At 45.9% G+C, this 144,179-nt stretch overlaps 4 protein-coding genes and 1 long non-coding RNA gene across 6 annotated transcripts in view; 3 read left to right on the top strand and 2 right to left on the bottom strand.

The window, feature by feature from the left end:
* The window catches only part of LOC119407325 (mediator of DNA damage checkpoint protein 1), a 32,391-nt gene extending 20,139 nt beyond the window's left edge, over positions 1-12,252 (top strand). For both annotated transcript variants that reach the window (XM_037674241.2, XM_037674240.2), the window contains 5 exons: positions 3,317-3,388; positions 4,183-4,282; positions 6,912-7,067; positions 8,421-8,446; positions 11,683-12,252. In XM_037674241.2, coding sequence (XP_037530169.1) covers positions 3,317-3,388; positions 4,183-4,282; positions 6,912-7,067; positions 8,421-8,446; positions 11,683-11,862 — 534 coding nt within the window. In that variant the 3' untranslated portion in view covers positions 11,863-12,252. The remainder of the gene's footprint in view (positions 1-3,316; positions 3,389-4,182; positions 4,283-6,911; positions 7,068-8,420; positions 8,447-11,682) is intronic.
* Positions 12,253-20,669: 8,417 nt separating this feature from the next.
* On the top strand, positions 20,670-28,050 carry LOC119407324 (uncharacterized). The gene is made up of 3 exons (XR_005186676.2): positions 20,670-20,688; positions 21,886-22,054; positions 27,982-28,050. It is a non-coding gene; the product is annotated as an uncharacterized LOC119407324 (long non-coding RNA).
* Positions 28,051-33,458: 5,408 nt separating this feature from the next.
* LOC119407322 (mucin-19) lies at positions 33,459-79,661 on the bottom strand. Its single transcript, XM_037674238.2, has 10 exons — positions 79,551-79,661; positions 70,342-70,470; positions 62,026-62,189; positions 59,293-61,054; positions 52,438-53,757; positions 49,803-50,173; positions 45,377-46,643; positions 43,667-44,065; positions 43,340-43,474; positions 33,459-39,847 (listed from the first exon to the last, which is right to left on the bottom strand). Exons 1-10 carry the CDS (start codon positions 79,573-79,575, stop codon positions 39,783-39,785), a joined length of 5,637 nt encoding a protein of 1,878 aa, XP_037530166.1. The 5' UTR covers positions 79,576-79,661; the 3' UTR covers positions 33,459-39,782.
* Positions 79,662-82,283: 2,622 nt separating this feature from the next.
* Positions 82,284-136,974, bottom strand: LOC119407323 (transcription initiation factor TFIID subunit 2). The gene is made up of 33 exons (XM_037674239.2): positions 136,770-136,974; positions 136,578-136,632; positions 136,175-136,247; positions 135,381-135,471; positions 134,603-134,721; positions 134,422-134,519; positions 132,888-132,931; positions 132,241-132,435; positions 129,958-130,060; positions 128,402-128,520; positions 126,456-126,569; positions 124,154-124,253; positions 123,000-123,197; positions 121,429-121,521; positions 120,767-120,828; positions 119,774-119,891; positions 117,832-117,941; positions 116,837-116,902; positions 114,327-114,459; positions 112,984-113,103; positions 111,963-112,103; positions 108,322-108,432; positions 107,168-107,253; positions 106,962-107,078; positions 105,920-106,059; positions 105,044-105,113; positions 103,589-103,693; positions 102,779-102,893; positions 101,496-101,573; positions 94,826-94,951; positions 91,258-91,476; positions 90,140-90,314; positions 82,284-83,513 (listed from the first exon to the last, which is right to left on the bottom strand). Exons 1-33 carry the CDS (start codon positions 136,829-136,831, stop codon positions 83,071-83,073), a joined length of 3,999 nt encoding a protein of 1,332 aa, XP_037530167.1. The 5' UTR covers positions 136,832-136,974; the 3' UTR covers positions 82,284-83,070.
* Positions 136,975-137,746: 772 nt separating this feature from the next.
* On the top strand, positions 137,747-143,105 carry LOC119406304 (zinc finger protein 83). Its single transcript, XM_037673040.2, has 4 exons — positions 137,747-137,894; positions 139,777-139,958; positions 142,381-142,634; positions 142,922-143,105. The coding sequence occupies exons 1-4, from the start codon at positions 137,747-137,749 to the stop codon at positions 143,103-143,105; spliced, it is 768 nt and encodes a 255-aa protein (XP_037528968.1).
* The last annotated feature ends 1,074 nt before the right edge of the window (positions 143,106-144,179 follow it).

Raw genomic sequence — 144,179 nt, 5'->3', positions numbered from 1 at the left:
CTCGCGAACTTCAAAATTCATATACAATACCTTCCAAGCTTTATTCGCTGTCGATATTTTGCAGATGGTACACGCACGTACACGGAAAGCGATCCCGCAGGCTATCTCGGCCGCGAAATTTTGTGTCAGTACCCCTTTAAGCTTTCTCAGCATGAGCATGCGTGCTGTCTGCTGAAGTTCATTTAAAGGGACACTAAAGGCAAATACAGTAGAACCCCGCTGATACGTTTTTGAAGGGACCGTAGGAAATAAACGTAAGAGACGGGAAACGTAAGAGCCGAAAAACAGGAAAAGCGGCAAAATATTTAGTGGTACAGAATTTTATTTCAATTCTTACGAGCAGCACGAAAATTGGCGCGCTCAGCCGCGATCTAGTCGATGGATAGAAACGCGGAGCTTAGGACGGCCTCATCCACAGAAATGTAATCAACGTATGTGAGTTTTTTAACATCAACAGCTGTAGGCATGAAAGAACTAAGCACACGCAATCACGACCGGCGCCCGCGAACCGCACGCACGACCGTGCGAGCTCCAACCAGCTCGAACTCCTCCCGCTCTCCGACAAATAACGATGATGATGAGTCTACGCCAACGCGATGGCAGAAGTGAATGCCAATCTCGAAGGCCTTGCTTTCGCAAGCAATTACGTCATACACGCCATGTTTGTGCAATACAAATCTCAAAGGCTATGCTTTTGTCAATAGTAAATGCCAATCTCGAAGGCCTTGCTTTCGCGTGCACTTACGTCATAGACGCCATCTTTGCAATTTGAATCTCTAAGGCCATGCGTTTGTTTGCATCAATTGAAAGATTCTGTTGCTTGCGCCTCTCATGCGGCTAATATTACGGTCAAACGAGGCCAAGCCGCGTGAAAATGCACCATGGCGGCTCTCTTTGGTAACCACTCGGTCGGCTCCGAGCGCACTTCGCGACGTATCATACGGGAACGGTCCGACAGTTACGACGTAACAGCGGGGTTCCCAATACATTGTATCCTATGGGAGCTATGCCGGGACCGGCGGAAAACGACGTAACAGCCGGGAAAACGCAGCAGTGAGGAACGTAACAGCGGGGTTTTACTGTATTAAGTCGACGTTGATTGCTGAATTAGTGGTCCAGAAACCTCGTAGTGCCACTTTTATGCCAAGAAAGTGCTTGTTTTGAAATAAAATAACGTTTTAGTGGTCCGCATCGCGTTAGTGCACTTCAAATCACCCGCCTGAAAGCGGTCTTTCTGACGTCACTGTTGCCGTGCCCAACGTTGCCCGCCTTTACTGTGTGGTGGCATGTACTGGCGGCGTGCACTATTTGGGCATCCGGCAACATCACATGCATGCGGCATTATGTCGAACTTTCTGTCAGAGTGACTTTTACGACCATGCAAAACACATGCGGCAGTACGCGATACCGAAGCTACGACAGATGCGACCGTGTCAGCGAAGCCGGGTGCCGGGCGAAGCGCAGTTCGGCAATAACGGAACCTTTGAACCACGCGCGCTGTTCCTCGTGGCAACGCCAAAGAGGTTCTTTTTTCCATGAATCAAGCAGAAACGAACAAGCAGCATTTTATTATGTCTCTTTATGCATGGAAGGTTCTTTCTTTTTTTTTTATTGCAGCTGGTTTGATTATGAGTGAATAATTGTAGTCGAACTCTCTCACACCATCTGGATCATTTCCAAATGTGCCACTTGTGGCACTCATCGTGTGATACATTTAGCTTAATTTCTCAGTAAGTAGGGCACTGCTGTTGATAATATTGCCGTTTTAGACGTTGTCACACATTGAGCTTTCACTCTGACATAAATTGTTAGTTGCCTTTTGTGTCCCTTTAACTAGTTTTAATCTACAGCGCATCCACAGCCACTATAGTCCTTCATAAAGAAAGCGACAGAATCCCAATAAAGAAGGGCGTACGACAGGGAGACACAATCTCTCCAATGCTATTCACCGCGTGTTTACAGGAGGTTTTCAGGGCCCTAGATTGGGAAGAATTAGGGATAAGAGTTAATGGAGAGTATCTCAGTAACCTGCGCTTCGCTGATGACATTGCATTGATGAGTAACGCGGGAGACGAATTACAGCTCATGATTACTGAACTGGATACGGAAAGTAGAAGAGTAGGTCTGAAAATTAATATGCATAAAACTAAAGTAATGTGGAACAATCTTGGCAGAGAACAGCGCTTCGCGATAGGTGGCGAGACGCTGGAAGTTGTAAAGGAGTACGTCTACTTAGGACAGGTAGTAACCGCGGAGCCGAACCATGAGAGTGAAATAACTAGAAGAATAAGGATGGGATGGGGCTCATTCGGCAAGCATTATCAAATCATGAATAGTAGTCTACCACTATCTCTCAAGAGGAAGGTATATAACAGCTGCATCTTACCGGTACTTACCTACGGAGCAGAAACCTGGAGACTTACAAAGAGGGTTCAACTTAAATTGAGGACGACGCAGCGAGCGATGGAAAGGAAAATGATAGGTGTAACCTTAAGAGACAGGAAGAGAGCAGAGTGGGTCAGGGAACAAACGGGGGTTAAGGATATCATAGTTGAAATTAAGAAGAAGAAATGGATATGGGCAGGCCACGTAGCACGTCGGCAGGATAACCGGTGGTCATTAAGGGTAACTGACTGGATTCCAAGAGAGGGCAAACGCGTGAGGGGAAGACAGAAAATTAGGTGGGTAGATGAGATTAAGAAGTTTGCAGGTATAACGTGGCAACAGAAAGCACAGGACCGGGTTGATTGGCGGAACATGGGAGAGGCCTTTGCCCTGCAGTGGGCGTAGACAGGCTGATGATGATGATGAACTAGTTTTGTTTAAAAGAAAGGCATTTTGAGCCACACCATCTAAAAGCAAATTTACATCCAGGACATCCAAGAAAGAACGCTTTTTTTTAATCAATGTTCTTTGGGGAACATTTTAGATTTGTCTTGTATCCAATGATCTGTTATATCTGTGTTCATTTATCAATATATACTTGAAGTGCATATTAAACTGCAGCAGTAGTTTGAAGCTGCCGGTTGTTTTTTAAAAAATTTACAAAGCTTGAACACACCTGTCAATTGACGTTTTACCCATTTTCTAAGATTCCTCGGTGCACCTCAACAGTATAGTGCCACTTCAGTCAGGCTCATTCCTTAGTTCCATCACTGCTAACGGTCGCAACACCGCTGCCTGCAGAACAGGCGTTGGCTGCCTAGCGGTGCAGTGGCAGTTGCTGGGCATTGGCTTCTAGTTTTGACTGTCCTTGTGTAACAGCTGTCGCTCGTGCCAGCACAGTGACGGTTATCTTTGCTTCCCAATTCTATAGCAGGTGGTGCGGGACCTCGGTGGGATCATCGCCACAAATGCTTCTGCGTGCACGCATTTGGTCACTGATAAGGTGAGGAACCATTTGGCACGAAAAATTGTTTTGCAGCGAAGCTGTCTTCATTCTAGCCTGTGCCGTCGCCGTAGTAGTAATAGTAGTAATCAAGCAAGTCGCGTAACCAGATGGGGAGCGAATAAATAAATAAAACATGACTATGATTCGCGAAACGATGATGATGGCTTTTGGTGCAAAATACTGGTAAAGCAATTTGCACTTTCATTAATTACATTAATTAGATACACATTAATTGTAATTTACCAAGGCAAGTTACCTGGGCACACATGAGGGTGATCAGATAACAGGGAGTGTACAGCTGGCAGGATTCCGGCTGCGCCGAAGGACAAGTCACGTGACGCGAGGCATTCACTGAAAAGCCATTTCCTGAGCCCACACAGGTTGCGTGATCTCACTTTGCCCAATCAAGTGCAAGTGTGCGTAATCTAGAGGCGGATTTAAGACACCATGTGATCTCGCTAGCCAATTGCGTACACTCGCACACTTACAGCTTTGCTGTCAGACGGTTTTCACATCATGGGACTGGCTGAATTTTTTTCTCTCCCATTTCGCAATTGCTCATTCCCCTCTTTGGCACGGGATGTACAAATCAACCAAAGAAACATGATGAATCTGCATAACAGCTTTTTTTTTTTCTCTGGCTGAGTTTAGATCATTCTGTGGACACTCATTCACCAGTGATTTACAGGAATAATGTGTCTATGCATAACTAATTCGCTTATTCTTCATGGAAGCCTGTGCTTTGTCGTAAACTGGGCCTTGTTTTCATTCCCTCTTGCTGCGATTCGCAGTTTCGAAGAACAGTCAAGGCGCTTTGCTGCATCGGCAAGGGCACGCCAATCGTCGACGTCGCGTGGATCAAGAAGTGCCAGGAGGCTGGTGCCTTTGTCGGTCAGTAGCAGCGTTCCCTCTTTCACTAGACTTTCTCCACAAATGAAGTCATACTTTGTGCTACTCTTGTGCCTTAAGGTTGAAATAAACTTTTCATTATGGTTGACTTTTAAAAGTATAGTCCGTTTCATACATTGGGTGCAAAGCTATGGAAGCTAGTGAGACTTCTTGTAGTAGATGCATTTCGCACCAAAAAATACTAGTACAATGATTTCGCCACCTGTGAGGCGATTTTTTTTCATTCTCAGGCTGAGTAATAACTGAATATGCTTTGTGCCTTTGAAATAAACAAACCCCGTTATTTGTACGGCTGTCAATAGGTTGTCCTGCATCACTTAATGTGTTTTTTTTTTTTTTTTTTCGTATCATTGGCCTTCGATCCGGCAGCACGCTGCTGCAGCCAGTCGCGAAAGCCACATTCATATTTTGGCGTTTCACTTGCAGCTCGTTGCGACGCCTCACACGCAGGCTCGTGCTTGGCTCGCACGAGCATTTACTATGACGAAATCCAAGCGCGAGATGCGCGTACTGATACATTTTGCTGACTGAACTTCTTGCACAGCTTAAACAGCGTTGCACCTGATGTATGAAATGGAGTATAGTATCAAGACGTGTCAAAGTTGCAGAAGCTAAGTCATGTGCTACAAATCTTGGCTCACCTGCCATGCCGGTCTAGTGGTTATGGCGCTCGATTGTCGACCCGCAGGTGGCGGGATCAAATCTCTGCCGCGGCAGCCGCATTTTTGATGGAGGCGAAAATCGATCACATCGAGTTTAAAAGCTTGTTATACCGGCTATTATGCTCTAAGTATAGTAAATATTAAGATGTAACATATTTTACAGCTTATCACTTGCATTCTATCAAAAGTCAAATCCTGCTATTATTCAAAGTTGCTTCCACTTCCCTTTGAATCAAAAAGAATGACATTTGCACATGCGTTGTTTCGATTTAAAAAAATATTTTGCAGGTTAGTTGGGTCATGACATATATGCTCATTTTTCTTTATATGTGATATGTACTACAGTCGCCGACCGTTTATTCGGACTCGGCGGGAACCGCCGAAAAGTCCAAATAATCGGGAGTCCGAAAAAAAGGATTCACCAGAAAAAAGCACTTTTATTGGCCCGGCGCCCGGAAAAAACTTGTCAGTGCGCGTCTGTAGACATGTACGCTTACGCGCGACCAAGTCGGCCTGTATTTCAGCCAATGTTTGACCAACCCTGCGGGTCGGCAATAGCACTGCAACAGCCTACGCTAAATCCGCATTTGATGGCTGTGGTGTGGGAGGTGCGTCATCACGGCAGTCACAGTCCACATGCGCTGGTTCGAGTACCTGACGGATGATCTCATCGCCCAACTCGGCGAAAACTCCCAAGCAACTTTCACCTGGTGAATAGCCACCGCTTTTTTCGCCATCGTCAGGGCCTCGTAGTTGCCGCGTTTCTTTAGTTCCGACGGCGCACATGGAACGGGCGGCATCGGAGCAACACCTCTCACGCCAAGCAGCAAGGGAGTGAGACAAAGCTCGGGACGCAGATCAGGCCTAGTCACAGAACGACGTTGGGCTAGTTGAAGTTGCAGCGCTTCTGTTGTCGTACTCTCTTTGTCCGAATTAGGATCCGCGTCGTACTCGTACGCGCTGTCATTCGCCTCAAACGCCGCACCGAGCTGATTCCAATCTTGGCTTGGCTTGGCCTGCTGTTTGGCCGTGGTAGCCGGTCAATGGATACTTGACTGGCTAAAGCCAAAAGGCAGCCGTTACATGTAGCCAAACAAACATAGCCTTCGAGATCGGTAATTTCCGCGTGGATTTTTGAGACTGGCACGATCTCCAGTTATAGCCAGTGCAACATTTTAGTGCTGGCAACGTAGCAAAAATATTGTAAACATTGCTGACAGCTTGTCAAGGCGTTCAACGTCACACTCGACCAGCCAGCCGGAGTCCGAAAAATCGAACGGCGGGCTGTGGGGCGTCCGAATTTTCGGTCGTGAGTTTACATTACTTCAATGGGACGAGTGGCGGTGCCGCGAAGGTGTCCGAATAAACGAGCATGTCCGAATTTTCAGCGTCCGAATAAACGGTCGGCGACTGTATTTGAATTCGATTAGAAATTATTTGACTGAATCACTATTCGCTTCGGACCTAAAATTTACTATTCGCCCATGCCTACTCATGCCGAGTGCTAGCACTTCATAACGGTTTGCTTGCTAAACATTTTTGAGCTGGTAAAACAAAATTTTCTTGACACTTTTCGGTTGGTGTTGAAAAAAACATTTTTCGAGCTGAAATTTGGAAAACATCTCAATACTTAGGATATTAAAACTATCATACAAAAGTGTGATCAAGACGACGTATACACTAGCATCTAGATTGATGGGGTGAGAGTTTGTCTAAAGTCTGCTGCATGAAGCCTACTTTATTTTCACTCACAATTCTAGCACCGGATAACTGTTGGCTATAGTTTGGTTATTTCCTTTGTAACAGAGTAACGAAACTTCATCGTAAAATACTTCACAAAACGTGGTAGTTTCAAATTTGCTGCAAACTTTTTCTTTAGCCAGCAAAAGCACAGTGACAGGGATGGCGTAAGCATTGCGCACGCGTCAATGACTCCTTTTCGTTGGCAGACCACGTGCCTCACATGCTGCTCGACAAGAAGGCAGAGAAGGCCCTGAACTTCAACCTCAGGGATACGTTGACCAAGGCATCGACGGGCGGCGTGCTGCGGGGGTGGAGCGTCCATGCCACCGCGCATGTCCTACCGTCCCCCAGCGACATGAAAGGTGATTGATTGATTGATTGATTGATTGATTGATTGATTGATTGATTGATTGATTGATTGATCAAAACATATGCGACAATGGGTGAAGGGAAAAACCATTCAAGGATGGCTTGAGGGAGCCCCTCTCCCCCAGTATTGGCACGTACAGCAGCAAAGGCACAGGCATTATGTTTACGTTGTTGTACACTTTGACGAAACCACCAAATGAATAAAGCACATTAGTTGTTCCCTTCACAGAATGTCATGCATTAACCTACATCACATCTGCATGATACACCAGCACAACACTTCCATTTTAGCTTTCACATTGTAATAATGGCATTTTAAGAATTAAATGCAAATCGGTTTCTTTGTAGCATCCCCTTGACGTCCATGGTCTGGATTTCGTCTTTTATTGGAGAGTTTTAATTTGTTACAAACGTCCAGAAGTTTGCTAGAAACTGCTCGAACTTGGTAATCCACAAACGCTCATGTTTCCTGTTCACTCGCATTTATTCAATTGCCAAAGGTGCGTGCCTCTGGCAACTTGGTAAGCGTAAACATACGTTTCTACGAGCGTGAGCATTCATTAGTGTGAGCCTTTGGGAAACATCAGTGTAAATGTACGCATTCATTTCCATGAGTGAGCATTTGTTAGTATGAGCGTTCAGGTTGCATCTGGCAGCGCAGATGTACACTGTACACCAGGCATAAGCGTAACTATTGCTGCAGTAACCACGCGTACACTACGTACTGCGGGCGTAAACTTTTTACTGCAGCATAATTGCAAATGCATTGCCCTTTCTAACGTTTTAGAGAAAACATTCGTAAAGCGCAATACCGCTCCTGCAGGACATTGTCAGCTAACATTGCCATTTGAAAGAAGACCTTTGTCATATATCATATATGGGTCGTTTCTGAAAGGGATTCAACATCGGGATTTGCGAAGCATATCGATAGTGATAGAATGACTGAAGCTGAGACGCCGATTCTAAAAGATGGTTTTTGTTCCACAGTTATGTTTCAGTACATGGTGACCACATGGTGTGCCCCATTGAAAAAATGTTGGTCGCATTATAAACATTATAATGAAAATAAAATATGGGCCAAAGACCGTGTGCAGGCCTGGCCACTAGGGAAAGGTTTCGGGCTGCGTGTTTTACAACCTGTGGCACTCGTTCAAGGTTAATGCGGCTACAGCCGAATGTCGTGCTGCGTGAATGCTTTTGACAACATTGAACACTGCAAGTATGACAGCTGCGAGAAGTAAAGCAACCTGGTTTTCTACTCTCAATCTCATTTCTCGATATGGAAGTTGCTCTTACGATGACGTGGTTGACCCGATTTTAACATATCACTTTTGTTTTTGTTCCAGAAATCGTGGCTTGCGCCGGAGGCAAGGTAAGCCGCTTTCTCCTTTTCTCTTTCCCGCTTCCTTCCAGCCTACTTACTACTATAGAGTTTGTTACATAGAGAACACCTTTGCGTTTGCTCATGCCACCCATGGCTGCCGAGTGTGAGGACCGGGGTAGCAGCGTTTGCGCTTTGATGCTCCAGGGGGGCAGGGGTCCTCAAGCGAGGTTCCGCAGAACCCAGGGTTTCTGCGAAGGGCATTTTGGGGACCCACGAGAGGTCCGAACGAGTGTGATCCGCTCCTGTTTTTTCCCCATTAACACCTAGTTCATTGATTTAGACAACAGAATTTGCGTTTAATTTTGGATTTACCGAAACCATTGCACATCGCATTTGCATATTTGAGAGTCTGTTAGCATTGAGAGACCCAAGCGGTGACAGCACTTAACCCCTTCAGGCACGACCTACGAAGAACTGCCTGTAAACGCGTAAAATTTACATATTTCCACGTTCCCATTATTCTATGGCCACAAAAATAATCTCGTAGTATGTTGACATTTGTGTTATACAGTCGGACCCTGCTACAACGAACGCCGCTTCAACAAAATTTCCGGTATAACGAAAAATTCTCAGTTCCCCGTCAACAGTACATAGGAATCAATGCATAAATATGCTCGCCACAACAAACACTTTTTCTGCTGCCGTTCCGCTTCAACGAAATTTGACGATGCAATTCAAGGCTCAAAAGTTTAATTTACAGTGCAATAAACACAATCTGGAACATTTTGGTGCATTTTAGAACATAAAAATAAGACTTCAAAGTCTAAATCGCGTGTTGGCACCACCAGAAACCGCCGCTGTTGACTGAGCATGGGGGCCGCCATTGCTTGATAGCGACGCCGATCAGACTGCCCTGCTTTCGCAAATGACTTCAATTGCTTCTTAGCCGCAGACAATCCGAAGCCAAAGCTTAGTTGTCCACGATGGGGTGCATTCTGCGAAAAGATTCCTTTTCCAATGCCTTTCAAATGCTTTTCGCGCTTCGCTAGTGGTCAGAGGGACTGACTCCACAACAATTTTCTGCACGTCATTCTAAGTACTTAAGCATTCTTGCATTTCGCTCCCGTCAGAATACGGCCAATGTGGCCTGAAATCGAAGCCAACCCTTGCGCTTAGCAGCCGTTAAAGGGAAGCTGAAGCACTTTTTAAAAAAAATGACTTTAGAGTGTTTAATCATAGTTTGATCCCTGCTGAATTCGAAAACCAATGTAAGAATTCACAGAAGTGAACACAAATAGTATTTCTTGGCGAAAAGCAGCGGCTGCTGCCACAGGGCTTCTTGATATGCTGAGTGAATGCAGCGACTTCACCTTCGGCATGCCGCGTCATCGGCAACATCAGCATTGTTAAAGCATAGCCTTGCAGTCAGCTCCACTAACGCGCGCTGCCGGAACTAGTCACAAAGGCCACGGTTGAAGATACGACAGTGCAGCGCAACTCCGCCAAAGCTACCGACGATGACGTAGTTCCGGTTAGTTCGTTTCCACGCCCACGCTTTCAGCGCGTTCGCGTGGGCGGAGAAAGACTAACTTGTTTTTGCGTATTTTAAAGCTCCTGCTGCCACAACCGTGGAAAAAATTATGCCGTCGTCAACAAAAATGTTGGTCCTTGTTAACAACAAAGTTTTACCGAATTCTAAAACCACTTCAGCTTTCCTTTAAGCCACTACAGCTTAAAGGGATACTGAACAAAAATTTGAAAAATCTACGAAAACACTTACATTCGACTCGGAGGACACGACTGTTCCTATAAACAGCGTTTATTTCACGTAATTTCGAGCAGTTGGCCGTATTTTTAGTGGATTGTGAGAGCGCGGCGGCTCCACGCCAGTGCGCTTGTCGACGGCCGTGACGTCGAATGCCCGAGCAAGAGGGAGGCAACTGGCACGCTCTCTCCTGCCCTGCCACTTCCCTTTCTCCAGCTCTCAAGAACCGAGGGTGGCTCGGGAGTCGGAGAGGCTGGTGTGGCGCTGAGCCTTGTCCTTTCCCCACATGGGAGACAAAATAACGCTTCTTCCTCAAAATCCACTACAACTACCGAGCGTGTCATGAGCGCGCAAAGATGCAAGGTGCGAGTGACAGTAGTTCCACGAGCGGTGATTGCGACCCCGAGTTCGACAGGCCTCCAAAACGGATGCGCCAAATACAACCATATGTGTGTGACCCTTCTGCTTCGTCAAGCGACAGTGAGGACGACGAGCCAGATGAGCCTCCATAGCCCAACGTGGGTCGGCAGCCGGGACCAGCAATTTATACAGTCACTATCCTTGAAGTGTTCGGAGCACAAAAAGTCACGCTTTGAAGGCACCCATGTTGGCTGCGATGGGCGCGCAGCGCGAATCCATACCCTTCAAAGCTTCGGCTCTGTCGGAAAGGTATGACAGGGCTTGTCGCTCCCGGGGCTGCTTCTCGTACACCCTAGCGCGGAACAGCGTTGAGGCATTCTTCGTTGTGTCAGGTGCTTCACCGTTACCATTACTTAGCAGCATACAACACAAACGGCAAATTCGTAGACGCGGGCTCAAGCTCCGCTTGCGAAAAAAAATATACGGCCGATAGCGCGGCAATGGCGTCGTTGGCTGCCGGTTGAGCACACGCACGGAGAACACCTTCCCGACCGTGAAAACACGTTTTGAGAGAGACGCGCGGCAGCGGGCATGCAGCGGGTGGCGGCTTGCAATGCCGATTGGTAAGCGATTTTGCAGCGAGCACGGTTGGCGAGTCAGTATCCGCCGAGCTTCGCGTCACTTCCTCTCTAGTTCGTGGCGCGGCCGCTAGACGCGCCAATTAGCGAAAAATGCAATAAATTCATTATTTTCTGCTCGTCTCTGGCTGAAATGAAGGTTGTTTCAACAAATTTCAGCACCCAATCTTTCAATTGAGCCATTTATCTCGGCGGCGAAAATTTTGTTCAGTATCCCTTTAACAGCTGCTAACCATAACGAGTTCTCAACTCGTGGTTAGTTGTAGTAATCATCTGTTAGATTGCGTCTTACCGATTCAGGTGATGTGCAGGTGGGGCTGTACTTTCCTACTTATGCGTTTTTCCTTTTTAAAAAATTTCACTTGCGAGTATGTGCTTGTTAGTGTTGCGCCACCGAATCATCAAAATGGAACCATACCAATTGGCAATTGGGCTAAGTGTCTAACGCTTCTACTGTATATTTCTTCATGTAATAATGGTTCACAAAAACGTTTTAATTGTCCACCCCTTTTTTTATCCAGTACTTGGACAACTTGCCGGCACGCACGTCGACCGGCACTACAGTCGTCATTTCGTGCAAGCAGGACTTGAAAGCTTGTGCACGCGTGCGGAACCATGGCATTCCGGTGGTCGCCGCCGAGTTCATTCTGTCCGGATTGCTTCAGCACAATCTCAACGTGGATGCGCATCGACTTGAGTGAAAATCGGAAGCCTCCGGAGCAGGAAGTTCAGTCGGCTGTTTGAAAGTCTCCATTCAGCAGCTTTTTAGCTTTTTTTCTTGTTTTTCTTTTTTTTTTATCGACACCCAGCATTGCTGTACGTTTTAACGGACAGTTCGTCTGCATTTATTGTATATATTGTATAAAAAAAAGTACCTTCAACTGTAATATAAGCCTCTTTTTTTTTTTAAATGCGACAACTCTATCATGCTAGCCACATTACATGCTACAACATCGCATTGCATAACTGATCAAATATTTTTGTTTACTGTACCATTGCTTCTTCTTTAGCCGATGTTTTTATCCCTTGACACTGCAGGCACTGTCATGCATGGTAATATTGTACCAATAAATACTTTTGCAAAAAATAAACATTTGTCACGCAACTCTGCTGCATTAAAGTAGAGGGTAAAAGACTGGCAATTCAAAGGGACACTAGAGAGAAAGCTATCTCGTATCAGCTGCCTATACACTAATACTTTGATATAACGAACACAGATATAATGAATTATCGGTTATAACAGAGTAAATTAAGAATAGTCTTGTCATATAGTGTTTGAATAAAGGTTTATAACGAATTTTCGGATATAACGAAGTTATTTTTGTGGCATATGTGAATTTGTTACGAGGTTTGAGTGTAGTACAGCTACTTGAGGTTACACTGTTCCTTGTAAACCTCGTGACTACCTCATGTCACTTTTTTTAGAAAGGTTCATGCTACTTGGGGCTATGCTGCACTTTGGCTACCTTATGTCTCTCCCTATACTAGATACGTTCAGGCTACACTGTACTTTTGCTACCTCGTGACACCACGTCCATAAGGGCACCGTGCGTTTACTATGCTCTCAACAAGGCTAAAATGCATACTTGCCCACATGTTCTCCAGTTTGGCCTTCGAGTACTGTCGCAGAAGGCTGTTCTCAGTATGAAACAAGTGACCGACTAATAAAGCACTTAACGTGAAGTAGCGCAGAAGTGCCCAGTATTTACATTTCTGAAAATTGTATGTTAAATGCCCACCCTTCCAAAGCACTAGCATCGGCGGAAATAGTCACCCCACTGCGGCCATTACGAGATGCTAGGGGCTAGCTGCACGATACGCTCTACATCGTCGCCAGGAATATCAAAGTCAAGTGCCACTGCGCGTTAGGAAAGAATGTGAGCTGCACCTCTCAGCATTTCAAGATGGACTGTAAACGAATCCAGGAGTGGGGCTTTAAGTACGACACCCTAAACACCTCAACTACAGTAAGCAGAAGATTAAGCTCGAGCTCGTGGATGGCAGGCCCATTTTTACTGGAGAGATGGACAGACGCCCTTGGCTGGGTCTGTCGTTCGCAGAGTTGGACGAGTCGTTTGCATAGTTCGGTGACGATGAGTAGGCGATAGTGTACACAGTCATTTAAAATTTCAAGATGAACAGCGCTGCCTCGAAGCTTTTCATTGGCCGCCATCTTGGCTTTTTGCTGCTTTGACTGTACAAGCACCTATGTCTAGGTATTCTCGCATGGTGTGGTGGGGCGATTCCCCACCACCACACCATGTGAGAATTAATTCCACTGTGCATTTCAAACCTGCCACACGCTCTTGCTTCACTGGGCATCGTGGAGACCGAGTGGGGCATCACTTGCTCATTAGTTAGGTATACCTGGCCTTAAAACCTCCATGGAGCATTCAGAGTACCTGCTTGCACTGCTTGGCTCTGCTGTCCTCATGTCCTCAGCTACAATTAGGCTATGCTCCAATTCTAGACACCATCGAGCCCAAGTTGTACAAGCAGTGGAAAGCGTCTGGAAGACGTCTGCACGACGTGACGCCACCTCGCGCCAACGAGATATAGCTAAAAGCTTACAAAATCACAGGGTTTCTAACTTTCGTCATGTTCAAATGTGTAGAAAAAATTCAACGTAGCTTGCATGAAGTGCATAAGAAACCATGGTCGTGTCTTCCTGCAAGCTGGAGACCTCGGAGAGTTTTTAACTCTCCTGCTCGGCTGCCATTTTGTTTGGGCAGCTAAGTAGTGTGCGTCACTTTTGATATTGGTGCTGTCTTTTTGCTGGCTTTGTCAGAATTAGAATCCAACTTGAGATGGCCTCTTTCCGCCTGGCTGTCTATGTAGCCATCCATGGCAAGTACCGGAACACAGCCTCAAGCACCATATGTGCACCTGCCGTGCCTAAACCAGATCCGACAATGCTACCTGCGAACGGTAGGCCTTGATCCTGCCGGACCACTTGGCTCCATGGGACCAACCATCGAGCCTGGCTGATGTATTTTATTGCCAAAATTGGCCTTGGTTTGTATATTTCATTGCTTATGCCGATGGGCACTTTCAAAGTGAATGAAGGGAAGAGTTCCTCATTAGTGATAGATACGGTTTATATGTGAATAATTGTTTTAACTCGCCTGATTCTTAGTGTGCCAAACTGGGTGTCAGCCAATCGTGGGACAATTGTCATTTGAGACTGGAAGAGAAAATATTTAATTTCATTTATTATAACCTCAAGGTACAGATGTACATTGCAGAGGGGACGAACAAAGGTAGACAGAGAGGCAGTGTATAACACATACTTGATTATAGATAAATACAAATATGCAAGTGATTTTGAACAAGCTTAATTTCGAACAAAAATTATTTGCTGGGGTTTAATGTCCCAAAACCACAATATGATTATGAGAGACTCCGTAGTGGAGGGTTCCGGAAATTTTGACCGCCTGGGGTTCTTTAAAGGGACCGACAACTGGCCAGAACGGGTGATTAGATCCTGGTGGAAATGAAAAGGCCGTGAATTATAGTGACAGATTCCAGAATACTTTTCGCGATCTGAGTAGGATTTATATTTTTAAATCGCGTTTAAAAGTAACAAAAACCGGTATGTCGCGCAGCCTAGCGCGAGCGCCGTGAACCAGACGTATGCAGTCTTGAGCATTTTGTTGTACGTAGTCTAATGCTTTTACACGCACCAGAACGAGGGCTGAAAATTTGAATATGTATGTTATTGTCAATTCCCGTTTGTTTCTAAGGTAAAAGAAGTAAAGCATGAGATGCGGCGCTCCTTTCGTGGCTTCCAGTGAAACGGAGGCTACGGCGCATGCGCGCGGCGTCCGGCGGTGTTTCCCGCGTAGCTCGACTCTCGTCTGCTCTCGTCGTATCGGACTTTGGAAGAGTAGCACGCGAGTTCGCGCTGCTGCTCGCAAAATGCCATCGACTTCCTGTTCTGTGGAGGATTGCTACCACTTCATGAACAGCACTGCTGGTGTATCCTACCACTTGTTTCGTTTTCGAAGGCTTAGCTTGGCTTGGCTTGACTAAAATGTGATAAAGCGACCTGTGTACGGCCAAAGTACTTCTATAAGAAGCCCCAGAAAAACGCTATAACTATTGTAAAATAATTTAATAGGCTAGAAAGCAGTAGTCGCGGCACCGCAGGCTTTGCAAACGTAACATCGCCTTTTCATACTTAGGGCATAACTTGTCACCACTGCTGGCGTATAATCGCTATCGCGCTCACCTCTCACTGTTTGCAGCATGTGATATTAAGACTGCATAATCGCTCCAGATCGAAAAACTCTGATTACAAATGTTTTACGGCGTTCTCCGCGTTACCACTCCGTGATTAGAAGCTCTGACCGGTAAGCTTCCCATTGCACTCAAGAAAACGGGTACCGCAAAAGTTGGTTGTCGGTCCCTTTAACATGCACCTAAATCTAAGTACACGTGCCTCAACCATTTTCGCCTTCACCGAAAATGTGGCCACCGCGGCCGGGATTCGATCCCGCGACCTTCGGGTCAGTAGTTGAGCACTATAACCACAGACCACTGTGGCGGGTAATTTAGAAAAAAAGTCAAAAGCAAAGCGTGCAAGTTTATTATGAAACGAAATAGCGAATTGTCCCGGAATAGTTAGATGAGTAGCTCATTCATTACCAGGCAAAAAATACAAAAAAGTAAATAGGATGATCAAAATATAATGCTAAACAAATTAAAATATTAAATGATTTTTTGGTATTGACATCGGAGATGTACGTTTCTTCTTCAGTTGTCTAACTGAAAAGAATTGGCAGTAGTAGAATGTTCTTACGATCGAGTAGCCGGCAATACTCGGGGCCGCTTGCTGATTAGCTGGTGATGACATTTTTGGAGAAAAGGGCCGGCGATTTTTCGCTGCTTCTGACAAAAGATTAAGCTTCCTGCAGCTTGCAGTGCAATAATACACGGCTCGCATTTTCCTCGGACGTTCACTTTTTCTAAGGGCCCCTTTAAAGGGATACTGAACAAATATATGCAAAAAAGTGACGAAACCATAGAAATTGCACCCGGAAGACGCTACTGTTCCGATAAATAGAGTTTATTTCGCGTATTTTCGAACAGTCGGCTATAATTTTAGAAGATTGCGAGCGCGCGGCGGCTGCACGCCAGCGCGCGCGGAGCTGCGCGTCGACGGCCGTGACGTCATATGCGTACCTGCGTCGTAAACAGGGTACGCGCTTTCCTGTCCCGCTACTTCCCTTTCTACGCTTCTTTAATGATTTTACGTCAAACTCCCGCTTTCCACAAAAGTGCCGAGACGCGCCCCAGCCCGGGAGCATTGTTCGCGGCCGGTTCGTAGTGGTTCCAGGGAACGTAGTGCGAGCGGAGCGGGCTGAGAGACGCGGGTACAGTGTACGTGGGCATGGGTGACATAGTTGACACGCCCATTTCCGGGGGGTCAAACGTGACACCTCTTCTGGTCCACGGCGCGGCCGCTAGATGCGGCAGTTTGTGAAAAACTCAATAAATGCATACCCTTCAAGCGCTTTCTCTGTGCTTTCGTACCACCGGAGGGGGGGGGGGGAGGAGGGGCTGGGGAAGAAGATGTCTCGTTACTGTATTTAGCTGGACTAGTTGGTACTGACTGAATGACTGAAAGATGCGTACGTTCGTCAGCGCGCGACATGAACTTGAGCATTTTCTTTTCTTTTATTCTTCAAACGTGCGGCGTACTTTCAGTGTGATGGCGAGCGCGGGCACGTGGCGGCATCCCGCGGCGGCCGCGGTAACTATGCAGCTCACGATGCTCAAATCAGCCAGTGGCCGTGGACTTTGGGTTTATAGCGCGGCCATTTTGGTTTATGGCATCATTTACCGAGAGGAGAGGGAAGAATTTCTAGCTGACTTTGAGAATTAATAGTAAATTGCAGGGCGCGTGCTGCGCTTTAATATTTGGCTCGCGTGTTCTCAGGAGCCTCGACTACCGATCTGCAGCGTTTTCTGACCGTGCTGAAAAGGTGTTGCAGGACCCCTTTAAATATGAATTTGAATACTTTCTCGTTATGCCTTATCTGCGTTGGTGCAATCTTTCTTCTAATTAAAACGCCTCGTACGAATGCCAAATTTGTTCATTTCCGTATCACTTTACCATGCGGATCACATTAGCTGCGGAAATGCGACAGCCCTCGCGCAAGAACTTCCAGTCGGTTTTCGAACCACGCATCCGCGCCGGTGCAAAGACCCCTTGAAAGCTGGCTTTTCCGCAAGAAGCGGAAGTGTGCGGAGAAGCCACACTTGAACAGGAAAAATATATATGTATAATTATGGTGTTCTACGCATGCCAAAGACAATTAATATGATTACGAGGCACTATGTAGTGAGGGATTCTGCAATCGTATTATCCAATGTCAGGTGAAAACGCGATCGCATTGACCGTATAAAAAACATTGCTCCTACGGCAAGTTGGCTGGGAAAAGAAACAATATCGTATCATACAGAACAACGTACAGTGAAACATCGGTGATACGATCACGGCTCACACGAATTTCGGGGTGATACAAATATTTCTTTGGCCCCTGCCAAGGCCCATTGGCCTTCAATGTAATGGAGTACGGTTGTTTCGAACAGATTTGCACCCCGCGACGTTTGGTACGAACGTAAGCTACCGCGCAGGTAAGAAGAGGTGCTGTCCGCGCTGTCTCGGAAGACACGCCGATCAGTTGGGGGCGCAGAAACGGAAGCGCGGGCATGCGCGCCGCGCCGCCAATTGGTCAGAATGATGGTGTAAAAAAAAAAAACTTTTCTCACACAGTGATCAGAATAAACCTTCAGTGACGCGTCGTAGCCTCCAAGATTGTATGCGCGAATCTTGGAAGCCCTAATGCGCCTCCGTGTGCCTTGGCGTTTAGATTAGACGCCATGTCCTCCATGCAAACAATGTCCATCGTGCATCAGACACCCTATGAAATGTGGACAAGGACCGAAGAAAACAAGGACGGTCTTGGCGAAGGAGCTAGGCCTCACAACGTCAACGTGCGCGACTGTTGGGGATCGCACAGCTGTGGCGGAGAGAGAGAAACGGGAGAGGAGAAACAAAGCGGGGGCAACGCTCACGGCACCTCCTCCCACCTCCTCGCGTGAGCACGAGGAGAGAGTCGGCGCTTGCGCAGTATGGGTGCGGACGCCGCAGAACGGACACTGCCCCGAGCATAAGATGCTTTCGCATCTAATAAAAAAATTACACCATATCCACGGGTGAATGATGAAGAGCTTGGGCGAAGCTCCTGAAGCAATCATGGTCTCGGGATCGGCTTCTCGTTGAGCCCGTTTCGCAGCGGCGTCCTTGGCGCGCGCCGTCACGGGATCTGCCTGGCTGCCGCCAAGCGAGCGCCCGCCGCTTCATGCTCCACCAACGATCCGACACGTACGGCGACGATCCAGGAGAATGAGAGAGGCGCTCGCTCCCCGCGCAGCAGCCAATCGGAGAGCAGCGGCACTTCTAGCGCCATCTAGTGTCAATTCACACAAGCGCCATATTGCACACAATTATTGGACCAACGCCATCTAGGAAATGAGACGATAAATGGTGATGGCGACACAGATTGTGTACAGCGCCATCTAGAATATCGTCCCTGAACAGCAGTTTGTACGTACTTCTATGAGACAGCGCCATCTGCCGTTTACGCCGGACAGAGATACTGCCATTTACGCCGGACAACGGAGACGTGACAAGGTTAGACTAAGAGGAGCTACGCTCCTAAAACACGATGTCATGAGCACACAGGCTAACATATATACATGAACAATTCGGCAATGTGCGACCAGACAAAGTCAATTAACAACTGCTACCAGGGCAGATTTTCTTAAGAGCACAGGACTGGCCACCGGACTCTAACGAATAAACCACTATGTTACGTACGTCATCACTCCCCTTTCCCTTTTCACACGTGCAGAGTAGCAGGCTAGAGCGCACTAGCTCAGGCCGACCTCTCTGCCTTCCAATAAATTATCTCTCTCTCAAGTCCCACTCGATTAAAAGCGTCAAGTACGGGATAGGGACGGGTGGGAAAAGAAGGGGGCAAGGGTGCGCTCGCGCTGCCGCATACCTTTTAGTTGACGGCTTTATTAAGGAGAAAGCCTTTTATGCCTCACTAAACACGAAATTTGACCGTCGGCGTCCTGCGGCGTCGGGGATAAGTGGTGCAAAAAAAAAAAAATCATCACGTGATGACGCTACCATATGACGTCACAGATCGCAAAATTCTGGTGTGACATCATGTGACGTAACGCCACATAATGCTTTGTAGCGCCCTCCTTTGAGCGGCGAACAAAATCGGAGAGCGCGCGACCTCAAGAGAAGAAAGTAAAGATGGCGCTTCGCAGTGGCACGTGAAGCCACGGCTCGTGTTCCCTGCTGGCGTCGATTCTGGCCTCAGCCGTCTCGTTCCTTCGCTCCTGCGACATAAGCCTTCACCTTCATCACATGACATCGCAGCTTGGTCAAAGGTGGGCTGATCACGGAGGCAGTGCAAAACCAGGTGAGGTGCCTCCGATCCTGGAGGCTGTGCGAAACCACGCTAGGTACGTGCACAAAGCTTTCGGAGGGTGGCGGGGTAGGATAGATAAATACAGATAAATACAACTAAGGCGACTAAGGTCCCTGTAGAGGGACTTTAAATACAACTAGGGAGCCTACATGACCGGCCGTTCTCCCTAATACATCACCTGAGAAGAAAAAGAAAATATGGCTTTCGCATTGGAGTCGTCTTAGGTGAATGCACAAAAGACCCTATGATTTTTTAAGACATGCATGCTGTATAATGCTAGAATGAACCTTATGTAAACAAACTTACAAATTCTAATGCACTGTTACCGTCGTCTGTCGCGCAAACAGCGCTAAGTAACCTAGCATGCTTCTCTTTCCTCAGTCATTTTTGCATTGAAACACGACGCTGTGTCAATCGCATGACTTCCTGTACATCGAAGCGGCGTGAAAGGGTACATTTCGCACTTTGAAATGCGAAACCCTCGCCATGCTTACATACTAGCTGGCTGTAAACATACGTACCTTGTCAGCCCAAAACTAAGCTGCTTGCCGTCCGGATCAGAGACTGACGTGTTGTGAAGCGCATCCAACGAGATTGTGCCGAGCGTACAGGAATCACAGCGGGCATCTGTTCGAGTCAATACAACCTGATGGCTGATGTTACCGAACTGACTGTCAAATCCGACGTTGGCAGAGAGTAAAACGAAACTTCTGCCACAAAGTTTTCGTTTTCAAAATGGCGCTCTTGCTGGCCGACACAAGTGCCGCACCAAATAAAAATTTAATATAAAACTCCGCGCATTTGTACTAAAGTTAACCAAAACAATTTAAATAAATAATTATAACAAAATATAACACAAGTAAAGGCTTGTAAGCAATATAACGTCAAACATTATCGAATAAAAAGAGTGAACAAGTATGCGGTCCTGACGTCGGTGCTAGGAAGCCATTTGCCGGAGGTGTTTCGTCTTCTGCCCGGTTGCACGTCTTTCCTTGGAACTCGTTCCTTAAGGTGAATAATCTATTAACCGATCGCTTGATAACGCGTGGGGACATTGAAGTGTTGCATCGTAACCGAACACTGTCCGCTTACATACCATTTACTGCGCACGTTGGGCATTATCGGGGGTGACTCCCTGAAGGTCAGCAACGTGCCTGCATCCGTGCATTGAATGGTTTTCGTTTTGTGCGGTAGCCCAGTACGGTCCCTGACGTGCGTAGACTAGCGTGAATGATGTTATCCACGAACAGTGGTTATACTTGCCTACTTTCGGGTAGCAGAAGCAGTTGTGTGTGCATTAAAGAACCCCGGGTGGTCGAAATTTCCGGAGCCCTCCACTACGGCGTCCCTCCTAATCGTATCGTGGTTTTGGGACGTAAAACCCTAACAGTTATATAAATATAGTTATGTGTGCAGAGCCGCGTTGCCGAAGGGTTTAACTAGAACGGAAGTTGATCGACGGGGCCCGGCTTTCGTTGGGCGCAACCACATGGAGGCAACATACAGTGAAGTCCTAACTTGTAGTTTCTAATTTAAGCGTAGTAATTGCGTGGATAAGGGTTGATTGGTCTGTGGTGTTTAACGTCCCTAAGCGACTCGGGCTACGGAGACGCCTTAGTGGAGGGGTCCGCGTAATTTCGACCTCCTGGGGTTCTTCAACGTGCACTGAAGTCGTACAGTAGCGGGACAACGGAAGGCAAACGTGAATAAAGTGTTAGTACCTCAACTTAAGCGCTAAGAACGGGGACACAAGAAAAGAAGACCACACAGGACGAGCGCCGTGCCCTAGCTTTCTGCGTTTTAAGTTGAACAAACGTACAAACTTGCCCAAATATTTCAATTTCTTTTCAGAAGAGGTTTTTATTTTGCATTAAATGAATTACAAAATTTGTGTGTACAGAAGAAGCACATCCCATGATACTAAATAGGGACCTCCTACAGTAGCGAATGTAGTAAAATTAATTGAAGTAGCAAACGGCAGTATTTATTGGCCTTAGAAATAGCAATGAACATGATACCCTGCATGCACAGGCGACCGTATACATGGACAGGTCTCACTCGATTAAATGTGCCAAGTACGTGTATCATGAGGAAAAATTAACTTGAAGTTTATCACGCGTTGATTTCGCTTTGCTTAAAGTTTGATGTCGTGCCCTGTTTTCTTCAACGAAAGATGTAACTTCTCGTTCATTTTTATTCTCTTCTCAGCTTGTGGCATCATGTCGTCTCAGCTGGCGCGACCGCAGTTCCACGGCCTTCTGAAGAGCTACCTCCGGAAACACATCACGATCGCCCTGACCCTGTCGGCCGCCGGTGGAATCGCGTGGCGATTCCTCGTGGCCAACCCGCGAAAGCAGCGCTATGCAGACTTCTACAAGTATGCCCATTCTTTTTATTGCTACTCTTCTATAGATGGCTTGCACGTGACGTCGTGGACACAGCTTCTGAAAGGAACTGGGACTCCACGATAGCAGCTTTGACTACAAACAGGTTGCACATATCTGAAAATGACGCGGCGGGAACGTCTCTGCGCGTGAATAATGAAAGAACTTGCATGTGATGTTTTGAAAACATGAATGTGACACCGGAAACGTCGCATCCCCACATGCTGGTGCTCCAACGCGGCGCTTTCAGTGACGTCAGTGCAAGCCATCTATAGCATCCCGTTGTGTGGCTTTACTCGTCTCCACTGCGTTACTCGCGGAAAAGTTCATCAAATCGGTCGCTTGGCTGAGAGACTTTCAATGGGTACTGACACGAATTCTAAATATTTTCGGATTGTTGCTCTAAATGAAAACATTGGTGTCGAGAAGCCTCAAAAAGGGTATTGTGGTGCCTGGGAATGCATCGAATATATTTATAATACTGATACCTTCAAAAAACACTTTTGGTTTTGGTATCGAGGCGGTAGCTTCTCAGTGACGTGTCATCGCAGTGTGATGTCGCGGGGAGACAGCAACTCAAGATGTACTAGCGGCAGATATGTCATCTGCTCGTGGTGCATGTAAACAACGATGAGTGAATTGTCGTCTAGCGACCCTGACAGTGACTTTTGCGATTTAGGCTGCATGCAGGACACAGAGTTGGTAAACTCTGTGGAACTGTGTTGACACGTTAGGATAATGTCCATTGCGGTGGGACTGCCTTGCAGATGCTCAGTGACGAAAACTTTAAAATCACTATAAAATATTTTATACGTGTTGTCCGACTCCGGTGTGTGGAGAGCGTTAACACTGCATACCAAAGAAATAAAAAATGTCCCTTTTGTGATGGCTCAAATTCGTGTTAGTACTACTCCTTTCAGTGATCACTGCTAGAGGGAACCTTGTGCTTCTAAGTTTCTGCGTTTGGATAGTAGCGTTAGCGCAAAGAAGGTTTTCAAAAATCCAGGAGCCCTTGACCTATTGGGGAGGGGGTCAAGTGAAGCTTAGTGTGTGCATTACCACTGTTCGTTCTTTCTTCCTTTTTATTGCATTGCACAATGCTCTCTCCTAACTGTTTTCTTCCTCTGTGCCAAGAATTGGACCTTCACCCATGTGCTTAGCAGTGCAACACTTCAGCTGTTACAGGCAACAACGACGATCATTTGTTAATATCCAGGCGACAGTGAAACGTGGCAATGTGAAATGAAATCACTTCGATAAAAGATCATATTGCCATATCTGAAATGGCTGATCACCGATGCACACTTATATGAATATGACCAGCGCGCCTTCGAGGGCCACAGTTCTGTGCACACATGGGGTCTTTTGCATATTACCGTATTTTCCGGTGTATACCGTAAAAACCCGCATATAGCTCGGACCCGCATATAGTCCGGGGTGTAATTCGGGGATAGCAAACGTGAGAAAAAAAGTTTTCACCCGAATATAGTCCGAGGAAAATGGAAAAAATGCATTTATTGACATTTCATTCATCGTCGTCGTCGGACGCACTCTCTTCCGAAGCTCCCTTGTCGGAAATGTTCTCCCACAGCACATCATCCTCAGTGCCATCAAGCGCGTTGGAGATGGAGCACTTTTTGAAGGCGCGGCAAACGAGCGCCTCTGGAATGCAGGCCCAAGCCTCGACTATCCACGAGCAGAGCATCGCTGGCGAGGCCCGTTTCAGCCGTCCGGCAGGGGTCACTTCTGGTTCTCCGGACCTCATCCACTCCACGTACAGGCGCTTGACATGGTCCTTAAATGGCTTATTAAGGCACACATCAAGCGGCTGCAGCTGTGGGGAGGGATGACGACGAGCTCGGTGCGGGAGTCGCGCAGCAGTCGCTTTACGGAGTCGGCCAGGTGACACCGAAACGCGTCGAGCACAAGCATCGAAGGGCAGCCCCAGCAGTGCTCCGGGCCGTCGACACCACACGGACTTTATCCAGTCAAGGACTAACGATTCGTCCATCCACCCCTTGTCCTGGCAGCGGACGACGACATTTTTCGGGAACTTCTCCCCCTTCGGCAGCGTCTTTCGTTTGAACACCACGTAGGGTGGCAGCTTGCGACCGTCAGCCGTGCAGGATAACATTACAGTCACCCGCGTTTTTTTCGTTTCCAGTCGACCGCACGATAACTTGCCTGGAGCCTTTTTGATGCACCGTCAGCGCCGAGGGCATATCCAGGTAGACCGGCGTCTGATCCGCGTTGCCGATCTGGCCCAGCTGAAAGGGGACTGCCTTTCGCAACGCAATTATGTACCTTTGAAAAGCCACGAGGTGCTCTTCGTAGCTCTCTGGTAGCTTCTGGGAGATCGACGTACGCCGACGTAGGGAGAACCCAGCGCGGCGCATGAAGCGAGACACCCAATGCTTGCTCGCTTTGAAATCCTCCGGCTGAATGCCTTTGTCTCGAGCGATCTCCCTTGCCTTCGCTTGTAGCAGCTCGATGTTGACAGCGAGATGTGCAGCTCGCTGCTCCCGCACAAAGTCTGTGAGTTCTCGTTCCACGTCAGGAAATGCTCCATTTTTTGGTCCGCGGAAACTTTTTCGCTGGCCGCTGCATGCAAAGAGGGCTTCCTTCTGCTTCCGCCAACCGCGAATGCTCCGCTCGTTGACTCCGAACTGCCGCTCCGCGGCACAGTTGCCGATGGTTTCGGCAGCAGCGATAACTTTTCTTTTAAAAGCAGCAGAGTACTGCCTGCGCGGTCCTGACATGGCGTAAAATCACAGGAGCAAAATCGAGGCCGTCGTTATGGGCACCAAGTTGAAGCAAAGGCCACTGACCAACTGACCAGTTAAGACTAACGCCGCTAACACTACCTAGCGCAGAAGCGCGCAGACAGCTGATGATGATGATAGCACCGCGCTATGCCGAAACCGAAACTGAATTTGGGCCGAAAATTCTTGGGACCCGCATATAGTACGGGGCCGAAATTTCGCACCCTAAAATCTAGAAAAAAACCCCGGGCTATACGCGGGTTTTTACGGTAAGTCGCACCTTCGTATAAGACGCACCCCCTACTTTTTACGACTTTCGAAAGAAAAAATGATGTATAAGACGCATCTATTTTTAACTCAGTTGACATGATAAAACACAATGACCCACGCAGAGTACATTGATTGCGAAATGCGTAGTCACGCACGGCACTGAATATCTGTAAGCAGCAGTTTTATTAAGGCGCAGAAAACCACTATTTATTCTACTGGATTTGAAGCCACATCCTCCGGCGCACTGTCAAAAGTTCTTCCGCCTCGGTTGGCAGCATCGCTGGGTTGCCGTCGTCAGCCTCTGAGTAACTTTTACGCGGCATTGTAAGCACCTTGAAGCACATCGTTGGCACTGCCTGTACTATGGTGGCTACCATACCTTTTGGGCATTACCAGACTTGGCGAGAAAACATAAACAAAGAACGCGCCGCACGGTTATCACACGATCGTCGGATACCATCTACACACGCATACAAAACGTAAATGGCGACCGGAAGCCGGAAGCTGCGACTACTGCTGGACTGCAGCGACGTCTCACACGGAAACTGATGATGATGATAATGAAGTGGTATTTTCGCTTTTGTAACTGATATTGTGGGCGCTACAACGTTACAATGGACCGTTGTGGTGCTCTTTTTTATTTATTGCCTCAGTTCTCTGGGTTTAATTCTTCGTTTAAGAACAAACAATTCAAACAGTACAATGGGGCACGCGACAGTGGTGGCTTTAATGCGGCCGTAATCTCCGTGGTCGCCGCGCTGCTTGAACAGCAAGTAGCTGACATCTAAGATCGCAGCCGTTTCATTGTTACAACAAAATTAGATATATTTTTACGAATGCTCTCGAGCTCTGTTTATCGTACTCATAAATTAAATATAAACAAATTGGTCTCGCAGAATCACGTGACTTTTTGCGTATATAAGACGCACCGTTGTATAAGACGCACCAGCGAAAATCTAGGAAAAAAGGTGCGTCTTATACACCGGAAAATACGGTATGCGCCGCTGCCACTGCCAAAATCTGTAACTCGTAACAAGCGTTGCTTGAAAAATGCTGGAGTGGAAATTCTCTTTCGCAAGTGCAACCAGAGCTCCACCATCTTACCATGGACACGATAAAAAGTTAGCTTACAGTGAAGAAGTCGCGATTCCCTCACACTCCCTACAAGTTTAAGATGAGCAGTTGTTCCGTATCAGTGCTGTTCAGTGTGCCTTCCTGTGTTACTAGTTTCCTTGAAAGAAGCCTGTGAGTTTAAGCCTTGGCACATTTTTTGATGTCTTGTGACCAGTACTCATCCAGATACCCTACTTTTGTCAGAAACAGCAGTCTTTTATCCTGGTATTTGCGTTAGCAAAGCAAAAGCACTTGTTCTCTAATAGGGCATCGCGCGAAATGATCAAGTTTTTGAGGTAAAGCGTGAGTGAATGCTGGCTTTGCATTTGCTGCCTAGTAGTTCTGAGAACTTCCACTCCAGCAAGTTTTTTTAAAACCACCTCGATCAGAAGACTTGAAGCTACAGCGAGTGGCAGAGGCCAGTTTAGGAAACAATTCAGGTTTACGATAATCCTTCGAAATAACTCTTGCAGAGCAGGAGTCGCGCCCATATGTGACAACAGGGGAACTAATGAATTATGAACTAAGGCAAATCTTGCGGACCAGCATCTGTCTTGGTGTTTAAAAAAGTTTTTTTTTTGATGCCATTTTGGCTGGCATTTACGAGCACTGGCAGGTTGCATCGTAGTCGAAACATCATCTGGCTGGTGCAGGTAGTCGGCACTTACTGATAGCCTAGGAATGCGGTGCGAGCTTTGCCTACAAAACCACAAGGTACTGAAAGGTTCTTCTCCCACTGCCTCTCTCTGTGCTCCAAGACACAGTTTGCGAGAGACGCTGGTAATGAAAGAACTTGCTTAGGATAACTGCCATTTGGGCGTGTTGGTATAAGCTCACGATTACAACTGTGCCACTAGAACGGAGACTGAGAAAGAATGGGCAGAGCGCTTGTCTTCTATGTTCACTCCGTCCTGTGTTCTTTCTTAGTCTCCGTTCTAGTTGCACTTTTGTAATTAAGGACTTGCTTCTGCCGTGTCTCATGGTAATGAGCGTACAGAACAGGCTAGGGGAGCTGTTCTCGATGTGCCCACCTTGTGAACTGTCCACTTAGGCCGCCGCTGATTGGCTGGAGCTCGGCCAGCGGCGCGCCCCCCAGTTTCCAGTTGTTTTTCCGTCACGTCATTTTGATGTCACAAAGCTTTCACAACTCTCGACACAAATGAGAGGGACGGATTGCGCTTTAACGTAACGAATGCAGCCCCCAAAGCTCTGCTTTTGGGCGCACATCTCAGAGGCCGTGCGTGAACTCTGATCACATTAGCCCTCGAATTGGATTTAATGCGGCTGCTCGCCTAACACACCTGGAAGGTCGGTATGCATTCCCTGCATTGTTAACTCTAAACATCTAGACAGATTCATATGCAAGTTCAGACTTGTAAAGTTTGTTTAAGTGTCCTTTTACTGTACATTTCATCCACTTTTCTTTTTACACTGGGAATGTGCTGGCAGGTTCAGTAAGTTGACGTGGCGAAGAGCGCCATGACATCACAGCTCACCACTTTTTTTTTTTGCATAACTGAATGTGCTCCGCCAAAGTGGCCATGTCCACAAGGTGGGCACATTGAGAATATCTCCCTAGTGTGTTCTCGGAATCGGAGTATGGCGTGTTTGCATAGTCGGCGATTGCTGCACGAGGCTACGGACGTGGTGAACTCTCCTGCAGAGGAGTCCACACTGTTCCATGCACGTCGCATTCATGGGCTTTGTCCGCACTTTAGTCCCCGTGCGATGTTCCTAGACTGTTCGTTTTATTTTGCATTGTTATATTTTTTTAGGAACTACGATGGAGAAGCCGAGGCTGAGAAGATGATGGAAATTGGTGTGCTGAACCGTTACTAATCATGGTGAGTAAACACTTTCTTTCTTTCTTTCTTTCTTTCTTATTCTTTGGTGGATAAGGGCAAGGAGTTGCAGGCCAACTACAACAGAATTGTGTCGGAAAGGTGAGATTTAAAGTTTTGTCGGGGTTTCCCACTCATCAAAGAACACGAGGTTCACTCAACAAGGTTTCTGTCTACACTAAACCTAGAAGCTACAGCTGCTTATTTTGCTCTAACACAATAGTTGTCCTCACAAGCTAGGTTAAAGTGATAACTTTTTATAAATTTCTCATTTTATCAAATTAGCTTCAATAAACTGGGGTTTCATTACAGTGTGCTAGATTTCTGATGATCGTTATTGTCGGGCTTCACTGTAGAATGTACTATTGAGGTTTGCTTTTGAAGAATATGTGTATTGTGACAAATACTAAATTTTGGACGTGACAGTCATTTCATGTTCAGTGCAATTTGGCTATAGTAGTTTGTCAGGTTGGAGTGGCTTTGATTCAGTTGCAAGATTTGTCGCTTGTGAAATAACTTCAAAGTCTTTCAACGGACTTTCTCTCTACGATAAACCTGGAAGCTACAGCTGCTTATTTTGCTTTCGACAAAGCAGTTATTCATGTAAGCAAGGCTAACCTGCCTGACAGCGAAATTTTTGTTTGCAGCTTTTTTTACTGTAATTTGTAACTTTTTGTCCGGTAATTCCAAAATTGAATCGTAAATACTAAGCTTATTATCGATAGCGCTATTGACAGTTTTTTTTTTTTTTTACCATTGATAGTAGGGTGCGTTCCAAGGGACCAAAATAAAGTTTATCCATCCATCCATCGATAGTTCTGCATGACTAGTCAGGGGTCCTTAAATCAAAGTAGTTTTGTTGAATTAGGGTTTAACTATAGTGTACTAGATTTCTGACAATCGTTATTGTCGGGCTTCACTTTAGAATGTACTACCAATGTTTGCTTTTGATGAATTCTATGTATTCTGACTAGAAGTAAATTTTGGATGTGACAGTCACTTTCATGTTAAACGAAATTTGATTATAGTAGTTTGACAAGTTTTAGAGATTGCCTTCTCTTTACAGTGACTTTGATTATTCATTTTGCAGGCGCTGCCGTCGACTCCAGCCAGTGGGGCAGTGTGGTGTAGATAATAATAAACTCGTTATGCCAGCCCTTGTGTCAGAACTTCTTATGCCAGGCTTCCTTCCAAAATTTTTCAATCTTGCTTGTGTATATTATGCACATACAAACTCATATGAACGTACATAAAAACTGATTGAAATCCAGCCCCCCACCCCCTCTTCTCTCAGTCTCTCACTGAGCACAATAGAAGTGGCAACTACGTCGCCAAAATAGGTTGTTATTGTGATCTCGTTCCTGTTCTGCGTTCTTCACTTCAAATCTCACTTTCTATCTCCCAGATTTACTCTGGCGTTTCCATTTTTCTGCGCACTATCTCCTCAGTCTTCCTCAATGTTATAAAGAACATTCAAATTTTTAAGTGTCGTGAATTTGTGCAATCGCGAACAATAATAGCGCCATGCGCCAGCCATAACGGCATGAGCGGTGAAACAGATGACTATGTTACAGCTTAGGCTTGCGCAGCGTAGAGTTTCCTAAAATTAACTAGAGGGGACTCTGGTGCTGCGATCATTCAGCCACTATGGGAATGATGGGTAGTACACGGATTTGCCTAATCTTCATGCTTTTGGCTTTGAACGCACTTGTGGGTTTATTTATTGCTGCGTTTTGGCATTCATTTCAGATAAAAGAATAGACCGTTGTGAACTTCATGACCAGATTTGAATTCATCATCATCATCATCAGCCTGTCTACGCCCACTGCAGGGCAAAGACCTCTCCCATGTTCCGCCAATGAACCCGGTCCTGTGCTTTCTGCTGCCACATTATACCTACAAACTTCTTAATCTCATCTACCCACCTAATTTTCTGTCTCCCCCTCACGCGTTTGCCATCTCTTGGAATCCAGTTAGTTACCCTTAATGACCACCGGTTATCCTGCCGACGTGCTACGTGCCCGGCCCATATCCATTTTTTCTTCTTGACTTCAACTATGATGTCCTTAACCCCGGTTTGTTCCCTGACCCACTCTGCTCTCTTCCTGTGTCTTAAGATTACACCTATCATTTTCCTTTCCATCGCTCGCAGCGTCGTCCTCAATTTAAGTTGAACCCTCCTTGCAAGTCTCCAGGTTTCTGCTCCGTAGGTAAGTACCGGTAAGATGCAGCTGTTATATACCTTCCTCTTGAGGGATAGTGGTAGATTACCATTCATGATTTGATAATGCTTGCCGAATGAGCCCCAACCCATCCTTATTCTTCTAGTTATTTCACTCTCATGGTTCGGCTCCGCGGTTACTACCTGTCCTAAGTAATTTGAATCGGTGAGCCTAAAAAGTTCCAGTGGTGAAGCGGAAGGGCTGACTTTTGCTGAACTTCGTTTTGTGACCAAGCCGATGCAGGCGACACTGAGCCAAACGGAGCCGAAAGAATGAAGTTTGGACAAATCCGTGCACTACCCATCATTTCCACGCTGGCTGAAGCGCCATGCATTGCAGCTCCCATATACACTAGCGCCAGAGTTCCCTCTAGTAAGTATTGTAGGAAACTATGGTGCGCAAGGTTCGCCTTCAGGGGGGGCGAAGGATCTTCGCGGCGCTCCCCTCCCTGTTAAGTCAGTGTATGGGGCAGACTTTGCGCCCCTCTCTTCTTAGGTGACTGGGGGGGGGGGGGGGGGCGCCCCCAACCCCCCTCTGCGCACGCCTATGGTTACAGCCATAGAAAACTTGACTAAGGTGTCATTCGACTCGCAGAATGAACATTTTTTAGTTATTTATTATTTTGTTTTTCGAATGAAGTTTCAGAGAGCCATCCTCATTTCGGTATGCCATCTTGCCGAACTCTTCGCGTTTCGAGACGTTGCCAGCTTTTCGCAACACACATTTGGACAGGCCTGTTAACCGGTGGGTCGTGTAGGTTTCGCAATGACTGTGAAAGCAGTGCTAGTGTCGAACCAAGATGGTAGTACGATGGAGGACGTAGAATCGAGCATGCCCACAGTTCGTTGTGTATCGCAGCAAGGTTGCAACACACTTTGCATAATGTGCGACCCGAATTCACTTCTTTTCGCAAGGCTACTTTCATAAAGATGTTACGAGTCATGTTGAAATGGCAGCACCCGAATGAGTTGGCCGACTGCAGAGGAAGAAATTTACCCTCTTCTAATAGTTTAAAGTTTGGGTAAGCCTTCTCCGAGTGGGAAATGCCAACAGCACTGAATTAAATCACTGCGTTGACAAAAGTTGAGAATACTTTGGCTGTAGGAGCTGTGGTGGCTCTGTGGCCAACCTGAAACTTCGTTGGGCTGGCACAGACTGCAAGGGACCCAAGAAACACTTAAAAGACTGCACCGAGCAGGTCTACGAATGCTTCTGTCATATAAAGGAGGCTTTCTCATCGACAAAACAGAGGAAAGCGACAGTTGGTCCACTACACATAGGGCACTGTAATAAGTGCATTTACAAAGTTTACAAAGTCGGAACAAATCTTAATATTTTCTTAGCACGAAAATCTGGTCATCGGAATGTGTGGGGTATTGTTTACATGCTACAGGCAGGCATCTTATAATTGGGCAAATAGAGCACCTTCACACAGGGATTAGAATGGGATTTGAACTCAACGAACCCCACAGTACACTAATCACTGGAATTCGCTGCTCTGTGCCTGGAAGTATAGTTGCGCTCTGTGCAACTTGCAACGTGGGAACGTGTGCTCTCACGAGCTGAAAGATTGCGAATGGCTTCAAGTAGCCCTTATTTCCAAAACTAAATATTTTCTTGTTGGGGGATCATCCCCAAGTGACAGAACATTGTTTAGATGTGCAAATAGTTGTGAAAACCATGCACAATTCTTGAGTTCATGGAGGCCATGCGCTCCCGTGTTGCAAGTTACATTAACCCCCGTATTCAGAAACGCTCCTTAACTTGAACTTGACTTGCCACCGCCTCAAGGGAGCGCGTTTGAAACGCGTTTGTCGTGCTTTGGCACCGCGTAAAGGCAGCGCGTTCGAAACACATTGAAGGCGGAGGCAAGTCCAAGTTCAAGTCAAGGAGCGTTCCTGAATACGGGAGTAAGTGCGACTATACATGGTCTAGGTTAAAATGGCCATGACATGGTTGCCCAACAGTTTGCTGTTCTCAGCGAAAAATAGAAGTAGGTCTATTGTACCTGTACATATATGAAAAAATGCACTGTACAGGAATATTTCGGTACAAAGTATGCCCTAGAAGTCGCTGGCTATAAACTTCACCCACCACCGGCGACCACCATTTTGCCATGGCGTATGTGACGTCATGTGCTGCATGGAGTGGAGCCGTCGTCTTCTATCAGAGCCTAAGCCACTGCAAATCGTTCAATTCCAAAGCCAAGCTGAAGAAAGCTCAAATGGCTTGGTTGCACCTGCTGCATCTGACCAGGGAAAAAAAAACGTTCGCCAGAATGCAGACGCTTGCACAACAAGCAGTTTGTTCGCGAGTGCATGGCTCGCGAGTGCACCAGTGTTGCAGACTCTCGGGCCACTCGTGTCTTTATAAAAATATTCAATTATAAGTTAAGTGCTAGACAAAATGCGCCAAAATTTCACCAGCTTGTTTGTGAACGCTCGAGTATTAGCCCACAAAACTCGGATTATGGTTGAAAATTTGGTGTCATTTCCCCTTTAAAGAGCTAGCAGGGGAACCTGCCAGGTCCCAAAGTTCCCACCTGAGCAACAGTGGACTACCACTCACTGACTTCCAACTCCACTCGAACATCATGATAAAAAGATTACACCGTCTCCCGCTAAAGGGGACCATGAGGCGATGCGAAGCCGGAGCACTTGCACAATCGCGTTCCGTTGGCGTTCGCTGGGCATGCTACCGACCACCTCGGGCATGTCACTGACCTCGTGTCGTGGAACGCGAAGAGGAACGCTACGCGCGTCGCGTCTTCCCTCTAGCCTGGCCGTTAATTCTCACAGGGCATGCGGGGAACGCGGTCGACAGGCGCGCGAGAGGGCAACAGCGTAGAAGAGGGGACGCGCTGGCGCTCATTAGGGCGTTGCGCAGGAGAGAATTTCGGCATGTCGAGCCCATGTTTCAGAGAAGGAGTGGAGAGGGGCAAAGGGGAAGCTGAGAGGGGAGTGGATAGGAGGTTTGTGGAGAGGGTTTGTGCATGCACAGTAAGGGTGGTCACGCCGCACACCACCACCACCGGTTTGAACTCCGCTATAAGATGCTTCGCATCTAATAAGAGTTACTCATCTTCAAGCAAGCTCTTTGCAGTGTCGTCACATTTCGTGTCAACTTACCTGCCCGACTTGAAGCTTCCACTCTGTAACACACAAAAACAAAACTCCAAACACAGGCATGTTCAAGTGACAGTTTTTAATACCGGTATGAAAACTCACAACAAACCATAAAAAGTTTTTTTCTTCATTACAATCTGCAGGCATAGTGTCTGTGGTTCTTTTTTTTTTCTTCTATACAGAGATGTTGCAGCAAATGTACAAATATATTCACAAGGCAGTTACAAGATTCTGACGAAAAAAAAAAGTGAGAAAAACCATGATGCAACAACAACAAATATATAGCTGAGGAGAAGGTAAGAACAAACAAACGGGTGTTTCATAAAAATATATGGGCAGGAATGGGGGAGGCAGCAGAAAGGGAGGCTAAGGAAGAATAGCTTTTCACGCTTGAGCCCTGCTCGACAAACGCTGTCTTACACTGGTGACGCCCCAGTGTTGCACTGCACTGTGGTGGGTTGCACTCGTGATGCCTCGTGATGCTTGTAAGCTGGAGCAACTTGCACTCGCATGTGGACTGACTTGCGATCAAATAGAAAAAAAAAAGAGGCTACCGAAAGTTAGAAGTCCTTCGCTTTGAAGCTTTCGCAAAGGCATGTTTGTCAGCCTGCCAATCAGAAATGGCTGCATGCACTTAAATATATAATCAATTACCATCCGTAATGACCAAGTGAATAAAACTAGCAGCAGAAGCTTGCTATACATAGTATGATCACCGCATTATCACTGCAGGGAGCACTGGAAGCACCCAAGTAACAATGTTCGCAAGATTTCTTTCTTCGTGAATCTTTAATTATCACGGAGGTTCCCTACTGTAGCTAGCCAGTGCATGCTATCGGTGGGCCAATTGGAACATGCCTTTACGTCTAGCAGTAAAGTGTAACCGGAAACGAGACTGACAATGTGATTAATGAAGTGTTTCTTCGCTTGCTAGAAAATGTGAGCTGTTCCACCTGTTAACAAACTAGCCGGTTAATAGAAGGAACAAGCTTAGCCGATAGGTGGGTCCGTCGACCGTCAAGGATCAAACGCAGAATTTTCCGGAGGATGAGAGGAAGAAAGCAGGCAAATAACATAACCGGAAAATTGGCCTACGGGGGAGATACTTTAAACCACCAATCAATGATAACCATCTATTTCTCACAGTAACAGCTCATCAAACAGAAGGGGAGGAGGAAAAAGGCGGGCAATGCAGAGGACAGTGCTGAAAAACCTTGAGGCGTTGCCGCCCCCTGCTACTGCTAACGGGAGGTGATGCTTTTTTTGTTATATCTCTTTTGCATCGTCATAAGGCCTTTTCATCTTGCTCGAAGGTACCCGCTCGCGCAAACGTCGCAACGAAAAATCACTCGCCCGGAAATGGTTTTGTACAGTGGGCAGCCGGAAAGAGAAAGAGAGAGAGCGGTGTGACGGAAATAGACGTAAAACTATGTACACGGCACGTTGCGTCCCAGGAAACCAAACGTGCGGTTAAAACGATAACGAAGAGATTAATGGGGGAGAGGGTTTGTGAGGGAGACGATTGGGAGGGACCATAACGAGCGGGAACAGGAAGAAAAAAAAGCGTAAACATCAAAAAGGGCATCCACGGTTCTACCTACCCCTCCGACTTCGCACCATTTTTTTTTTTCTTTATGCTCACAGTTCACGGCCCTCTCCCACTGAGGCTTTGGCTAATGGCTACACCGGGTAGCTTTTTTCTAATCTCGATTTTTTTGTTCTCAGAGTTGCGCATTTTACACGGCGAGCGCACTTCTTTCTGCACGCTCCCGCAAGACGAGAAGGGCATGCATCTTGGCCCACTCACTTTTACTGTCACGATGCCAAACAAACTACTCGCGAACACCGCGGTCTATAACCTCGTCGCGCCTGTCCGTACAACTGCGCCTGAGCACTACGTACGCCATCGCACACTACGACTGCCACAGTCCTGCTTTTACACCTGGGAAGCCTAACAGACACTAGGGGAAGTGAAACGAATGCTTGGGTAACCAAACTGCTGTCCCTTGAGTGACTGAAATGCAAGTTCCAGGGAAAGAATCCAAAATTTCTATTGAAGTCGCGCCGAAACTGAACAGTGAGGAACCTCATTAATACAAGAAACAAACGCAAAGTTACAATCGGGGAAAAGTTCCATTTCTAGCTTCTTTCAAGGTTGTGTCACCCTCTAAAAGTTTTCGTCACTTGACGGTGTCTCCTGCGGATGAGTGATTCGAGAACCATGACTTGCCGTTTTTCCATATGACAGGTGGTTCATTTGAACATCAGATTTGAAACATCGCACCTTCGGAACATCACAACCGCAACTCGGTGTCAAAGCAGGAAGAGGAGAGGGGCGACAGTTACGCCATGAGCGTACGTGAATTTGTTCATTGTGCAACACGATTACAGTTAAATAGCGTCGACCTTCAACGACGGAAAAAAAAAAAAGGCAATGGCAACAGATGAGTGACTTGAAAATCGATGAAGGAAAAAAATTCACATAGGGAGAAAATTCCAAGAGCTTCCAAACAGCTTTACGGAAGGACGCAAGCTGACAGACCTTTCCTCCCGACCGATACCGTGGCAGATCCGTCAAGTCTGAATGCATCACGGATGTGACAGACCTGTCCGACCGTCACACTTGACTGTGTCACGGATGTGACGGATCTGTCCATCCGTCGCGTCCAAATGTGTCATGAATGTGAAAGGTCTGTTTTTCTGTCGCATCCGACTGCGCCACAGATGTGACAGATCTGTCCGATCGTCACAAGGGTCCATTCGTGCTGGGCCCTCATGACACCCAGAGTTCTGCACAACACTGAACTCAATTAAAATACTTTGATCCCCCCTTTTTCTGTGCACTCTTTTCTTTCAGCACAAAAAAAACAACTGTTTTTGATACCCTAACTCTGCTCTTTCTGCGCGTTTAGCAAGAGAAAGAATAAAAGACTAATGATGAGTCTCCTAAGAAAGTGAAATATGACTTTTTCTTGTGAAAACGAGAGCGAGTGTGAACAATGGATGGATATGACGCAATGAGACTGTGACGACGAAGAGTACAAAATGTTGAGAAGAAAGGTGTGAAAAGAAATGCAGAAACATGCAGACTCCCACAAAACCTGCCAAAGGAAGGGGGGGGGGGGAATTGCATAAAGTAGTAGCAAATCTTTGACTCTGCAACAGCGGGGGAAAAAAAAATAGAAGAGTGGGGGGATGGTGGAAGGGTTGGAAATACACAGGCGCTAAATAACATAAGCACTGAATCTTTCTCTCTCTATTTACAATAACGCAGCAAAACTCGATGCCAGGCGCGTGCGTGCATGGTTTTGATGAAAAAATCTATCTCAAAGCTCTCTCTCAGGGAAACAAAACTGGATGTATGACTTAACGACGATGTACAAGGATGGGGGCAGGGAAAATATCATGTAAGCAGTTTGCTGAAAAAAAAAAAAAGCAAACATCGTGTCACAGAAGTGAGAAAGAAAACAAAAAGTTTCCTCTGCGACGGGCATATGTAATGAACCCGAACACGGGCCGATCGGCGGCACGAGCAAACCACGTCAAAACACTTTGCTTTCCCCTGTGGTTCCGTGGCGCCCGACGATTAAAAAAACAAAAAAAAACGCAAGTTTCTGCACTCTGTACAATGCACCACATGTGTCTATATGGCATGACGTATTTACAATGCAATGGCAGCAAAAAGCACGCAGAAGACAAAAAAAAAAAGGAGAAAACACCTCTAGGTCCTTTTTTCGTTTATCCACACACGCACCTATGCAAACAAACACAACAGTGAAAAGACTAACAAGGAAATAAATGCGAATGACGAGAGAGAGAGAAAAAAAAGTACAAGGTAGACAAAAAAACTATTAATATATGCAAGAAGATAACACATGCCTACCGTTCTTTAGTGTCATTCACATTTCTGTACACAGATATACAGTACATCATCCAGTTTTCTTCTATGTATAATTTTTTTTCCCTAGCTCTCTCTTTTTTTGTGGGTTGTGTGTGTGTGTTTGTGGATTCACAGATATCTCACTAGGACGGGAGAAAAGAAGGGGTAAGGGAGGTGAGGGGGGGTCACAGTGAATTAAAATGAAGCATTGCATCGCGACCGGCCTAAGCACTGTCACAGTCATTTAGAGCGTCCGCCCCTTGGTCACTAGCGTCTTGCCAACCGTCACATGCCGAGGACAGAGTCCGAGAAAGACCGCGAGTTCACTGCACTAACTGTCGTCGGTAAGGTAACGCCCGCCTACTTATGCCGCCTTCAAACGAAGCCAAAAGCACCGAGAAACCCTGCCTCACGGCACAGCCAGGCATCAGTCGTGCCAGATAGCGTCACAAGCTGAGGTGACTGTCATTTGCGCAGCCAGATGATGAAGTAACATTTCAGGAGGACAAACTGTTCTCCAGCATGGCCATGTGTCGGCAGGTAACTGCGGCCCACCGAACGTCACACGTGGGGGCCCAGATAGCATTCGAACACCCGAAGGAAGCTCCAGGGCAGTTAAGGGCTAGAAAATGTAACCTTACTTTAGAAGATGTAACCTTAAGAAGGAAGAACTGTTCTCCGGCATGACCAACTCTGGAACGTGATCCAACTGTGACCCTGTGACCGTCACATGCAAAGTCCAGATCGTGTCACAAGCAGCCAAAGGTGACTCCATGGCAGTCATGTGCACAGGTGAATAGTGTAACTCTTACAAGGCTGGTACGTTGTACGTGCTTTGCAAACAGACAAAAACATTTTTGCCACATGCGATTGGTTGAGGCTCGCGCATACATCCCCAGTTTGAGACGTCCGAGGAAGCCTCGACCAATCACATAAAGCAGGAATGTTCGAGTGTTTGAGCGGGTACAACTCCCCAGCCCCGTTCTCCAGCATGGGCCAGGTTTTAGAACACAACCCTAATGCTATTTAGTGATCGTCACATGTGGGGTCTAGATAGCGTCACCAACTTCTGAAGGTGCCTCCATGGCAGTCATGTGCAGAGCCAGATTGCATAGACTCTCGTTAAAAGGAACCTGAAGGGACCAGGAATATGTATGCCATTTAACAGGCTTTCCATTTACTGAGAGATGAACAGTGGTGCAGAATTCAAGTACTAAACCAATCACATTAGAAGCATTTGTTCCATTTAAGCAGCAATGGTGGTGCAAATGGTGTCACCACCGCTGTGACACCATTTGGTATGTCCGAGTGAGCCACATTATATTATAGTCACATTAATGAAAACCGTCACATGCATGGCTTGTAATGTATCACAAACAGCTAAGTGGCTGTGTTGCACATTGGTTGCACATTGGTTGCCAGCTGGTGGCCATAAAGGTTACTATCCGATCACTGTGGATACATCACAGAGACTGATCAGCCTGCTTCGCAGGTCACCAAGTGAATCCTTAATTTGAATTTGCCCCTTCTGTCTTTCTATGTTTCATTTCCTAGTTATGACTGCTGATGTCGAAATTCGTCTTCCTGAACACCACCCCCCGCTCCCCTTCTTGTTGCAAAGCCAAGAAAAGCCAAAAAGCTGACCGGCTACCCGAAAAACAATTTTGTCTTTTAAAAATCAGGGGCCGAATTCACAAGGTTTTTTTATTAGTAAGCACTGTATTGCCATTGGCTAGCTCTCAAAAAAATGTCCTGTGTGACAGGCCTAAGTTTACAAAAAAGCTCTAAACTAAGTAGTTCTTGTGAATGTGGTCCATATTATTTTTTTATATTCATGGCCCCTAACGCTGCTCTGGCTGTGCAGGGAGACGGAGCGCTATCTGCTTTGTTTGTTGCCCCAGCATACACACGTCGCGTCACTACAAAAATATGGCAAGCTAAAAACTTCCGCCATCGAAGCATTGGCTGCTGAATCTCCACGTGGCTAGTAGACGATGGCCATCCCAGTGGCGCTGCCTGGCAGTGACGGCATTGGCAGCAAAAGTGGCACGCTCGACCCTAAAACAGTCTACGAAGAGAACAGCCTTTCTGGACTGGACATTTGTTTGTTTGCTGAACGGTCACCGTAGGAGCGGGAGACCGTGATCAGTGAGGAAGAGAAAAATAGGACGAAGGTAGGGGTAAAAGAAATACCAACAAAAAACAAAGAACAAACGATAACGGAAAGACTAAGAGCGAATATCATTTGAGTGAGGCGCGACCTCTTTTGCACGGCTCCCCGGTGGAAAATATGCGAGGATGCCGCCACGGACGCAGAGAAGCGGCAGCAGCGGTAGTAGTAGTAGTAGTAATAGTGGTACAGAGCAGGTAGCACAATAGCAGCAGTAGTAGCACACAGCAGTGTCCTCTCCTTCTGGGTTCAATGTGTGTGTGTTTAACGCGCGATCACGTGTGTACATCATGGTGGTGGTGTGTTCTTTTGCATTCCTAAGGCCCCGTGGGTGGTTGCTACCTATGGCTGTCTTTGGAGTAGCGCCGCCGCTTGTTTGGGGCTGCCGCCTCCTGCTGGGGGTCTGCACAGAACAGGAGCGTACGGAGAGTTGAGACGGTGCATAACAGCTTGAACTAACAAAAGAAGGAGAATTTAAAGGCTTGTTTTCTTCGTTAGACACAACATTAATGACAACCAACAGACAATCAAGCCAAGGAATGAATAGGGGGACGTTATTTGTAGTAAATGACAATATACATGTGAAGAAACTAAAGTGGACGAAAAGGCAACTTGCTGCCGGCAGGGACCGAACCTGCAAGCTTCGAATAACGCGTCCTATGCTCTACCAATTGAGCTACGGCGGCGGTCGTCCTCCCGTATACTTTATTGGGTATATCTGTGCACTTTGACCTGCAAAGGAGTGTGAGACACTCCTTTGCCTGCTGGCGTCACATAGCAAGTGATCTTGTTACGAGCTGGCAGCTGACCTGTTCCAATTTCTTCACATTTATATCATATTTTACTACAAATAATGTCCCTTATATGTTCCTCGGCTTGATTGTCTGTTAGTTGTCGTTAAGTATGTGATTAAAGCATTTACTAAAGGAACATTACACACAGAGCAAAAAGATAAAAGATTTCGCACGTATTAGTGAATTACCGTTCACATTTACCAGAAGCACCATTCTGGCCACTGCCTTTAAGGTTCTTGAACCGGTATAGCGCGTCACGGAAATGAAAAACCGGGCAAGCCGGCCAGGCGAGAGGACGAAGCGCTAACTTTCAACTGGATTTTATTGGCACACTGCGTCACATACATAGACCTGCACAAGCAAGCAATAACACCCGAGCGTCATGCCAAGAAGAGACTGGCGTGACGCTCGGGTGTTACTGCTTGCTTGTGCAGGACTATGTATGTAAAGCAGTGTGCCAATAAAATCCAGTTGGAAGTTAGTGCTCCGTCCTCTCGTCTGGCTGGCTCGGCCGATTCTTCATTTCCATGACGCACTATACCAGTTCAAGTACGACAAACCGACTCGCCCAATCATCAACACTTGTTGATTTTGAGGCTCCCCCCTGTCCACACCAACTTGCTGTGATGTATATTTCGATGGAATCTGCTAGGGGAACCCACGTGTTTCATCACTGAAAACGAATTACACTGTTTCCTAAGGAAGTCGGAGACTTCACATGGCACATTTCAGGCAGTTTTACTGAGCCAATGCAGCCAAAGTATAAAAAATAAGTACACCTGAAATTTGTGATGCTGCATGTGACGTTCAAGTGCTGCCCTTTATTCTGTCCACAATAATAACACTGGTCAAACAAACACCGATGAGAAGTTGTCCGATCAAACAGATTCCAAATTTTTAGTTGACTTGCTGTGCTTTCAATGCATCTAAAAGCTGCTCATTCAAACTGTACCATATGGTTAATTCTTTCAACTCTTACTTACTGCCCATCCATACCGTAAATATCAGCTGCCTTTGTTCCTTCTGGCTAAACATTTGCGCTCATATATTCTTAACTCTTTCGGAAAAGGGGCCGTTTTTACTAGGTGTGAAAAATAATTTTTTCCGGCTAGATAGTAATGCCTTATTTACATTGTTTGGTAGCAAAATGTAGCTAAAAGAACGCTCTGCCCAATAACATAATTGTTGTACACATATTTATTACACATATTAATGAAAAAAATGTTTATAAAGAAAAGTTTATACAGTAATTATTCATTTAAGACTTTAAAAAGAGGATAACTTAAAAAATAATGAGGTTAAAAAAAATTCAAGATATACAATTTGTAGCTTCTTATGTTGCAAAAAGGTTGTACAAGTTTAAAAAATTATTTCTAAAAACTGTTCTTCCCACGAAAAAGAAAGTTAGTGAGGGTGCGTCTCGTGCCATTCTCGAAAGCAGTCCCTCGTCGGGATGAAACAAAGATAGATGCCGCATGGCTGACACAAAACTGCTGTTTTCATCTGTGTCTTTCGTTTGTAATAGCAGAGCTTGCAATTCCAGCGTTTTTCTTGCACCTGGGGCTTGTGTTCGGACGTTTTTGGAGGTGGAGGAGGGGGAACATGTCTTTCGCCAGTGCCAAGAATCTTGACGACGCATCCTCGTCATCGGTGCTGAAATCTGATGAGTCAACATCTTCTCCAGACTCACTGATGCTGATTACATCCTCAAAATCGACTGTTGATGCGCTGGATTCGCGAGAAACGCATCGTCTTTTGGGAACGCCTACACGCGATGACGACGCCGACACGCGCGCACAGCAACCCGAAACTTTTTGCGGCGAGAGAAGACTTCCCCGTTGCAAAAAACAAGCAAAACATCGCAGATCCCTTCGTGTGTTTCCCACTTTCTTACCTAGATGGCGCTAGGCGCCCGTAAACTGCGCGACGGCGCGAGAATTCAAACTTGAAATGCATCGTTCAAATTGAACGATTTGAATAGGCACGGTAGCGAAAGAGTTAAACAGCCAATAATGAAGCCAATTGCCTGCCTGCACTTGTCAGTGCATTCAAAACAATGAACAGGTAAAAAAGATTCTGAGACGGTGAAAATCCACATCAAAACGAGTCATCGCTGCTTTTCCCGATACGATGCACCGAGTCATACTCGTGCTTGCACATGTAGCTGAAACTTCTGACAATTCAAACAAAAATTCAGGGGTCCCATCAAGTTCGAATATTCAAGAGTTCATTGCTTTTGTATAAAGCTTGCACATCATCATGAATGCACCACAGCATTTCCTTGCAATCGCTGCTACATTTTACCTTGCAATTTGCCTTTTTACAACAAGGGGCCCTGCAACACTTTGTGAACATGGTCAGAAAATGCTGCCACTGGTTGTTGAGGCTCCTGCAAACGTGTGAGCCAAACATTATAACGCAGCATGAAGCATGGAAATTACAATTAAACTTCCATGACAGCTACAAATAGCTCTCTCTTCTCTCGACTAATGATGCCATAAGCAAAAAATGCCTGCATCATAAGCACAAAGATCACGGCCACTGGCTGTGTTGAGCATTGTGAGCTGCACAGTTACCACAGCCATCGCAGGATGCTGTGCTACACTCTATAGCGCTAGAATTACACACACTATGGAACTACACCAGTGCACTCACAATCACACTTAAAGTAAGCCGTGCATTCAAAGAAGTGCTCAAGGTCATGATGCGCGCTGACAAATGGACGTAGCTTCTTGCTCCCTTGTCATACCCCCCCCCCCCCCTTAATAGCTTTCAGTGCGCTTCCTTGTACGAAAGGAAAGAGAAAGCACTTAAAGCATTCGACAAATCCCTGTAACTGCTCATACTTCACGGATTATAAAAATTTTTTGCGGCAGTCGATTCGTGAGGCACTAAACTCCTTCAATGAAGCCATTTGATGATTACTTCGGAAAGTGTTGCAAGGCCCCTTCCATGCTTTAAATGGCAATTAATTAGCTGTAGCTTGAACATCTACCACCGATATTGTGCCGCCCTGCAAGTAAGCTTCTTGCCTGCTTGACAGCTGGCGATTTTCCTGCATGGATAAAAATCTCTGACAATAGAAAGCATAATCTCCTTACCTGTGGAGGGTCCCGACGCCCTGGTTTTCCTCTTCATGACAACCACAGCATCGTCGTCCCTGACTTCAGAGTCCCGTCGAAAGTTACGCTGGTTCGGCAGTCGGGGAGGTGACCGGTGGTCTCGGCCCACTGGCACTGCAGGGAACAACCAACGCACCATAAGCCTGGCCACGTTTTTTACAGCGAAAACTGGTATGAGATCACAAGAAGAGCCAATTTTGGTGGCATAGTTGTCTGCTACTGCTGCTGGTGTTACATGAACACCATGTAACCTTTCAGAGCTCCTACAACGAATGAGCACGGGGACAAACAAAATGGAGATCTTACTCGTGGCTGGGGACCGTCTCGATCGGTCGGCGTTTCTCCTCAACGCCTCCTCCGCGGGTAGGGAGGCCACCGTGGCCACGGGCGAAGGGCTCGACAATGCTTGCGACTGCTGGCTCGCCATTGCTTGCTGCTGCCCCAGCCTGGACCGGGCAGCCTTGGACTCGCTGCTCCCCGCCGCCGTCAGCCGCCGTGGCCGACCGGGACCGCCGTCCTCCCGCCGCGTCGTCGGAGCCGGGGAGTCCGCCGCCGTCGCCACCGTCGTGAGCGCCTCGTTCTCCTTGCCCTGCCGCTGCGGCCGAGGCGGCCGCACCCTGGACTTGTGCGCGAGCTCGCTCAGCGACATTTCCTCCTCGCTCGAGTGATCGGACTCTCCCTCCTCGGCCGCAGCCGGAGATGGCACTGCAAGGCACATTGCCGCCGAGGCGGCGGTTCTCACATTGCGCGTCTGAAATAAGTCCGAGGCCACCGTGGGGTGTCTGTTTGGTGGACCGGTCTGGCCTTGGATAACGGGCAAATAAATGCATTTGAAGGAGACATTGCCTCCGCACGTGATGTCAGTACAAACATGCCAAAAGAATGGGAAACATTGCCCCACGATATGGCAAACGTCTGAGAATCGCCGTCCTGGGAACATTTTCTCTGGTCTGGGTGATGATCGCTTTTATAATCAACAACCTACGTTGTTTATTTCCCGTTTGTGTGTGTCTATGGAACATGAAGTAATGTGGGCGCAAGTGTAATGAGAGCATTAAAGAGTATTGGAGTGAAGTAATCAGAGCGGCAAAGTCTTATTGTGATCAGGGAATGAAATTCTGTTTGCTATTGGTACAACATAAACACACAGCCGTAGCGGGAGTCTGTCAATTAAGAACACGTCTTATGATTGGGAACTCTGATCTTTTGCTTTGCCGACCTGGGCCAACAGCAAACAAAACACTGGACACGAATTCAGTTGCTAACACACGCACGCACACACACACACACACACACAGCATACGCAGAGTCATTCACAAACGCTGAAGTCACTTTTCTGAACGACGCAGCCCTCGGTTTGGCCTTGCGGTCGTCTTGGATAAGCTGAGCATACTCGATGCATTCTGGTTCACCAATACCACTTTCTGTGACATCTTAACTGTACACATTTCTCCATCCAAGTGCTCCGTTCTGCGCCCCACAAAGTAACCACGAGAAGAAGAAGACAGAATTCAGTGCCCTGTTCACTCCATTCACACATCCTGGTCCTTTCAAAATGACTCATAGATTTCAATATCAGCAGCAACCAAGTGGCTGACATAGTGGCTAAGCTGTAGAGTTAGAAAAGCATTTTCTGATGAGCAATAATGCAAGAACAAAGAGTTATATTTATATGTGGTCTTTGCTGGCACACGTCGTGAAAAAGCTTTTATTGGCACGACATTTCTCCTAAAATGTGAGTAAGATATACAAAAAGGGGCATAAGCCAAAACCAATAGCTGGATAGAGCTGTCATGTGAACTTGTGCTTACATGCATTTGAACCCAGCTAAGTCCGTTTGCAATAGCGTTGTGTACGTTTTGCATGTATGTATATATTCTCTGTGTCTTGCAATAAATCGCCAGCTGAGAGTCAGCACCTGTGTTCTATTTATTCTGGAACATCTCGTCCGTTTGAGCACTGTAAATTTCAATAAGCTCTGCGATCCGAATTGGATGAACGAAACACATAACCTACCTTGTGCTGTCCGTCGTCTCTGATTCCTAAGTCGGCCATCGTCCCCCAGGTCGTCACCAGGTGCACAAACAACCGAAGCCTCGGGACATGTCCGTAGCAGTTCTAGATCGGCCTCGTGCTCTCGCATCTGTGGCTCCTCTTCAGAGTCCTTGTGGTTCGTGAGCAGCAGCGACACGGGCAACGGGGAATCCCGGTTGCTCGCCAGTTCACTCTCGTCGTCGTCATCATCGTCAGGCGGGTCTATCGCCATGTCCAAAAGCGTCGACAGCGAGTCTGGCAGCTGGGGCGACCCAATGTGATTGGCAATCACCGAGGGGCTCAGCACCGCCAGCTCGCCGTCCTCCGCCAAGTCCGCACAAACTCCCGACAACAATGTGGGCGACGCGAGCCGCTCCAAATGGCTTTTGTCCACATCACCACACTCTCCTCCGCCACTACTACCCGGCTCGGCGACCGCCGCTGGCACCACCCCGGCAGACGCCGCTGCGGTGGCTCCTCCGCGCGTGTCTGCCTCGGTCACAACCACAGAGGGCGTTGCCGCCATTGCACACGTTGCCTCCCGAGAGTCTACTTCGACGGGCGCTCCTTCCTCCCCCGACACTTCACAAACACCACTCACAACTGGCTGCCGTTCGTCTGGCGCCACCGGTAGAGAAACATTCGCTGACGACGGTGCCGTACTGGACAGCATTGAAGTGGGAGCTGCCTCAGCGCTGGTCATCGTTGCGGGCAGGTGTGCCGTCGTCGTCATTGCACTCGTTACCGCGGCGGCCATCACCGATTTCACGACCATGTTCACCAGGGATGGGCTCGAGGTCGACAACGGTGGACCAGTGGGTGACGGCACTGCTCTGGCCGTGTTGCTGAGGCCGGTGCCCTTGACTGTTGGCGCCATCTTGGATACGACGAGCCGAATCGGTGGCGACACGGACCTGCTGGACGCCGAACGTGGCGAGCCAACCTGGGTGGCCGGAGAAGAGATCAACTCGGCCAGGGACGACTTGAGAGTGAGCCCGGAGGTGCCTGACGGAAGGGCCAGGAGCTTGATCGGAACCGTCTTGGGCACGCCGCTTCCGGAACTAGCCGGGAGGGCCAGCACGGGGTGGCAACTGGTCGGGGACGAGGAGGAACTTGTCGTTGCTGCCGTCAGGTTGCCCTTGAAGATGAACGTGAGCCGCTGCTGTGGATCACTGCCGGCACCGCTGCTGCTGCTACTGCTGCCCGCGGTGCTCCACATGGAAGGCGAGATCATTTGGCCCCCAGGAACCTGGAAACGCAAGTGCGTAACAAAAACGGTTGCCAGGAGCTCATTTTCGCAACCGAGGGAATGCCCACAAATGCGCATCTCCCAATCTCCTTCGTTAACAAGTTGCTCTCATTATAGAGTTTTCATATGTATACTCAGTATACTAACAGAATACCGGTTTACCACAGAGACACATCAAAACTATTAGCAGAAGTGGCAGCGACACCTTGCAACACAGCCCAACCCCTACGTGTCACTAAGCTATGCTACTAGGGTGTACACATTTAAATGAAAATTGAAAATGAACTGCGTAGTGTCACATGGTTGTGACGGTGAAGAAGGCAGCAGTACAATACATGGGTATAACAAACTGGGCGTACTTGTATCTAGATAATCAAATAACCTTGCGTCGTTCTCCTCTTTTCCGTCTACGTTTCAAGCACTTCGCCCACAATGAATCAAGTAACCCGTATTGCAATGGCGACCACAGCTAGTCATCGGTAATGTGATCGTCCATGAAATGCATCGGCTTCTATACATGCCTGATAGAACCTTTCAGAGTTATCACTGGTGCTCGCGTTAGTCCCAGAATAAACTCGGCTACTTACATCCTGCAAGTTTCTCAACATTGCAGTGCAGCCTGCACTGAGCGATGCTAACAGTTTTTTGTGGGTGAAGCCCAATCACATAGGAATATACAAACGCACATGTAGTAATATTGATAATGCTGCTGCCAAGTATTTTACACCAGTTAAGGAGGAAAATGGTGCCACATACTGGTCCCTCATGCATGAATCTCCAGTAAACGAGTACACTATGGATGATAGGTACATGGACGGTTTAAAATTACTGTTATGCAAGTGTGACTAACCTGAGATACAGTCAGTGGGCAATCAAAACAGAAAACATTTGTAAGTACCAAACACACTGAATGAAAGTAAACTCTACTGGTATTATTATTCTTTTCAGTGCCAGGTGTGGATGCACGCCACATTTTTTTTTTTTCCAGACGTTAGATTTCAACTGCATTTAGGAGACCGGACTTCAGAAAGAAGGCCCAGTGGCAATACACCTCTGGGATATCATGCATTTAAAAGTTAATTTTCTCATATTTGATTTGTCATGGTGAGAACAGTTATCGAAACTAGTTCCATCTTACGTGGCCTGCTTAACTCCATTATTCCCTCTTCCCATCTCACGTGGAATATAAACTACCCCATCCGCTCTTCAGTCGATACTACCACCTTCCCGCCTTTCAATGTTATGCCTAACAGTTTCTTTATTCCATTCCTCACTGCATGGTGCTTTGCTTCTTCACCAGAGTCTTTGTTAACTTTAAGTTTTCACCTTATATGGTATATTACAAGATCAAGCCTTAAAAGACCCCTGACACCAAAATTGAAACATCGAGATCTTTGTGTTGTTTGACTTTCCTGTATACTGGGGCACATCTGACCGATTATTAGTGACGAACGTTGCCTGTAAGATATCTTAATTTGGTTTTAAAGTACGCGTGAGTGCTCACTTGAGTTGGCTGCACCTTGCGACATCCTGGTATGACGAAGATAGAGGCCCCGCGTGACGTTCCACGAGTAAAGCAAGTATTGTGGACGTCACAGAAGGTTTGCGGGGCGCACGTGCACAATACGAGGCCTATTGTTCCGCACCCCTCTCGCTCTGTTGTCGGGCTGCTCTGGAGGTAGTTTTCGTGAGGCGACACGCGCTTAACAGGTTTAACCCATACCGAGGCACCCACATACTTTCAATCTCTACCGCGCGCGGGGCCCCAATTTGAAAACCGCGCTTTCAACGTCACCACAGCTTGAGTGCACGTGGTCTTTGACGCTCCCCCGCATGGGGCGCCAGTTTCTTGTGGTTTTTAGGTGGGCGTTTTGAAGTAATGCTAAAATGGTCACAATCAACTACGCTAGAATTAGTTGTACGATACGCTAGAGCATTCACGATTTAATTTAGAGATTACAAGACCCAAAGCTACAAATTACAGCAAAAAAGTCACCAACAAAAATTTTGCTGTCAGGGGTCCTTTAAAAAACAAGGAACAAAAGACAAGAACGTGACAACAAAACTCAAATGCTCTCTTCTATAATGAATATATTTTGTCAAGCGCAAGCTCGGGTCGCGTGGCTACCACTAACGCTGTGGCTTGCTTTCTTGGCTGCTTCATCGTCGTCTGTATTGTTCACTACAATTTGTTTGCCTAACAATCGATCCTGTTAAAGGGGCCCTGCAACACTTTTTGAACAAGATCAGAAAATGCTGCTGGTCGATAGTCGAGGCTCCTGCGAACATGTGGGCCAAACATTAGAGCACAGCATGCGGCATGGAATTAAGATTTAAATTTTAAAGTCAGCTATAAATTGCTCACTTTTCTCTCGACAAATGATGCCATAAGACAAAATGACCATTCCATCAGCTCGAAGATCATGGCCATTGGCTGATTTGAGCATCGTGAGCTGCATAGTTCCCACGGCCACCGTGGGATGCTGCCCACTATTAGTGCTAGAATTACACACAATATAGAATTAGAGCGGTGCCCTTGTGATCACAATGAAAGTGAGCTGCGCATTAAAAAAAAACAGAAAAGAAAGTGCTCAAAATCATGACACGCGCTGACAAATGGACATAGCTTCTTGCCCCCTCGCCATCCCCCGTTGCGTAGCTTTCAGCGCAATTGCTGGTACGAAAGGAGAGAGAGAGAGTGCTTAGAGCGTGCGACAAATCCCTGTAACTTCGCTCGTACTAGACGAATAGTAAAAATTCTTGCGGCAGTCGATTCGTGAAGCAATAAACTCCTTTAATGAAGTCATTCAATGATTACTTGGAAAAGTGTTGCGGGGCTCCTTCAAGGCATATGTTAATGCCGGTAGAATGCAACGATTGTACAGTACTCATGGGTTGAAACGGGACAATTTAGGGCTATGTGAGTAACGCACATACTTTTGTTTCCACAGTGTTCAGTCCTGGTCATATCGACTCAAACTCGTAGATCAGAGCCAACATTGTCTTTATATACCAGATTCGTTGCGACATGACGTGGTTATCCAAAGCAACTGCGCATACCAGTCGTTATACTAAAAAAATCTGATGTCCTGTTTGAACCCGTAAGTACTGTACAAATTTGTTTTCAAATATAGCGAAACCCAGCCCCAACGCACTCACCTGCAACGTGCTCGAAGGCACGTCCACCAAACTGCCGGCAGGCTGGGGTTGCGTCCTCGGCATTGCCTCGGCCACGTCGGACGTCGTCATCAGCCGCGTGGAGTCCCAGGTCGTGGCGGACGAGCAAGAGGAAGAAGGTATGGAGGAGGAGGATATGGAGCTCGCCACCACACAGAGCGAAGAGGGCGCTGCCGCCTCGGACGGGGTGGCCATCGACTGACTAGAGGCCACCACCACCGCGGTGGTTTCCGGGGAGGATGATGGTGGGGGAGGGAGGGGCGAGGGTGCAGCGGGTGGCAACGATGCCGACGACGGCCGGTCTGGCGGAATGTTGCTGCAGGGGTCTTCGCTTGGCGGCGAGACGGAACTCCCTGGAGGAAGGAGAGAAGGCGAAACGGGCCGCTCTACACCGTGAACCGGCACTGCGATCCCGTATGGGTCCTTCCGAACCGTGGTTGAGGTGGCAGAGCGTAGGTGTCTCTACATTCACCCATCAACTAGTAGCGCACTTAATGGTGGCACATTCGAGTGGTTCTTACCGCGCTCCAACTCAATTTGCGGCAATGTCAAACCCTCTCATATGTGAGGCCTTTGTATGAAGATTACCAAGACCATCTTTTTTTTTTTTTTCGGCAAACAGTATTCAACTTCCATCCATGGGCTGCCTAAGCATCAGACCATTCACTCATTATTCCATGGAAGAAGTCTTGATTCAGTCCATATTGTCATAACTAAATGCAGAATTAGTTATAGTTGGCTATGTCAAAAATGTTCAGTCCAGAGTGTAAAGATAAGAAACCTGGAGGCATTGCAGTTAATTTCAAAGACTAGCCATTGTTTAAATTCGCGCTTTCTTATTCACCGGACACTCAGTGCATAGCCTTTTTTCGACCCAGCTGCTAGAGCATATAAACTGCACTGCCTAAACCTACAGTAAAAGCTTCTCAGCAACTTGGTGAATGAAAAGGGGTGTTCACGTTGTGGGGGTGCTATCAGCCCCTGTAAAGTTGTCTGCACCTCATGGCGCACGCGCGCCTCGCGGATAGGCCGTCGATGGCAGTGGTGCTGGGCTCGCGAGCGTTGGGGTTTGCGCGTGAGCGAAGGCCACGCCACCGGAGAGAAGCGAGCGAGGCCGCCACGGCCGCCGGGCGGGAAAAAGGAAGTCTCTTGGGATTTGGCGGCTTGCGTGGACGGACGGCTCCCGCGGTGGGTCCCGTGGGGGACGATACCGCGGCTTGTCTCCCTCGGCACCCCCCCCCCCCCTCCGTGTCGTGGAGAGTCGTGCGTCCTCGCGATGCTGCATTCGCGGTTATTGCTTGTCTTATGTTATGGTGTATTTTATGTCTTATGTTATCTTGAGCGTGTTATGTTATCCGGGTATTCATTGTCATTATATAAGTTTTGGCGTGTCACTAGATTGTAACAGGATTCGGCCGGCGAGCTCACCGTATGTAAAGAAATGTTTAATAAACGAGAAAGTGTTCGTTGAACCGACCGCGTCTGCTATCTTCCGTGTGTTCCAAGAGCGGCAATCACACCTCTCAGATCCCACAGCGTTGAAAGACAGACTCATTGCAAATAGTTTGAAAAGTGAGCTCGATGTTGCTAACGAAATAATGAAGATAAAAGAAGAAAATACATTTTAAAAACCAATTGATGTTAATAACAAGCTTCAGGTATCTGGAGTTAAACATTTCTCAATGTGATCCTAAACCATGTCCTAAAGGTGGCCACTTTGCATGATTATACAGCAAACCTCAAAATAACAAATTTGCACATAACAAATTATCTGGTATAATGAAGTTATTGAAGAATAGTCTTGGTATCAATACAGTGTTGTAAATATATGATTATAACAAATTTTTGGATATAACGGAGCCATTTTCATGTCGGATGCGACTTCATTATAACGAGGTTTGATTGTAGTACTTTTAAAAAATATATACAAACAACCTATAGATACATAGAAATATAGCATAACATTTACAACATTCACTTCACATATTTACCCGTTTGGCTCAGATTGGCATCTAAAGCAAGACTCCAAAATTCGGTTAGCTGTCGGAGGCTTTGTACCTTTCTCCATTAACACTCTGATGAATGCTAACTAGAGGTCTGGAAGGCCTGCTGAACAATTACCTGGACCACTTTGAAAACGATTCCTCCAAACCCAACCAGTTTTCGGTTCAATTACTGCTTGGAACCCAGCTTATGATGCAGTGAAAAAGAGAGCTGTACTGTAATGGCAGTTTTATCCCCAGTGCTGAACGTGTGAAAAGGAGATAGTAAAACCAACCAAGAGAGCTCCCGCATGAAGACCCAGCTTCATGCAATGGAGGCAGGCAATGGAAGGCCATTTACATCACAGTTCAAGTGCTTCTTGAGCATTCAAATTATTGAAACTCGAACCCAGTACTGTTGTAGGACCTGGTTGATGTGCAATACCTGGTCGAAGACGTCAAATCGCACGGTTACAGACAGCAGTACGAAACAAAAGTATTTACTTGCCCAATTTGGTTTCAGCCCTTAAACTTCTCCAAAGGTAACACGACTGTGGTATGCTTGACCTATCCAGCAGGAGCCTGTTGACCAGGCTAACTCTGGTGCTCCTTGACACGACGCAAGACGGGCTTACCTCTCTCCTCTGACAGGGCCGAGCTCGCCTCCTCCTCGTCACCGCTCTTGTCACCGTCAGTGTCGCTGGGGCCTAAGGGGTCACGTGGTAGTGGCTCATGGTTCGAGTCCGGTGACACAACCTCCCCATTCTCCTCGGCCCTCCCCGTTGTCGTCACACCGTTGTCACTGCCGACCACTGCAACAAAATCCACACTGCCGTTGGTCGCCGAGTCACACAGGCCACGAGACAGTGGCAGTTCCGAAAACCCGTCCGACCTGGACACAATTGCACTTGCCGCCGATAGTGTCTGTGACGTTGCACTTGCCGACAGTGACCCCGCCGCCACTAGGGACGTCGTCGTTGACGGCCCATTCGGGACGAGGTCGTCCGAGTCGAGGCTCGACTCCGCGTCTATCGTCGAGTCGCACTCGTTCTGCAGCGGCGATGACGACGCGATGCCGTTGGTTTTTACAGCCACGTTTGATGCCGTCGTCTCCACCCTTGGCTGTGTCGTTCCCGTGGCCGCGACCGTGGAGGCGGCGGTAGCCGTGGCAAAGCCCGCTCCGAACCTGAGCCGGTTCACGCGCACAATGCCAGGCTTGAGGACGGAATTGGCCGTGGTGCAGTGGAAGTGGTGGTGCGGGTGGTGGTGGGCGGCAGCGGCGTACTCCTGGCGAAGCACCACGTCGCCACGAAACGTTCCGCCGCCACCGGTCGGGATGAGCAGGGGCATCCGGTGGTTCCCGCCTACCAGGCCGCCCAACTTGAGTGCCGCGGGCACGTCCACGTCCGACACCTCGAAGACGGGACCCCCGAAGGTGGCCTTCTTGGTTGCGACGGCGTCCAGGGAGATGATCCGTGCCATGGGCGTCGGAGACAGCCTCCGCTCGGCCATCTCGCGGAGCTCGTCGACCTCGTCGCCCTTGGTCGAGCCGACGTGGTTGGTGATGGGCCCCTCGATGCAGTTGGCAAGGGGCTTCTTCTCTATTGCACTCGTCGTCGCCACCGTCATCGTCGTCTTGGCCAGAGAGGACGGGGAAGCACGGCAGGGGCTGGGTGACCGCTGCTCTTCCTCGTCGATGTGCAGCACCCCGTTGGTCTCGGGTGTCGGAACGCTCCCAGGCCTCAGCGCTGTCCGGTGCGGCGTTGTGTGGCACTCGAGGGCTCCCAAGGCACTGTTTGTGGCAGGCTCGTTGTTGCCGGCTTGACGCGGCGGCACTGCCACGGTTGTTGCTGCTGTCGTCGTCGTTGTTGCCAACGTGGCAGCGCCGGTGTCGTGGTCCGCGGACCGCAGGGCATGAGGTAGATCGGGACGGTCTCGCAGCGGGCTAGAACCATCTGCAAGATGGTGAGAGAGCGAGAGTTCTGAAACTGACACTGCAAGAAATGAAGTGATGAAAGGCGGGCTTAGTTGGTTCATGCTTGAAAGAAGGAATTAACAACGCAAACACGGGATGAAGAAAAGAAAACACGAGGAATGCAGGGAAACGGCATTCATTCCTGTAGTAATGCAACTCCCAGGCTTCGGGAGCAGAAAGAGCCCGAAAGGTAATCTGGCACGAATACCTTGACTACCATCCAGAAGCTTGAGTATACAGTGCTCCAGTGGCTCTCAAACTAGTGGTCCGTGAATTGCGCTCATGTCGAATTCTGGAGCACAACATCGTGGCCTTTTGAAATCGATAGCCTGCGGGTGATCTCGGTGGTTATCGCAACTCCTGCAGCACTAAGCAAGAGGCTGCTTGCTGCCACACTACCAAATCAAGCATGCCATTTACTCGGGCAATTTCCTCACATTCTATTCCTTATTTTAGGGCTTCAAGAACAAGGTGTCCAAATGACACAAGAATTTCACTCACACACACACACACACACACACACACACACACACACACACACACACACACACACACACACACACACACACACACACACACACACACACACACACACACACACACACACTCAGTAATGTCTACTGTGGACGTGCATGCTACGTAAAATATTGGGCGTACTGGATTCAAACTGTAAGATCGGCTGACCAAAAGTGGCAGCAGGTGACAATAAGTGCACATAAATTGGCCCCCATAGACCAGACTGAAGGTGTCAGATGAGAGGGGTGAGAAGGGTGCCCACCCTTGTCAACCCCCCCCCCCCCCTCCCCATTGCAATAGGAGGAGGAGAAACAACTCTATTAAGGTGGCAGGCCACACAAACAAAACAAAAAAAAATAATGAAGAGCCAGGATTGAAATAACCGTTTCCCCTGAGTAAACATTTAACTTACTGTTACTGTATAAAGTGCAAAAAATTCTTTGATTTACTGCCAGGTAGTGCCAGCCATAGCAGCAATGATACTAATAAATTGCTGAACTGAGTAAAGCTTTGGCATTTAAGTAGCTAACTGTGGGGGCTATGCAATCAACTAGGATAAATGTATAGAAATAAATACTGAGGAATTACTCTTTAAAAAACTGTGCAAAGTGAGAAAAATTGTCCATCTGGTCCAACCTTATTTGCAAAATCAAAAGTGAATTCAAAAACACTGTATCAATTTCTTTGATCCCAGTTAAATTGCACACATCTGTATATGAGAAGTGAGTGAGCAAAATTTCATCTCAAAATACACATTAAAAGAAGAAAGAAAAAGTGATCAAAGTTTGCATTAGATGAGCTGTAGCAAAATCTTGTTTTGAAAAACAAACATTCTTTGTGCAGTGGACATCCCCCTAGTGGCCATTCTTAACAGATTTTTAAAAATAGTTACAAATGTAAAACTAAGCATAAAAATATTCGTTAATATTACAGTAAACATAAAATAAAAAAGTACATTGAATAGAATTTATATACAAGTAAAACTACTTATTTTTAAAACCAATGCAATGTAGTTCTGGTTTTGCAATTCAAGTGAATGGGCTGGCAAACATGCTGTGGTAACTCCCAAACTACTTATGATAGATAACTTTTTACAACATGTTTTGAATGTTTGGGCACACATAAAATGTCAAAAATATAAAAACAACACTGCAAGGAAAGTGGCATTTGAATGTGGCCTCCCACCTTAAAGTCATAATGATGTTGAGAGTCAAAAACCTTAGTACTGTAAATTACTAAATAAACTTATTCTAGACATGTAGTATAGGGGTGTGTTCAAGTACTCAAAAATTTTGAACAAATCTAACAGCATTCTATTTGATTTGGCACTCAAATAAAACAGCAAGGGTTTTTCTTTTTTAATTGTTAAATCACCAAGATGCATGCACCCCAAGCATTTATGGGACTATCAATACTATACCAATCACTAAATGAAGGTGTTTTTGCTTAAAAATCCAGTGTTGCAAAACCAAAAGTGCAATCAGTCCACTATCATCATCATTATGAGACTGGCTACTGGCCAACGTTATGGATATCATGTAGATGGTACACTTCAGTTTACTTTGTATTCACTGAAAATAGGCCCCTGCCCATTGTTTTCCTGCAATTTTCTGTAGATGTTGCTATTACAGTGCTGGGCTTTATTGTGTGAACTTTTGACTGTGCTGTGGCTGCAATGCATCAGTCAGTTCCTGTCTTCATCTTGTAATAACTTAACACAAGCAATACGGCTGCATTCAGGTTCAGAAGTGCAATTTTTTCTGCACATGTAAATGAATGACAACAGATGAAAGTGCAGTATTTCTGTAAACTGTTCTTGCAGATACAGTATCCAACAGTGATGTTTACCCAACTTTAGTGCTAAGGCACGAGCAGTGATAACTACTAGTTTTGTCCGTTTTGTTACACAGCTGTGTGGTGCAGAGTTCAAAATCGTTAAATCTTTTTGTCTCAGTTTTATGTAAGGGGAGACATGGGTCCTAATGATGCCCTTGCTTATTTTCAAACCTAATTCAATAAAAGTTGGCATGCTTATTTAGTTTCTTCTCCCAATGCTAAAAATGCAGTTATTTTTTTTCTGCTATGCACTAATGCTGCAAAGACTGAGGAAACAGTGGAGATGGTGGCCTGACAAGGGGGCAAGAAGCTACGTTTGTTCATCAGCACACGTCATAACCCTTGAGCACATTTTTTTTTTTTCTTCGAACGCATGGGTTACTTTCAGTGTGATCGCGAGCGAGAGCACGGGCATGTCACGGCACCTATGCAGCTCACGACGCTCAAATCAGTCAACACACGAAGTATCCAATCAGTATTCAACACAAACGTTTGTCTGCATTTGGTGCTAAGGCCCATGCCGTGATAACTGGCTTATCCGTTTCGTTACGCGTTAAGCTGAATGTTTGGTTCAACTGTGTTTAATTTTCAGATCTCAGTTTTATTCAAAAGCTCGTGGCAAAGTACCACCTTGAATACTGGAGTCATTGCTGCATTTAAACCTACACACACGAAATATGTCGAATGTAGTAGTGACTGCTGTATATCGGATCACCATAGTTTACATAATCGTGCAGTGCTGTCATCACTTAGAATGAATCGTGACATTCCTTGGTTAAAGAATGTGAATCTCTCTTTCACTCAATGTATCGCGAAATCCTAGAGCCGTTTTGAAAATGGTTGCCTCACTGTTCAAAAACTATTAGGATAGTATTACTCGCACTATTCAGTTCGTAGTCGATTCTGTTTTAAAATGCCTCTATATGCACACTGCTAGCGAATAAGCACAAAGCGTTCTGGCTTTCCTACCACTATTGTACGATTGACACTGATGATGATGATGGTAGTGTGTGGGCTGCACCGTACCTCATTTTTGGCTGCACAGTGTTCTCACTTTCTTTTGAGCCACACATGTGCGGTGCTTCACGCTGGGCACACTCCAATGATCATTCAAATTGACAAGAGTGTAATGCCAATGTACACGCTTGCCGTGACCAGTGAGCAGGTCCAATTATCTAGCTTTCCGGGCTAACGATGGCTGAATTAATGAGCTTTTTATATACTGTTTAAAAATGCTTAGTCTTGATCACACAAGTTGACATCAAAAAAACTTCAGACCACACAACAACAGCGACACCACACTCAATGCAAAGTGGACGAAAAAACACAACAAAAACACACCCCATCCCCACTAGAAGTTTTTTAATCAAGGTACGACCCGCTAAGGCGCCAATGGACACATGTCCCCACCCTGCAAACCTTATTGCATAAAGGCACCCTATCAGAGCTGAGAACCAATTGTCAGCCGACAGCTCAAGAGACATCGAACGCACTCCCGCCGTTTATTCTGAGTGACATGCTTGCTGCTCTCAACATGACTTCCAGCCCTGAAGGAATCTTACTTTTCTAGTGATTCCAATACTGTTTTCCAAACGTAATCACAAGAAGCAAAGGAAAGCGGAAAAAAAAGCTCCGTGGATTTAAATCAGGAGCGATGAATCGGTGTACAGAAGAATCATATACACTGTGTGATAAGAATGCTATTCTTTGTAAAATTGACTGATATGCATCCTTATGGATATTGAGGTACTTTGAGTATCATTTTACGCCACTATTTATCATTTACATCTGTGCACTAACGTATCCTAAGTGTTTGAAATTGCAGAGATTCGTGAAGATGAGGACACGGAAGGAAGGCCACACACAACAACAGTTGAATGTTAACGTCTTGTGTGTTTTCCTCCATCTTCTTGTCCCTGTCTTCAGAAGTGTCTGTGCTAAGGATATGTCTCACCCAGAACTCCCTCTGCAATGTCATACGACCTTCGCAGTATTTTTATACGAATACATAAATAGTGTGCAAGAATGAATGACACCTTTAGAGACAAAGAGAACCTCAATATGAAAAAAAAAAAGAAAACCTGACTAGTCTGAGTATTTTTATACAAATAAATAAAATAAATAGTGTGCAAGAATGAATGACACCTTTAGAGACAAAGTGAACCTCGATATGAAAAAGAAAAAAAGGAAAACCTGACTAGTCTGAGTATTTTTATACAAATAAATAAATAAATGGTGTGCAAGAATGAATGTGACTTTTTGAGACAAAGTGAACCTCAATATCAAAAGCAAAGAAAAAAAAGAGAAAAAAAAAGAACCCTGACTAGTCTGATGTTGAATTCCAATGGCGGAGTCGGAGCAGGCTTTTCTGCTCCTTTTGGAGCAAGTGTGTTCCAATGGCAGAGTGAGGGCGGGAGTCAAGCGTTCCAATGGGAGAGTCGGAGTGGATTCAGAGCGGGAGTCACCCCGTGGAGCAGGAAAAGTTGCTCCGGCAAAATTGGCGGAGTCGACCGGAACTCGGCCTGACGTACTTCCTTTAACACATTTGCCTGCTTGGGGGCGCTGCCGCTGTCGCGCGTTTTGACAGTAATGGCGGTCAACATGGGCCGTCAGGGCAAATCGTGCGGCATTGCTTCCGCTGATCGATAGCGACAGCTCCGAGTCAGAAAACTCCAGTTTCTGCACGAGCGATTCATCGGATAGTGACAGCGACGCTGAAACTGCCGCCTACGAGCAGGAATTCGACAGCGGAATTAGCAGAATGGAATAACTACACGCAAGGTATTCTGGGCAACTCAAGCACTTCCGCTTCCTTCTTGCTCCCATGCTTGCTCCGGCGGTGCGGATTGTGTTCCAATCGCGAATTTGGAGGCGTCGCTCTACGCCAGAGTCGAGTGCTCGCTCGCGGAGTCCATCGGCTGCTCCGACTCTGCCATTGGAATTCAACATGAGTTGGTTCATTGTTAACTACAGCATGACAGAATCAATATGGACAGAATCAGGTGAATACACACCCTCTCTCGGTCGTGCTGCAGTTTAACAACGAATCAAGAATATTTCGCCCTTTTATACGATGTGGGCTCGTGGGTGTCCAGTGACTGCAAAACATATTGCCACCAGGGAACGTAAGAGCGAGCAGCCGGACCAGAAACGCAGTTCTCACCGCTAACGGAGGAGTCTGCCTCTGGCCCCAGCGAGGTGGCAGACCAGTGGGGTTTTGTACTCTGTGCGCAGGAGGAAGAAGAGGCGGATGAGGGAGACGAAGAAGAAGGCGAAGACGAAGAAGAAGAAGGCGACGGCAGAGTCCGCCGGGTGCCCCCAGCCCCCATCGGGTGTTGCAGTTGCAGTGGCGTCAGCACCACGGTCGGCGACATGGACACGGGCACCGACACGGGCACTCGCGTGACGATGCCGCCCGACAGTAAGCTAAGCTCCCGCATCCGCTCGGCTCCCTTGTCAGCCCGAGCCCTGGCTCCGCGGTAGCCCCTCCGCGTGTCGTTGCTGGCCCCGCCGCCTTCCGCGCCGTTGCTCGAACGCGGCGACCGGGGCGACCGCTTCTTGGGGGCCGCCTCCGGCTTCCGCGGGCTCACCACCACCGCCACGTTCGGGCCTCGCAGAGATATGTGCAGCGGCGGAACCCGGGGAGGCTCGCCCTGCGGCGAAGGTGGCGGCGACGCCTCGATCTCCGGCTTCACAGGGCAGCTTTTCTTAGAGTCCAGCTTTAGCCTTAACTTGAGCTTCTCGCCTTCGGTGGGCGGCAGAGAGACGCGAGACACCTCCTCACGCGGCGGCGGCTCGGGGTCGTTGGAGGACTGCGACGACGAGGACTTCCCGATGCCGGAGTCTGTGTCGGACGACGGGTTGCCCGGATCCTTGCCGCCGGTGCTTCCATCGGAGAGGCTGCGCTCCGAGTGGCCTCCGTTCTCGGAAGACTCCGAGGTCTCTAGGTCCCGGACAGCCGGTTCGTCGTCCTCTTCGTCGGAAGGCATGGGTTCCAGGTGGCCGGTGAAAGGGTTGATGAGGTGAGTGGTCGTGCGGCTCTCAGCCGCGGTGGGGGGCGAGGGAGGGGCCACGGAGACCGTCGCCGTCGGCGGCGTCGCGTGGGGCGGCGAGGTGGGAATGTGGGAGGACAGGGGGAAGCCGCGGCTGCCGAGGATGTTGGTGCCGTCGCAGCTTGGGCTCACAGGAGGTGGCGAGGATGGCGAACCGGGCGGGGAACAGCCCTCCTTGCCCCGGCTCCCTTTGGGGGGCCTGCGCTTCCGTTTAGTCGGCTGGCCCGTGTCTAGAGGCGGAGGCATCATCGTCTTCTGCGGACTGCCAGACCCAGTCTCGCTCTGGAGTAGGTTCACCAGCAGCGGACTAGACAGCGCCACGTTGCCGCGCGTTGCATTGCCGAGCCGCTGGGCTGCCCCGAGCGCCGCGGCCAGGGGAGGCGAGGGCGAAAATGGAAACCTGCTCCCACTCGTCGTAGTGGCCGCTGCAGCGGCAGCGGCAGCTGCCGCGCTGTTCTGCTTCATGGAGTGAGTCATGCTTGCAAAGGGGAACGGCGGGCGTGTCTTGGCGCTGGGTCGCACCAATCGCGACGAGCCGCTCGACAGAAATGGCAGCGGTTCCCGTGGTGGCGGGGCGACTACGTTGGGAGAGCGAAAGGCACTGCCGCTGCTGCCGCTGGTCGAAGTGGCCGCAGCCGCTGCAAAGGCGGGACTCCTAGCCTGGATGGAGGGAGGCTCGGCAGGCGTGGTGGTGGTGGAGGAGGAGCCTGCGCGACTGGACGCGGCAGCAGCGAGAGCTGGGGACGACGATGGCACTCCAGGCACGTGCGGTGATGCCGGTAAGCCCTGCTCACCGCCCTCTTCCGCCGCTTTCTGGATGATGATCTCCTTCGGTGGCTCCCCGTAACGACCAGCAAGCGTAAGGCTGATGATCTGCACACAGTAACAAGAGAGAGACATCAGACTCTGCAACTTGAACTGCACCCAATGACCTCCCAATACATGTGTGGTCATGCAGGGTGACCTTCAAGTGTGCCTCCGCAGAGCATTCATTCCTGCTATTATTCCTTCTAAACCTTATGCAACAATCATGAAGGGTGACCTTGAAGTGTGCCTCTGCAGAGCGTTCATTGCTGCTTTAACTTCACCCAACACTGCCCAATAAACTAGATACTTGTTAATGTGCGAGATGGCTTAATTCTTTTCTGAATCACACATTTCGTACATTGTGCTATCTTATCTGTCCCCTCACTGAAAAGACTGAAAAGCAAGCAAGGTCTTAGGCAGGATTGTAAGGCCTAATGACAAGGCAGCCTGGTGCCACAATTATTACGTGTTCTACCAATTCAGTTTAGTGCAGGAGGTTTAAACCAATTCAATGGTTTGTTGCCACTTATCATGCACACTGAAGTCAGATATATCACACCGGAAAAGCAACACACCAAACTAAGTGACACTAAACTACTCTACCAAGCCTGCTATTTAGGATTGTCCAAGTCTGTGATAAGGTACCACAGTGAACAAAAAAACAAACATTGCATTCTTACAATTCCATACTGATCATAGGCACTGTTAACAGAAGGAAAACCAAAGAAGGAAAGAAGGAAAATTAAATTCTGGGGTTTTACATGCCAAAACCACGGTATGATTATGAGGCACGCGATATTAAAGGATTACAGATTAGGTATGATCGCCTGGGGTTCTTTAATTTACACCTAAATCTAAGTAGGTAGGCATATTTCAATGTCTCCGCCACTGAAATGAGGCTGTTGTGGCCAGGAATTGAACCTGTGACCTCGGCTCACCAGTGCTATGCCAAAGCGGCCAAGCCGCCTTTGCGGGTGAGGGAAAGAACGAGAGAAAGCAAGCAAGCGAGTATGAATGGGACAGCTGAACGCCCTCACCTGGTCTCCCTCGACCTGGACCGAGAGGATGCCCAGTTCGCGGAGTGCCTGGTCGCCACGCTGGGCCAGCTGCCGCAGCCGCAACGCCGCATCGCGGGGGAGCGTGAACGTCACCCGCACGCTGTTCCACGGCTCCACCTTCTTCACCCACAGCGGCTGCTCCTCTGCATCGAGACACCGACGGTGTTGGTCAGTCGCCACTCTCGGCACGCATCAAGCGGTAACACACCAAGAGCCAAGTGCTGTGTATGCATCTGTTCCCTTTCCTCGTACTTGTGATGTTGCACTTATTTATCATGGATGCTAACCAACTAGCCCGCCGTGTTTTAGTGAAGGCCAAGGCTGTGATCACAGCGCATCATCGGTGCACCCAACATACACCACTCAAACCTCATTATAAGGAAGTTACATATTAAACGAAAATAACTTCATTACATCCGAAAATTCGTTATAAACGTATATTCTTAACACTGCATCTATTGCAAGGCTATTCTCAACTTGCTTCGTTATAACCGATATTTTGTTATACACGTGTTCGTTATATGGAGGTTTGAGTGTACATTAGTGTCGCAACAAACTCAAGTTAATGAAGCTCTTTCGGTGGTTTATACAACAGCTGCATGCAAGTTACAACAGCCGCGACGAAACTTGGCAAAGGACTACTGACACAAAAATTTTACATCTTGTTTTTTTCTTTCTGTTGCGATAAGTAGCTAGAGACGCACTTATCACGGCTGGAAACCTCGTTTACTCGAGTGCGAGACGGTTGATTATTTGGAGAGATTGTTTTGTGGCACCCAGTAGTTTCAGCTTCAAAGAGCACCGAGTGAGGCAGGACCCAGAATGGTTTTCATGTAAACATAGCCGGCTACATGGGCACACTAAACTGCCTTCACATGAGCACCGAGTTGACTCTTCAACGAAGGCTCTCTTGGGTGCTGCTATAATCCCCTCTGGGATGTTGTCTAATATGCGTGATCCACCCCCCCCCCCCCCCAAAAAAAAAACGCACTGCCGAAGCAAGGACAAGGACGACAGCCTATGTACTCCCATGCAAGTCCATAAAAGAGGTGCTCCCTTTTTTTGTTGAAAATGTCTGCTAGGAGAGAGCACCCGCAAGGCAGTCAATGCTAACTCGTGATGCAGGTGTTTGTTGGTTGTCTACATTGAAAACAAGTTGGTGTGGATGTCACGAGGTGGGGCGTTTCACATGTAGTTGCGTGATACGCACTTTAAAATTGATTTTAAATATGTTCTAGGCTATATTACCCTTGACATTTTGTAGATGATGCATGTATGTCCACACAAATCTATCCCACAAGTTATCTCGCCTTAAAAATTTTTTGCAAGTACTCCTTTATAGACATTTGCTTTCAGCAGGTGCTGATAGGCTAAGCAGGCATGTGAAATAGTTGAGGTGCTATGCAAAATGCTTGTGGGGTCTGAAGATATCGCTGCTCTCGGAACAGAAGAAGACAGTAGACGCAGGCGAGCAACAAACAAGCCGTCCACATTTATTAACTTGCTTTTTACATATGATGAGCTCGCCCGCCGAATCTGATACACAACCAGTAACATGCTAAGTAAACTTATACAATGCCAATAGCATACACAGAAAACATAACAAACACAAAAACAACATAAGAATACAATGCACCGCGAATGCGGCATCGCCGATGTTGGACTCAACAAGAGGGGCCCGCAGGAAACGAGCCGCGGTATCGTCCCCAACGGACCTACTGCGGGAGGCGCCTATCCATGCATGCTACCAATCCCCAAAAAGCGTTGCTGTTTTTATGTGCCGGCCTAACCTTTCCATGGCGGCGCTGTCGGCGCCACCGCGCTAACCCTAACCCGCGCGTGCACAGCGCCACATCTTCCTCGGTGGCCGTTTACCCTAAATGAGGCCAATACGCAAGACGCGTGTGTGCCATGAGGCGCAAATGACTTTACAGGGGGTGCTAGCGCCACCACATGCTGTAAACATTAAAGCAGAAGTCTCCAACTGTCATCAACCAAGGATGGAGAGTGGCAATTTTAGTCAGAGAGAGTCTCGCTGTTCATCAAGGCTCGCTGAAGCAAAAAATGATAAATTTTTACAGTTACGTATTGCCACGCGCGCTCCTTTTGCTATGTTTTTGTAACTGGTCCGTTGCACGTGTGATCAAGTCTTGCGTGGGCCGCACCAGAATGTCTGAGAACATTCCAGATTGTAGTAGATCATTTTGTCAAGATTGCGCACATGACACAAATAGTCAAGATTATTCCAGAGCTTGCGCAACCACCAGCGATAAGGCTGGAAAGTTCGATGCATGATGTATAAAAGACGGCGCGTCCCAGCCATGATCAGTTTATTGACAGCCGATGTTCTGTTCGCCACTAACAGTGTACAGCGTGTATTGCTGTAGTTTGAGCTTTCGTTTCCCGGCCACAAGTTCGGCCAAATAAAGAGTTTCATCTTGAACACGCCGACTGCTGTCTTTGTCGATGTAACAACCGCGTGACATCTGGTGGAGGTGCTTCCCGGCCCATGTACTGAGCGCCACCCTCTAACCGTGAGCCAAGCCCACACCGCCAAGGAGAAGACATCGACGCGAACCACGACCAGCGAGCTAGCCGTAGGCAACAAGGTCTACCGCCGGAGTACGGGCCTCTGTCTGACAAGACTCGGATGACCAAGGCCAGGACGCAAGACTGTTTATTGATTTGTATCACCGGTACCTAGCACGATTCAAAACGGCCACAAAGCCCGCCATTTTTTAGCGCTGGCAGCGCTTCCTCGCTGTCACCTCCAGACCGCGCCCCAGCTGACCACTTGTCCACAGAAAGGAGTGATGTGAGGCGCAGCCGCTCAGCTAACATTTCGTGTGCTAGGCGTGCACGTTCAGTCATGCCTTGTCACCAGCATTGCCGTCACCGCCGTCAAAAGTGTCGACTAGTGTTGAAGAAGACATTCTGGAACTTGGAATCACTGCGATACGCGACGTTGCGAATCATTTTCGCTTCAACCCTTTGCAATACAGCGATTCAAAAATGGACGCCATCCCAAGCAGCAACGAGGAGGTGCCCGGGGACGCACTCCTGGGCCATGCTCGGTGGTGTGTCTCAATTAGCTATATCAGAGAATTTTAGCATGCACAGCATTCCGGTATATGCAAAGAGGTCTATGGAATATCGGTATAGTGACTGCACACAAGCGGAGAAATATTCTTCTTTGCGCCGCCAGATGGCTCCACCTATCCGGCCTCTCACGGTTATGGCTGCAGTAACCCGGTATTACGCTAGCGCAAAAAAGTCTACGGACGAACTAAAATTCACTATTAACGCTACCTGTGTGTTACTTGTTAGCGATTATATTTATATCATACGATACTCCACTTTGATAGCTCGTGGTCGTGTTGGCGTGTACCATACGTGTAACAAAACAACACACTCAACCTGCTTTTTCCGCGCTTTCAACAACACAATTTTAACTGCAGCTCACAACGGTTCCACGACATGCTGACTGACGAACACACGTCGAATCATGCTCTTTCCTTTCGCCTATCTTAGTGGTTTGTGCCTTGTAATTTCATGAAATCATGAAAAGTGGCACGACGAAGATCAGGCATGAGGAGTGAGTGTTTCCAGGTGTCGGTGCCGCGATAAAAACACTCGGATCGTCGACGTCATCGCTACTAGCGCATCGTCACTTGGGATGGTATGCGCCACACCGAACATGTCACAGTAGTGCCGATGTCGCAGGATGCTGAAAGCCCCTTGGAGCTTTCGCACGCTCTTTGCCCTCGAAATAAAATAACTTCCAGGTGACGGATGCCATTCAAGTTTGGCCAAAAATACTTATGCATACCGAGCAATCGAATGAAGGACACATCTCGAGCTTGAAATTTTGTGTCAGTGCCCCTTTAAAGGGATACTGAACAAAACTTTTGCCGCCGAGATTCTCAGCCCTATTGAAAAGCTGGGTGTTGAAACTGCTCGACACAACCTTGTTTTCAGGCAGAAGATAGCGGAAAATACTGAATTTATTGCATTTTTCATAAACTGCCGCGTGTAGCGGCCACACCGTGAACTATAAGTGGCGACATTAAAAGACACAGACAACCGCTCAGAACACAAATTGAGATAACCCCACTGATGGAAAAATTGTCTATCGTACAGGCTAAGACGAGCCCCGTTTTTCTCATTAACATTAGATGCAGATTTACGTTTTTATTACTTCACTAAAGTCACTAAAAATTACTTTTGGCGCCCCACAAGGGCAAAAAAGCGAAGATGCAGAAGAATCCAATCGTGTGACCTTTTACTGGTGTACGCGGTTGGTGGTTCTATATAAGTATTGAAATGCAGTACAATTCTTTATTTTTGATCTTTTACTTAAGCACACATAAGCCTACGTTTGTAGTGACCAGAACAGTGGCACCATCTTTGTCTGACGTATGATCCAATGCTTAACAGCGGCAGCATGAAAGTTGTTAGCTGAGGGACTGGCGGCACCTGCTGATGAGTTGGAGAAGTACTAGGAACGCCTTGCTTGCTAGGAGATAAAGCTACCTCACGTGAGGACCATTATGAAAATTATTCTACCTGCTTTTTACATTCAAATATGGTTGAAAATGTCAAAATGAAGGTGGCTAACCGTAGTTGCACTTACTCCTGTGAAAGCAAAACCTTGAGTGTAATGAACAGTTTGCAAGGGGGCGCTACTGGCATCGCTATCACTGGAAGAAGGGAGTAAATTTTTTGAGAGCCTTTTCAGATAAAAAAATTCTGCTTACAAAATATCCACGCACTTTTGGATTCAACCGCTGCAGGTTTAGCCACTACCGAGGCGAAGCTTTCCGTTGAGCAGTAAAAAAACTGGGTCCATAAAAATCGGTTGTCAGTCCCTTTAACTTGCCGGAAAAGGGCATGCCAACCATGCTCCCTGCATGACTGCCCACCCATTTACACAGCCAGTTACACGGATGAAAGAAAATGTGCCAACACAAGAATGACGTGTGGAGAATAGAAGTGCAGCGCAGTGGCCCTTGCCAAGCACAGTGAAAAGTGTTACCACGTAATCGATTTCAATGGTGCTTTTGTGATTGACACCGAGACAAACTCGCAAAGAGGCTTCTCCACAAGTCTTGCTATGTTCAGAGCACTCCCGGCAAAATTAACCGCTTGATGGGAACGCTGCTCACTGTACACGCCCATGGTCTTCGCGACGCGGTAGAAGAAACGACAGTGCCTCCACAACCGATAGAGCCTGACCCCCTGCGGAAGGAAACTGAACGGGTCCCGAAACGTGAGGGTCTGTCTAAAAACTGTTGCTGGGGCCATTTCAGCATCTAGGATACTCATATCACTGAACACTGAACATTTCACCTAATGGACGAGTATGCGGTAGCCCTTAGTGGATCCTATTAAAACCCAAAACAACAGATTACAAGAGGTAGTGGATCCTATTAAAACCCAAAACAACAGATTACAAGAGGTAGTGAATGGAGGGTGATGTGACATCTCTGCTTATTTTAAGTTTTTGTGTCTTGATTTTGATTAAAGACTTGCAGACACCAGTGATCAACCAATAATATTATTGTATCATGGCTTTGTCTAATGCCCCCTCCCCCCATTTCTTTCCCAAAGGGTGTTCTGCAGTGGCTGCTGCTTGATCCTGCATTGAGGTTTCAATTTTCCACATTCACATGAAAAGTGTCCTATGCGAGTAAACATACTGTAGGCAAATTCTAAACTAATGTTGCCAGTCTGCAAGTTTTCTCTGGCAGTAAGTGGCAGGCGCTTCCGATGGAAACCACATTCATAATGCGAAGTTATTCTGAACTTAGAGGAGACGACATAGATCTCTTTCCGGGTTTCAACATGCTTCAATGACTTGACCTGTACCAGCCCGGACAATGCTTCTTCGACATCTCTGGCTATTCTACAGGGCTTTTCTTCAAAAATTAATAACATTATGATGAAAGACCGATCTTAATTGCAATCAAGGTGTGCACAAGCTGTCAGCCTGTGCTAAATCAATGGCTAAATCATTCTTTCAACTACCTACACTAAAACCTCGATATAACGAACACGGATACAACGAATTATCGGTTATAACAAAGTAAATAAAGAATAGTCTTGTCTTAGGTACAATGTTACAAATAAACGTTTATAACGAATTTTTGGATATAACGAAGTTATTTTCGTGGCAGATGTGACTTTGTTATAATGAGGTTTGAGTGTACAACACCCCTTGGCTTAAACATGTGAAATCCCATGCACTTAGGACCCATTCATCCTGCCTTCACTCGTACCTGTTTACCCACAGTACATAAGCGAGGTTGATTGCGAAGATTGGGGCCTAAAATGGGCTCTGTGATGCAGATCATGTGTATTTTTTTTTATTTGCCCTTAGAACATTGTGTGTTGTAGTTCACGCCTCAGCTGCCACCGAAGTGCCAACACATGAATATACTTATTACATTAGTCCAGACAAAAATGTATATTTCTTGGCGGCTGCAACGTTACCTGGTGGTAAGCGTTGGTAGCTGACACTACAAATCAAGTTATACCATTCACTCTTACCAGTCAGGATTGCCCAGCTCTTCTACATACTCTATAAAAAAAAAAGCAAAAAGTAATGCGATGATACTTTGCAAATGTTTCAGCTAAGAAGCAGACAAAAAAAAATAGAATATGCAACAGGAGAAGTGATATAGGGCAGCATTTGGGGGCACTGTCCACCACTTTAACTTGAAGTGCATAGCCATAAGAGATGTTGATGAGCATTGGGCCTCTGTACTACAAGGCCCAGAAGCTCAGATCCTGCCTTTGGAACACGTTTATGTTTACTTATTTACTCAGATGCAGCTCTTCCTCGTCACTCCACTCTCCATACAGCCCCCATTAGCACTTGCATACACACCGCTGGCATCAGATCAAATGGACAGCTGGATTTTCCTAAGCTGACACGTCCTATCACTAATGCAATGATAACGATAAAATTTCGGTAGCTGGTACATCACTTTTAAGGTGAAATTCCAGTGCCAATCAGTACAAACACCAAAAAAAAAACAAACAAACTGCTTAATTCTCTTTGCACCAATGCTTATAAATGCCAGAAACCACATAACCGTGCATGCCCCCGCATAACAAGACAGAAAAGTGTGCAAGTCACACCACAGACATTCACGAGCACCTGAATTTATGTTTGGCTGAGGACAGGGTCAAGGACGTATCACTGAGACAAGCATCTGCTTTACTCTCAATGGCCTTGGAATGGCCTTTTAACTTGTTATGCGTGCGCATGCACGGTTATATGGTTTCTGGAATTTATATGCGTTGGTACAGAAGAATAGAGCAGTTGTTGCTTACAAATCTCTTGTATACAGAGAGGACTGTGAGCAAGTGTGAAGCTCAGGAAATGTTGATAAAGTATTTAATTTTGTCATTACAGTCAATTTTCGCATGGTGCACCTACTCACATCGACACTAGCGCAACATCAGGCTACAGTACCAATTCTCGTGACCTCACGCACCAGTATAGCTGGTTTGTGATAACGACAGGTACCAAAACATACTGTATGGCTGCTTATGCGTCGCCAAAGGAGCCACGGAGCGGAGCGGCCATGGAAACTTACGATATCTTGCGCAAGCATGTGATGGGAAGCTCATGCCGTGTCGTGACGTCTGATTGTGGTAGAAACCAAAACTAGCTATTAGAAATGTATTGCCATGAATTTTTCAGGGCGCGCTTACGCTTACCAGTACATTTTCTAGGCTCTTGAGAGGTTGGCTTTTCAGTTGACACAAAAAAACGACAACTGAAAATGTTCGCATCAGTGCCCATTTAAACGCAATGTCAACGTACAAAAGGAATCTGTTAGTTTTATCTATCGTCATTACAAGAGGAACTCCATCACCTTCTTCTAATCTCTCTAATCTCAAATTACCGCTCTGGCAACACGTCACCACAAGGAAAGCTTAAAGTTCCCGCACGCCTTAATTAAATCCCCCCGCTCTACCCGCTTAAATATATACTTTAAGTTTGCTCAACCTTCCTGGACTCTAAGTTCGCACAATCTTAACCTTTTGCCACTTAAATCTAGAACTGACTTGCACAAATATAGCTACTGTGCTTCAACAACTGAATGTTGGAATGAACTGCCTGGAACTGCTTGTGCTTTGCCAATAACTGATTTTCTGTCTGCAATTGACAAGTGATGTTGTCGCCACTCCTGCCATAGCCTATGAAGGGCTGCGGTATGTATAAATAAATAAATAAAATAAAACAAACAGTCTGGAAGTGGGCTTCAGTGCAGCAGTGCTCACCATCGGAGATGAGTTCCCGGAGGCGCAGCACGAGGCTCCGTAGACGCCCCGGGAATCCGGGGTCGCGCAGGTCCCCCTCACAGGTCAATACTGTGGTGGCTAGGTCCTGGCCTTCCCCTTCCTCCATATCTGCACCACCACAAGGCACAAAGAAGGCACTCAGCCCGAGCCAATCAAAGATACAGAGGATGAATGTTAATGCTCAATTTTGTGTGAAGCCAGAAAGCTGTTTTGGCTCAGCTTGACCACAACAGCGGCAGTAGGGAACAAGGTCGAGGATGTAGAGCAAGGTACAGTGGCGCTCAGAATGAGCTGTAACATGGTGGTCATGGTTGAAGGCGCCCCAAGCCTACACTGTAACACCGGCAAACGTGAAATTTGTCTTGGAAATACCAGCAGTCGAAACAGTGCTTCGATGTCTCCTCCACCGTGCAGTTTTGGCACCGCTTTGACCATGGGCAGCATGTGGCAACTTGTATTGAGAGCGACTGTACACATAAGAAGATTCACACACAAAATTTGGCCTAGCTGTTCTTGAAGACGAGGGGTTCATTTCCACCCTCGTTCATGTAGTGTTATTTCTAGTTTTTTGTATTTGTGGCTTTACCCACCGTGATACCTTTGCTGGCAAGGTGTCGCACTAATAAGCTCGAGGACGCGGGTTTGATCACTGACCACAGAGGCTGCATTGTCATTGGGGGCAAAATGCAGGAATACTCGTGTACTCGTGAATATTCAGGTGCATGCTAAAGGGGCCCTGCAATACATCTTCGAAACAATGCTGACAGCAGTGCCGATTGGTAGTCGAGGCTTCTGAGAACACGCGAGCCAAACATTACAGCGCAGCATGCGGCCTGGAACATACAATTCTCAAAGTCGGCTAGAAGTCGTTCCCTCTCTTCTCTAGAAATGATACCATATACCCAAGTGACTATGCCACGCACCCAAATTCACCGCCAGTGGCTGATTTGAGCATTGCGAGCTGCATGGTTGCCATGGCTGCCGCAAGAGGCCGCCACGTGCCCACGCGATCACACAAGCAAGCTGCGCGTTTCAAGAAAAAAAATGCTCAAGGTCACGACGCATGCGTGACGTAACTTCTTTCCCTCGTGCCATCCCTCCCTGCTTAGCTTATAGCACGCTTGTCAGGACGAGAGAAAAGCAATTACAGCGTGCGACAAATCTTTGTAAATCCGCTCGTACTTGATAGATTCTAAAAATTTTTGTGGTGGTCGATTTTCTTTTTGCGCGTTTTCTCGCTTACCAAGCGTCTTCCCGCGGCAAGTGTGATGATTTTGGAATTGTGAAAGAGTAATTTATTAATATGAGGAGAAAATAAGTCTTTCTTTTCAGTGTCCCTTTAAGATGCTAGTGCCACGATTGTTGTGGTAAACTTCCTAGCTAAAAAAAAAAAAAGGTGAAGACATCTTGAAAAATGGGTTTTTTATGGCCATGCTTATCCTTTCCGCATATTTTTCAATGTTGTCACTGCTTACCACTCCTGTTGCTCCACAGCCATACTCTACTGAAAACACTAATTTGCCTTTCAGTTACAATATTCCACTGTCACAATTTGCTTCATGACCATGGCTTCCAACGTACAAAATGCCCCCTACAGTTTGTCTACGAGTGCTAGTAATTATATAAAAATGGGGAGTTTGCTTACAATATAATGTTTAATCCTTAGGCACTGTCATATATGGCAATGGCAGAGACAGCCTTGGGCCACGGCACTACGAAGATAAAAAGATATTTGACTTCTTTTTCAGATGTCTGTCAAGAACGCGCAGTTCATGCATAAGTATAACCTGGCAGCCTGTGAACGTAACCAAACATAGCCATTAACAACAATTCACTTATACAGGTGGTATACTAGCAGGGACAGCAGCAAGTGCAGGCCCTTACAAGGTGACGCATCATGATCAGATTAAGCTGCTTTTTCAGTGGCTATTTGCTGCCGCCAAGACAGCTTTCCTCAGGAACCCAATAAGTAACTAAAGTTAAAAAAAATTAAATTCTGGGGTTTTATGTGCCAAAACCATGACATGACAATGAGGCATGCCATAGCAGGGCGCTCCGGATTAATTTTGATCACTCAGGGTTATAATAATTGTGCAGGTTTTATGTCCCAAAACTACAACATTATTATGAGAGATGCCGTAGTGGAGGGCTCCGGAAATTTCGACCACCCGAGGTTCTTCTTTAACGTGCGACTAAATTTAAGCACACGGGCCTCAAGCACTTTGCATCCATCGAAACGCAGCCGCCACAGCCAGGATTCGATCCCGCAACCTTTGGGTCGGCAGTCTAGCACCATGAACGCTAGACCACTTGGGGTTGTTTAAGGTGCACAGAATATAAGCACATGGCTGCTTTTGCATTTCACCCCCATTGAAATGTGGTAGGTGTGACAGGGGATCAGAACCTGTTGGCAGCAGATGCTCTGCTTATACAGTTGTGAAAAAAAAAAAAAAAAAAAAAGCGGTCGACTAAAACCTTTTTCTTCTTTGATCAAAATTTTACTTTTTTATTTTTTATCTTATTTACTCATTTCAGCCTGCGATACTTAGGTGGTGCAGGCAGGGCATTTTTTTTTTCCTTTTGCCCAACCCCACCTTTATGTATTTATGTCACCTAATGTACATTTGATTGCGATCTACTAATTTGTGCAATCTGCAGAAAAGGAGCTAAGTGCTGTTGAGAAATTCGATCCGCACTGGGCCTCGACCGTGACAACAGAATGGCTATGTGACAGCAATATCAACCCCTTCCTTATCGTAGGCAAGCTGAGCTCGTCCACACGGTTTCTACCGCTCCCACTGAAGACGAGCTGGGCTCGCGCACCCTGAAAGAAGCATTTGGGGGCACCGCAGTTAAGCTGCCCTGATTCATTTCGCTGATTCCTCTTTGGCTACAACAGCTGGCGCAGTAAAACACTTTCAAACGCGCTCAAAGCATGAATTTTGGTCGAGAAAGGACTCAATTCTGATAACCGGAATTAGAACATGGCGTCGTCCTCTGTGCGCGAGCTTGCTGGTAACAACTCCGTTCAGTAAAAAAAAGGACAAAAATATGCTTGCTCTCCAAAGTTTTGTAAAAATAAAGGAGAATTTCAGTTCTGCTGCAAGTGTGGCAGTGACTACATATAGCAGCATATTTTCTCTAAATCACTGGATTTCAACGATGACAGCGTCTCAATGTATCGGTAATGGATGCTGTTAGATGTAAACACACACCCGCCGGCGCATCCAAGGTTCGTTTTCACGGACTTGCTTGCTCCTGTGCATTATTTTCATTTTTTTTATGTTCAAAGAGACATTTTCTGCCCCAAAGTCTGGAGAGGTTAGGGCACTTGTGGTGCAGTGCAGAGAAGCCAATCCTCTGCATATTTTCAAAAGGTATTTTGCGTGTACCTCGCTAAAACAGCACCATTAAATAATTTTTTTAGCTGTTTGAAGACACGTAGAATGAAGTAGGCAAATAAAAAAAATCCACATGTTCTATATCGTTTTTGGCCAAAAAAGACTGTAAACAAAGGGTTAAAACCTGAAAGCACACGTTTTGACTAAAGAAGCAAGAGGTGATGTCAGCATTTGCAACACCTGCACAAATGCGATACAAGATGCCTCATCGGCTAGAGCATTTATGTGAAAACTATCTGACAGAGAAAACAGCTGAGAAATCCTCCATTTACGAGCGCACGCAATATTGTTTCGAGAACATAATAAAGGTGTTTTGTTCAATTTACTCAGAATTGAAGTCGTAAATCAAAGCCGCTCTCTGCTTGCACAACAGGAGCGTCTTAATTCCATTATTAGGCCGGAGTTGTCGCAGCAGAATATGCTCAAGGCCATTCGGCAAGAAAATTAAAAATTAAATTATTGGGTTTCATCAGCAAAAACCACAATATGATTGGTTGGTTTACGGGGTTCGACGTCCTAAAGAGACTCGCACTATGAGAGAGGCCGTAGTGGAAGGCTTCGGATAAATACAACCATCCGGGGTTCCTTAACATGCACTGACATCGCACAGGCTTCTAGCCTTTCACCTCCATCAAAATGACCCACGTCTTTCAGCTCTGCAAACAGCCGCTGTAACCACTGGGCCGTCGCTGCAAGAACCACGGTACGATTATGAGGCACACTGAAGTGGGGAGACTACAGGTTACTTTTGGCGACCTGGGGTTCCTTAAGGAGGCCATGCAACACTTTTCCAAGTAACCATCGAATGGCTTCATTTAAAAAGTCTATTGCCTCGCGAATCGACTGCAGCAAAAGTTTTCAGAATCCGTCAAGTACAAGCGGAGATAGAGATTTGTTGCACGCCATAACTGCTTTCTCTCTTCTCTCGTCCCGACGAGCACGCTGGAAGCTAAGCAGGGAGGGATGGCACGGGGGAAAGAAATTACATCACGTGCACGTCGTGACCTTGAGCACCTTTTCTTTTTTTCCCCTTTGAATGCACGGCTTACTTTCAGTGTGATCACGAGCGCAGGCACGTGGCGGCCTCCCGCAGCTGCTCAAATCAGCCAATGGTCGTGATTTTGAGTATATGGCACGATCATTAGAGTATATGGCATCACTTGCAGAAAGAAGAGGGAGCAATTTCTAGTTGAGTTTGAGAATTAATTGTAAATTCCAGGCTACGTGCTGCACTGTGATGTTTGGCTTGCGTGTCCTCAGGAGCCTCGACTACAAATCAGCAGTGTTTTCTGACCATGCTGAAAAAGTGTTGTGGGGCCCCTTTAACATGCACTTAAATCTAAGTACATGCGCGATTTTTGAATTTCACTCCCAAACGAAACGAGGCCGCCGTGGCCGGGACTTGAACCTGTGCCCTCAGGATTGGCAGTGCACCAGCACGCCGCCGCAAGGGGTGAGCTGCTTGATGGAAGCAGCATGGTCCCGCATTTAATAAAGAGTGCGAAATTTCGTTCCGCGCTCAGCAACAAGCTTGTGCAAGGTATATCCCATTGTTCGTCATAGCCTTCACACCTTTTACCATGGATCATGCCAAGACAACACACCCAGTTAGCCACCCTAATACAGTAACCCAGTACTTTTGTTCCGCCCGCAGTACCATTCTTCCAGCATTGCAGCCGATGCTTGTTTTAGGCAAAGAATCACGGTTCCCAGAGCAAAATCGACACGAGACGCCTGCTTCAGACCTTTGGTTTCTGATTGTGTGGTCACCAGCAGAACTTCACCCACAATGTGACCTTGAATCTGTCATCGAGCAAGCTAAACTAGGAGCTGCATTTAGATTACAATCTTTGTGAGTTGTGGTTATTTCCGACTGATACCAGATCTCTTTCTGGTATGCTTGCTAAAGTGCTACTGTTGGCACTGACCCAAGGTTAGAGGGACATTAAAGAGAAAAACTATTTCTCTCGTATCAGTCAATTACTCTTAGACACTGCTTTCTCTCTTCCAAAATCACCATACCTGCCGCCAGCCAATGCTGGGTAAGCAGGAAAACGCACAATAGGGAAGTGCGCGTGGGGACTCCACCCTCAAGTTCTTGAACCAATCACCGTGACGTCCTGGATTTTGACCGCGTCAACTAGGGCCTATGTAGTTCCCAATCGGTAAAAATTAAGTACATCATCTTCTGCGGGGGCCAGAGGCCTGAAGTGCCCAGTTTCAGGAAATTTCATGGGGTTAATATGGCCAAAATGATGAAAAAAAAAAAAAACCCATTTTGAAATCCATTCTCACCTATGGAGATTTTTGGCACACAATTCAAAAATGAGACCTTGACCTTGGTTTTTCTCTTCTATTAAAGGGACCCTGCAACACATTTCCAGCATGGTCAGAAAATGCTGCAGATCGGTAGCCGAGACTCCTGAGAACATGCGAGCCATACAGCGCAGCACGCGACCCGGAATTTGCAATTCTCAAGGTCAGCTAGAAATTGCTCCCTCTTCTATCTACAAATGTTGCCTTATACCCAAGTCTACGGCCGTTGGCCGATTTCAGCATGGCAAGCTGTATAGTTACCGTGGACACTGCACGATGCCATAGATCACATGCTCTAGGTATGGAAGATAGCATGCAAGACTGATGTACATCGATTCTCTTTTCCTAGAACAATCCGTGAATGGAGCCAATTTTACCTTCAAGTGCAGCCTCTATTACGTCTAATGATGTTTTCTTTGCATGTTAGAATGACTATGTTTAAGTTTTTCCAGTGACACGTGTACTTAAGTGACCAATTGTGATTGATTAATAATTAGTGAATGTAACTATTTAACTGCGTGTTCGACACTGATTTTTTTATTTTTGTCTTTTTTTTTTGTACAGCCTCTCCCGCTGTAATGACTGTTGACCCTGGGGGTAATGAAATAAACAAAAGTGCACATTTGGGGGTTCTTTCTAAATGCCAGTGTATGGCCACACTCCCACAAATGGTTTGACACAGGTTTGCACGCAACACTGGCCAATCCTGGGAGTATTACGACAGCATTAACCAATAGAGCTAACCAATACGGAAACCCAGAAGCATCCAACTGGGAAACTATTCCCCAACCTTTTAACTATTGCCCGGCATATTCTGCACAGTTCATTCAAAACATTTCCACGGTGTAGGCTTCTGCGGCATTTGATGCAAGCCAGAAAAACAAGCTCCCGCTTGCACAGCCGATTAGGAAAAAGGCGTTTTGATTCGACAAGTGTCATTCTATGACTGCGATAAACCGGAAGGCCTGGTTCTCATCATACAGTTAGCTTACGTGAAACAACCGCATGGCTACAGCCTCATTCGTGCAGTGTTCCGACTCTTCTGACCCAGCGGAATTGGCCAACAGTTTGCTAGACCATGCAGTACGGTGACTGCACAATTGTGGTGGCAGCAACTTGGCATGTCCAACTCTCCGCTTCTTTTAATTGCCACAGGATAGGACGGACCTCACGGCGACTATCGTAGCAGCGCAGAGGACAACGTGAGGGTTCACAGCCCCGGCGTGATGTATTTCACTTGCCAAGTGTCGTGTCTTGCTGCAACGAGTACTACATCCCTAGCTAGCTGTTACAGTGAGATGCACTGCCATGCAACCAGAGCAGGAAAAACCCTTTACATGTTGCCAATGCAACACGAAACATGCTCGCCAAAGTGTGCAACAATGAAAAAAAAAAGTGCGGGTTTATTTAGCTGCATCTAGCTTGGGAAGAATCGACCGAGGCGAGTGAACAACATAAATAATGAAGTTCACATTTTATTCGCACGACTTCCGGCATTGGAAGTTTCGCGCAGGGAACCTGACAATCTGAAGTTTCGACATCTCGAATTAAAGGTACGAAGCGTAAAAGACGAAAAACCAAGAATAACCGGGTTACAAGATGGCCAGTTCGCGTCCAATGCACGAGTGGGGGGGGGGAGACAAAAAAAAAAAAAAGACGGGGCAGCTCTCAAAATGATCGTTCCTGATCGGCGTGAAAATTGCGCGACAGTCAGACCACGCACACGCCGATTTAAGAGAGATCCCCGATGGAATAAAATGAAGGCGAGACGCCACACACTCAAGCTGCTGGGTCGCCGGCTTATTAATTTCGGGGACCGAGTGGGCGTGCCTGCATGTCAAGCTAAGCCAGCGAAGAAGGCACGACGCAAAACAAAGCGCCGTCGAACACTTCCGCCTTTCATAGCGTCCAGTTATTTCGCTTCGCAGACCACTCGAAAAACGTAAAAAAGCATGGACAGCGAGGCTTGCGCGAGAACATCGCCTCAAGGTTCGTCTCCCCCCCCCTCCCGCCTCGCAAAAGCGCCATGCGACCACGCTGGAACCGAACCACGCACACCGACGACCCGGGCATTTCCGCACCCGCAAATTATCGTTCAAGAGAAGGGCTCGTGTCTGCGCCAGCAGCTGACACTTCGAGAGGGACAAAATCACGACTACGACTATCTACGGACTGGGAAGGAATCGGCCGGCAACTGACTACGAGCACGCGCACACACGGCCGCTAAAGAAATGTCCTCGCTACGGCGGTCAGCGCAGGACGAACGGGGCAATCGCGCGACGCGCAGTTTTCGAAATAAATACGGCCGCGCAGCGGAGTTACATAAAAACCCGACGCTAGCCTCGGGTGCGTCCTGACGCACAAGCATGCCGTCGGAAAGCGAATCGAGCGCAGATCGTAGTCGTTAAAGGCAGCGACGGCGATCAAACGTAGCGGCAGCCGCACGTCGGAACGCTAGGACTAGTAGGGAAGTAGGCCTAACGCTGTCCCGTCGTCAAAATCGATGGGTGTCCCGTAGCGCGCACTGCATCGCACGGCCCGATAGCGCGAGCGCCGCAGGCCGTGCACCAAGTTGAAAAGCCGAGCTGGCAACGAACGACGAGGCACCAGAACACAAACGCGAGATGCGACAGTTCGGGGAGGGAAGCGCGCATCGGCAGACGGGGCGAGTTAACAAGCGCGCCGCGGTTCTGCACCGCGACTGCTCCTATCGGTTACACGACGGCGAAGGACGCGGCCCGAAAGTGCACGTTTTTCAGCGCGTTACGACGCAAAGCGGGCGCGCCGAATTTTCGTCAGCGAGATTTGTGCCGCCCGATTCGTCTTGTACGGCGCGTTAATCGCGCCTATCGCTAGTTTTGGTTGCTGAAGGTTACCGAACAGATGAGAGGGCCCGTGCGGGCTCAAAACACATCTGAGCTGAGATCGGCTGCGCGCGGCGTCGCAACATCGGACGGCATGCCATGCTATGACCGGGATCGCCGCTCGCTGGCGTTCCTCTAGCGCTCGCCGACGACGCGCCGGGCGTCGGAAGCGTTTTGCGAGCGTTTTGGTTCGCGATACGGGATAAAAATCGGGCTCCAGCTAAGCCTAACAGCGCCTAGGCTTCTGCGGTCTCCCGTCCAGCCAACGCAACAAACAGGAGGAGGGGGGGGAGTGGGACCGATTCGAAGTTGCCCTGCCGCACACAACTTTTTACGCTCCGTGCAGAGCTCAACCGCGGTTCAGAACGTTGCTCGCTGTCTACTGCGTGCACCGGACTCGAAGGCAATGACGTATCGAAACTGTTTCGTCGAGGCAAGGGACGATTTTCGAAAGGCTCAAATGGGTCGATCGAGAAAATCGTCTGAACACCCGCGGATCACGGCGGTGATCGGCCCTTTTGCAGCGTCGTAGCGGGCGAAAAAGTGGTCTGTGCAACACCTCGTTCCTAACCGATTCGGCGTGCAAGCGAAAGAAACGTCAACTCACCTGCTTGAGATATTTTTTCGAGCATAATTTCATCCCCGTGATGTGCGCCATGGAACAATAACAGAATCCGCCATTTGCAATGACCCCAGTGCGCATGCGTTATTTAATCAGCGGGAATCATGGGAACGTTCCGATTCAGGCACCGCTTGGCGTCCGCACGGCGCGTGTCGCGGAAACGGAGCCGAAACTACGAAGTTCAGACAAATTTGTGTACTACCCATCATTCCCATGCTGGCTGAAGCGTCATTGTCATGCGTTGCAGCTCCCATAGACACTAGCGCCAGAGCTCCCTCTAGTAAGTATTGTAGGAAACTCTATGGTCGCGGGTACTCGTGGATTTTGTGGGCGTAGTCGGTTCTTGAAGAAAAAACGTGCGTGTTTTTTGTGATGGGCGTTCAAAACACGGATTAACCATGTCACTTGGCTAGCCGGTTAAGAAATGTTTATTCGAAACGTTCCCTACATCCTATTTCCGTCTACAACGGACTGATCCACCGGCGCTGGTTTCCTTTCGGTTGTGTTCAAAACTACGGAATAACCTGTCAGCATATGCGAACAGCTGTGAAACGTGTCGCATGGAACCTACAAAACTGGATCCCTATATTTTCTTTTCTCGTGAACTAGTTTCGCTTCGAGCACCGTGCTTTGTTTATGTGTGCGCGTGGCTCTATGCGCGCGCCCTGATCACTTCTAGGCAAATGTTTCGCTTGTGGATGGAATCGACTGTGATATGCACTGGTGTTGCTCTCGTCCCCACATCCGCTGACTGTAAATATATCGGCGAAGCCTTGTGTAGAGAATTTTGTAAAAGGCAAGTAAGCCCTGAGCCGCGAACTGTTGCAGTGTTTCATATCTTGCGGTGATGACAGGACTTGTTTTTCTGGTGATATTTAACTGCTAGTCTTTGCCGGTTGCTTATCATGGCAGCTTAGAGGGCTCGGTTTCTCACTGATCGTGTTTCTCATTGAAATATTTGCATTAGCGCGTGAATGCTTCCGCGTTTAATTTGTCCTCTCCGTTTTGAACACGCTAACACCTAGGCCGTGCTCTACGTACCAGACATTAGACTGCGCTTTTTCGACTGTGCAGCGTCTAATTTCCCTTGTGTATCGGATGCTAGTTGTCAGTACCGTGAAAAAAAAAAAAAAATGTCCAATGCTGCGGTACGACTGAAAGGTCCGGTGTTCGGTTTTGAGCAGACGACGCGGAGGGACACGCGTGATCGGCACGAGCGCGCTCCTGATTGGCTGGTCGCGTTTCACGCCAGCGCCACATTGTTTTGAATAAATAGTCCTACTGCCCTACAGCCAGGGGGCCGCGTTGCCGAGCCGCTATTTTGTAACGATTCTTTTCCTTCGATTCCGTTCCTTACGTCACCCATCGCGCATAATGGCGGATAACGACCTTACGGCACTGCGATTGTGCCGTTGTCCGAAGGCGACATCAGTGAAGTCTAACCATTCCAAGCCCCGATATGAATAAATGTTCTTCCTGTCCCGGACACGATGTCGTCTGTTAGGAAAACTGCTATTGGGCAAAGTATTTGTCATCTCTGAGCACATCTCTCGCAGATTGAAAGCACTGTTATCCATGTTCTGGTACGCGGAGCATGAGCATCGTGTTTATAAGTTTTCGTTAACGAGGTGTCTTTTGATAAAACCCTTACAAACCTGAGCAGTGCGTTTTTCTAATCCTTGTTCGGCGATGTAGGACTTGTAGTGGCAGACAATAGTGGCAATCCTCCTTGTAGAGCTGTGCATCCGCGAGTACTTCACGCTGCGAATGGATGAGAAATTCTTAAACACAGGGTGTCGCTGAGGCCATTTCGACAAGCAGTCTCGTCCTTCTTCAAGGCTCAACTAGAAGGCGAAGACCGCTTTGTCGAAACGTTGGCTCCAGTGACACACCATGTTCAGGAATTTTTTGCTTCTTCAAGGTTCCATCTTCCCCTAAACTTCTGCCACATTTGGATTCGTGCTGCGAATGTAACAAAGGTCACCGACAGAACTTTGCAGTTACTCTTCGTAGTCTTCAAATTCTCATTGAAGCACTGTTTGGTCAGAACAGTCAAAGCTTCTTTGTTGGGTTCCGAATAGTGTCCACACTTCTGAACAATATTTGGAATGACAAATCGGAGAGCTGCAACAGATGCTCCCCAATAACACTTATATTCACGAGAGCCTTTGGGCTTTGCACATTTCTGACTTGTCCATTGTTCTTTCTTCTCAGCAAGCTTTCTACTATAAGAAGCACAAGTATGCTAAAAAAAAGTGTGAATGCAAACGTTTCCTGCAATGTGGGCTGTGCGTAACAAGAGTTAGAAGCTACATGCAAGGTGTGAAGAAAACAGGATATTTTGGGCAGCACATTACTCACGACAATAGGCATTGCAATTGTTCCTATAATTGTTGATGAGATTTAATGAACCGAGAATATACGGAACATGTATAGAAAAAGTATTAGCGCTGGTACACACGCATAGCACTCCAATTAATAGTGCTGGCAAGAGATGTGTGTTGAATAGCTATCCAAAGGCTAACATCAGTTCTTCTAGATATTTTTTTTCCAAATGCTTACTGCAAGACAAGTTTTTTCTTCAGAGCTGTACATGCACTGCTACAACATCTTTTGCAGAAAATTTTTACGTGGCAACGCGTTCAGGAAATCGCCAAGCACCATTCCTTTTTCAGAGGGGTTGGAGCGTTATCTGAAGAACTTACCATTTTCTTTGTGATTTCTGGTGAACGTCTTTTCCGGAAGGTTCCCAATTTGACGGACTTGCACAACTGATTTATTTTACACATCTTCGAGACTTTCGTTTCCCGCTCGAGGCAACACACTAGTGTAACAATCTAGCCATCCACACCAAACAAAATGTCAGCAAAACGTCTTTTTACCACAGACCATTTACGCACACTCGCAGGCCGGATCGTGCCCTGAGGGTCATTTTACACGTCTGTGACTGAAGCCACTTGCTTTCACGAAACCCCTAGCAGCGAAAGAATTCTTCGCAGCAACGGGCTACACGAATCAATACGCTTGCAATCTGTTTCACTTGTACGCTCGGATGGTCAAGTACCGCAAAGTTTGCATTCCGCCTTCGCTTGGAGGTGTTGCAAGACCTCGTATTGTGTCTTGCCATTGCCGCGCTGGTTGCCACGCTCTACGAGCATTGCCCGCCATTACGGCAACTGATCGCACATTCAATGCTGCAGGCTACGACAGCTTGAAGTTCGCCACCACTTGAGCACAAAACGATCATCCTGTGCTTGAAGGCTGAAGGACGTGATGATGAAGCCACTATCCCGTACCACGCACAAACAAGCATTCATTTTAAGGAATCAACAACCGCCGGAATAAGACCGAAAACAGTTCCGTCCTTCCACTCTGTCACCACACACTCATGAACTTGCTTGCTATGACCCTCCCGGACTCCTTAAAAAAGTTCGCAGGTAAAAGGCATAGCTGTACATCATAAACATTAACAGCGGGCTCCCATTCTAAATGCACAGAGCAGCACTCAAATAATCTCGTGTTGAGGACTGCTTGACGCGCCGCCTCCGAATGGCGCCGGCGACTGGTTGGTGCTGCCGCCCGAGCTGTAGAAGCGCTCTTTCTCCAGCAGTCGGTCGTGGCTGCGGTGCTTGTGTTTGTGCTTGTGTTTCTTGTCTTTCTTCTTCTTCTTCTTCTTGTCCTTATGCACCTTGGAGCTGACGCTGACAGCGCCGCCGGCGTCGTCCGCTTCGCCGCCCGTTGCGGACGAAACCCCACCAAGTGACGTCGACGGTGTGACGGACAGGGAAAACACGCCCACAGGCACCGTGACAGCGGATGGGTAAGGAGGAGCCGGCACAGTGACGTCCGCCTGGGGTACGGCTTGTGGCTGTGAAATTTCAGGAAGTGGAGTGCCCATCTTGAACATGCTGGAGTCAAAGCCGGTCGGCTGGTGGTGGGTCGAGGCACCTGCGAGTGAAAATACTGCTTTAGTTATTTGCGTTCTTATGGGTGGTAATTCGGGTGAATTGTTTGTTCATGATCATAAAAAAACAGTGCAAAAACAACAGATGAACACAGAAAGACCAATGAGCACTGCTTGTGTCTGTGTTCGTCTGTTGTTTTTGCACTGTTTTTTACCATAAGCATTCATATGGCTGCTCTTGTCAAGTAACGGAGAGTCACTGATGACTCCTGATCATGCCTTGATGTTAAGAACACGAGTTAGATGTACACTCGTACCTCATTATGACAAAGTCACATCTGACATGAAAATAACTTCGTTATAACTGAACAGGGAAGGGGAATTTTAAGGGCTCGTTCTTCCCTGCTAGACACAACATTAATTATAACTAACGGACAAGAAAGCCAAGCAAAGTATAGGGGATGTTATTCGCAGTAATTATGATGTAGATGTGAAGAAAGTAAAGTGGACGAAAAGATAACTTGCCGCCGGCACGGACCGAACCTGCGACCTTCGAATAACTAATCCGATGCTCTACCAGTGAGCTACGTTGTAACTGAAAATTCGTAATAAATACCTTCATAAAACTGCATCTAGGACAAGACTATTCTTAATTTACTACATTATAACTGATAATTCGTTATATCGAGGCTTCAGTGTATTTACTACAAGTTCTTAAAGCTTGCTGAGGCGTTTTGCCAGTGGCATGGAGAATACTGTCTAACCGTGTCGTGCGAGATTGACCTCATTTCCTCTTTCCTTCGCTTTGGCTAGCATCGATTCATGCTCCATTTTAACCGTGAACAAAATAAGAAAAGCTTTTAATTTCAGGACCTCTGATTTGAACTCTTCTTCGCGAACGAGATGTAGATTCGTTTCGCAGTTTTTAGGATCCTAAAAACTATGCTGACACCACAACTCGAAAGAATGTAGATTCTTTATTTATTTATTTATTTATTTATTTATTTATTCTTTTCGTATTTCTGCTATGTCCACAACTCGCACCCATGCACCACCGCAGGAGTAACCAGAGCATGCCAACCTGCCAGGAATCGCAGTCTTTTGTCCAAATTATCTGGAGGCGAACGAAATGTAACCAAAACAGAACTAAAGGTTCTGTGCAACCAGAACACATACAGAGGTATTAATTAGGGCCTTAAACAGGCCCTAATTAATTTTGCCCCATAAAATGTTGAGTCTCTTCGCATTTCTTGCATTCTCCGGAACATTGAAACAGCGTGTGAAACAGACTAGGAATTTTTCAATTACTTGGCAAGTTTCGCCAAGTTTAAAGAATGCAAACTATGCGAGAGAAGATTCTACAGGAGCATCAAATACGAGAACATAAACTATTTCATGTGCGGAAAACCTGGAAAGCAATCATCCAGTTGCTTGAAAAATACGTCTGTTGCGAAAAATGGTAAATGAACGCAGCAAGTTACACGACAGCATACACACACTGATAGAAAATATCCTTTCTCCTAACTCAAATGGACTGAAAAATTAAAACCTGCACTCAAGCTATAGCTAATGCAATGCATTTGATTCCTCCTGTATTATCATGGCAGTGGGAAGTTTCGGTCAATCATGCGAACATAACTGTAGAACAGTTCTCAAAAAGTTTGTCATTATATGCCACTCATCCTGTGATCCTTTCCACCTTACAAATTTCTGTCATTTTCCGGTTCCAATTCACAGTACGCTCCAAACTGTGAATGCGAGCTTACCATCGGCAAAATGTGTTGCATTGTGTTAAAAAAGCTTGCAATTAAAGGCAACGACACAATTGTGAAACCAGGTGACGTTGCGTGCACTGAACGCGGTGTAAATTCCAAACGAGAGAAAAATGTCAATACCAATAAAGGAAGTGCGCATGAAAGCTACAAATGCGCATATAAAAAAAACATATGCCACACACACAAAAGCGTGAAGTGTCACATATATCATGTGAATCACGCGCGAGAAAGAAGCAAAAGAAAGAAAAATAGGGCACACAAGAAATAGAAAAAGAACAGCTAACATCCATCACGCATGTGTGCAAAAATAAAAAGAAATGTCATGCACTGAAAGAAGCTGATGTCAGGCACTAAATGTCATTGCGTAACCCTAAACTTGTCTATTCAATTCATCACAAATGATACAAAGGGGGTACAAAACTATTACTGCTATTGTACTCTGAAAACTATTACTATTATTATTACCGTCACCACTATAGTACTGTGCACACACTGACAGTGATTAATGCTCTAACTAATGTGAAGCAAATGACAATGACCGAGGTGTCAACCGCCGCCCTTTCCAACCATCCTCACAATTCCCAGGCACTGTGTTTTTGTTTTAATGACATCAATTAACGATCAGCAGTTGCTGTGACATTCGTGAATGGATGCTAACGAAGTTTTCGCGGGAAATGTCGGCAGCTACTAAATAACAAAGGCAAATGGCTCTTCTCCTCTTTTTCAACGCTGTATGCTCTTACGCTTAACGCTTTAAGGCCCAGTGATCCCAATTGGAATCATCAATCTTCTAGGTCACTCAGCAAGCACCTGGTAAAAAGAAAGCACTGTTCTTTTTCAAGAGCTCATATTTAGCATCTGTTCTGCATATGGTGCCAACCTGGTACATACAACAAAGTGAGGTCACGTGTGAACAAAGAAATTACGCTGTTCGCGCATTTCACTGAGGCAGCTTCTTCTGTCACCATGCAGAGATAGGGCATTTATTTTAGTTTTGAGTCGAAAATTGGAATGTTGGCTATTGTGCATTACGCTATCCCATCCAAAGAACTGTTTAGGTATTAAATTAAGTAAAAATAATGGAAATATTATTAAATAATAATTATTCATTTAATTAATTTGGACATTAATTACTCTTCATTGAAAAATGTGAGCAAAGATTTTTTTTCATCTTTTTGGACTACCATGATCATGCACATCTCAAAATTTAAAAACCGGTTGCTTACATTAAAATAGTACTTAATTTGTCACTGAAAGGGTTAATAACGTGGATAAAATAAAGTCGCACAGTTTTGGCTCGTGGACGTCTCATGTTCTCTGCTGCAAATGGTGGTTATCCTAAACTGGCCCAGCAAAGGACCTGAAAGCGGTGAATTCGCGAAATCCGCATTTCTTACCTTTTTTTTTTTCTGGAAAGAAAAAAAAACGGCGCCTTGTGCATATTTCAAGTAAATGCGCAGCGCGATTTTTTATACATTTATATTACAAAATCACGAGCTTCAGTGTGACCCCACCACCGTGCTGCAATGAACGGGACAAGTTGCTCATGAACATTCAAGAAATTATTAATGCATTTATCCACCTTATGGATGAATGAGACGTGAAAATGGCACCATTGTAAAGCACATTTGTGAATTAGGCAAATGATATGGCTAACACTTGTTCAAGCAGCACTGTAACAGGATTTTTCAATGTCTCTCTATTATATTCTTTGACTTCTCCCCCACCTGCCCAAGTCATTTTTTACATCTCCTTGGTATGAACTTGACAAGGGTGGACATTCGCAACATAATGAAGCAGCACTGCTCTTACAGCAATTCTACCAATCAAGTTTGTTGTATGGCTTCAAAGAGAACTTTTGCCTATTCTAGATAACCTATGTGTTTGTGCATTGAACATTTCATAATTTATTCATTTGCAATGTACCCGTTGCATCAAGGCAAGCCAAGAGGACAAAAATGTGCTCTTTACTCTATTTAATGTCTTTATTCAAAATGACATTATTTATTGTTCAATAATAAAACACTCTATTCGTAACATCACTTCTGTTCTTCGCTACAAATTTGGTGATAAGATTAAGGATAGACACACAGGTCTTCTGGACCAAGATATCGCCAAAAAATCGACTGCTTGAAACATTTTTTTTTTTTGCAATCTAGACTTTTGAGAGAATTTATTGCTACAATAATAATGCATTCTGATGAATACTTATTTTGTTATTACGCGCTAAAGTCAGCTTCATGACTGTTTTCGCTGCCAAGCACGCCTCAGAAAGAAGCGCTTTTCTGCTATGTGCTGCGCTGTTGCCCACATTATCTTGTTATTTTCAATGATTGTTGTTGCCCTTAAAGCTTATCAGCTCCAACTGCACAATCAAAGTGATAAATTATAATATCTTTTCATGACAAAATTTTTTGTTTGGTGATACAACTAATAAAATTCTGGGGGTTCCCAACCGCCATACTAGACATGGCAATAACTAGTACAAGAATACAGCTAAATTTACAGTGATGGTCTAGTTGTGATCTCCGATTGTTCTAGCATATGGTGATATATAAATTTTTCATAATATATTAGATACCTCGAAAACTACTACAGATACGAGAAAATGGATTGCACATCTGCTTCTTGCAGGTTAAAATATACTTTGCTCGACAATTTCACTCGTATATGATAATAATTAAATCTTTTTTTAAAAAAGACCAGCATCTTCCCTTAAATGGAATGGCTACCTTTAACTTGAGGTCTGGCTCCCTTTGAAGGGGTACTGACACCTTTTTTCCGAAGGCAACTTTACTCTGCCATACAAATCTCCTGTATGCAAAGACGGCTCTGAGCAAGTGTGAAGCTCAGCAAACGTTGATAACATATTTTATTTCGATAATAAGGTCAATTTTTCCATGGTGCACCTACCGACATCGACGCTAGCTTGACGTCAGGCTACAGTACTAATTCTGGTGACTTCACGCAGCAGTCTGGCTAGTTGTGATGATGTCAGCTACCAAAACTTTCAAGATGGCCGCTTGTGCGTCACCAAAACATTCAAAATAACCGCTTGTGCATCACCAACGGAGCCACGGTGCGTAGCCGCCGTGGAAACGTCACCATAAATTGTGCAAGCACGTGATGGAAATCTCATACCATGTTGTGACGTCAGGGTACAGTAGGAACCGAAACTAGCTTTTAAAAACATACTGTAATTACTTTTCCAGGGTGCACTCGCGCTTAGCGCTACCTTTTCTAGGCTCTTGAGGGCTTGGCCTTTCATTTGACGCTAAAAAATGCCAACTGAAAATTTTCGTGTCAGTACCCCTTTAAGGCCTGCCCAACAACAACCGCACATGTTTCAAAAGAGACGTTAGCACCGTTCTATATTGGGAATAATTCGGTATATCCAGTAAATAGTCTTGTTCACTCTACCAACAGGACTCTTCAAGAGATGATTTTTCATCTCCTCTACTCCTCAATCAGATAGAAATTCAGAGCTAGCATTTTATTCCACATTACAATGCACTGCAGTGTCAGGTCTTACACTTATTTGCAAGTCAAGTCCTACACTCAAGTGCTATTAATGATCATAGTAATATTTAGGTTTCAGACATTAACTATTATTCTACAAGTTCGCCCGAGATTGTTATTTGCCTCAGTATCTCCTCAAAGGGCCTCTAAACCACCAACAGACGCTCGCCTGCTCCTCTCCGTGCCTTTTCTATATCAACAACAGCCGTCATGAAGTCATTTGTATGATTAGGTGACGTCGCGAGCAAGAGACGCTGTCAGTGGGCGAACAAGTGCCTGTTTTCTGCTAGCATATGCGTGCACTTCTTGCGTTTCCACCTCGGAAGCTGACGAAGGACACTCGGGGAGGTGGATAGACGAGCCGACGAACGCAGCCTAGCGAAGAAAAGAACGAAAGGAGAAAGCGCATGCAACTCCGCCAGCATTCGCTGTAGACTCGTGCACAACTGCAACACCACAACTTAATTTCGACCTCTGCGTGGTTTAGGGGCCCTTTAAGCGCTCATGAAACAAATTCATTTAGCTGTGGACGTTTCTACGTAGGACAGACGAGCCGCTGTGTTAACCAAAGATTATTGGAACATAAGAGATCGGTAACCAGAGGCTCACCACCTAATCTATCTTTACATTGTCGAGAGTGTAAATGCACACTGTAATTCGATGAATGCGCAGTTTTGTACATGCACAGGAATGAAGAATCGCGTCTTACGCTTGAGGCATGGAACATTGATAACAGTGGTAGAGCATGCATGAGACAACCATCAATTAATCTGCGTAGAGAAGAAATCAAACGCATGAACGGTTACCTTTCACGTAGACCCCTATGTGTGCCGGATTGATAGGCATCGCCTCTTGCCTGGGCATGCACAGATAAGTTTTCGCGCCTACTTTCTTTTCCGCCACTGTGCGCCTTTTAGCGCGATAGCGTTAAAGAGCAGTTTTGCAGAAATACACCATTTATCGTCGGTGGTACGCACATTTCACAGATGCTTCAGTGTGGCAGAGGCTTGGCTATCACCCGTGAGATGGCGCAAAGGGCCCATGGGCACGCTCACTCCACTATGTTTCATTGCGCCGCATGCATGTATATAGGAGCCGGAGGGTGTCCACACTTTGGCTTTCCTTACGGCACGGTTTAGGTGTCCAGCGAGAGGCGAAGCCAGGCTAGCGAATGGGAAGGCGATACGAACACAGTCCGATTACAGTGTCGCGTTCTACTCTTGAAAAGCGAAGCTCAAGCCTCCTCCAAGTTTTTTTTTTTCCAGTTGTGAGTCGTTTTTTGTGGTGTCTTGACTTCTCTCTTGTGTTCATGTTTGCACGCCCACTCTCTTGACGAGAAATTCCGTGTTGGAAAAACAAAATGTGCGTCCACTCACCTGTAAGCCCCGGGAGTGACTTGGACTGCGAGTCGTCGGAGTAGTTGATGTCGGCCGGCTGAATCGGAACCAGCGGCACGGCCACGGGCCCAGACTCTGCGCTGCTGTGCGACGTCTCCCTTTGCTGCGGCTGCGCCGATGTTTGCGCCTGCACTGGCATCACAACTACCGGCTCCTAGGATACAAAGGCAGTGTTTGTAGCAGAATTTTTTTGCAGAAGGAGATTTAATGGTTTTCAAGCACTTCCTGAAGGCCCCGAGAAAGTGTTTTAGAAATATAAAAGCAATCTCACGTCTCACCAAAACACTTTGCCTGAGTGCCGAGCAAACGCTTTCATTTTTCTACAATATGAAGTGAGAGAGAGAGAAAAAAAATAAAGCCTCCTATGTTATTTTGCATGAGCTATCATTAGGCATAATTAGCTGGGTGTCCGAATGCACACATCAGTGGCTGTACCCACCCAGTGTATATATACACATAAAAAAAAAAAAGAGATCTCGGAAGCCGTGGTTCTCCTGAATGCATGTGGTGAAAGCTATTGTAGGAATTCAGAAACGCGTCATTGGCAATGTGCTGTGAACAGAAAGTTCTACAATAATTTCCGTGAAAGGGGGATTTCTTGGAAACAGGAATAAGAAAAAGAAAGGTTGGCTACTTATTCAACTAACCTGCAGTTTGTTTCATACGGAGAACTAACTATTCACCTTTTCTGGCATCATCGGAACATTCTTCAAATACGTAACATTCTTCATGGAATGTTTCTCCTTTTACGGAACATTCTTCAAACGCACGAAGTACAAGAGAACACGGGAAACAATAAAACCACATGCCAAACAAAAGTAGCACAACCGCAAGAACTGTAAGCGAGTGAATGAGATGAAAGAACAAACACGGAGGAACCACGAAGGAAAAGCATGTTAAGAACAGCTCCGTCAGATGCTCTGTTGGCATGACTTTCATCATATGGTTTGCAATAATATAGAATGAAAACACAAAATCAAAACAAAAGCAGGAAAGAGGGTAAGGGGTTCAAAGACGAGAGGAGATGCGACTTGGGGGTCTTGCGTTGACTCCAAGAAATTTCAACGGACATTCAACTAATCAAATCAATCCAGTACCTCAACTTCGACCTCCATGTGCTCCACGTCCGAGTGAGCAGCCATCTCGGGTTCGTGGTGTGGCTGCTCGACTACTTCGACCGGCTCCGTCTCTGGCTCGGCTGGCGGCTCGTGTTGCAGCTGCTGTTCGTCGGCTCCTATGTACACCTCTTCTTGCTCCACCTGAGCAACCTCGATGTCTGTGGCTTCTAGCGACTGTGTGGTCACAATGGCCTCTTCCTAGGGTGGGTTGTTGGAATGGTACGAGTGTAGCAGCCAGTGAAAAGCGCGATCGGCAAACGGAAGAAATAATGTTTCTCAGACAGAGTGGAAGGGAAGGATTCTAAAGGTTTTGGTAGGGAAGGCCATCATACTATGAGGCATTTGGTATGGAGTGTGCGCATTCGCATTCACAAACACGTAGCCGGAAGCAAAGTGGCAGAAGTGCAACCTTCATGTATTACTCATTCGTGCAAGCACCAACACCAAGGCAACAATGACGTAAGCAAAAAGCGGGAAGATAGAAGAGGGACAATGAAGAAAGAGAAGTGTGAGAACCAAGAGGTGTTTACCGAGACGCCACTCTGTCTCCAGCATTTCAACATGGAAGGGGAAACCGCCATCTTCAATCGAGCAGCGTGGTTAACAAATGGAAAAGGAACGCTGGGAGAGACAGCATACTTCGAGGTTTCAACCGGCAAGGCCATGCAACGAGACAACCAGTACAGAAAGCGTGCATCCACGTGGAGCATGAGCATTTGGAAACATGCAGACAAAACAGAAGTGTTTGATGTGCAGACGTCCGACCTTCAGTCATGCATGCGAGCACCAACCCTAAAGCAACAACAAGAAGCTCTAAAATCAGAATACAGAAACCGGACAAGAAAAAAAGAAGTGAGAGATCAACAGTGGCCAAAGCTGCGCAACTTTGACTCCAGCATTTCAGTGTGCAAGAGGAAATCGCTATCTTCTTTACATCTAGCACCTTTAAATGCAAAACAACATCAAATAACAGCACACGGACCAAGAACCCCGAAGCTGTGCATTCAGTGCAAGTACATTGCATGTGACTGATTAGAAAAGTTTGGATTGAAAGGGAAAAGTCAACAGTCAGGGCAGTAAGGTACACAAAGCCCCAGCATGCAAGATTATTGCTTGATAACATTGTAGCTTTTTCATCCAAAAATCGTGGGTGAAAGACTGCAAGCAAGCGGTGCATGCACCTCCGTCAGCTTCCACAACAATGGGAACGGCATCAGCAACGAACAAGTTTAATGAGCAAATTAGCAACAAATTGAATACAGTATTAACATACAGTTAGCCACAGAAGTTTCCAGGACGTGGACGTCTAGAGAAATGTACATCTCTGCTTGGATAAATGTAGCTGATTGGCGGAGCGACCTGCAGGCCGTAAAAGCTACTACAGGCTGATACCTTTAATTGGACGCTACGTGCAATGCTTTGCAAAAATTCAGCTTTTCCACAGTACCCATGTCCCTTAAACATCTGTGGCTTACGAACAAGAGTGTATGGTTAACAAAGTGGTTCAGAGACATGCAGGAGATGGGAATTGTGTGCTCAGAATGACAAGTAGTGCACAGCTCTTATTGGCTGATATCGTTCCCCTCCTTGCACGTACAGTACTCACAGATTAAAACGCAACAACATTCTTTTTTGCATAACGACTGCTATGAGCAATTGCTCGCGATAACCACGCTATGCTGCTGTAAATCTTACCGCTAAAGGTCTATGTTGGCTACGATGTCAGTGTTCCAGTCAAAATTACATCACTATGACACGAACTGTAGATGTAAACGAAAGTATGTGCATTACTTAGCCCTTAAATTTTTGCTTCTCAATCCGTGAGTACTGTGCTATGAGAGAGGTGCAGAGAATGCTCGCAAGTAAAGTAAACTCAATGTTTCATGCAAACCGTAATTTGCATTAAATGATCATATGGAACGTGCTTTCTTGTCGCTTTCCATTTAGAGTATGGCATTCTGCGACATTTTCAATTACATAAAGATCTCACCTTTCCAAACATGGAAGGTATATTCGAAAAACGCCTGCGATCAGCAGTGCAAGAACACTAGTGTGCATCAGGCCATTGCACCCAATTGCCCGCCTGTCTGAATATGCTGCATAATAATTGCGGCTGCACTTGGCAACATTTCGAGCTCTTCCGTGATGATAGGAAGAGGTGTGACAATAAAAACCATCACAGTATACTGTCAACTGACAGCAAGGGTTTATCACTGTCACCATGACATGCTTACATAAGACAGGTGCGGAGCCAGAGCCTTGCCTGGTGATAGTATCCGGCTATATTTGCCTCGTATGAGCAGACATAAAACTTCTGCCATCCCAGAATGCCTCTTCCCTTGATGTTTGTTTCATTACTCTAATAAGGCGCCCATTACGTTACCTCCTAAACAGCAAACCACAATCCGAGTATGCAAGTTACAGTGCCCACGAAGAGGAATTAGTCAATTTAGGGCTAAGCAATGCATGTAGACTTTTCTTTTCCATCGTCTTTAGTTTGCATCGCAACTGCGTGACATTAACTCGTACACTTACGTCACAGCTAACATTGCCTTTAGTGACCACTTTTGTAGCGACCTGATGCGATTATCGAGAGCACATGCACATACCAGTTGTCGCATTTCATTCCGTGAGCACTGCACACCACAATGGAAGACCCCAGATTAACTCTGACTGCCTGCTTGGGTTCTTCCAACGTGCACCCAACATGTAGCACACGGACAGTTTCGCGCTTTGCCATAATCGAGATCTGGTTGCCACAGGCAAGAATGACTATGGTTAAACCTCATTAAACAAAGCTGCATCTGACACAAAAGATGGCTTCGTTGTATTCGGAAATTGTTATAAACGTATACAGTAGACTCGTTAAACGAAACCTGAAGGCAACCAGGAAAATATGTTCTGCTTAACAGTTCACTTTACTGAGACAGGAACAAGGGTGCCGAATTCAAGTATGAAACCAATCATATTAGAAGCAGTTGTGCCATTCAAGCAGCAGTTCCGTTCAAGAGATTTTGGTTTACTGAGAGCTTACTGCATTTGTAACACTGCACGAATGGCCACACAATTCTTCATTTATTGCGTTATAACCGACAATTCGCTATAACCAGAAATTCATTATAATATCTGTATTTGTTATATTGAGGATTCGACCGTATGTGACCTTGTGCTCAGCAGCTTGATACGATGCCAACTTGGCCACACTGGCAAGTATAAATAAATAAGATTAATAAGTACAACAAAATCTGGCTGTCCAAGTCAACCTGGAGGTCCAATGCAGCCCTCTCACCGAACAACTCGGTAATAATAATAATTGTTGGGGTTTTACGTCCCCAAACCATGATACGATTAAGGGCGCCGTAGTGGAGGGCTCTGGAAATTTTGACCATCTGGTGTTCATTAACGTGCACCTATATCTAAGTATGCGGGCCTCTAGCATTTTGCCGCTGCGGCCAAGTTTCGATCCCATGACATTGGGGTCAGGAGCCAAACACCGTAACCACTAGACCACCGTGGGGGGGTTAACAACTTGGTGGACACAACATACCTCCGTCTTGATGTGGTCGGCGTCCCCCAGTAAAATCACCTGCGTGTCAAGCCGCTCGGTCGCGGTGAGGGCCGCCTCGGCCAGGAGCTCAACGCCGGACACAATGCTACCTTGCTCAAGTTTCATCTGAGATAAGAAGAAAGGTTGGAAAACAAGAAAACCAGAGGATCACTTGAGTCGAGCTATCTCATTAATAATAATAATAATAATATCTGGGGTTTAACGTCCCAAAACCATGATTTGATTATGAGAGACGCCGTAGTGGAGGGCTCCGGAACTTTCGACCACCTGGTGTTCTTTAACGTGCACCTAAACCTAAGTACACGGGCCTCAAACATTTTCGCCTCCATCGAAAATGCAGCCGCTGCGTCAAGCTATCTCAGAAGGTTTGGGTATGTCAGAAACGTGCTAATATAACGTCGAAACATTGCCACATATAATAAGCAATGACTAGTGCCAAGTAAAGCGTGGACAGCACATGACAGTCGTCACTAGTGGTCTAAAGGAACACTAGAAAAGAGAACAGGTTTGGCTGTCTTGGTAAACAAGGCTTCTAAAATATAAAAGAACACCACTCTAGCTGTGCTCTTAGCCTAAAAAAGAAAGAAAGAAAAGAGTATTTGGGGAGTATTTCTGCCACACAACTACAATTGTCATCTGCCTCACGTACTTTCCTTGTGTTATCGCCGCGGCGCCAGCACTTCCCGGCCACGAACGGCGTGCACTCTATGAGCGTGACATAGCATTCTTGACAGGAAAGTGGCGACAGCCAGGTTTTTAAGAAAAGAAACGCGACCAAAACAGATGGCAATTATAGTTGTGTGGCAGAAATACTCCCCAAATACTCTGTTTTCTCTTAGAGTGTAAGACAATTTACACCAGTTAGGGCGTACCTTTTCTCTCAAAGCGCCAGTAAACAACCTCGCGGTCCGAAACTTTTAACGGAGGAATAACTGCGCAATTGTACAATGTGCACATACTGCCGCAAGAACTTTGCAAATAAGTGCTGTATTAAGGAAGTTACATGGTATAGAACAATCCGCATTGACTGGTTTCGGTTTCTCGCTCGTCCTTCCCACCCTCCTCGCAGCGGAGAGGGATAGGCGTAGCCCTATGTCGCGACTACGCCCACTTCGTTAACGTAACACGACGTCAGCGACTATGTCATCGGCACGCATTCAACGACCGAGCAAGGTTTCCCCCCACATAAGCACATCATAGCGATGCGAGAAGTGCGAGGCACTGGCGAGGCATGCACTGTTCCCCTAGTGGTAAAGTAGCGAGATGCCTCTTCATCTCAGAGGCTTTTATTCTGACAATACCACTTGTCCCAATAGTCTCATGCTTTACAAAACGGTAGAGGGCAGCATAAGAAAATGCGGAATGCGCGGCCGAAACTGCGTCACCACAGGGCCAAGGCGCCGTTTCGTAGTGCAAAGGACCAATCGACAAGCTCAGTGGTACGAAATGTTGCGCACGGGCAAGATTTTGTCACTGCGCGTACAAGGAGGATTGGACAAGCGTAGGAGAGAGGCGCGGGAATTGTTTTTCGAAACAGATGGTCTGCGCTGCACGCAACGTTGTAATATTCGCAAAATGGGATCGTCACGGTCTAGTATACGAATTAGCGAGCTTGTTTGGGGGCTGGTGTAAAAAGAAAGTCGGAGCCTGTTTACTGGCCCTTTAATCAACAATAACCATACTTTGCATGCTCTAAAAAGATTTACACCTTTAGGGGCGTATTGTGTGTTCAAACAATAATCATCTTCACGCTACTTTTCTGTTGAGAATGCCAGATTACGCTAATAATGACGTGTATGCTGTTCATGATCTGGAATGTAAGGCAAGTGCCGTTAAAGCAAGGAAAGGCACGCAAGGTAGATTATCACTATTGCTGAGCATCAAAGATATGCCCCAAAGGATGCAAACTGTATGTAGATTAATGCTGTGACACAGATGCACCCCAAAGGGAGTAAAACGTTTTTGGGCATGTGTTGATTGTTGTGGGTCACAGATATACCCCAAACGGAGTAAAATGTTTTCGGAGATGCATAGATACTTCACTCCAAGAAAAAATCGAGCATTTGGGGAGTATTTCTGCCATGAGACAACAATCATAATCTGGCTTGCTCGTGTTTACTTTCTTGAAAACATGGCTCTTTCCACTTTCCTAACAAGAATGACATGTCATGCTGACACCACGCATGCCATTTGCAACTGGGAAGTGTTGACTGAGAACACAAGGAAAACAAGCGAGTTAGATGATAATTACAGTTGCGTGGCACAAACACTCCCCAAATACTCTATTCTTTAGTGTTGTGGGGCAAGGATACACCCAAAAGGGTGTAAAATTTTATTGAGGTGTGCAAAAGGTGTCTACAAGTCGAAAAGGAAAGCAAGAATGAAACATACACAACATGGTAGTTCCGAAATTTTCAAGCAAGCTCCCCTGATAAAATGCATTTTGACAGTGCATGATAGGGCATAGGTATTTTTTGAAAAGGCAATGTTGGATAATGTAATCTAAACAGAGTTTCAAGAACATTCACTGCACCATAACATTAGTAAGTACTCTGAAATTTACCTAACACTGACATAAAAGCACTGTGGTATCGGTGTGAAATTAAGAAATTGGAAGTCTAACCTTTATTTTCTCTTCCAATAATAAAATTTTGCTGCCAAATTAATGAAAGTGATGTTTTGAACGGAGTGCCTAATCAATCTCAACTGCTTTACCCATTCATACGCACGTGAAAAGCAAAAGATGACCTCACGAGACAACCTTGAATGAACTTGGAACAAAATCTGTCAGAACTTAAAAGAAGTTTAATCTTACTGCACTGTAGAAAGCAAAATCTTGATATAGGCCTCATTGCTTTTCCCAAATGTCGTCAAAAGATTGGTAAAGCATTTTGCGTTGCAGCATCTGAAGTGCAGAAATGTAATACATGAATTCACAACTTGTATGCAACTGTCACAACGTTTACGAGAGCTTTGCAAAAGTCCCAAATTCATAAACTTTTGATGTGCTTCAGCAAGGCATGTAGTACGCAGATCTTAATCTGCTTCAGGAGCACATGTACGATAAGTTATAAGAGCTGCTTGTGTACTCTTGTATTTTATTTAGTCTTTTGTACCCTTCAGCACATGCTTTTAGACAATACTGTTTTGTTATGACCTACACATATAAGTAACATGCTTTTCCATTGCTTGCACATTTGTATAGTATTATGTTTAGTATGCACGCTAACATATACTGTGTTATGTTTGATTATACCAATGTAAGCAACCTGTGCACCCACACATACAATGTCTCGCACAGAGACGGCAGTACAGTAAATAAATAAAAGTAAACGAACGTGTCACCTAACATTCTTTACAAATAAGTCCTGATAAGAAAGAACATTCCCCAAAAAAGTATAAATTCCTCCAAAGAATGTTAAGCTATAATGGAACCACAGGAAAGACCATTACCGCCGCTTGTATCTGCTTCCAAAGAACTGCCTTGACGCAGCTCTCGTACAGCTCTATTGCTTCGAAGGCCACGTCAAACTCTTCCCGAGAACCAGCGTGCACTCGCAACAGGTCGATGGCTTCGAGCACATCTCTGAAACTTGGTTCTCTCGGTACCACACCATCGCGGTCCTCAAGATCTTCAAACAGAAGGTCATTCTGAAGACTACCGATGATGACTTCACCATTTTCTTCCTCCACCGAAGCGGCCCAAGCGTCGCAGTACACGTAGTCGCCGAGGCTGACGTTCTCAGGCACGAAGCCGCACATGTGAAGAAGGTGCCACGACTTGGTCAGCGCTGCAGGAAGCGCCCCGACATTCTCGATGTCCTCGCGAGACAGCTGGGACAAATCCGGCTTCGCGTCGATGCCGGCCTTCTGGAAACAAGACAGTATCGTCGCGGGCCTCACGCACTTCCACGCTTCGACTAGCATTTGCAGCGCCTGGTAGAGGTCGACGTTCAAGTCTCGGTCGAGTCGAATGTTCAGCAAGAACCTCTCGATCAGGCTTTGCCTGTAAGCGCACTTCAGCCTGTTCACGACGCCCAGGTTGAGCGGACAGGGCAGCGAGGAGTGTGCGTCCGCGCTGACATAGCACAGCCGGACGTTGGACAGGGCGAGCTCCCCGACGATGTGAGCCGTACACCGGCTGACCAGGAGGCACACCGAGCGGCCCTGCTCAGCCATACTGGCGTTGAAGTCACACAGCCAGTTGCAGAAGAGGAGCGGAGTCATCCAGGCCTTTGGGTGTGACGCGTACTTGATGGGGACACTCTTGGAACCCCGAAAGCACTTGGGCCTGTCGCTCTTTCCGACGACCAGTGGGGGCCTCTTGTCGCTGCCGTCCATGTTGGAACAGAGGAACACTGTAAGCCGCTGGGCACTCCGGGAGCCTCCTACACAGGGGTCTTCCTTGTAGGCCCTCGTCTCGTGCGGCAGCGCGCTGTAGAAGAGCGCAGTCTCCTGGGCGGCGTAGACGTCCCTAGTGCGGTAGTCCCTGAGGGCGTCCAGGACGTCTTCCACGTCTTCTAGCGCGGCGGTTCCGTTCGGGTCCGGCAGCGGGAGCCACTCGCCTCGCCGGAGGCCCGCCAGGCTGGCGTGCCGGTTCTTGAAGCGCATGAGCCAGCCCGGGCTGGCCTTGAAGTCGTCGCAGCCCAGGCGGCATGCGACGTCGCGCGCCTTCTCCTGCAGCATGGCGCCGCTCAGCGGCACGTTGCGAGTGCGCATGTCCAGCACCCAACGGAGGAGGGCCTTCTCCACGTCCTGGTAGTTGGAGGTGCGCAGCTTCTTGCGCGAGCCGCTGGTGCCCGAGCTGACGGCGGTGAATATGCGGTCCTTGTGCTTCAGTATCGTGGACAGTGTGCTAGGGCGCACGCCGAAGCGAGCCGCCACGTCTTTTTTCTTGCCCTTGCGGTTGGTCACGGCGTTGATGAGGGCGATTTTCTCTTCGAAAGACAGCGTCTTACGACGCGGCTGTCGCGAGCTCATCTTGAAGACGGCGCGGTGGCGAGCTTATTTATCACGAAGTAAAAACAAACGCGCTCGACTACAGGAGCGCGGTCGGGCGCAGACACAATCGCACTTTCGAACCGCGCGACGCGCTCACATACTACGCCTCTCAACGGCGCCTGAATCGCGCTCGGCCTGCGCTCGGAGTCGCGCCGATAGTAGTGCCGGGCTTCACGCGATCAGCGAACTCCACCACGGGAAGGGCGCCAAGGGGAGTAAGCGCGACGCGCTTGGCTTCTCTTCCTGTTGTTGCGTGATCGTGCGAGCGGCGCATAGCTAGCGGCTACTGTTCGCGTTCCCGTACCACCGCCAACTGCGGCCCTCCGGGCGAGGCCTAAGCGCACGCGAGAGCGATCCGAACGAGTTTCGTTCAAACGGCCAAAAAGGAAACGAGACGGCTCGTTTTATCAGCGCTTGATCGACCACCGCGGCCACAATCGTAAAAGAACTCCGGAGAGCCGGCGATCGCACGAAAAACGAAAACACAACTGTATGCATCGAATAGAGCGACAGACACGCGCTCCTTGTGATGCGCGCGCACTTCGGTATGTCAGCTAGCGCCACCACATCAATCGCGCGTCTCTCGCCAATTTGAATTGGATATCGTCTCGAAGGCCATACTATTCCAACACTCAGTCTCGGAGTGCGTGAGAAGACACCAGCGGCGCGTTTTATCAGCGCTAATCGATTACAACCGACGCAATCGGAAGTTGAAAGCCGGCAATTGTAGATAAAAGACATACGGATGAACGCTTACTCAACTCGTCAATCGCTGCTTATCGCCGGGAGGGAGGGCGTCTCGGAGGCCATACTATTTCCCTACAACCTCTCGTGGTTACGAGAACATTCAGCTACCGTTCAGCGAAATCTAAAGAAATACCTCAGGAACGAGTCCTCTCGTCCGAGAAGAAACAGTAGTGACTCGCGAAAGCGATAGTGCGGTCGAAGTGCTGGAGGGCAGCACACATTACAGGAGCGCAGCGAGTAGTTCGTTACATCGAAACCGCCGGGAAACGGAGTTCGGTACAGACAGGCAATACATTAACACCTCCAAGTGGAAGCTTGCGCTGGTCAGCACCGAGAATAAATCGGAATGCTTCATATTCCACACTTTAGGAAGTTGTGCACAAGTTTTTCACCACAACGAAAGCAACACCTTGCAAAACAGTTACTGCGCACGCGCGAGCAAGTTGGTTTTCCACACGAACAGCCTCGACCATAGACTAGCGGGCAGAACATTTTATTGCATTCAACATTCGTCCCTGCCTTTCCTTCTTTGGTTTCTCTTTATACACCATAGGGTTACTGTGAAGCGTGACATTTGCACAGTAATTTTTTAATAGCCTCTGTCGTGCTTGCGCCCCTTCGCTGGAATGTGGAAGGGTGAATGCCCTTAGAGCTGGAACAAGAGTGTGGGAACGAGAGGTTTCGTGTGGAAAATATTCTTGCAGGAAAGCCAACCTACAGATGTTTGGAAAGTGTAGGCTAGGGGGCACTCGCTGTTTCACAAAATGCCAACTGTCCAGACAAACACAGTTTAGACATTACGTAACTAATGACCAAGTCAACTCATCCACCCTGTTGTTTAACCTATACATGTCCAAGTTGCATGCAGGAAACACAATCTACAAGTATCGCGGTCTCTTACCGAAAAGAAGTCGTCCTCAGGGGCTGCAGGTGCCTGGAACTTGGCTTTCTTTTCTTTCAGGTTGAGCACCATAGACAACTGCGGAAAGGATGAACATACTACATGCCTGCACTAATCCAACAAAGCAATGCAGTTTGTTCAGTGATAACTGCCCAAGCATTGTGCCACCAACTAAGATTTCAACAGATCATTTACTCTGCTGATCATTGACACAATAGGTATATTGAACCAAGAGATAAAAAGAGTACTGTTTTTATGCGGATAATGTCAGTTGCTACTTCAACCATTTAAATGCCACTGACTTTCTGATTTTCAGGCCACTCATGGCAAATAATTGAACACAGAGTCACAATAAAGATCAGTGGACATAAAGTATGAACAGCAAGACCAACCACTCGCTCGAAAACACAAATTTGGCTAAAAGTGGTGAAGAGATTAAATCAGTTTGTTGTGTCAACATCACATATGAAGCTTTCACTATAATGTTGCTTCCTAATTCTTGACCCTTGAAAGGAAGTGATACAGAAAGCGTTGCATTTACTTTTAGGTGCATAAAATTAATACCAAATTCAATCCTCCTCCTGTGTATTATTTTAAAGGGGTATTGACACCAATTTTCGAAGCAGAGTTTACTCCGCCATACAAATCTCCTGTATACAGACAGCTCTGAGCAAGTGTGAAAGCTCTGTAAATGCTGATAAAATATCTTATTTTGACATTAAAGTCAATTTTTACATGACGTACCTACTGACATCATCACTAGCGTGACATCAGGCTACAATATCTATTCTAGCAACTTCACACACCGGTATGACTAGTTGTGATGGCGTCAAGTACCAAAATATACAGAATGGCCTCTTGTGCATTACCAATGGAACCACAGAGCAGAGCGGTCGAGGAAACACCACGACATCTTGTGCTAGCACGTGATGAGAAGCTCATACCGTGCAATAATGTCAAGGTACAGTAGGAATAGAAACTACCTTTTAATGACATGTTGTAATTAGTTTTTCAGGACGCACTCAAGCTTACCAGTACATTTCCTAGGCTCTTGAGGACTGGGCCTTTCAGTTGATGCAAAAAAAGAACAACAGCTGAAAATTTTCGTGTCAGTACCCCTTCAAGTGCAAGGTTGATGATGGCATATCTAGCACTGTCCCCTGTGTCTCGTCTCTATCCCCTCGCCCCAAAAACCAGTCTAGCAGCCAGCATTTCTGCAATGACAAAGTTGGCAACCTTAATTCGCAGACAAATTGCTTGAACACTAGCACACACACACATACTGATGAGCGGTTGGAGTCTGGTCCCGGCAGGCACGACGGCCGGCTCTTTCCGTACAAGACGTAATACAAGTCCACCACGGCACATCGCAGACGCGAGTCGTGAGAGAGTCCGGAACTGTAATAAAAAAAAACGTACAGACGAGCAGAATCAATTTTATGTCGATACCAAACACGTGCAGCGAGAGATTACAGTGTGCACTGTTAAGGCGCATTGTCAATTCTCAAAGTGTGGCTTGTTACATGTTGTCGCTGTGTTATGAGCAGAGTGTTACAAGGCTATCCACAGTAGTGGCTGTGCCGATACTGACTTGCTTGATTGATTGATGAATAGGAGGGTTCCAACCAGTCTTTAGACCATCGGCACGTCTTCTGTATGTACCATTTACCGCCTGTGTTTGCTTGCTTGTTGTTATGAATAAGATTGATTGATTGATTGATTGATTGATTGATTGATTGATTGATTGATTGATTGATTGATTGATTGATTGATTGATTGATTGATTGATTGAAGTAACGGAGGTTCCCCATCGGTCTTTCATCTTCAGAGCTCCTACTGTATGCACCATTTAGCACGTGCGTTTGCATAGTTGTTGTTATTAATAAGGCTGATTGATTAAGTGAGTGACCGACTGATCTATAGGAGGCCTCCTATTGATCTTTGACCTCTGGGCCTCCTATTGTATGCACCATTTGCCATGCACAGTTGCATACTTGCTCTTACTAAAATGCCTTTTAATCGATTGATTGACTGATTGATATTACAATTCGGCATTGAAAATAAAGTCACTGAGCAATAGCTCTCAGGCTCACCTCATCAGCTTCCACAGCCTCTCGGCAAGCTCTTCGGTGTTGAAGGGGCTGTCGTCGCGCCGCGAGAATGGCGGGTTCTGCGTTAGCATCAGCAGCAGGGCCAATCTGTACATTTTTTTTAAAGAAAGAAATAGAAGAACAGCTTTATCATCACAGATAATCATAATGGTAGCATCAGGTTCTGCAACATATACTCGGTTACAACCTAAGAAAATATTTCAGCTCCGTCCACAATATCGCAACGTCTGCCCTGCCCTTCACCTCTGAAAGACAACCAAAATGAGTGAGCACTACCAGATGGAGCACTTACGCGAATTTCCTGGGGGGGGGGGATAGTGATGGCTGTGGGCGAAGCTGACATTTTTTTGTTAAGTTGTAGCTGAGTATAGCAATGTACAAATATTCCCTTCTGCAGAATGTTACCAGCCCAGTGAATGCCAGTGGAAAGATTATAGTTATATATGTCATCTGCAAGATCTGCATCTCGCACTTATGGCCTAATCTTAGGTTTCAAACCAAAGTGCAAGCACAAAAAGATCAAAACACTGATGAATTAGAGTCATATTGTGAGAGACAGGTGAATCACACTTCATAAAAATTGTAATTTGTTGTAAAAGTTTAACCGTTTACAGCAGGTTCTGCACTCTCACTAGGAATCGAAAAAAAGAAAAGAAATACAAGCAAAGGAGATGAACAATTAAGTCTTTACACTGCAATGCAAAGGGCATCCTGCAAAATTCGGGAAAAGGAAACAAACAAAAAGAAAGGTTTGAGAGCTGGCTTGGCCAGTAGAAAATAGTCATAGCCTTGTAAACTGCAACAAGAAAGCTCAATGAACTTTTTAAGAAGTGCCTGAAGATTAAAAAGAAAAAAAAAACTTGTGGGGACATTTTATCGAATTATTCGTTTAATTACCTATTCATTTTGCACCAGTGTGAATTTGGCTCGGACACGCCCTACTCGGATTGCCTGTGAGGCACCTAATCCATGATGGAACCAATGAGGAAATGTGAAAAGATTGGAGCATAGAATGGATTGTTAGAAGATGTGGCTCTAGGAAAACAAGCACTTTAGTCCGTAGAGACAAGTAGAACAGGAAACTGGAAAAGTTGGCATACGAAAATGCAGTGTCACACTGACACGATACAGTCAAAACTTGATGCAAGAAATACAGATATAATGAATTATTAGTTACAACAAACTAAATGAAACATAGTCTTGCCATTAATACAGTGCTAAGAATACATGTTTATAACAAATTTTCGGATATAAGGAAACCTTTTCCATGTGATATGCAACTTCGTTGTCATAAGATCTGACGCAGCGAGCGATGTGTCTTTCTTGTCCCTTTTGTCCTCATCAAAGTGCACTACGTACTTCACCTACACGGTATGACGAAGGTCTAACTGTAATGAACTCACGCAACCTCTAAGTCACCAGCACTTCGTAACTCACCTGACGCGGGGCACAGGGTCATTCTCCACAATGTCCAGCAGGAAGCTCAGATCGTCGGCATTTCCATCAACTGAAAATAAGAAAAGCAATTGCATAGAAAAAACAAAAGGCACCGGATCACCCACCCGTCATCTTCATCATTGCCAACCACGGCCTTATTTTTTTATCCCGCGTCAACCAGAAGAGAAACACCTTTCCCAGTAGTCACCAACAGCCTCTGTCGTGCATAAGCTAACTCGGCCCTGCTCATGCAAACTTCCCAATTTCATCACACTACATTCTAAGGCACACAGGCGTGAGGGGCCAATTCCCATGCCGCATCCATCAGAGCATGAAGCCCTGTAAATTGCGACGATGAACCAACGCAGCCACGTATCAACCAAAGAATGCTTGGAAGCGTTTGAGTAGCGGTGTGAGAGCGCATGTCTATTTCATATTTGGTGTGTTTCGCGGGTTTTCGTTTTTTTCTCAGAAAAAAAAAAACAACCAGGCAGATTTCAGCACGAAATGAATGCTTGATTCCGAGGTTATCTGAGCCAGCCTACGACCTAAAGTTATTATTTTACCAATTCAAGCAATAATTAAGAAGTTGGATAATCGACGTTCATTAATTATTAACACTTAGTAATGGAAAAAATGCGGTTGGTCCGAGTTAGATGGGACACCCGGTACATTCCCCCGTACCCAAAACTTGGGCCCACTGTTACTCCAATGTTAAACCTTACAGCCTCATGGTTCTATTCTAGATTTCGAATAAAACTTTACACATGATAAGACAATCAGCAGGCTAGCTGAACGAAGAAAAAAAAAAAGAGGTTCCTTGAGACCCTAGCTTGCAGAAATCCCCAGCATTTGTAGTCGGACATGAAGACCAACCTGTCGTGTAGTCGACGAGAGCTTCCAGAGCCGCCAGGCGGACATCAAGAAAGAGTCCGTACTGGGCGTACTCGCGGAACAGCGCGGATATGTTGGGAAGGTGACCCATTTTCTGCAGCTTGCGAATGGCCTTCAAACACCTGGCAAAGCAAAATAAAAATAAAAAAAATAATTGACAGACAGCATTTACAAGAGCACACCATTAGCTGCGAGCTTGCTGCTGTTCACTACACATATGTTACGTTTGGCTGGCCACTTTTGTAGACTTTAGTGCACTCTGGTGGCCCTCTTTACATCCGGCTGGTCGAAATCCACTGCTGCGAACACATTCGCACAATTTTTCAGAGCACGCAGGGGTGCTCTCACATTCACCCTGGTATAGTAAGTGATCTGGTGAGAGCTTTGGTCGTGTGGCTTTCTGCGATCGCCATTTTTAAGGGGTCCCTAAAATGTTTTTTTCTAAATTATGTAAGCAGTTCGGCTACAGCTAGATTACCCTAGTGGCACCAATTGCTCATGCAACGTTGCCACAACGTTATGAATGTTGCCTTAATGTTGCAGACGTTACGTCAACCTTATAGCAACAATACAAGGTACTAGGGAGATCATCAGCACTACAATTCAAGTGAAACACCTTGTATCAAGGAAGATGCAGGTGGTTAAAGGTTACCCTCTTCCAAAGCTGTGCTTTTTCTCTTCAACCTATTCACCGATAGTCGAGGCCCAGTGGCTGACCCAGCATGTTGGTCGTGACACACACAAATGAACTGGGTCACTCCGCATGTAAGTCAAGAACTCAAAAAGATGCACTGCCGTACACGTGTTAAATTCACCTTTAGTATGTGAAATGATATCATATTTTGTTTGAAAACATGTTGGTTGTGGCCCACACACATGAATGGTGGATGGCTCACCACTGAGTAAGCTCGTGTGTAAATCAAGAACTTTAAAACACATCCTGCAGCAAACACGTTAAACTCATGTTGATATGGGAAATGACAAACATAATTTTGTTCGAAAGGCTACGATGCATTGAACTCACCCTACAGTTATCGTATACTTGTAGCAGGGCAAGAGCTTCTCGAGGTTGAGGCAGCGGGTGATTTCCTCCAGGATGAGCTTAGTGTCAGCCGACAGTGACTCAACGGTGATCGGCTGGCTGCAAAGGAAAAGGCGGGGGCCGTCCAAGAACTTACTTGTGAGGACTACTGATCGCTCAGCAAGCTGAACCGAGAATCACAGTCTTACCCCGCGTGAGCCAGGACGGACACAACAGGCGTGACCGTCTCGCCGAGGGCTTCGATGAGCGCGGTCCGGTAGTAGTTGTCGGAAAACTGGCAAAACCAAAAATGCAAACAACCTTTCAAAAGTGTCGCACAGTCAGCTGACCTGCATGGCTTACAAATGCTTCTTATGACTGTTATGACATAATACCCCTGTCACATGGTACACGCAATGTCATTCGCAGTAAATGATATTCAAACCAAATGTCACTGCGACCTTGCGCACCTGGTCTACACAGGTGTACAAAATGACATTCACAACTCATGTCGATGTTTGTCGTCAGTCCAGTACCCCTACTGCTTTTTACTATTTTCGGCTGACAAAACTGCAGAGTTTGCTTCTACAGATGGAAGACAGATACCGCGTGCGAAATTCCAACCTTGCTACCGCGGCACTACTTTACCAAAACAACATGGAGGAACTGAAAAAGAAGAAAGAACAGAAGAGCGTTTGTAAACGTGGCCGACAGGAGGCAGTGGCATCGAGTCGGAGTCTGGGAACAAGAATATAGCTGCACAAGTTGCTTCAACTATTGTGCTGTATGTCAAAAAGTTATAGAAAAGTTAACAACAGCCGTTAGTAAGAACCTTAACATTGATTACATTTTGCTTTAAGTTATTGATTTTGTAATTTTTTGCCAGGCGCCTGTCATCGAGATTACACATTATGTGCTTGCACGAGTTCGGGAAATGCATTCAATGAGCGAATGCCCTTAGCTGTGAATGCTATTTGCTATGCCCACGTAGCAGCAACAAAAATGGCACTAACACCTAATTACATTCGCTGTGAATGACATTACATGTGCCATGTGACAGGGGTATAACAGTCACAGTATAATTTATTGTACACTTTATTTTACGTTGTATTTCACAATCTACATTTCTGCACTTTTTTGCAGTGGGTAGGGTGTGTTCTTCTACCATAAAGGCGACAGTAAAGTGCTTATATTTGAGGAGATGTTATAGTTGAGAAAATGCGGTACTACTATGCATGGCTGTTCAACATCAACTTAAAACGTCTGCGAATTAATACGGCAATGCAAACAAAAAGGGGGGGCAAGTAGCATGGTGCCAGCAAAAATTTTAATGACCAGGCATTTCACCGTTGCACTGACTGACCTTGTTCTTGCTGTTTTCGTTGTACTTGAAAAGGTCAAACAGGAACTTCATGACCTCTGGCGGACAGATGCCGTGGATGGTTCGCAGACCAGCCATGGCCACAGGTATCGCCTGCCAGAAAAAAAGGATGTCACTGTGAGACTGGCATCAATGTAGATTACCTTCTTCGTTATGACAGCTGGCTTCATGCTCTCCATAAAAATTAGGTGGCATTTACTGCAGCGATTCATCTCAGTTTCCATTCTTTCTGCCCTTCATCACTGGCTTAGACACTAACCACTGAGACGCCATATAGTCGGTTGCAATGTAAGGAAAAATGTCAGCTTCACCTGTAGCCATCACTGTCTCTCTCATAGAGAATTTGCATAAGTGCTGTTAATCACTGTCAACGTAACGCGTGCAAGAACAAAAGAAAATGAAGGACGGCACGTGGCATGAGGATCTTGGGTTTTTTCGCTGGAATAAACGGCAGCATTGGGACACACTGCTCTGAGCTGTGCAGGCATATTGTCCTTGAAGCCCGGTTCACCTTAGAATGTCTTCGGATTCTACAAGTGCTCCATCCAATAGCGCTTACTAATTTTCGTGGCGTCAAGCATTTCTTGGGTGTTTCAGATAGTTGACTCCCATACAGACACATGTTTGTGTTAGGCTTGTGCGAATATTCGAGCACTTCGAATATTCGAACGAATAATACAGTATTCGAATTCGCTTCGAGTTGAATTTAAATTATTGAAAATTTCGATGTATTCGAAATGAACGAATAGGTGTACAGTCGCCGACCGTTTATTCGGACGCCGAAAATTCGGACATGCTCGTTTATTCGGACACCTTCGCAGCACCGCCACTCGTCCCATTGAAGTAATGTAAACTCACGACCGAAAATTCGGACGCCCCACAGCCTGCCGTTCGATTTTTCGGACTCCGGCTGGCTGATAGAGTGCGACGTTTAACGCCATAACAAGCTGTCAGCAATGTTTACAATATTTTTACTAGGTTGCCAGCACTGAAATGTTGCACTGGCTATAACTGGAGGTCATGCCAGTGTCAAAAATCCACGCAGAAGTTACCGATCTCGAAGGCTATGTTTGTTGGCTACACGTAACGGTTGTCTTTTGGCTTTAGCCAGTCACGTATCCATTGAACGGCTACCACGGCCAAACAGCAGGCCAAGCCAAGCCAAGCTTGGAATCGGCTCAGTGCGGCGTTTGAGGCGAATGACAGCGCGTACGAGTACGTCGCGGATCCTAATTCGGACGAAGAGAGTACGACAACAGATTACAGAAGCGCTGCAACATCAACTAGACCAACATCGTTTCCTTTTGGCGTGTGAGGGTTTGCGTTCTCATGTTTCTGTGGCTAGGCCTGATCTGCATCCCGAGCTTTGTGTCCTGCTCGTGCGAGGCCTGATCTGCTAAAATTGCTCCGACGCTGCCCGTTCCATGTGCGCCGTCGGAACTAAAGAAACGCGGCAACTACAAGGCCCTGACGATGGCGAAAAAAAAAGCGGCGATTATTCGCCAGGTGGAAGTTGCTTGAGAGTTTTCGCCGAGTTGGGCGATGAGATCATCCGTCAGCTACTCGAACCAGCGCATGTGGACAGTGACTGCCGTGATGACGCACCTCCCACACCGCAGCCATCAAATGCGGATTTAGCGTAGGCTGTTGCAGTGCTATTGCCGACCCGCAGGGGTGGCCAAACATTGGCTGAAATACAGGCCGAGTTGGTCGCGCGTAAGCGTACATGTGTGCAGACGCGCACTAACAAGTTTTTTCCGGCCGCTGGGCCAATAAAAGTGCTTTTTTCTGGTGAATCCTTTTTTTCGGACTCCCGATTATTCGGACTTTTCAGCGGTTCCCGCCGAGTCCGAATAAACGGTCGGCGACTGTATATTAGTCCGCTTATAACCCCCCTGTAAAAGTGGTTTCACTGCAGTGGAGCAATGCTATACCGTGAATACACCTTTCCAGGGAAAATCCGCACTGTCCGCTTGTAACCTCCTGTAAAGGCAGTTTCACTGCAGTGGAGGGGTGCTATACAGTGAATACACCTTTCCAGGAAAAACCCGCACTGCCGCGAAGCCTCACTTTAAGGTTAAATGAACATATTCCCTCACATCGATTCATCATTTTTTAAGTTTAAAAACTTGTTATACCGGCTTATATGCTCCAAGTATAGTAAATTTTAAAACGTAACATATTATCATTTGCATTCTACCGAAAGCCAAATCCTGCTACTATTAAAAGTTGCTTCCACTTCCTTTGAACCAAAAAGAATTACATTTGCACATGCCTTGTTACAATTTAAAAAAAAATGTTGTGCAGGTTGGTTGGGTCATGACAAATATGCTCACTTTTCTTTATAATATGTGATATATACTATTCGAATTCGATTTGAAATTATTCGACCAATATCACTATTCACTTCGCATTCGCTTCGAACCTAAAATTTACTATTCGCACAAGCCTAGTTTGTGTCGCTGGTTTTAGGTCGAAAACATGAACGTCCTGGTAAATTTTGTCAGACATTCTGACATCGCTGTTCCGCCAAACATAATGTTTAAGGTAGTCACGATGAACCTTTAACTATTATTATGCGTAGTATTCACATTAGCCGAGAAAAAGTACTTACGCTTCTACTGAGAACCAGCTAGCACGACTGTCTTTCACAGGTGAACTGCAGGCGTGCCATGGTTCTTTGCATGGAGCCTACTTTTTTTCTTAGGTTGTAACTATGACTATGATGATGACTATGATGATGACTATGACTATAATGATGGCTAATGACTATGATGACAGTGACACCCTTTGTCACTCTGCATGATATACCATAAATAAAACTTAAATGAATAATTACAAAAGTATGGCACTTGATTTGCACTCATGCAAATGCAATCTCTTTCGTCGGTACCAGGCGATAATCGGTTTAGCTAAAACAATACAATTCTTTCTCTAAAAACTGTCCATAAGAAACAGCATATGAGAGAGCTCCAAGTCGATTCGAACAACCTGAGTTTTCTCAACAAGTTTACAACCTGCAATGGTAAGTGTTTTGCATTTACTGCTGATATAGGCAGCTCTAAATCAAGTTTATAAGTACATCAACACGAAATCTGGAAACTCCATATGTTTTGCGTAAAAGAACCACGTCGAAACAAGTTCGTGGTTGAGACGTGCTCTGCCAGGTGTCGTAACGATCCCAGTTGCTCACAATGAAGGCACTGCTCTTTCAATGAGCTCATTCAATTATTTTTCCTTAGTTATCCTGAGAGTTAACTGACCCTTATCTTAAGTAAAAACTGATGCTTCGACATCATATGTACCCAATACAACTTTTAACTTGAACCAGAAGCATAGGTTTCGTACCAGTTTTTATTTTAGAAGACCTTTTCTCAATATTCAGAAAACCAGAACTAAGTGCTAGACCGGAAGCGCCTGGAACAAAAGTCACTCGTTGCTTGCATCACTAAAAAAACTGCACGCTAGTGGTGTCAGGTGACGACGTTAGCGTCGCCACCATTGCAATTTCGATGAACAACCGACAGGAGAGAGCTGTTTCATGACAAATGCCGGTGTCGTGATGTGACGGAGTGGTTGACGGATGCGTGGGTCGAGCCTAAAGAGGGCAGCAGCAGTCGTACCTTCTGGAGAAAGTAGTGTTGGAAGTTCGAGAAGTTGTTCTGCCTGATGATGTGCGGGCACGAGTGCGAGCCGAACATCTTCCTGAAGATGGTCATCATCGCCGGCGGCCCCGCCCACGTTGCCACCATGTTGTTGGCCACCTGTCGAGAGCGGATGCCAAAGGAGGTTGTGATCATGAAACACTCAACTCCAACGTGCTTCTAATAAAGCTTGCTTTTAAAGCCTAAGCATTACAAGCCTTGTAACAAGCAAAAAGTGCGGGAAAAGCATGCATGAGTTATCTGTCTGCAAAAGCAACATCCCCTTACATCGAAGAAAAAGTGAGAAGATACAAAAGTAAAAAGAGAAGAGACAATACAAAAGTTAAAAAAGCAAACAAGAAATGAATTAAAAGGGGGTCAAATTCATTGCTGCAGATTTTACAGGAATGGAGCACAGTACCTGAGAAGCACACAAACCCAAAACTGTAACCATTATGCCACAGACACGGGTGTCGACAGGGTTAATAGAACAAACTAAAAAACTTGCCACATGCAAGCTAGTGTTCAAAGGCACGCATGCCAATAATTTTGTATGCTTCCCTATGACTGCTGTTGAAATCATATGCAATTCATGAAAATGAAGTGAAATTGTACTGAAATCATATGAATTACCGGAGTGGAACGTGGAACCTTTCAATAGTGGTGCTGCATCAGCATGCTATGTATATTCACTGCGTAATTAGGCCAGCTAGTGTTCAAACGTATGCATTCCAATAATTTTGTGCGCTTCCCTATGACTGCTATTGAAATTGATAGTCTACATGCAATGAAAAATTATACAGAAATTACGACACAAAATTAATTTCAATAGCGGCACAACATAACCATGCTGCATTTGCCGCAAAATTAGGCCAGCTGGCTCACTGTATAGAAGGCGCAATAAATGCCATTTTGTATGTTTGCACTCCTGCATACAGTGTCGCTTGTACATCGAGTGCAACGGATAACGCGGCACAAAGTACTAAGCAAGCGACCTCACCTGGCGCAGGCAGAAGGCAGCAGCGCATCGAACTCTGTAGAAGCAGTGCTCGTTCTCGATGGTGTCTGTCAGCGCGAGACGAGTCTGTGGGGTCGGAAACTGGGACAACGCTTCGATTGCCTGCATTCGAGGGCATGGAAAACAAATGAGTACTTTCAAAATCACAAATCTACAATCCAAGTTTAAAGCAATCACTTACAGTACTCACGAATTTAAACGCGAAAATTTAGGGCTAAGTGATACACATATACTTTCGTTTCCAGTGTCCACAGTACACCTCACATCGGAGCAATTTGGACTCTGACACTTACATAAGAGCCAACATGACCTTTAGCAGCCAGATTTGCAGCGACATGACGTGGTTACCTCGGGCAATTACTCATAGCAGTCGTTATACTAAAAAATAAACGAGGTTGTGTTCCAATCCGCGGGCACTGCACACAACCTTTTAGAAAGGGCATTTGGCTCTTTAGCCATGGACTAGCCATGATCCATAAAGAATATTAGCGAATATGACCAAATGATACATAGAATATAGTGGACCCTCAGTATAGCGAATATGTAAATAACGAAGAAAACAAAAGTTATTTCATTGCTGTTACAGTGTAATGTCTATATGTTTCCTAATGAGTGTTAGACATATGAAGTTACTTACACGTTTAATAAGACTTTATAACGACGACATTCGAGTGCATAATAACCATAGATGTAGCAAATTATTGCATATGACAAGGTAAATGTGAAATTTTTCTGGCTATATTAGTCCGTAATATATACTGAATGTGCGTAACAAACAGTAAACTTAATGATGGCATCCCCACGTCAGATGCAATTGTAATTAAATCAGTATATACAGAGAGTGCAGAACCTAAACAAACAACAGGAATAAAAAGAAAAAAAAGAGAAAAAGAAAATTCATGCGCGGAAATATGCTGTGAAAAGCATGTAGAATGTAGCTGACATCATAAGGGTGAGGTATCATGTTTGGAAATTATTATTTCTTCATGCAGATGCAGCAATTGATGTTTAATGGTTTTCAAGCAATGCTGACTAAATCCGCATAATTGTTTTATTAGAGTGTAAACATTATTACACAAGTTGCCAGTACTGCTTGTTATCAGTCTCCACACCGCAAATATTCCTACACTGTTGGCAAATGGCGATGGTGTAATCTTACAACCTGAACACACGCATTATTACTGTGGCAAACGTAACACGATATTGTTAGTAATGTTTCCATGCGTCGTCAGACAAACTTAGAAAGAACTTTCAAGAGTGTACAAAACGGCGCAACGCTCGGGAGTGTTGCGACTCCCGTAACTCGCCTAGGAGAGCAAACCGACCTCAATTTGAGACGTAACGTCCCGCTCGTAGCGCAACTGGTACTGCCACTGGTAGTCGGGCTGGATGAATACCACCTGCCGGAGAAGCAGCATGTCGGGGTCGATCCGAATCCAGAGCACAGGTGAGTCGGCACTGTGGGAAAGAAAAGACATGCATAAACTTTTTCTTTTTTGGCTCTACACACCCCACTTTGCACTTGACCCTTTCAGATGCCACCTATGAAGAACTGTCCGCAAATGCGTCAAATTGACACACCATTATTTCAAGGCACTTGATATTCCATTTCAACAAAAATAGTGGCGTAATAAGTTTATTTATCACTGTTATAGCAATTAAGCCCAATTAAACTGTAATTAAATATATATCCTCAAGTCATTCATGCTATGTTTTTGCACAAATAGAATCAAATCTCAGGCCAGAAATATAGTGCAAATTCGTTTTCGGTTATGTCCGTTCTGAGCAAAGAAAAATGATACTTTGGTTGTGGCTCGCAGGAAGCGGCACGTCGAACTGTTCGTCGAACATGGTGTTGCCTTCAGCAAAGTGATCATATGCAACAGTAGGCTGCAAAATGAAGTTACATGAAGACACATTTATTATGCAGGAGGTTTAGTTCATCCAAACCTGAAGCATGTAGCTCTTGTTTAGCCACTAGTGTACACAACTAGCAAGAACAAGTGGTGTACACAATTGCGTACAAAGCGTCTCGAAGGGTTAATGGGAAAAGGTGTGGAGGCTTGAGATACTCCTTGCATTGAGCAGCCCCCCCTTCTTCTCCCCCTCAAAAAAAAAAAGTCGTCTCATATTCTTTTCAGGCTCTAATTTTGATGGACCACTGATGAATTCATCAAATTTCCAATAATTTTTTACAGGGCACTGGACATCTTATTACGCAAAAGTTAGGATAGGGGGATGCTACTTTGCACATATTCTAGTGACCATGATAATTGAAGGAGCAATTAAATACCTAACTATTATGCAGTCAATCATATTGCGTTTTCACATAGAATCAGATTGGAATTGCATTGCAGTAGAAGCAAGGGATGCTTGAAAAGACATCCTAATTCATGGCAACACTAGCTTTATATGTTACACTGTATGTGAGAGAGTTAACTGTGTTCATTGTGGCTGGTTGGTATATCATGAGAAGACTATAAAACAGTGCAACAGTGGACGAGTAAGGAAACATAGGACAAAGTGCTGCCCTGTGTTCCTATGTGACATGTTTATAGTCTTCTTGCGAGAGATTTATCCCACGTGCACTAAAACACACTGTGTGAAGGAAAGAAGGTGACTTTTAATGGCTCGTTTTTCTTTGTTAGACTCAATATTAATGAGAGCTAACAGACACTGTGTGCCACACACTGTGTGCCACATTTGCATTAGCACAATATTCACGTAGCTTCTAAGGCAATGCCTCCAACGTGCCACAAGTCTACTTGGGGGGGTTAATTTTAATGTACAGAAACATGCCATAATGAAGTGCATTTCCTTTTTCTTTGAAACTGACTAGCCAAACAACACTTTTGGAACTGGAGCCATTGTTTTCTCAATATAGTTACTAATATCTTAAATGCAAGGTCAATATAGGCCAACATTAGCATTGCTTTCTCATATCGATAAGCAAATACTTGGAGGAAGCTTGAGCTTTGCCTTCAAGAGTAGAATGCGAGAGCGTAATTGGGCTCTATGCACGTCGCCTTCTCAGCTGCTAGCCTGGTTTCAGTTCTCGGTGCATTCATCAACCATGCTGCAAGGAAGCGAACGTCTGTGCACGTAACGTTGGCCGTTTCAAACTATCCTAGAATGCCTACTGCAAGTACAGTTGTTAAGTGCCCCACTACGCCATAATTCTTCCCTCTGCGAATCAGCGAAGGACCCAATACGCGTCCGTAAGGCAACACGCGCACCTATGCAGCTGCCCACTTCGTTGATGCCTTTGTTGATGATGATGATTAAATATGTCTGAGCACTTTGTAATGGGTGGGCCTTTAAAACACCCACTCGTTACACAACTCACATGTTTTGCCGCCTAGCACGATTCTACGCTTCTGCCATGCAATATTACATGCGTTAAGGAGACTCCTCCCCCTACAAGACATTCATATAGTGTTTTATTCGAAGCTGTTTCAAGCAACAGCGTGGCTCTGTGGTAGAACACCTGCTTTCCACGCAGAAGGCCTGGGTCCAATTCTCACTCATACCAAAGATTTTTATTTATTTAATTTGCATCTTTTTCAATTTTTTCGGTCATGAACAAGATGATGATTTTTCGTCCACAACCAACGATACAGACATCGACACCGGCACCAGAATTTCTGCGAAATGAGCTCTTTAACGCTGTCGCGTTAAAACTAAATGACTTTCAGGAATGTTGCCTTTCACCCTAACTACATTTAACATTGGCTTTACGTGTTGCTTTAATTACCTTTACAAATGTGACAAGTTCACTGCAAAGTCAAGTAGATACACTGTGCCAGTGATCGGCTCAAGGTTCCAAATGACTCACTCCATAGCAGAAAGATCCATATCCACCTCTTCACCTGTGCAGAGGGGAATCTTTTTCTTCTTGTTCCTGAGGTGAACAAAATGAGCACATAGGCGAATGTCAGTGTCAAGGTTCATGGATCAACAGAGTACAGTCGAACCCGGATATAGAATTTGAATGAGATCGAGAAATAGTCTGATATAGTATCGGTAATTTGATATAAGGGATATTAGAGTAAACCAACTGTTAATCTTGTAACTGACCAACAAACAACAAAACTGAACATTTCCGTGCTCATACGGGAACTTTGTTCACGAAAATTTGAATAAAGAAAGCTATCACTGAAACATTTTATGCGCTCTTAAATATATGACAAAGCGACTTCAAACAGATATACGACAAAGTGGCTTCAAATAAGTGGGGTGAAGACTGCCATCCATTCTCTTAAGCATGTTGTCAGTAGTTTGAATTAGGAGTGATTCTATACAATGCTGTGACGACATGTTTCGATCCGTAGCTAATGCGCATGCCCAGACAATTTAATGCAGTTCAGTAAAGCGTTTGTCGACTTGTTGCCATTGACATCAGCATGCCATATGCAACATGTCAACGTGTCATATTAACCTTGTCTATGCACGTGTCTACGGCAAAACGGTTGCAGTATTGGACTTCTATACTGGCAGACCTGGGTTCAAATCTTGCAGGGACTTCTCGCTTTTAGATCTGCCCATCTTAATTTATTTCATTTGTTATGTCTTCCGTTTTATTTGTTTATTTTTCATCATACGAGTAAGGGAAGACTGCTACTGCAGGCTGACAATTCATTTACACTTTTCCCACGCTTTCATAATGCTTTCATTATAAGGCTTCTCATGCTTAGGCATTCATAGCGCTACAGTAACACCCAGTCAAGGCTCTCAACATTCTGTACCTAAAGTACATGCCATTTATTGTCTCACTGCTTCCACGATTTTACAGTAACTTGCTTCTAGCATCCGAGATACGCAGGCACTGACCTCCTGCTCTTCGAGTGGCACGTGATGTCATGCTTGGTGGCGTTCTCTTCGATCTGAAGATTGTGCTTGAACGTGCCATCCAACTCTTGGATGGTAATGGTTAATGGACCCTGCGAAGTGTAACAACGAAAACAGCAAGTGGGTGTGAATGGTCCTCTTCACAAAATAATATTTTACTTCCCAAGTAAGTCACGAGGTAACTACGGAAAAATATGGTGGTTTTGCAAGTGTAAAAACATGGAATAATCTACCAGTTCATCTAAAATCTTCACCTACACAGCCATCACACCAATGACCACTAAAAGCTTATATTATTTCTTTGTAAACTCTACTTATTCTTTACCTTTTATAAACTTTCTGATTTATTTTTTCATTATTTCTTTGTGTTTTCATTATTTCGTGTGTTTCTTTATCATTGCAAGGAATATGTAGTTTTTGCAACTGATGCATGTTTACTTTTGTTGTGCGCTAATAACAAGAGGTCCTGCTACAGTTTTTAACTGTGGGACCTCTTTATGTATAATTTCTTCTGTTACACACTTCGTTGAGAAAACAATAAACTTGAACTTGGTTTGACTTGAATGGTGATTTTTTAAAACCGAATCAAATACGAATCGAGCAGTGCGCGCCAAAAGGAAATCGAATCAAAGCCAATACTTTCTGAGTAGTCTACAAATACTGTACAGCGGTTCTTACGGCTAATACAAAACCGTTTTAGCGTCCTAAATTTAGTACTACAGTCACTAAAAGAGCATAAGGAACAAATAAGCAGAATCTTTGCATGCACAGAACCATTCATACAGAGCTAACAATCATTGTGTAGTCGGTAAACGCTAGCTCTTTGGGCATTGTAGCCTGCTGCACTAAGTGAACACTCACATTTTATGTCTACACTATGCTCATGGTGACAAAATATTTCTTGCTTTTGCCCCTATTTTGTGTTTGTTTGGGTGTAGTTGACGTTTTGAATTATTTTCAAACTATACGAAAAACATTCATTTTCACGAAGGGTGGCCACTTATAGAAGAACAATTAGAATAGGACACTATTCGATTCTATATTCAAAATTTTTCAATATTCTCCCTCTGCTAATAAGTAGGCAATGAGCAAAACTGGCCTGTACAAACACATCTTGCATCCTTTTCCGAAGTTTTAATGACTGTCAACAGACTGCTTACAGGCGGCAGGAAGGGGAGAAATGAGAATAGGCGTGGCTTTAAAAGCGTCTACTCCCTTCGTGAAGTTTTCGTGATGTCTTCGTGCTGTGCTTAAGAATGAACTTACACAGAATGCCAAGACTGCAAAATGCCAAAGAAAGAACTTTTCCAAATCTGTGAAAAAACCGTTAGCCAGCTCTAAATTTCAGACAGTGAAAATGTGCCGTCTGCATCACACCCCTCTGAATTGACTCCATCAGAGTAATGAAAAGAAACCTTGGAGGCCGTGCTTTTGTACAGTGCAGGCGCCAGAATAAATTGTACACGCTTGAAACAAGTCAGGGATTTCATATTTGGAACATCACCTGCAAAGGCTTCTCACATTTGTTCCAGTTTTCCTTGGCTTAGTCGCAATTTCATGTTCTTTAATGACTAATACAAAAGTCACAATAACAGAAACGATTTACGGAACTTCGTGCCTAGGTAAATATGGCAGGCTTCACAGAGCCGGCTTCAGGCAAACTCATACATTTTTCGTGCTCCAGCCTACATTTAATTTTGAATAAAGATTTATACGATAGTTGTTTCTTACGTTTTACTTTACAACACTAGAGGTATCTTTCCTCCAAAGTCTGGCTTGTAAAATGGTGTTTTCGATGCTGACCAAAACAACAAGGCCCAATGGAATCCTGGTTAGCTTACCATAAAATTCTCTGCATTAGAAAATTTGTACGCACTGTGCACAAAGCCTGTAATGCCATGCATCTGCAATCCTCATCACTTACCACGTATTTCTTGATGCCCAGTGACTGCGTGTCGGTCTGCTTTATTTCGAGCTCCACAGTGTTGCGTTTGCGGTTGAAGACGAACGTGCCATGAAACTTTGCGTGACCACCTTGACGGCTGTGTTCGACAGCAAAGTCAAGTCAAACCAACTGGACATGTCGTTACAGGGAGACAAGGCGTGAATGTATTCAGAATATTTGTATAGCAGAGCACTCGGAGGCCAGAATACAAAATGGAGCCAAGTCCGCACGAATATCACGAAGCGTTGTCTTCGTTCGTACCGTCTTCCTCTTCATCTCGGGCAACGCTTCATAGCAATACGTACAGTTGAACGCCCTTAGAACAAATGCTTTTACAATAAAATGATGGCCTTTATAACCAAAAAAGTCCTTACGTCACGGCCATATCATATCAGTTGTGGAGTGCCACTATAGGACAAAGATGTGACTTGCGTATCAAAGTATATTTTGAAGGCCTTGAACATTTTATTTATAAAGTCGTTTGGCTTTACGTACGTGCAAACCACCAAAATGCTGCTTTTAGGAACAGAACAGTGGTGTTGTCTACAATTGTTACAGTGCAGTCAAACCTTGATACAACGAATACAGATATAACGAACTATCGGTTATACCTAAATAAATGAAAAATAGTCTTACCATCAACACAGTGCTAAGAATACACGTTTATAACGAACTTTCGGACATACAGCCTTTTTCGTGTCAGATGCAACTCTGTTTGCATAAGGTTGGGCTATACGTACAAGAGGCTCCAACATATGGCGACAATATGGTGGGTAAACCAAAACTTTGAGATTTGTCTGAGCTGATCAGAATTTCAAGTTATCCAACAATGCAGAACCGAGAGCCAACCATATTTGACAGTGTTATGCTACCTGCTAACTTGCCTCTGCACTTGCAACTAACTGATAAGTCGACTGAAACGGGCTTAAATATTGCCACAAATTAGAGATGTAGATTTGTCATAAAGGATACACCCACTGCTCCAGGAAGGTCTTGATATCCTTTCCAGTCACTATAAAAATTGCCTTCTGGAACTGCAAGGATAAGAAGGCAGGATGGCAATGCGAGAAGATGAACACATTGTTCCCACTCCTGAAAAAAACCTCGCACCAGAACAAGCAAGACAACACAACAGAGGCACAAGATAACATCAAAGCAAAACCAATGCACTCACATTGCTATAATCTATTCGTGGATCACAGATCACTTCTAATTTTTTAAGTAAACAAGTTACAGTGTACATTCATCATGCCCTGACTGCTAATCATGTGCCAATTCTTTTCTCTTCTCTTCTTTTGCCTCCTTTTTTTTATTTTTAAAAATACTAGTGACCTCAAGAGAGTATGACACCAAGAGATGCAATTCTGCTCTGTGAGATTTACTGAACAGATTTTAATTGGCTAGAAGATAGGAATTTAGATGTTCTTATGATCAGCAATTAAGTGTTGTAAGATATATGATGCAGGACAAATGTACGTAACATAAATTGAACCTTTTGAAAGAGGTTATAGTGTAATGTACTATTTTTGACTTGACATTGAAATGTTTTTACTGAAGAAGTAATGTATGTATGCAGCTACAAAATAAAAAGAGAAGAGCAGAATTGCGTACAGTGCGTGAAGATATGTACTCACGCTGTTTGTCGACAGGAGCATGTTATGCCACATGTTAGAAGTGACCTTTTGCTGAGCTGCAGAACTTGCGAGCGAAAGGAGTTTGTTGAACACCTGCAATTTTAACGACAGATGCATAGCAAACCTAAACAATGTGACACTTCACCGAATACTCAAGCCACAATTGAACCATTTTATCATGAACACCGACAGAATTATCAGATAAAATCGAGTAAAACTTAAAATCTCACCTGCCATCCGTTACCACATTTTCTCACCTATAACACACTCAAGACATACAGAAAATTCAGAGTTAAAGTCTAAGCCCAAGTTCTACGCGAATTTCAATGCACAAATTGGCTTCACAGCACTGCTTCACAGTTATGCAATGAAGGCGGCTGCCATGGCATTACGGGGGGGGGGGGGTCTTTTTTTATTTTATCGTAGTTGGAGGTAAGTTATTGCAGGGGCGAGTTGCAGCAGTGAGTTATTCATGAGAAAATACGGTATATAAAAGTGTTTCTTACACAGCAACAAAAGTGAAAAATGTGAGACCCAACACAACACAGGTTACAACGAAGTGAAGGATTCTGTACTTACAGCTCAAAATATGGACTCTGAAAGCAAAGACATCGAATTACCAGCACAGGCAACTCGAAATAACCATTTTTAATGGGGTCTTGAATCATCTGACATGCAAAAGTGAACATCCTGGATGCACGCATGGATTTTGATGACCAGCTTAGCTTGGCTTGGCTTGTAGGCAGTCAGCCTGCATGCCCATGCTGAGTAATGACACCAGTTGCAGCATCGCTACTGCTGTCACATTATATACACTTATGGACTTTAAGTTACGCTTTAAACTTTGGTGTGATGAGGGACCTTTGGACGGGAAATGTTGCTGCTAAAGCCCGCTTTTCAACGGGAGGGTCTTGTCATCGTCACAGCTTACAGACTATGAGTTTCCACATATTACGTAATCAAACCGCCTTACCTCGACTCAATAGCCTTGTAAAGCACGTTCATGTACAGCGCATGAGAAGCCGCTGTGACGTCCTGAACGGAAATTTTAGCGTTCCCTGTCATAACGATGGCATGCGCACATGAAACATAGTATTTAAAACACACATCACTAATGTTCTCATCGTTTCTTCACAACATGTCCCACGTGGTGGAACTAACTTTTCAAACTGATCCAGAAATATGAAGGCTTAAATAATTAATAATTGTTGGGCTTTTACGTCCCGAAACTAGGATAAGGTTATGAAAGACGCCATAGCGGAAGGCTGCGGAAATTTCGACCACCTGGGGTTCTTTAACGTGCAACCAAATCTAAGTACGCGGGCCTCCAGCACTTCGTCTCCGTGTAATGCGGCCGCTGCAGTCGGGATTTGATCCCGCAACCTTCGGGTCACCAGTCGAGTGCCACAACCGCTAGACCACCGAGCGGGTTTGAAGGCTTAAAGGCATGTGTGTCAAATACAATGCTGTTTCATAATGTCGCAATCAAACCACAATCTTTGATGTGCAGGCTCTAGATGTGGGCGCAGTGGTACAAGCACAACAAGAGAAGCGGTCGACGCACTCCATACCTGCAACAGCAGTTCCCTTCCGATGCGGTCTTCGAGCATGCGAATGACGAGGTGGGACTTGGCACGCAACATCTCGGCATACTTTGGCGACATCGTGTGCAAGTTTGTGACCGGAAAGTGGAAGGGCACGTCGCAACCACTCGGGTCCAGTATGATGCCACCCGCTTCCTGTTCGTAGGCTGTCACTTCCTTCAGTTCCTGGGACAAGAAATAAAATGAAGATAAACATGCATGATTCAGCACTAGTGCGCTTTTGTCACGAATGACTTGTTATGTACAGTTGCAGCGAAAAAAAGATCACCACAAGTGAACGGTGACCAGAGCAACAAAGTCGCTAATACACTCAAATCTCTATTATAACAGTCACATCTGCCACGAAAATAACTTTGTTATATCCAAAAATTTGTTATAAACGTTTATTTGTAACACTGTATCTAAGACAACACTATTTTTCACTTACTTCGTTATAACCGATAATTCGTTATATCCGTGTTCGTTATATCGTGGTTTGAGTTAGCATTGGAAATTTGAGCTTTAGGATGGGCTACTTCCACTTTAACAGGCACGTCGTGCCTGCCACTTTCTTCTTGTCACGCTGGGGAAACAAGATGGCCAGTGTCGCAATTTTCCCGCTGTGATGTTCGCCACTTGAGCTTATCTTTTTCTGTCACAACTGTGCAATGGTCACTCACTGAGGAAAAAAAGTATCTGTGTGAAATATTGTGCAACACACGCATACATTTATTCATTTGTGAGATCTGATCAGCAATGCTCACCCTATGAGAAGCACCACAGTAGGTTGCACTAAATTAACTGTGCCCTCCGGGGTATTATAACGTGCGCTCAATGCATGATTTGTAAATGTTGACACACTGATTTTAAAACTGGTTTCACTTGAGAACAGTTCTCACAAAGCGTGGTGGTAGTTGTGGTGCAGATTGCCAAGCGCTCTGGACACACTTAGCAGCACGTGGCACTAATGAATGAATGAATTAATTAATCGTAAAATGCTGCACAGAAATCCAGAAACACGGTTTTCCCAACACGATAAGTGGCAGGTATCAGTATCGATGCCAATTGAAAACTTCGATCTGAACCAAGGCCAATCGCAGCAGAAAGTACCCGTGTGGAACTCGCATCAAGCGCCATCTCACCTTGTGAACTGAGAACCTGTACTCGTTGTTCCCAAACGCCTTCTTGTTGTACTGGCCGGCGAGGTATGCCGAGATCCCCTTGGGCAGCCAAGAGTCGGCCCTGCACGAAGCACATTGCAATCAATCAATCAATCAATCAATCAATCAATCAATCAATCAATCAATCAATCAATCAATCAATCAATCAATCAATTTATTTATTTTACCACTTCAGGAAGTAGAGGGCATGGGAAGAAAAAGATCTCGTGAGCTTGACTAGGCTTCCCAGCCGATTACAGTTCAGCATGCAGTGACAGTACTACTATACAAAAACTGGCGTACATAAATATAAACACACAGAGAGCATACATTATACAAGTGACATCAAGAACCCAATAGGTGCTACTCTAAACTGTCGTATTTCGGTGTGTTTTTGTTTCTAGCCAACCAGAGAGGTCACGACTAACTTCTCAGCCATTTGGTCTTAAAGGGGTACCGACACAAAAATTTTCTATTGCCACATTTTTTAATCGAATGAAAGGCCAAGCTCTCAAAAGCCTAAATAATGTGCTGCTAAGTGTGAGTGAGCCCTGAAAAATGAATCACAACATGTTTTCAAAGGCTAGTTTTGGTTCCTACTGAGCCCTGACGTCCCACCACGGTACGGGCTTCTCGTCACATGCTTGCGCAAGATATTGTGACACTTCCACGGCCGCTCCACTACGTGGATGCGCCAGTAATGCAAAAGCGGCCATTTTGTATTTTTTTTGGTACCTGACATCATTAAAACTAGCCACACTAGCGTGTGAAGTCACCAGAAATGGTACTGTAGCCTGACGTCACGCTCGTATCAATGTCAGTATGTGCACCATGAGAAAATTAAGTTTAAAATCAAAATAAAATATCAGCATTTACAGAGCTTCACACTTGCTCAGAGCCATATCTGTATACAGGAGATCTGTATGGTGTAGTAAACTCAGCTTCAAAAATTGGTGTCGGTACCCCTTTAATGAGACGATTTAGTCGACAATGCGAAGAAACAAGGTGTTTTCCTTGGACCGAAAAATTATGCTGCGCTTGAGAAAACTCCTACCAATGCTACTACAAAGAGGCAACCTTAAAATGCCACGTGAACAAACAAAGGTAGAAGAATGCACGAAGACAGCATATGGCAATAAAGGATAGAAACTTCCTGGGCAAGCTTTGGTGGTTGAAGTGAAAGTAAAAAACTGGAAAAAGTGTTTATGTATACGCACTGCCTGCAAGTGGAAAGACATTTGCAGGACTAGAGTTGTCGTATATGACAGCACATACTTCGAAGCTGCTGTTGAAAAGGCACAGAGCTACGAAAAGGTCATACACGATGCAATTCCATTCTGCTTCTCTTTTTTTTTTTTTGTGCCAGACCATTGTGTGGCATTTCACTTAAGATCATAGCGCTTGTGAAACGGACTGGAGCCCCAACACATTTCACAGCACACTTTACGGACAGCATGCATTGTTGACATAACATTGAAGCAACGTCCGCAATGTCAAGGCAAAAAACTTGTTCAACAAGTGGTGGTAGTAAGGCATTATGTGAATGCAGCACTCGGCTCATAATTTGTGCCAAGCAGACACAACCTTCAATGTGGTGCAGCTTAAATCCTTGCAATTTCAAGTAAATAATTAAAATGCCAATTAGTGAATATTTTGAAATATCCCATTTCACAGTACTATTTCTCAAGCACATAATTTCTGCTTCTTCCAGAAATCCACCTCACATGGCAGAAGATGGCTAACCTTCTCAGGCAATATTTCTTTATTAAATCTGTTTGAAGAAAATCAAACAGGCGCGATGTGATGACGACTGACATGACGTTTTCAAACAAGTATCAGCTATAAGTGAGACACCTGTACACTGTCTTTAATAGACCACCTCACTAATTCATGCTTTCTTTAAGGTAACTTGCAATAGATGTACGGTCATCACCAAAAGCCTAGAGACCACTAGGTCTGAGAAAACTTTGAATTTTCCTGCTATCTGTGACTGTAATCAGTCAAACTGCATAGCATATGTTGTTAGCGCATTTTAGAACAGGCCAGAAATTTAAATTCAAGGCTGCCTGCTCAAGCAGAGGTTATTCAGCCTTTTCTTGTGTCTCGTGGTCCCTAAACTTTCGACGCCAACTGTACAAACTTGCGCAATGCACTCTGCTAACACGTCCACAGGCTGTATTTATTGATGCCAGATAGCAACAGGCATTCCGATAAATCTTCAGTACCTGGCAACAGTAACACTCACGAAATACTTAACACTTTTAAGACATCCTCAAACACTCACCATGTGTGCATGGCAATGAAACAGCCGAAGAACTGCTCGGCCACTGCCTTAGCCATGATTTTGCGCGAGAGGTACGCTTCGTCGATGATGTGCTTCGAGTGCAGAAGGTTCACGCTGTCGAAGGACAAGTGAAAAGTAGAAATTGTAACTACACTGACACCTCATAATAACAGTCGCATTTGACACGAAAATAACTTCGCTATATCCGAAAATTCGTTATAAGCGTACATTCGAACCACTGTGGCTGTTACCAAGGCTACTCCTAGATTACTTCGTTATAACCGATAATTCATTATATCCGTGTTCGTTATATCGAGGTTTGAGTGTACAGTGTTGACAACAGTGGCTAGGCTCAGATCCAGATTCTTACGTTCAGAACTAACAACGGCTGCGCAAAAACACAGGACAAATGGGTCATGACTTAAGAAATCAGGAAGGAGCCAATTCTAGGTTCTAAAGTAGAGCTGTGCGAATAGCAAAATTTTGGGTGCGAAGCGAATTCGAATATTGAAGTGTGAGTGCGAATCGAATCGAATATTTTTCGAATATTTCTAGAATATCTTTCGAATACTTCAAAGCGAAATTGCAAAAAAAAATGTTAGAGAGGATCCCTAAGCATATTCTTATGAGATAGCATCATGAAAGTGTTTCTTTGCGCTAGGTTGAAGAAACACTGGCGGGGTGGTGTTTCATAGTTGTCTTATCAAGAATGAGGCAATGTAGAGGCTGAATTCTATTTATGTACATGATCTGGTGCAACCAAAGTGTTGCCGACAACACTTTACACGTGATAGGCAAAGATGCCATTTCCTCAGCCTCTCCTCCTCTTTCAACTTCTGTGGAAGTCCAACTAATGTGGTGGACAAGGGTGTGCTCCCTTCAAGTCCGGAGTTCCAAATCTGCCTCGTAGACGTCGATATATAAGAACATCTGAAATTTCGGATGCTAAAAAGCTTCAGCGTCCGATTTTTCGGACTTACTGCCCAAATTTCAGGTCCAAAACAGCATTAATTGAGCCCCCAACTCTGCCACATCTTTCATCTCCATGTTGAAACCAGCGTTTTCTTGAGTTAATACATTTGCGACCGTAGCGGAGCTTGAAAGGCAGCTTTGCCGCAATACGGGGGGTGTAATGAGGTGAAGCATATTGAAAACCTAGGGACCACTTTCAATCGGACGTTGACTGTGTCTTGGCAAAGTTCGACCGTAGCGGAACTTGAAAGGCAGCTTTGCCGCAATACGAGAGTGTAATGAGGTGAAGCATATTAAAAAAAATCTGAAGAGGTCACTTTTAATCGGACGTTGACTGCGTTTTTGGGAAGTTCGAATAGTAAAATTCCAGTGCGAATCGAATCGAATAGCAAACACTATTCGAAAAATATTCGAAATTTCGAATATTCGCACACCCCTATTCTAAAGTACACTGAGGAAAAAAATTTATTTAACTGAGAATAGTGGCTGTTGGGATTCGCTTCTTGGCTGGAAACTCACGTTGCGAAGATCCAAGCAACTAAAGAACAGCAACAGTTTTGTGGGCATTTCATACACAATGTAAATGTTTTGCCCTTTGTTTCATTTGCCAATAGCATAACGAAGAAATTTAAAAGGTACAACTGCCATCATTTCCCTTTTGCGAGCCATGAGGAAACGCAACTCATTCAATGCCACCATTCTTGTTCTTGTCTATGGCACAGCTTACGAGCTCAACAATGAACGTGTTCATTATTCAACTGCGCACACTCTGGAAACGTGTGTCACTTCTTTTAAAACATTACACGAATAACAGAACGAAAAATTGGGCCAGCTGGCTTCCACTAAGTGTGATCTTTAAGGTAGTGTCGAAAGCACAGAGCTTGGCACTTGTCTCCCTTCTTCGTTCTCACGTTCAGTTCAATCGTGCAATGATGCTTAGATCTAAGTACAAGCAAATGCAGCAGCGTGTTCACCTCAGGATGGTCAATGTCGCATATGGGTCTGCATCAACGTAGGCCTCGGCGACGAACACCTGCTTGTAGCATGAGTACGGGTACCGACTTGAAAGGAGTTCCTCATAGAACTCAAAAGCCTAGAAGAGAACAAATTTACAGAACGAAAAATGTAAAGACTCCAATCTGTCTTGTTTTTGTGTTAAAGAAGTGTCAAAGCAATGAAGAAAGAAGACTTTGGGAAATAATATAGAGTTAGCACGTTCCTTCAGGTGTCGAGCGTTGCAACGATGTATGCAGCACTTTGCTAACGGTTGGCTCACACTACCATTTTTCATCACGAGTATCTTTTTGTGACGAAAGGTTTAGTACCCACATTCAAAATTACCCCGAGATTGGGTAAGAGGTTTAGTCAAAAGAATAGTGCTGCCTTTTCAGTGCAGCATTTAGCGTGGATTAACGTCAGTGAACCAGATGCAGACGTAACAACAGTAGCATGAGAGACAATGCAGCTTCTTGATGAATCCCGAAAAAGCTCGCTTGTCAGCACGACTACTACACTATTCCGGATGGTTATCATGAAAAATTAAATGACATGTGCAGTGAATGTAAAGGACACACAGCCTGCGGAAACCAAACGCATAAATTACAAAATTTTCTTTGACTGAAACAAGTATTTCTAATTATGAGCCTCTTTATCACTAAGCATTGGCCACAGCGAATGACTTTCACTCGTGACCAAAACACAATACATTGCATGACATGATGACCAATGAGCATGGATAAGTTAAGAAATGATTTGCCTTGAACTTGAATCCACATGCTGCAGATGTAATTTATGAAGTGCAGTCGAGCATTGATGTAGTGAACATGAATACAACGAATTGCTGCATACAACAGAGCAAAGAAAAAATGTGTCTTGCTCGTATCACAACATGGCAAATACTACGTCTATTGCGAACAGTGGCTGTAATAAGCCTTTTGCGCATCAAGTGTGGCTCCATCATGATGAAGTTTGGCTACAGTTATTCATTAAGGAAGAGTCACAGATAAGAAAAATGCCCACAAAATGCAAAGCGCGAGACTGCTACAAAGAGACCGCTTTTGCAGGTTTCAAAGCATTGTCTGTATTGAATGAAAAAGACGGTCTGTTGCGCATTTTCCTAAGGCAACTCTGAGGAGAAAGCAGTCCGTTCCTTCTTGATTGATTGTATTAATCCTTAAGGATCAGAGGCATTTCAAGCTTTCCACACATCACATGGTTTAGCACTGCCTCCGGGATCGGCCCATGCGATGTCATGCCAAGACAACATAAATTCTGGCATTCTGTGACGTCACGACGACGTTATGTGACAATGAGGTAATGTAACTTTCGGTAAAACGACAGCACACACACGTTCACTTGAGTATCACGTGGCTTTTGACCAACTTTTATTACTTCGTTTATTTTTGCGTCATTCGTGCTTGCGCCGTTGCCAACAAGGTCTCGCAACGTGTCATCGGGTATCGCAAAAGCTAAAAGAATTTCTTGACTCACGAGACATACTATATGTACCTCAGTAAAGTACAGTACTTACCTCATGAAGGAAGTTGGTGCACTGCTTCAGGAGGGGCAGCAGGTGCGGGAGGCAGAAATGCGTCACCTCGTGCATCTGAGGGTCCACAAAGATCTCGAAGGGCCTTGGAAAAACATGGTTGATCCCTCCGTCATAGGAATCGGTATAACACGAAAGTGAAACGTGTCTTCACAGAAGTAGTGCTTATTGTGTAATGATGTATCAGAGCTTGTACAACGTCTATTTGTGTTTGGCAGCTATAGCACCGTTTGACGTGGATGCACCCATGTTGACAGCATGTCTCTATCGCGACGACTAACGCCCATGATCATGATTAAAGTGTTGTGGTAGCTGACGGTGTGAACATATATTTGGACACAGCGAATCGTGAATCCCGCGTAAGGATGATATCAACAAGCTTATAATCAACACTGTTACCCGCTTTGCACTTCTTCAAAGCGTCGTCAATTAAGGAGAGAAACGGCACGGTGTGCGCTTTCTAGTAATGGGTAGCCGACGCCTGTGCTCATGCATACATAACACGCACTGCGCTTCAGCAACACGGGAGGTAGAGGTTCGTAGCCTGAGCCGCAAACGCGTGCGTCCCGCTGGCCTCTGTCTCGCAGGCGCTGCTCTCGCTCCACCAAAGCACGACATTCGCCCGTCGAAATCGCGTCCTTTCTGCAACGCATATTGCAGCAGTTTTGTTAGTCGGTGCTCTCGCAATTGAAGCAGTCGGCGGCGGAGAAATCCCGTTGGTGCACGTGGAAGATGCACTACTCCGATGAGCCGACGCACGCTAACACGAAGCCAAAGGCAAAGAACGTAACTACGTCAAGGGTGCCTCGGCGACGCCAGCGCGGCCACTCTACCTCTCTGGTATCGAGACGCTTTAACCATGACCTCAGATAGCGCGTGCAATCTCGGAGTAAGCGCTAGTAAGTGTCGATCGTGAAGTATTACTTCTTTTCACCTCTCACAGACGGCGGCACCGCCCCGCTCCGCCCGCCGCGAAAGAGAATGTGTGAAAGATATAAGGCGCGTTCGCGCCGTGCCTAGCATATCCCGAGATGGCTTAGTGGGTAGCGCGTCGGGCGCTTGCCGTCGCGGCCGCAACGTCGTGGGTTCGATTCCCAGCGGGGTATCTTTTTCTTGGCTTTTTCTTTCTCACCCGTTGGTGTCCATTTTATCAACGTCATATCCGTGACGGATGTACTTGGTGGACCCCGGCATAAAACACTTTCGTGTTAAAAAAGAAATAGGAGAGTGCACGAAATATTTCGCCAATTTATGCTGCAATATGTTTCTGAAGGAAGACAATGTGCTCGCACACGCTACGGTGCCTTACGTCCTAAGAAAAAATGTATGCTTGGCTACAAAACCGCGCCTACCCTTCACCTGTGAAAGACAGTCGTGCTAGCTGGTTTCCGCTCGAACCGTACAAGTAATTCTTTGGCTAATGTAAGTACTATGCATATTAGGACTTAAAGGTTCATTGTTACTACCTGAAACATTAGGTTTGGCTGCGCAGCAATGTCCAAACCCCTAACGAAATTTACCTGGACATTCAAGTTTCCGGCCTAAAACCAGCGACACAAATGTGGGTCTGTAAGGGAAAGTCCGCCATCACGAAAATGAGTAAGTGCTCTATTGGATGGAGCATTTATGCAAATTCTCTGTGGGCAGAGCTGGCATCTTTTCTTAGGCTGTAACTGATTAAAGATGTCTGACACAGAATTCCTAGCTTTCTTGAAGATGTAGCCAAGTGTCGAAGGAAGATCAACGCTACCCAACAAGTCAAATGATTCGTATGGACATTTTGGATGGCCAGTAGTCACGGTAACTATGCAGCTCGCAATGCTCAAATCAGCCAATGGCCGTGTCTTTTGGGCATATGCCGCAGTTCGAGTATATGGCATCATTTGTCGAGAGAAGAGTGAGCAATTTTTAGCTGACTTCGAAATTTAATTACAAGCTCCCTGCCCCGTCATGCGCTATAACGTTAGGCTCACATGTCCGTAGGAGCCTCGACTACTGATCGGCAGCGTTTTCTGACCACTTTCAAAAAGTGTTGCTGGGCCCCTTTAAAGCTTCCTTTTAAAACATTGTTTCACCGTGTGCAATCTGAAGCAATCAGTTGAACGTGTCTCTTGATTAGTACTAGAGGCAGTGAAGAGAGAACAACAGAAGTTTCAGTTCCTCAAAGTTCATATACAACAGCTCTCTAGCAATAAAGCTAAGTGAACAGTCGTCGATGCCTGCCACTGCGCGTGAAGGCCCGACACCAAAGATGAAGAGCCTCACCCTACAGCCAGTGCAATCTTCGGCGCCGACGTGGGCGTGGTGAGGTTGTAGTGAAAAGTCTTCTTCCTCATGTCCGATGTGTAGACAGTTTCCACGAGGTCCCCGCACGACACAGCGATCATGTTAGAGTCCACAGTGAACTCCATCTTCCACGTGCAGGGGTCCGCGTACGAGTCTATGCACGGGAACCACAGCCTGCAACGACATGGCGTGTCTCGACTTAATATTATTGAGATAAGTTAACAAACGGCACGGTCATCTGGGAAAAAAATGAGTGACTTCCAGAGACAGATTCCATTTCGTATTGCTGGTACTCGCAAGCGCACACAGAGCAAGAGCATCGGGCCGCTCCCTCATATACGCACAACATGAGCGAGGATCGGTAGGCTGTTGGTAAGGGCACTCACCTTTGCCATGTACTTACCTAAATTCCTGCTATCTGTCCAATAAACCAAATGGTCTTACAGCATGCTGGCATGTTGCCTTCATTTCAAGTACTAAGCTCTATAAAAGAATTTACCTGCCTAAAAAGACTGCTATCAGATGTTATGCCTCCCGGATCATGCTTTCTTTTTCCACTATCCCTCAAGAAATGTTTCGACGAAGTTCTAGCGTAACGTTCAAAGGAACAAAAAGTAGAAACCTACCTTGAAGAGTTTTCGTGGCCGTAGGTGAAGACATGAACACCACGCTGCAAGGGACATCATAAGAAAGTATTGAAACATCGACAAAATTATTGTACCCCACGACAGGGGAAGATATGCGCAAGAAAACATTCACCAAAGCGAGTTTGCATGCGCATGCACATATAGACGCATTTCGCGTCCCCTTGTAGCATGTGTCCTGTTTTTGTATGCCAGCCAATCAACTGTCACCTATATGACACCCCCTCTTTGTCCTTGCTAGCATGCTTCTGCGAACTTGTGACTACGTTGTCATTTACTTCCATACCAGCCACGGCAGTTCAGCAGCTATGACACATTGCTGCTGGGTCAGAGGTTCAATCTCCGGTTGCACTAGCTGCATTCCGTTGTAAGGCTTCACATTGATTTTGGAGATTGAATCTATTAATTTGACTTGATCTTAGCTTGTGGAGGGCAGGTGTTTGCAACATACTGTTCCGCTCTAAAAAGCTCGTGCTACTTTATAAAGCAAGGGTTCATCCACGCTGGCGATTGGCAGAAGTGGAGTGGCTGATTGCAAATCACGGCCAAGAAGCGAGTCACAACAATCGATATGGGCATGTATTACCGCAGTTTTACAGTTAGCGACATCCTAAGAATGGACTGGCAAGCACATTTAAGTCCAACTCAAAAAGGATTTGTACAGATGTTATATACAATTATGCTCACTCATTCCCACGATGAAGTCCACAAGAGGTGGACTTCTTTCAATGCCAGCGTCTCTCTTGGATACTACGTTCTACAGCATGCAAGCACAAAATTTGCAGTGTAGTTTTGTGCTGAGAGTTTGTACTTAACTGTTAGGTCGCAATGTAGACAGTGACTTTGAACTGTAACTGTGCTCTTTAAAGTGAAAGACAGTGACTGACAGGGGCGTAGCCAGAAATTTTTTTCGGGGGGGGTTCAACCATACTTTATGTATGTTCGTGCGTGCGTTTGTATGTGTGCGTGCCTATATACGCAAGCAAAACTGAAAAATTTCGGGGGGGTTTGAACCCCCCCAACCCCCCCCTTGGCTACGCCCCTGGTGACTGACGAAGCAAAAGATCCATCCCGTAGAAAAGCACATGCACATGCAGGAACTTCAGTAACATTTGCTGGCAGGCTACTTCATGATGCATAGTTCACAGGTATAACAGTGCAAACGTAAAAAGACGCAAAGAAGACATAGGACAGAGTGAGGTTAGTTAAGTCAGCACTCTGTCCTGCGTCTTACACAACTTAATGAATCGAACAGACAATTAGGCCTAATTGTCTGTTCGATTCAGAAAAAAATTTCCCTTCTTTCGTTCTTTGTAGTATCTTGTTACATTTGTGCTGTTACAGCTATGAAACAAGCAGGAAAAATTATTTTTTTCGCTAGAGCAAGAAACCATTCGTGATGCTTGGTAATGATGAATACTGACAGTTCAAAAGTTGTTTTTTTAAATTAGATTTTGTTGGCCAGTGAAAATTGTAGACACAAACATAAAAGGGTAGTTAAAGGAATTACAGTTACCTCTGCAAGAGATCCCTCGCATTCGGGTACCACGAAGTGTATGCCGCCCTGCGGCTTCTCCAAAGAGAACTCGACGCTGACTCGGAAGGCTTTGCCCTCTGCAAAGATGTTGTCAAACACCGTTCATATGCCGCGCAAAACGGAAGGACCATGACCTATGTCCCGGAATTCAAGCGGTTACCTTGTACGAGGTGGGAAGCTTCCGAGGGTATTCTGACAGAGATCTCCCCATTTCCATAGCCAGGGTCGACCGATTTCACAGCCGCCATGTGGGCGGCCGAGAAGGTGTCGATGTTCCGTCTGTTCGACAGAAACGGAACAAAAACAGCGTCGAACTAACATGAGCGAATGCGCAGCAACGTGAAAGAAGCAGCGCATGATCTTCGAGGCATGTATCTGCACGCTCACCCATGCTCAAATCAGAGGTGACAAAATGTGTGAGTGGGTGCGAGTATTAATGAGTGTGGGTATCGATGAATCTGAGCAAAAAAGGGGGTTATGAAAGTGAGTGTGAATGGGCACGAACAGAAACTTGTGTGAGTGCTACTGAGTGCAAGTTGACACGAGTGCCTAGCTTGAAAAAGATATTCGTAATGAAGTATGAGGAAACGCACAGTTATTCTGCCAATTTAAAGAAGCCCTAATACTAATGTCACATGGGCAGCTTTCATCAGGATCAGGGCCAATTCGGATCGAATTTTTTGGTCGCCACTACACAGTCCAAACTAATCCGGATAGACTTTTGCACAGATTTCAGCCAAATTGTGATCTACTTGATCATGATCGCTTTTGGTTGCGATGAAAAGTGTAACCGTGTAGCAGCACGTGATCTGGATTGAGCCTAAGCGTGATCAAAAGTGCCATCTGACATCAGCATAAGATAACATTGGTGAATGTCCGTTGATTCATATCAGACGATTTCCACTGACAAGACTACAAGAGAGAAGATATATACGTACAGTTTGTTTTCTCCAGGGCATATGTCCAATGTGGGATCGTTGTACTGGAATGCACACTCGAATTGGTCGTTGATGCGTATCCGGTAGACACGTGCGTCGCAGTTAAGGCTGGCAAACCGCGAAGGCTGCGACTCTTTTTAAGTTTGAATGCAATGTGCTCTCTATAAGCACTACATTAACATATATTAACATACAACAAAGCATATGCCATGCATGAAACTTGGCGCTCTCAACAAGCAAAACTAAACGACTGGGGGTCACTGTGTAAGCAAGACTTTCTTGTACCGTGAATGGATTTGAAACAAAAAGTGTCAAGCCGTGCAAAAGCTCATAATAATTGCTAGTATTTTACGTCCCGAAACCACGATACGATTACGAGAGACGCGGTAGTGCAGGGTCCAGGAAATTTCGATTACGTGTGGTTCTTTAACGTGCCCCTAAACATAAGCACACAGGCCTCTAGCATTTCACCTCCATCAGAATGCGGCCGCCGCGGCCGGGATTCAATCCTGGGACCTTCGGGTCTGCAGTCTAGCACCATAACCACTAGACCACCATGGCGGGTCGTGTGAAAACCCGTACAGTGAGATCGGGAAAACAGCAGTTGAGAAAGTTGGTGCACAGAGGTGTGAAAGGCGTGTCGTCAATATGCAAAAATTTGCTTTTTTTTTACTTAGACGCTACGTTTAGTTTCAGTAAGAAGTAAACCGTTCCTTGCAGCTTCAATTCTAGAATGAGAAAACATCGAGGAATGACAAGACAAAGCAAACAAATCCAGCAACAGCGAAGGATATGACTTTGCTTGCAGTTGATCCTGATCCATCTTAGGTCTGATTTGGTCGGAAACAAGGTCAACTCGACGAAACCCTGCGAAAGTGACAAAACAAGAGGACATGCAGCGTTATTGACAAGCACTACAAATCACGTTTTGTCGACTACGACTGCAACTGAAGTTGTGAAATCGATGGATTTTAGCCCCAACCCATTTCAGATAGCTGTCATCGCGACGCTTTGCCGGAGGCGAAGCGGCCGAATCTGTTTCCCCGGTTTGTGACAACTACGAACAACTCTGTCAACACAAGACGTAGAGTGTCAAGAAACACGTGTTAAATTGTCGCTTCTAACAAGTATTCATGACTGTAAGAAAACTGTTTGTAGAGCAGCCGCTAATAGACAACGATACCAGGTTTCACTTACGATTAGCGATTGGCGCTGGAAATTTATGCTTGTGATGCAGAGCACCTGATGGGACGTGAACATAGAAAGAAAAAAAATGCGTCATTGCACGTGAGAAAACACACAGATCGCGGGCACGCCGTGGAACAAGAACTTTCCGCGATTTTGAAAAAGCCGGTGACACGGCCGACTACATGTAAACAAGATACTCATAATTTGTACAGTCGCTGATGTTCGTGAGGTTTGTCCAGCTTCTTCATTTTAGGAGGCGTCATGGTGTGCCGGATGATCGTTAAAATGCTGATCGGTTGGGGCTACGCAGAATGACGGCTGAAATACGCGAGAAAATGCGACATCGCTGCCAGTTCGCTGCCGCACGCACTGCACGCACTGCACCACAACGCTGCCATATTGGAAAAACGCGTGATGTTTACACCGATCCGAACGCCGGCACATGTCGAGCACGACATCCTCCTCGGGCATAAATCCTCACTCCATGCGCGAATCCCTAAATAATTCTACGAAAGAAGACTGCAACGAGCCATTCTTTGCTGGCAGTTGTAACTAGAAGCTTTTTCTGAACATCGAAGCAATACGGAGAGAAGAAACGCTAGTCTTCAATCTCGTTATGTCTAAAAGTGGGAGATGAGATCTACCAGATGACGATTCCACAAGCTAGAATGTGGGCACTGAACAAAAATATTCTCTAGATAAAGGCTACATACGATGCTTTCTCTTCTTTTTGTACGCTACGTACCCTTCATATACTCCTCAGAGTTTCTGAAGAACTAAGAACAGTGTGCACTGTCAAGCGCGGGAATTTTGAACATCATAGCCCACCGTCAAATTTTGAGATTACAGCACCTCAAAAACCACAGACGCTTTCATGGTTACCAACGTTAGTTTAAGTGTGCCTAATACTCGTTAACAACCAGAAGATACACTGCCAATCGGTGCCATTATGCGAGAGAAGAAAGGTGTCCCTTTTCGAAGACGACGTTTTTTTACCGCGTGCAGTGCATGACATCGTCACACCAAGCGCGTGCCTGTGGCTGGGACCCTGGTGCTGATTCTTTCCCGTCGTTCGAAAAATCTCTCTGGGTGAAAGCTTGACCCCTTGAGTCAATACAGCGTCGAGAAACGAAACTCGCCAATTGGTAAGCTGTCGTTTTCGAGGTTTTCTCCGACGTATGGACACGACGCTGAAACCGGGGAAGATTCACCTGTGCATAGCACAATCGAACTCGCGGTATCCGCTCAAGGACAAGGCTCTAGGATCGCAAGGACAAGGGTTCCGTGACCTCGTGAACTACCAGTCGGACTTACAGCACGTGGACTGTAGCGTTTTACACCTTCTCGTCAGATCTGTCTTGCATGCCTTTGGTCGGGTCAGATTTATGTGGTGAACTCGAGCCAGCTGGTGGTTATTTTAGGTACCGTGCACGTGACCGCCAGAATTATCTATTGTATGTTTTTCCTTTGATATATGTCCCTTAGTGTTTCATCTTCAAAGGCCAACGGCAAGGAAATTTTAGTTCGACTTAATTTGTTATGAATGAATGCTGTATACCACTGAAGCAATCAATGCGATGTAGAATCGTAATGAGACGGGTCCCTGCCTCCCTGGACCATGACTTGGATTCGCAGGATTGTGACTGTGCGTTTTTTTTTGTTTTTTTCACGTCCCTTAGTGGGCCATGTAAGAACTGAAGCCTGCTTGTGTTTGTACAATGTACAGAACGCATGAACACCGTACATTCTACAGGAGACTTTAATGAACCATATATCTGCTACCCCTACGTAGTACCTGCCATTTTGTGCCTGTTTTTTTTTTTAGCATTGTCAATAACGCGATATACATAGTTTAGCGCAAATTACGCCAAACTGATTTGAGACTCTATCGTCATACATTGTTTTCGTGCATCACGGGATGATAGCAGACTTATTTGCACGATTTGCCAAGATGTGTGTTCTAGGCAGGCTAATTTTGAAGTTCCTAACGCCGTCATAACACTCCCATTTTACCATTGGGCCTATCAGCGCAGTGGAATTAACATTCCTCGTATATGTTAATTCTATATCTGATGCTTCATTCGTTGTCTGTGCAGGCCTGTGGTGCCACTGCGATAGAAATTCTTTCGAAGATGATAGCTATATCGATTTTCTTAGTGATGAATTTCACCAACCAATAATACCTTCGTTTTATCTTCCAGGCGGCGCCCGGCGACGGGAAAATTATCATGATAGATGCGTACTGAATTCTACAGAAGCTTCCCGGTGTGGCCGTACTGGAAGCAGGAGAGTGTTCACGCGAACCTGTCGCACTCGCCACGGACTGGGCTTTCTTATATCGCTCGTCGAAGTGTTTAGATTGTGGTGCATGTAATAACGCCGTATGTTGACTGTTGTGTGTCCCGCTCGGGTGAGATTGTATGCATGCTGTAACGAGCCTATTGCAGTGCCGTTATCTGTGTCTGTTGCAACTGATGTGTTTCTCCCGGCGTCTCCACATAACGCATGATCGAGCAAACTAACTCGATCAATATACCATTAGCTGCTTTGTCCTTTGTGCGTATAACTGTGTTGCAAAGCCCACTAGAAGTGCTTGCTTTCCCATGCATTTGCTCAAGCGCTTACTCACTCGCTGGCTTACTCGCTCTCGTACCAACACACCACTTCCTAACTTTTGAAACTTATACTCCTCCATTGAGAAGTGCATTCATCACGTCCATTCACTGCTACACGTGCTAGCGCATTCACTGACGTCACTCACTCAGCACTAGCTCATTTCATACGCTCACTCACTGGCTCGATCATTATTCTGGCTGTACACCCGCATACTGTTACTCGAAGCTCACTGGTTAAATTATTACAACAGCTATACGCTCACTTACCCTTTCACTAACTAAGCGCTCACTCACTCACTCGCTCGCTCACTTACCAATTCACTAACAAACCCCTCACTTACTTGCTTACCCGTTCACTAGCTATCACTCACTCACATTCTTGCCCTCCAACTAAGCGCTCGCTCACTCACTCACTCACTCACCTCACTCACTCACTCACTCACTCACTCACTCACTCACTCACTCACTCACTCACTCACTCACTCACTCACTCACTCACTCACTCACTCACTCACTCACTCACTCACTCACTCACTCACTCACTCACTCACTCACTCACTCACTCACTCACTCACTCACTCTTCTTTCTCCAGTCGGTACAGCCGGGTACGTGCGTCACCACTTCTCACCGAGCGAGTCCCTCAAGTTCCTGACCAGCCCTGCTGACTTCCACTTGCCGCCGTACGAGAACGCAGCGCGAGCGGAGGCGCAGGAGACGACCGCGCCATACGCAGTTCACGGTCCCGACCGGCTGCGTTGCCAGATGTGCGGCCAGGTGTGCTATATTTCTATTTTGTTTCGATTTGCACTTGTACCGCACTTGTTGAACGTTGCTTTCGCAGTACAGGCGCTTCTCTAGGAAAGCGAAACCAAACAATCGTCTACCAGCATTGAGATACCGCGGCCCACCTCGCCAGGGCAAACTTTCACCGCGTCGTTGACGGAAGAAGAGCAGTGCGCCGCTCCGTTGGTATTGTGCTTCTGAAAGTGGCGTACTGTTACGTCGACAGGGGGGGGGGGGGGCGGACTGCGTATAGAGCTTATCAGATGACTTGCTTTTCAAGACTGTTTGCTTTAAATCAAGGAAGAATCTGCACAAACAGATCGTGCAGGCTGGGCCGCCTTATACCGCGACAACACAGCAGTGCTTAAGAACATTTTCGAAATATTATCGTGAAGTTTAAGAAGTGCAGCCACATTTAACCTGTTCTTCATCTGAGCATTACATCTGCAAACTTCACAGTCTCAGTTTGGCGTTGTAAATACGATGAGTATGAAGAACCTGCTCTGGACTCTAGTACCTTAAATTCTCACTTATTAAACAAAACATGTGGCTGACAAAGCAAGGTACTTCGCAGAAGTCTTCAGAATAGGCCGAGTGACAATTTCTTTACTGTGAGAGCACGCTAATATAAAGTCTTTCTAAAGGAGATGCGCAAGTTCAGTCGATTAATACTTAAGGAAACCACATTGAGCTGGTTGTGTACAGTTATAAGATTATAAATGACTACGAATTTATATACTAGTTGTCGTTCCTTGCCCTCCTACTTTTCCCAGCTTGGGGGGGGGGGGGGGGACGGAAAAGCGGTGAAGTGGCCCTTTACTCCTCCCCTCCGGTTCCTCCAAGTAAACAGTCTACGTAAACTGTGTAAGCTTAAATTTTCCTTGAAAAAATGTGGGCGATTATAACGTTAAACTATCCCGCATTGTTTCCTTCCGTATCGGTGGTTAGCTGTTAATGAGTGGTCGAAATTTTCGGGGTCATGCTCACAGCACCTGCTCGTAAAACGACACAACAACATGACGCGTAAGTGATCCACCGCGTAATTACCACTTACGCATGACTGCGTAAAAAATAAATAATAATGAACTATTTTCGATACGGCGTATTATTTGTCATTGGTTCTTCTATTCGTCAGAAATTTTCAATATGCCATAAAATCGCCTCCTTGTTACGCGACGTCACAAGTCTGCGAATACTCGCGGCGTTAAAACGAAGTGTGCACAATAAACAGCACATTACTGTGCTGAACAACAACTCATTTTTTACGCAATAGCCAGACAGTGTCTCTTTCTGAACGTAATTTAAGAAGGCTGCCCGCCAATCACATTGGCAGTGGCTGCTTATAGCAGTGGGCGAGATGGATTCATATGTGTATATTAGATACTTTCAATGGTGGTATAACGATGTTGAGCTGTTTTTGCGTGTGTACAACTCTGTGTGAACTCATCGTTGCTGACAAAGAGGTAGAGAGAGAAATAAACAGACACAATCCTTTGCAGGTAGGCAGCCTTCTTAGTCCAGAAAACCGTGGACGCTGAACATCTCCCTGGTGAGGTAGATCAAGTAGCGGGGCAAACTTGAAAGCCTTGTTGCAAGTCGTAACGATCGCTGCAGGCTACTATATGATAAGCTAAGTGAAGCAGGCTAATCGGATACTTAAGTGGGAGTCTATTTTAGCTGTCCTGGCTAGGCACAACTAAAATACTGGACACTTCTGCACACTCAACTCACAGCAGCTTGGATATGGAGCAGTGGCGATGCTATTCGTTTTCAAAGAAAGAAACTGAATTTCCCGAAAAAGGAGAGCGTTTGATCGGACTATAAAACGTTTACTGGTTCCCACCCATATTTTCATCGCCGATTACTTAAACTTCAGGGCAGGCAGAACAAAACAAAATCATGACAGATTGCTGTGTTGCTGCTGAGCGACAGCCTCCTCTGCAATGCTCGAGCGAAAGGCGCGCAAGCGTGGAATAGGCAGCCCGCACCGCAGGTAGCCTACAGTGCGTGGTCATGACACACGGAGGACAGTCGTCACAGCAGAAGCGTAGGACGAATTTTATTACATAATTATGTTATTGCTGCGTTCAAGTAAAACTTCGCCTGACTTGTTAGTTTCCCAGTCTGCAGCCAACAATAACCACTGTCGAAAGTGGGGGGGGCGGAGCCCCCCTAACAGATCTCAGTGGGGGGGGGGGTCCCCCTCCCCCCCCCCCCCCCGCCTCCCCGGTAGATACGCCTATGACTGCATGCTTGCGTGTTTAAAGAGACGCTCAGAAGATGATGTAAAGAGTGGATAGTTGCGTCCTTACGCTGCAATATTTCTCGTTCTCTCTTTGTTCTATCAGTGATAGTATCAGTTTTCCAGTTATAACAGAGGTTAAGTTTTGTCTCTTTTTCAATCGTTCACAAGGTGTTCCAGCGCCGCCAGGACCTGTCGGCGCACCGGCGCTCGGAGCACCCCGCGCCCGGTGCTGGCGGCAGTGGCGGTCGCTACGAGTGCAGCTTCTGCGGAGTCACGTTCGCCCAGCGGGGCCACTTGAGCAAGCACCGTCTCACTCACACGGGCGAGCGACCGTACGCCTGCCACATCTGCCAGCGCCGGTTCACCCAGAAGACCCACATGGTCGAGCACATCCGCATACACACCGGCGAGAGACCGTACAGGTGAATTAGTGTAGCTTATCTCCACAGGCGTGCGCTAGACGACTTGCATTGTCAGCATGCGCTTACTACAAGTAATCGATTTCTCCTTCAGACAATGAGAGGGAAGCGCGTGTTCCTGTACCCATCTTTCCTTGTCCTAAAGAAATCACTAAAGAAACATCATATCCATCCATTAAAAAAAAAACATCGTTTAATTAGTTAAAGGCGGTGTGTCGTACGAAAGAAAGGTCAAGGATAGGAGAGTACAAGGTTTCTCTTTCAGCGTCACTTCAATGTCCTGACCGCAGGTGCGAAGAGTGTCAGGCGACGTTCACCCAGAAGACCCACCTGGTGGGCCACCTACGAACGCACACAGGCGAGCGGCCCTTCAAGTGCTCGGAATGCGGCAAGGCCTTCTCGACCAGCAGCTCGCTGAGCAGGCACCGCTTCGTCGCCCACTCCAACCAACGGGCCGAGGAAGAACCGAAGTGACCCCCGCTGAGAGCAACGTACCATCTTATTGGCGGCGGGTACACCACTTTCAGCGCCACATGTGCCTGAGCGTTGGCTGAACCGTGGTGTAGTACGCGCGTTTTCACAATGGCTGCTTTTGGAGATTCGTGCAAGTGAAGTAACACGAAAGAAGTGGCTGCTTGATGTTGAATCTACAACGTCGCTACAAGTATACAGTCAAGAACAAGTAGTCAAGACATCTTCAAGTAGTCAAGGCATCTAAAAGCGATCAAGGCATGGTTTGACGCACGATTGTTTATTTTTTTGTTTGTTTCTGGGTCAATACAATGCGTAGGGCCTCATTCCTCTGAGTGAATGTGATCGAATGTTCAAGGAGAAAGTGGCTGCACGCGTGTTCTAAAAGACTTGCATGGGTCGCCGATGCAACTGCAACAAGTCACACTGAAGCAGCGGCTATAGTGTGCGAAAAGCGCTTTTCATGTTGTTTCATTTTGTTTTTCTATCATGTTCCAAACCCGCCATGTTTTCTTGTCTTAATATATACTTAACTACTCTTGCGGCAATAACAAGCAAATCGTCTGAAGCGTGCCAAACTTGTGGACACTTTTGTGAGAAGCGATTTTCTCTGCCTGCTAGTAGACAAACACTCCATTTCTTTTTTCTTGAAATACGGCGTATAACATCACTTGGAATACAGACACCAGAGAGTGAGGGCTGTTGGGGAAATTTTTGTTAATTCTCGAGACACGTGGTCTAAGTGATGTTTTGCTTTCACGACTGCAACCGCGCACCGTCGCGGAACACAGCAGTTGACGTCAATCGACAGGACTTTCCCTGCAAGCTATGTCTTCTTGTTAAGGTTGTTGCCGTGGACGAAACCAGTATCGAAACGCTTTCGACAATGCCTACAGCTGTTCGCGGAATAGCGTGACATCTATCAGCGGAAAGTAGAGAGCCGTGCTTGTTGTGAAGCGTTTGCTGTGAAGTTTGAAACATGTGTAAACTTGTGTGCAGTGTGTTCGTTAAAATAAAAAGGCTTTGTTGAGTTTATTCGAGTGGTAGCATTCTATGCAAGGACCTGCAAATAGAGGA

The sequence above is a fragment of the Rhipicephalus sanguineus genome, chromosome 10, assembly GCF_013339695.2.
Source record: "Rhipicephalus sanguineus isolate Rsan-2018 chromosome 10, BIME_Rsan_1.4, whole genome shotgun sequence".
NCBI lineage: Eukaryota > Metazoa > Arthropoda > Arachnida > Ixodida > Ixodidae > Rhipicephalus > Rhipicephalus sanguineus.
Note: the sequence above shows the minus strand (reverse complement) of the source record. Positions and strands in the feature narration are given on the sequence as shown.

What these genes read in the sequence shown, in the direction of transcription:
- LOC119407322 (XM_037674238.2), bottom strand. Translation starts at nt 79,575, where the DNA reads ATGCTCGAAAAAATATCTCAAGCAG. An exon ending in CCGGGAACTCATCTCCGATG is followed by an intron (nt 62,190 to 70,341) that starts GTGAGCACTGCT and finishes GTCTCGATGCAG; the next exon opens with AGGAGCAGCCGCTGTGGGTG. An exon ending in GAGACGGTCCCCAGCCACGA is followed by an intron (nt 43,475 to 43,666) that starts GTAAGATCTCCA and finishes TGTTCCCTGCAG; the next exon opens with TGCCAGTGGGCCGAGACCAC.
- LOC119407323 (XM_037674239.2), bottom strand. Translation starts at nt 136,831, where the DNA reads ATGACGCCTCCTAAAATGAAGAAGCTGGACAAACCTCACGAACATCAG. An exon ending in CTGAGGACGACTTCTTTTCG is followed by an intron (nt 94,952 to 101,495) that starts GTAAGAGACCGC and finishes TTCTTATCTCAG; the next exon opens with ATGAAACTTGAGCAAGGTAG. An exon ending in CCGACCACATCAAGACGGAG is followed by an intron (nt 91,477 to 94,825) that starts GTATGTTGTGTC and finishes AACCCACCCTAG; the next exon opens with GAAGAGGCCATTGTGACCAC.
- LOC119406304 (XM_037673040.2), top strand. Translation starts at nt 137,747, where the DNA reads ATGGACACGACGCTGAAACCGGGGAAGATTCACCTGTGCATAGCACAA. An exon ending in GTTGCCAGATGTGCGGCCAG is followed by an intron (nt 139,959 to 142,380) that starts GTGTGCTATATT and finishes ATCGTTCACAAG; the next exon opens with GTGTTCCAGCGCCGCCAGGA. An exon ending in ACCGGCGAGAGACCGTACAG is followed by an intron (nt 142,635 to 142,921) that starts GTGAATTAGTGT and finishes TCCTGACCGCAG; the next exon opens with GTGCGAAGAGTGTCAGGCGA.